This window comes from Lutjanus erythropterus, chromosome 18 (assembly GCF_056507025.1).
Source record: "Lutjanus erythropterus isolate fLutEry1 chromosome 18, fLutEry1.hap2, whole genome shotgun sequence".
In the NCBI taxonomy this organism is placed as follows: Eukaryota; Metazoa; Chordata; class Actinopteri; order Lutjaniformes; family Lutjanidae; genus Lutjanus; species Lutjanus erythropterus.
Window position 1 is genome coordinate 35,093,929 of NC_139334.1, and position 118,044 is coordinate 35,211,972.

The 118,044-nt window shown below is 39.4% G+C and overlaps 1 protein-coding gene and 1 non-coding gene across 2 annotated transcripts; one reads left to right on the plus strand and one right to left on the minus strand.

The window, feature by feature from the left end:
* Positions 1–3,740: 3,740 nt before the first annotated feature.
* Positions 3,741–84,275, plus strand: syne3 (spectrin repeat containing, nuclear envelope family member 3). Its single transcript, XM_084742190.1, has 18 exons — positions 3,741–3,958; positions 12,391–12,542; positions 18,304–18,476; positions 21,026–21,335; positions 27,364–27,519; positions 29,862–30,212; positions 40,861–40,997; positions 49,333–49,507; positions 51,936–52,118; positions 54,322–54,465; positions 55,756–55,890; positions 57,405–57,566; positions 64,604–64,776; positions 67,108–67,780; positions 68,866–69,009; positions 71,807–71,992; positions 74,046–74,096; positions 83,736–84,275. Exons 2-18 carry the CDS (start codon positions 12,399–12,401, stop codon positions 83,916–83,918), a joined length of 3,480 nt encoding a protein of 1,159 aa, XP_084598316.1. The 5' UTR covers positions 3,741–3,958; positions 12,391–12,398; the 3' UTR covers positions 83,919–84,275.
* Positions 23,024–23,096, minus strand: trnav-aac (transfer RNA valine (anticodon AAC)). The gene has a single exon. It is a non-coding gene; the product is annotated as a tRNA-Val (tRNA).
* Positions 84,276–118,044: the final 33,769 nt, after the last annotated feature.

Consider the following 118,044-nt stretch of genomic DNA (forward strand, 5'->3'; position numbering starts at 1 on the left):
CTGACTTCCTCCTTTGTCCTGTCCTAATCACTGCAGGATCGGCGGTTGACTTCCCACATCACACAGAGTGTTGTGTGCCTGATGTATGTTCCTGTCTGCTCGCTTTGGGTCACCTCATCACTTTCTGGACAAACTAACTAAACTGTAAACTAAAAAGTTGTTTATTAAACTAATATTTACCTTAACCCCAACATTAACCTACAAGAGATCTCAGGCATAACTATAAGCTCAAGCAGAGATGATTCTTTATATTTATGTTATCATCATCAATTTATGAAGATACATGTAGATTTTTACTCGTTGTTCTGCTGCAAAGCTGCAACCATGACTAAAATCGTCTTTGCAGATTTTCAAATGACTTTCACCTGTCTGTAGATAAATTATAAAATTGATAATCATCCAGTTATACTGGGAAATATAACTGAACCAGGAGTGTAGTGGTAAATACAGTGGTACAATACTTCTTTCCTCTTGGTGAGTAAACTCTCAGCTTGATTTCAAAGATGTGGATATAGACGGTTTTCCTGGATTAGCCCTCCACTACACCCCTGAACTAAATGGTGCTAAAATATACTGACAAGGTGGACTGAAATATGTCCAACAACAAAAATCCACTAAGATATGAGCTCTGTATTCTGATATCAGTGTAGTATCTCTCTCAATGAACTTACAAGACTTACAGACATCAAATAAACTGAACTCATATGTATGTATGTATGTAGTATTCTGTCTAGTTTGTCCAATTTTCTGAGCTTCAGAAATAGAATTAGCCTCTATTTTTCCACTTGGTCCAACTTTTTGTTGCGTCCTTGAGAACATAGGCTGAGACTGTGATGGAGCTCGCCCATGGGTATGAGCTCGCCAAAGTGTGCACTGGATGTCCTGCAAAACCACACCCACCTGGGCGATATGCCAAGTTTTTAGGGAATCTCCATAACAGACTCCTGCACAGACTTATACTCTCATTTTGTCAAGTGTTGTCAATGTCACAGTCATTGGGGATGAATTAGTACTAAATGAAAAGAAGAAGATGGCAGCATACTTCATTAATCCCCTAGGGGAAATTGCAGTTTCAGTCTGTTGTTTTGGGGTTTTTTTTTGTATACATACACAGGCCCGAGCAGTTAGGGGCTTGGTGCCTTGCTCAAGGGCACATTGGCAGGGCCCAGGAGGTGAACTAGCACTTCTCCAACTACCAGACCACAATCTGTACTGTGGTCCCTGCGGGACTTGAATCCATGACCCAAGCCAAGTCCTTCCAGACTGAGCTACTGCTGCCACACCCGAAAGATCTTTGACACAATCTTCACATTACAGAAAAGCACAATAACAACAATAAATATTGTAAAATAAATTAAAAGTTACTTTAAATATGACTAAAACCAATAAACCCAAACTAAACAACAGACATTTGTATTCAGTTCCATCTTGACCTCATATAAACTGTAGTTGGGCTGTGTGCCATGTGCAATTTGAATAAGTTGTCTGTTAGGGCGGTTTGTGATTTCCATAGATAGAAAAAGAATGTGACTGGAAAGAGAAGGAGGCCAGTCACATATTGGGGGCAGACAAATGTTGTTTAAATGCAGATTTCCCAAAACATTTCTGTCTTCTTCTTTGCTGTTTCTGAGAAACAAGTTAAATTAAATCCACTTGTCTTAAAGGTCACTTCACCCATATTACAAAAAGCATTGTTTCTTCCAGTGGTGTACGTTTATGCACATAGTTTTATCTGCCAATGTTTTGAGACACTCAAGATGATCCACTTTACTTTTTATTTAAATGATATTCTGCAAATGAAATAGTCTCCATGAAAGCTGTTGTAAGGGTGTTTTGGCAGTACTGTATTTTGTTATAGGCATGGGAATAAAGCCTCCCTGAATTGATTTGTGTTGTTTGGATTATCCAGAGTAACAGATAGAGATGTTGTTGTTTTGCAAATGTCATCTTTCAGCGTCGCACCATAAACTAAATTCCATTCACCTCCTTTCTGTTGGTGTGGGCGGATGCAGAGATCTTTGAGAGAAAACGCTTAAACCCAAACACTCTACATCACTAGATTCCACCAGAGGACTGAACTGGTAAACAAGTAAATAAAAGCTGGTTACACCCAGCACAGTGCAACTGAACCGGACTGTTACTGGTTGTTAATATTTGATTTGTAGCCAAAGATTCATGCGTTGGATTCCTACCTCAGTCTATTAATCATTAATTCAAATTTAACTTGCCAATAAAAGCCGGCCATTAATCTTCAGTTTACTATATTTATCTGCCAAGTACACCTAACTGATATGTAATCGATGTTACCTGATGTTGTAACTTGTTATAAATAGTGATTTAGTTCTTTAAAGTTCCTTTTCATGAAGTGTTTGCTGAGTACTTGTAACTGTCTGAAACACATGATAAGTTGTAATAGACTGAATGGAGACTGGGTGGGAACTGTGGCTTTTCTTTCTTCCAATAGGAACTCACTTCTGAGACGCGCCCTGCAGTTTGAATCAGGCTCTGGTCAGCAGCTGCTCTGGATTTGTTCCTTCTGCTGGTTCAATCTGGTCTGCTGGTGAGTTCAAGTGCTGCCGGAAATGAGTGGAACTGGTCAGAAATTGTGACATACAGCAAGAGTTGAACTTAGATTTGAATAAATGTTCAATAAAAGCATTTGTGGGCTCCCATGTGAAGAGTGCATGTTCTCCTTGTGTTTCTTTTGGGAGCTTTTTCCTCCCAACCTAGTGTTAATATGTGTTAAAAGGACATGGCATGAATAAATGTTCATAAATAACTGCAACATCTGTACTTTTACTTTTTAGGAGAGAGCTAAAATGTAAAATAACTAAAATGTTGTATTTCTGTTGAAGCTCATGGAATGATAGTTCCTCTAAGACCATGAAGGCATCACTTGTTTCACAGGAGAATAACTTGATTTAAGTGACTACAGATTTGGGAATCCTCAAATCTCTTTAATATTGGAAAATGCCAGAACTGTAGACCAGAATTGAATTTCTGAAGTGTCTCTTATTATTTTAATATATTTTATTATATTAAAATTGGATAAGAATAACGTTTTTTTTTTAAATCTTTTTTATCCTGTTCTTGCAGTGTTACAGTCATAGTGCACCTCCAGTGCCTGTCTTTGAGTCTTTACGGAAGCCCTGAAATGCATCACTCACTTGAAAGTTATTATTCTTCATTATTTTTCTTTATTTGCAACATAACCCTAACCCTAACCCAACTTTTTGGGTGTTAACAGTAAGTTGGCCATTGTCACCCAAAGGAAATCAATTAATCTGAAGTATTTTGTTTTGTAAACAAGTGTTTATTTCAGTTAGTTCCCAGTGTCTCCTCACCTGTGTTTTCCCCAGTTTTTTATTGTTGTTTTGTCATTTCATTTGTATTGTTTGCTTGTTTTTGTTTTGTTGGTTTGAATCTCAAAATAATGACAATTTTTCTGAAAATAATGACTTATTTGTAACAGAATAAAAGTTAATAGGTCCATCTCAAAATTATGGGTAGTTTTCCAAAAATAATTACTTGGTATTTCAAAATAATGCAGTTTGTATCCAAAAACAATGTGCTAGCATACAAACATAATGAGAAACTTCCTGACATAGTATATAAGTCATTACATTGAGAACGTTTCTCATTATATTGAGACACTAAGTCATTGTTTTGAAATGCTAAATCGTTATTTTGAGGAAGTGTCTTATTATAATAACTTACAGGATCCCTTTTTACTATAATATTAAAGGTGACGGGCTTTCATAGTTTTCAGTTGCACTGTCATGTGGTATTGTAGTTTACAGGAAGTCAGTGAAGGCAGCATGACAGAGTGTGCGTTGGGTCCAGCCCCCGGCGGCCTCGGCTCAACTTCCTGCCTGCCATAACTTCACTGTACACAACACACACAGCAGGCAGGACAGCGCGCACAGCAACGGCTCCAACACCTGATGAACACAAAGCCGTAAGTGTTTTTATTCTCATGAAGACGCATTTGACCTATAAAGCTGCACAGTTCCTCTGCTAGCTTAACGGTAACAGGCCTGCCTCTAACCTACAGACACGGTGACTCTTGCAGTCTCTCGTGCTTAACGAACACCACAGACACTGGATTACTGCACTATAATGAGCAGCGGATATATACGTCTTACCCATATGTGTTTGTTGTCCGTTATGGTCGCGGATATTACCGTCAACCAGAGCCTTCCTCACGTTAAATCTTCATCTCCAAATTAGCACAGCATAGGTCGTTAATACCAGACTGAAGTTATATGTAGACTATATGCTAATTTACAGTAGTCTTTGTGTAAATATTCATAAGCGTCCTTGAATTAAAAACGAACATAGTAACCACAGTTAGCATGGCAAGCTAACTAAAAGAGTGAATAATACCGCCGTCACCCGCACGTGCGAGTGAAATGGATTAAACTTAATGCGAGTTTAGAGCACGAGCTGTCAAAGTGAAGGAGGCGGGGCTTCACTGACTCTAAACAGACCGCAGGGTGCTACAATGTAACCATAAGTGACATTACTGCTGTCAGAATAAGATGACACATTTGGATACTTTCCCTCTGTTATATCAGCTAAATGATGTCATTAAAAGTAGCCTGTAGCAGATACTGTATGCTATAAGTTAAAACTAAAGAGCAGTTGAAAGTGGTATGGTGACAGAGAGAAAAGGAGGTTATAAATAGACGTTTTTCACAGCAGCCATTTTGACATTAAATAGGAGGATAAACAAAGGTGTCACTAATGATAATAATCAAGTTCATTAAAGTAAGAATCAGGGTGTTGCTATTGTGCATAGTGGCTCACTGGAAAGGCTTTGCTCAGGGTTGCCAGGTCTGTGTGACAAAATCAGCCAATTAGCCACTTAAAGTGAGCCCCAAACCAGCCCAATGACAAGTAAAACCAGTACAGACACCAGCCAAATACCCAAAACTCAAAAAATGCCCATACAAAACCATATGCACTTTTTAAAGTCCAACAGCATTGCTATAATTGCAAGATGCAATGTAATATTTACAATATAACACCATAAATGTTAAGTATGCCAGTAAAAGCACTGCCTTGCTCAAGGGCACATTGGCAGGGCCCAGGAGGTGAACTAGCACTTCTCCAAAACACTTCTTTCACCTGTGTAATTACATATAGTGTATTATCATAAATAGAGTATAACTATGAACACAAACTACTCTGTAGCTTTGTCTTTTCAGTTCCTCTTCTATTTCTTCCTCTTCTCTTCCTCCCTGCTTGCCTGGACAACATAAATGTACTGTTTTTACTTCATATGCATTTACTGTAGTTAATGTAATACCTTATCACACCTTATCTTGTTATTTCACTATATTTTAATCATATACTTATAGTAAATACCTGTCTGTATGCATGTGTGTATGTGCTGATCTGCCCTGAAGTCAGTTTGATAGTGTTTGGATATAAACATATAATTTCATACAAAATATGAATCTGTATTCATAGATATTATTCACCTAATTTGCATACAAAATAGTTCGGCAAAACCCGCAGACAAAACATTTTACCCGTGGCAACACTTCAAAAGTAGCCCTATAACTGCAGACCTGGGAACCCTGGCCATGCTGCACTGAATGAAACAGGACGGTAATTGGTATTATTGGTAATACCTGTGTTAACGCTGCTCACAGAGCTCACAGTGAGGTTCTGGAGGTAAAAAGCCATTCATAGTTTGAATGGACTATTATTAGCCATAATGTTGCAGCCATCCGGGTCAACTCAGCATGGCAACAAAACGATGTAAAACTATGGTATATGCTCCATAGAACCCTCAAGTCTGAATGATATTAATCTAGTTTTAAGAAATACATGCTTTATTTGCAATTTTACGTTGAAGTACTACACTACCCACAATCCTAATTTAAAACAGTAATGGCTTTGATTGGTGGAGCTTAATGTTTACATGGAAAAGTTTACTACACTGGGAACAGCTAATACGTCTTGCAGGATAGACCAGTTAGGTAGCTAAGATTATCTAACATGAGTAGAGTCGTTGTGCTACAGTGAATACAATATGTATATACACACATCACAATACAAGATATGACAACACTTATTAACAACAACAACACTAAAATAATGACAGAGGTTACATTCACAAGCACTGTCATTTGCAGTACTTAATGGGATAAGTATTTCCTTCACTCATTCGTGTACACAGTCTTGTATCTTTGCTGTTTTTTTTCCAATTCCAATTTTCCAATCTTGCTTTTTTTCAGATCAGATTGGTGACAATTTGTCTCATAGTTGGAATGCTTGATTCCAGGCTTAAAACTCTTTCTATCAATATGTATATATATATATATATATATATATATATTTGGTAGGGGGCTTTTATACCTTGAATTTGAAGAACAGCTGAATATATGACAGGAAAGAGGGTGGAGAGAGTGGGAGAATGACAAGCAGCAAAGGGCCACGGTTGCTGCAGAGGATTCACAGCCTTAGCACATGTGCCGAACACTTCAACACCAGCCAGACCAACTTAAAACTCTTTATATTAAAAATTCTCAAATGTCGATAGAGTTAAATGGAAAAATTCACTTCTGGAAAATATGGAAAATTTGCATACAATAATGTTAAGATCTTTTTCTCATATCACAAAGCTGATATCTAAAACCCACTGTCATGTAGGTGTCTGCATATATAGGGGATTGGTGATCTCCTATATCTCTCAGTTCAAGACCTTGGAATAGTCCGTTTGTCCACGCTCACCAGATTACCACTTTAAACTGGTATAATGGTGCTCACAGGAGTGTGTGAGTGTCCGATGGCATCTGTGTTATGTAAATTTTGTCATCACAGGGTGTAGGCTCTGTGCGTACATCCTTGTACCCCCCTCATTTGTTGTGTCCGGGCAGACCCGTCCACTGACCTTATCACGTGGCCAGTACAGACGCTGATCTACTGCACATGTATGGAGTTTGTCCTCCAATGGGACTCCAGAAAGTAGCATAACAGAACAAATAGCTGTCTGTGGTGTATGTGTCTCTTCATGCATGTGGAGCTCAACAGTGATGGATTTTCAGTGGCTCCAGCTCTGGAAGTGAATTTCCCAGTCATTATCTCTATTGACATTTCAAAAAATCCTTATATGTAAACTTTTGAGCCTGGAACCAGCCCAGCCAACTATGAGATGAATTTTGACCATAAAACATTTGATTCAGCATTGTAATATGCTAAAATATGTGTTTTGTGTGTGTATATAATAGAGCTGCACAATATATCGTTTGAGTATTGTCATCGCAATGTACATGTGCACAATAGTCACATCGCAGGTCCTGCAATGTAGGAGGCAAACGAAATCATCTAATTTCAAGGGTACCTGACACACACTGCGCGCAGCGATCCACCAGTCACAGTCGTTCTTAATCAGTTTGCCAAAGCAGACCACGCCCCTGCATATGCAGTAAGTCGCAAGATCAGTGCAGGTTAATTGTCCACAAGATGGCAGCAGTAACATAAAGTGCTATTCAAATCATCTGGTGAAAATTCCTCTATTTTTTCATATCGCAATATATATCGCAGGGTTAAAATAAATCGCAATGTCAGTTTTTTCCAATATCGTGTAGCCCTAGTATATAAACTATATTCACTGTGCCATAACAACACTACTACTACAATTAATGCATTGAACTAACCAGCCTGCTAGCAGAACTACCCGTTCGTGGGGGTGGTAAACATTTCCATGGTAACGCTAATTAACAGTGAAATCACAGATCTTGCTGTTAGACTTTTGGATTATGGGTAGTGCAGTACTTGTCCATGACATTGTCAACAAAACAAGGTTGATATCATATGAACTTGTGACGTCTATAGAGGCATATAGACTTTTTTCACAATAGCCATATTGATTTGAAATGATAGGTTAAATGCAGGTGTTACCAATGATACTAATTAAGGTTTAGTGAGCCTTTTCAGTGAGACAACTTGCACAATAGTCACACCCTGACTATAACACTGTTCTGTTCCACAGTGTGCATAAGTCACACTCCCTTCTCCCTGTTTACAGGATGTCAAGTAACTTCCCTTGACAAAACTCCTCCATTTGAAACACCCTGTAACATCACACACACATTTCTGAAAGAAAATATTGAACAAAACAAAACAATTATTTAACAATATTAAGTAATACTTACATTATGTCATCCTGAGTAATCAAGACTAGTAACATTAGTTACAATGACAGTACTTAAAGTTATAAAGTAAAGTAAATAAAGTTTATTTGTCATTGTTTACATATAGCATTCACAGCAACATTCTCACAGGCCAAGGTGCTAACACAGACATAAAAACATAGAAGTATGAAAATAGAAAATTTAGAAAAGCAAACACACAGCCAAAAAAAAGACAGACATCTGGCATACAGGAAAAATTATGGTTACAAACAGGAGTAGAGCTATGAGCTATGAGGTATTTGCCTGCTGGTACTGAAAGCGCAGTGTGCACACCTGTGTGCAATGGAGCAGAGAGAAGAGTTGCCAGAAGCGGGACCTGGAGGGGCTGCTGCGTCTCTGTGCACCTCCACCTTGGAGTAAAAATTTAAGATACATTAAATTAATTAATTATGCCTAAATTAGATATCTTATATATTATTAAATGTTAAATTAAATGAAATTTAATTAATAAATTTATCATTTTAAATTAAATATTTATAAATATAAAATCTAAAAATATCTGTGAGAAATAAAACACCTCCATGGGCTCCATTGTTAATTTTAGGCGCAATGACTGATGGATAATCTTGTCAACTTACAGCAAAGTGAAGATCCGCTTTTCATGTTCTCCCTACACAGTTCACAGTTTCCTTTGAACTGAGCATGTTTTGCTCCCTAGTGTTTTGAGTCATACTTCTAACATGGCTGAATATCCTGTGCAGTCCACTTGGCAAGAAACCACTAGGCGATCAGAACAATCCTATTGTGTGACCTGAAAGGAACAGGGTTAGTATCATTGGTAACACGACTATTTCATGCAAAAATGGCTGCTGTGAAAAAGGTCTATTAGTACTAATTGCTAGAGGTGCAAATTAGCTGCTGAGCGAACCCTAACACATTTAGATTGATGTTGTTAAAATGTCGTTGTTGATACATGAGCATTTTCATCTCTAAATCGATAGGAGAATAACATAAAACACACAACTTTGGACCAAAAATTTAAAAAGAGAACATAATAGCTGGGTTTACAGAAGATTTAGTTGTCAGATAATATGCTAATTTTAATAATAACAAAATTCTATCAGTAATGAAAATATTAGAAAAAGCAAAATGACAGCAGTGAAGCTCTTCTTAGTTTTATCAGGACAAGTTTTATTTTTGATAAGTATAAAGAATCTCTTTGTTAGCTTTCACAGGGGACAGAGAGTTCTAAATATTACCAAGCCTCAAGAGTCTGAGGCAAAACAAGCAGATATTGGGTAGAAGGAATGCTGTGGCGGGGAGAAATGAGTCATTCAGGAAAATGGCCCATGCCGCCTGCATTTTATTTTCCCTCGAAGAAATGGTGTGGTGCCTCTTTGTGCTCCTGCAGTGCCAGAACTCCTCCCTCTCATACATTTTAGTGCTTACTCTTGACTACCTCTGTCAGTTATGTTCTCTTCTCTCAAGGTTTTTCCTCCCAGCTGCATATCCTGAGGGCACTTGTGCAGTTTCTGCACAATGCCTTAATACTGTTGACAGAATTCCTGGAATCTTGTCATTACCGTGTTATTGAAAATGCACAGAACAAGACAGAGGACAATTTATTTACATGTCATCAAATTAGTGGTTGAGTGATATGGTTTTTTCAACAGCTGATGCTGATACTGAAAGAGCAGCGAAGCTGATGCACATTACAATCTAATGTGCAGTACATGGTTATTCTGGTCAGTATCATGTTATTTTAGATGGAATTGTTATTAATTAGCTAATGAAATAGAAAAATATATTGGGTTATGCTGTAGGTTTCAGAATGTGACTGGTATTCAAAGGAGAGAAGGGTGCAGTTTGTCAGAAGAGAGGTCATTTATGCATTATAGACCCTTTTTCTGAGGGTAAAAATTATGTTTTTTGTGGGCGGAGCTTACGTAGAGACAAAACAGTTCCCTAACACTACTACTACTCTGAGGTGCCTCCAGCTTTTCATTTGTTTTTCCTCCAGCTAACACTGTAATGTAATCATGATGCCAATACTTTTCTGTACATTACAGCATAATATAAATTTAATATTTGCCAATAATGGTTTTAGATAAGATTTGCTGTCCTTTAGGGTGACAGAAGAGACTTTTAGAAAAGATGATGGTGACTGAGGGTATTTAGGTGAACATTTACAGCAGGATGCATGAGTTATAGTACAGTGCTCCAAACTAAATTTTTCACCACCTTCCCAAAACTCACAAGGGGGAGCGCTAACATTATTATTTATCGATATTAGTGGTGGACAGAGTAATCAGTCTACCATGAATATAGATGTACAGGTTGAGCAACAAAAGCAGTCTTGCTTGTCTCATCACAGGGTGCATGTCCAGCACTTCTAGGAGCAGATACCTTAAAACCTCAAATAGTGTGAACACATGATGATCTTAAGTAGGGCTGGACCAAATCATATATCAGATTATTTTCACCAGATACCTTGGTATTGCAACAACATTGCAGGAATGACTCTTGGTGCCCTCACAAAATATTAACACAATGAGATTTTTGATAAATGATCATGAGTAATTTGGATATAATGAATAAGTGTGCATAGGCAAATAAATACAACAGCTAAAACTGGTAAGTTCAGTAAATTACATCATGGTAATGTAATGCAGCCTTTATAACCAGGAAAAGACACTTATGCCATATCATAATATAACAATATCCAATATCTAAGACCATATCTAGTCTCATGTCACAATATTGATATAATCTCAATATATTACATAGCCCCAGAACAGATCTTAGCAAAAATCACACCATAATTATTTTAATGTTTTTTCAATGAAAATGAGTATAATGATGTAAAATTTATCACTCCCTCTAATATCAAAATTGCAATATCAGTGAAAAATCCAAGTATAACTGGTTGGAGCCCCCATTGAATCAATGTTTAGTGAAATGATGTAGAAACTTGATTTTTAAAATAAGTACTTATAAATACTACAGTGACTTCTGGGGCTGTGTGAGAGAATTGTCTAAAAACGTCAAACCGGAAGTGACATAGATCAGGCAGACAGGCCAAATTAGATCATAATTCATGTTAATAAATATGGATCCCAGTGCTAGCTTTGACTCTGAAAAGGAAAAATGATAAATGAAAAATGCAGAACAGGGTTAAGAGAAATAACATTCACAGGAGAGAAACTGAGTTGTGGTGTGAGGAGAGTCAGAGGAGAACCAGGCAGGTGTGTTGGTGACACAGCGTTAGCTAACAGCTAATCCTGTGTTCAGCAGCTCATGTTCAAGTATCAGCTTTTATCAGTCCTGTCTCACATCGCCTTGCCTCCTATAAATCCACACACAGCACCACAGCGGTGAGAAAGAGAGGGTGAGGGAGAGAGTGACAAAGGGACAGAGACTGAGAGAGGGGGGGGGGGAGAGAGACAGAGACGGGGGCACCTAACAAACTTGTGTGGTCAGTGTGTGCTGACAGTCAGGCCACTGTTTTAGGTACGGAAGCAGCAGTGAAGTCCCATCTCTTCACCTGCACGAAACACACCCAGGAGTGAGAGCCAGCGCCTGCTCTTCTACTGTCAGGAAAACCGCGGACTCGATGTCCTGACAGGCAGGAGTTTGTCCACCTGTAGCATACACAAAGCAATGGTCACTGGAAGTGAAATGCACTGTAAAACTAGCTAAAAAAACACAAACTCACTGAAAGACAACCTTTTAGACTCAATATCACCTATTTCTGCACGTATGTCTGAGGCAGACTCAGGCATAGCCACTTCCTCTTCATACATAATATGATGCAACATTTGAAAAAAAGCCTTTTTAAGAGCCTTACTCAGACAGATCACAATTTCCTCTGATTTTTTTATGTCCTTATGTCCAAAAAATCCTAAATTAATTTTACACAAGGTTACATATACATTTCAATAAGAAGTTTAACCTGCAAGTTACACTTTAAGCTCTATGATGGATGCAGATCTACAGCACGTGTGGAATGCGTCCGCCAAGTGTGACCCAGAAAGTAAACAGAACTAATACTCATCTGTTGTCCACAGCTGTCTCTGTCTGTGTCTTGGGAGTATAATCCAGCCTTCAGGTTGAAAGCTCTGGAATCAGCATAGCTGAAGTCTGTGGCCCTGCAGCAATTTCATGACCAGTCACAGACCGCATGTCTTCTGGTTTTCATTGTACAAACCAGTTTTCTGACTCCTGTTGTTCTTTTCTGGCCCAGGACTGGTCATGACGCAGCAGGAGCAGCAGGAGTTCATGGAGAGCCTGGAGGCTGCCCTCTCGTGGATGCGCACCATCCAGGAGAGGCTGAGGGCCAACGACAACACGCAGGGGCCCCGAGATGCCCTGGAGGCCCGACTCAGGGAGACAGAGGTGAGATACTTGACTAACTGTTTGACCCTTCATCTCTGACCCCGGCTGCTACTTTAGTAACTCTATCATCAGACTCCAGAGAGGAGACAGCTGCAGTTTCTGATCTTTGGAGCAGGGTACAGGATCTGATGATCCTTTTCTTGTGACCAATTTTAATGACATTTTAGCAGATATCAAGAAATCATGGACACAGACAGTGTCAGGCAGGCAGGCAGTAATTTAATTAAAACTAATTGAGATAGGGCCTCAGTCATACTGTAAATAAAACACATTTCAGTCTAAATACACTATCTTCAGAAACCAAGTGTCAAAAAAGTCTGACGATTTTTTGGAATTGAAAATATTACAGTTTCTTGAATATAGAACATACAAGTCTTCAATTTTCCCAGTTCTATGTATTTTAAATCTTTTGAAATAAAAATCAGTGCATAAAAAGGATAAAAAAGAACAAAACAGACAAACAGCATTAGCAATATGAAACTATTTAATCTTAGGTAAAAAACTATATACAAACCAGTCTTACCAGTTACCAGAATCTACCAGTATTTATTTACTACTGAACAGTTTTCTATTATTATTCTTCACTCACTCACACTCTGTCTCTCTTACACACAAACAGTCTGTCCCCTGTGTTGTATTTCAGTAGGTCTATATGCATTGACCCCATGCACAATTTACATAAAAACAAATGAGTCATAAGTTGACAGTGACAGTAGTGTGAGTAATGCTAATTGTGAGTCTGTAGTGTTTCTCCTGTTGGGACACTTTTACAACCAATTCAACAACTTTCAATGAACAGAATCTGTGCAGTGACTGCAGTCTGCAGCAGACATGTAGCTTTTCCACTGAAAGCATCAGTTTTGACAAGCTATTAGTATGTTAGGCAGACGTTTCCCCTCATTCAGAAGTGGCGGTCACAAAGGTGACTCACAGCGACTTTTATTTTGCATGTTCTGCAGGCAGGGAAACCATCTTCCAACAAGTTTCCCTCAGCATGTTTATGAAAACCAAAATATGACCACACTTTGTTTACTTAAAAATCTCCAGAGCAACGCTGTCACAGTGTTTCGCTGTGTTTTCATTTCCCCAAATAACCCCATGTTGCATACTGCACATAAGTGCTTGTGTCTGGGGGACTGTGGCTGACTCTGATGCTGTTAGACAGTCTTTACTGTGAGGGTAGTAATCAAACATAGTGTTAATGATAGTTAATTTTTTAAATGATAACACTAACTGTCAGGAATTTCAGTGTAGTTAACCAGTAAACCGGTAATCGTTACATCCCTAATAGAGGAACACATAAACAGTGAATAGAGATTATGCAAAGTAAGACGGTGATAAGAAGAACACAACATGAGTTCAAACTGGTGGGTATGTAGTAAACAAGAAACATAAACTCATGTTATATTATGTCAGATTAAAATATTGTATTTCAAGCGCTCGGTGGGATTCACATGTATGTGTTGTGAGAACATAATTTACTGATATAAGATCACAAACATTCATTCATTCATTCATTCATTATCTTCCGCTTATCCGGGGCCGGGTCGCGGGGGCAGCAGTCTGAGCAGGGACACCCAGACTTCCCTCTCCCTGGACACTTCTTCCAGGTGTTCCGGAGGGACCCCAAGGCGTTCCCAGGCCAGCCGAGCGACGTAGTCACTCCAGCGTGTCCTGGGTCTTCCCCGGGGCCTCCTCCCAGTGGGGCATGCCCGGAACACCTCCCTAGGCAGGCGCCCAGGAGGCATCCGATATAGATGTCCAAGCCACCTCAGCTGACTCCTCTCGACGTGGAGGAGCAGCGGCTCTACTCCGAGCTCCTCCCGGGTGACAGAGCTCCTCACCCTATCTCTAAGGGAGCGCCCCGCCACCCTGCGGAGGAAACTCATTTCAGCCGCTTGTATCCGAGATCTTGTTCTTTCGGTCATGACCCAGAGTTCATGACCATAGGTGAGGGTAGGAACGTAGATTGACCGGAAAATCGAGAGCTTCACCTTTCGGCTCAGCTCCTTCTTCCCCACGACAGACCGGCGCAACGACCGCATTACTGCTGCCGCCGCACCAATCCGTCTGTCGATCTCGCGTTCCATCCTCCCCTCACTCGTAAACAAAACCCCAAGATACTTAAACTCCTCCACTTGGGGCAGGGACTCTTCTCCGACCCGGAGGGAACAAGCCATCTTTTTCCGGTCGAGAACCATGGCCTCAGACTTGGAGGTGCTGATTCTCATCCCAGCTGCTTCACACTCGGCTGCAAACCGCCCCAGTACAAGCTGAAGGTCCAGGTTCGAAGGAGCCAACAGGACAACATCATCTGCAAAAAGCAGAGATGAGATCCTGTGGTCCCCGAATCGGACTCCCTCTGGCCCCTGGCTGCGCCTAGAAATTCTGTCCATAAAAATAATGAACAGAACCGGTGACAAAGGACAGCCCTGCCTGAGTCCAACATGCACCGGGAACAGGTCTGACTTACTGCCGGCAATGCGAACCAAGCTCCTGCTCCGATCATACAGAGACCGTACGGCCCTTAGCAGAGGGCCCCGAACTCCATACTCCTGAAGCACCTCCCACAGAATGCCACGAGGGACACAGTCAAATGCCTTCTCCAAGTCCACAAAGCACATGTGGACTGGTTGGGCAAACTCCCATGAGCCCTCAAGCACCCTGCGGAGGGTGTAGAGCTGGTCCAGTGTTCCACGACCAGGACGAAAACCGCATTGTTCCTCTTGGATCCGAGGTTCGACTATCGGCCGAATTCTCCTCTCCAGTACCCTGGAATAGACTTTACCAGGGAGGCTGAGGAGTGTGATCCCCCTGTAGTTGGAGCACACCCTCCGGTCCCCCTTTTTAAATAGAGGGACCACCACCCCGGTCTGCCAGTCCAGAGGCACTGTCCCCAACTGCCACGCGATGTTGCAGAGGCGTGTCAGCCAAGACAGCCCTACAACATCCAAAGACTTGAGGTACTCAGGGCGGATCTCATCCACTCCCGGTGCCTTGCCACTGGGGAGCTTCCGAACTACCTCAGTGACTTCAGCTTGGGTGATGAATGAGTCAGCCTCTGGGTCCCCAGCCTCTGCTTCCTCTACGGAAGATGTGTCAGTGGGATTGAGGAGGTCCTCGAAGTATTCCTTCCACCGTCCAACAATATCCCCAGTCGAAGTCAACAGCTCCCCACCACCACTGTAAACAGTGTTGGCAGGGTACTGCTTCCCCCTCCTGAGGCGCCGGATGGTTTGCCAGAATCTCCTCGAGGCCGACCGGTAGTCCTCCTCCATGGCCTCCCCGAACCTTTCCCATGTCCGAGTTTTTGCTTCCACAACCACCCGGGCCGCAGCACGCTTGGCCTGCCGGTACCCGTCGGCTGCCTCAGGAGTCCCACGAGCCAGCCAAGCTCGATAAGACTCCTTCTTCAGCCTGACGGCATCCCTTACCTCCGGTGTCCACCACCGGGTTCGGGGATTGCCGCCGCGACAGGCACCGGAGACCTTACGGCCACAGCTCCGAATGGCTGCATCCACAATGGAGGCAGAGAACATGGTCCATTCGGACTCGATGTCTCCAGCCTCCCTCGGGATCTGGTCAAAGCTCTCCCGGAGGTGAGAGTTGAAGACCCCTCTGACAGATGGTTCCACCAGACGTTCCCAACAGACCCTCACAGTACGTTTGGGCCTGCCAAGTCTGTCCAGCTTCCTCCCCTGCCAGCGGATCCAACTCACCACCAGGTGGTGATCAGTTGACAGCTCAGCCCCTCTCTTCACCCTAGTGTCCAAGACACACGGCCGGAGGTCAGTTGACACGACCACAAAGTCGATCATTGACCTCCGACCTAGGGCGTCCCCATGCCACGTGTACTGATGGGCACCTTTATGCTTGAACATGGTGTTCGTTATGGACAGACTGTGACTAGCACAGAAGTCCAATAACAGAACACCACTCGCGTTCAGATCGGGGGGGCCGTTCCTCCCAATCACGCCCCTCCAGGTAACACTATCGCCACCCACGTGAGCATTGAAGTCCCCCAGCAGGATGATGGGGTCCCCAGTTGGAGCACTTTCCAGCACCCCTCCCAAGGTCTCCAAGAAGGCCGGGTACTCTGCGCTGCCGTTTGGCCCGTAGGCCGAAACAACAGTGAGGCACTTATCCCTGACCCGAAGGCGCAGGGCGGCGACCCTCTCGTTCACCGGGGAAAACTCCAACACATGGCGGCTGAGCTGGGGGGCTATTAGCAAGCCCACACCAGCCCGCCGCCTCTCATTGTGGGCAACTCCAGAGTAGAAAAGAGTCCAGCCTCTCTCAAGGAGTTGGGTTCCAGAGCCCCGACTGTGCGTGGAGGTGAGCCCGACTATCTCTAGCCGGTACCGCTCAACCTCCCGCACCAGCTCAGGCTCCTTCCCCCCCAGCGAGGTGACATTCCATGTCCCCACTGTGAGATTCCATGTCCTGGGGTTGGGTTGTCGGGGCCCCCGCCCACGACTGCCACCCAAATCACAGTGCATCAGCCCCTTCTGAACCCTCTCGCGGGTGATGGGCCTACGGGAGGGCGGGCCCACGTCGCTCCTTCGGGCTGGGCCCGGCCGGGTCCCGTGGGCAAAGACCCGGCCACCAGGCGCTCGCCTGCCAGCCCCAACCCCAGGCCTGGCTCCAGGGTGGGGCCCCGGTAACGCCAATCCGGGCGACGTAACTGACCCTGGTGTTGAACTTTCCATAGGGGGCTTTGGAACCGCTCTTAGTCTGACCCATCACCTAGGACCTGTTTGCCTTGGGAGACCCTACCAGGGGCAAAGCCCCCGACAACATAGCTCCTAAGATCATTTAGGTTCTCAAACCCCTCCACCACGATAAGGTGGCGGTTCAAGGAGGAGCACACTCACAAACATGTTATGCAAAAAATTCAGTCCAGAAAAAGTTTTTATTTAGATTTTGTGTTGTGATTTTTTTTTTTTGTTGTTGTTGTTGTTTGTTTTTGTCCTTTAATGATCTTTAATGCAAGATATCCAAAAAGTTTGAAGTGTAGGATTTTTTTGTTAATGAGATAATGGTACTTTAATGATGTTCTTTGGGGAATTGGATCATTGGTGCAGCTAACATGATACAAATAAAAATCAGAACTAAGGAGCACTGAGAACAAAAGAACTCTGCTGTCACAGATTTGAGGCAGAAAAGTCACAGAAAATGAAAGAGCTTAATGGGAATGTGGTCTTAATTTTGAGAACTATTAGCACTAATGATACCGGTGCTGCTATCAATCATTTCAGTCAAGTTCTAGGTAGTTTACAGTCATTTGACAGTATTACAGAGGAGGTAAAATTACACACATTCTTTATTCAAGTAGAAATACAGATACTTTTAAAAGACTCTTGTAAAAGTAGAAGTACTCATTCAACTTGAGGCTCTGAAATGTACACAAAGTATAAAAGTAAAAAGATGTCTTTCTTGTCTTATGTCTTTTTTGTTTTGTTGCATCTTTTTTGTCTTGTTACCTGTATTTATTATGTTCTTTTGTTATGCCCTAAAACAAAAGTAAAGGACACATTTTGAAAGGAATAGAAAGTACAGGTATTTGTGTTTAATTGTAGGGAGTAAAAGTAAAAAGTTGTCAGAAAAATAAATTCCCAAGTAAAGTACCTGAAAAATCTACTTAAGTACAGTAATGAAGTATTTGTACTCCTCTGCAGTATCCTTTAATGTTCAGTCTACAGATACTCTGTGTTTACATGTATGGACTGAAATTCTCCTCCCTGTGCTCTGCTGATCGTAGAAAATCCACCAGTCGGAGCATGAAGGTCGTGTGAAGGTGGACATGGCGCTGGTGGCAGCAGAGAGCCTTCTGGACTGTGGAGATGAAGAGCTGAGTAACGACACCCATGCTAAGCTCAAAGATCTCAAAATCCTGTGGGAGGAGACGTGCACCTACATCATCCACTGTCACAGGTGCTGCTCCACCCACTGCACACTCTGTTGTTTGATGTCATTTGAAGGTGTTTGGAGCTCCTCCTGGTTAGTTTGCCCTGAGGCCAGCTTTGAATCCATTCACTGTTGATCCGTTAACGCTCTGTTTTGAACATCATTGGATGTGTGTTTTCAGGTGATGTTCCACACCCACACCATCAAAGATGCGGTAAAGCCACATTTCCATTGAGCATTAACAGTCTGACTTATTATCATTGTTTGGGATTTCCATTGTACTGCCTCACCTTTACACTCCAAATGCAACATGGGTCAAAATACTGACTAAAGTGATTATAAAACAAGTAGAGACAGGGACAGGGACACATACACAGCCAAAAGATATACAAAGTAAGATGAAGATAGGAGAAAAAACAAAGAGAGGAATACAACATGAGTTCAGATTAGTGGGTGGGTATGAAGCAAACGAGGCAAAACTGTGTGTGCAGCCGGATGTGTGTGTGTCTACTGTGTTATCAGGATACTGGGTGTGGTGGGAGGTGTGTGTGTATGTAGACATATATTGTACTATAGGCACTAGGAATGAGTGAGTGCACAATTATCTGTATCTGTTCATTCAACTTAATTCTTTATTAATTATTAGTTCCTGCTTGGAATGGGTGTGGCTTAACTGGAAGTTCAGGCTTGAAAATCATTGATCAAAAGTTGCTATATTTATTATTCATTAGAAAATTATTTGCAGAACAGCTTCAGAGTTGAGCTTCAGATTAGCATTTTTGAACCCCAGAGTAAGAGACAATTCCAGAACAAGTTTTTTAATAAACTTGAATGAATGAACGTCAACAAATCTATGAAGAAACCACATGCAGTATCAGATAACCAATTAGGATTTTCCTCCATCACAAGAGGAGATATATAAACATTTTTAAAGTTCATAATGGCGGAAGGAAGCTCTGCATCGTTCAGATGGCTGGTCCAACAGGTGCTCTTTACAGAAGCAGGTAAAAGTACAAAAAGGCAACAAAATCCAGGAGGTCTTGCTTGAGTTAGGCAGAGAACCCCGCAAGAACACACTCCAGCACTCCGTCTCCTGGTGGAATGATACTATAAATTATTCTTTGTATCAACTGGTATCATCGATACGCATAGGTCTGTTTCTTTGCCTTTGCTTAAAGAATAAATTTATAGTCTCATTTCACCAGAAGACGGAGTGTCAGTGTTTTTCTTTTGTGATTGTCTGCATAACTCAAGCAAGACTTCCTGGATTTTATTGTCTTTATATACACATTTTACTCATACTTGTAAAAAGCACATTATCATTATTATTCTGCACTGATATGACAACTGCACAGCAGCTGTTACTGTACTCTGTACTGTGTAGGACATATTTCATATAGTCCAGAGGTATTTCAAGAATATTTAATGTACAAAACTGGAATAATAAATATAAAAAATATTAAACATTTTCTCAAATATATCAAGCATTATCACCACTTATAACCACTGTCATCTGACTTGATTTACAGATGATCATTTTCTGCTTGATGTTTGACTTAAACCTGAACATGTCCATATGATGGCAGTTGCACCTGTAGTGAATTGTTACAAATAAGCAAAAACCAAATCTGTCTGTGTGCAGTCTGTTTAGGCTAATCTGCCATATATCTTCAAATTTGGCAAAGCTCTGACGTAATTGGTTCTTTTATCTGTGCTTTTAACATTTTCTTGTAACTTATTATGATGTTGCTTTTTGGTCAAGCAAAGTCAGGGCTCTACTACGGTATCATGGCATCATGGTATAGTCAAAATCTAACTCTAAAATGAATTCTAATCAGTTACTTGCACACATTTCAAAACAGCTGCTTTGTTAAATGTACCACACTGTGGCACAGACATGAATAATTTCTCTTCTGTTATGACTGAGTTTATCATTTCATCAGTGTGTTTTGACAACATGAGTGTGTGAGCTCAGCTAAGTGGGCCTATTGTGTCATTAGGGAGTTATCACTGTGCTGTTGTTGAAACATCTGGATTGCACAATATCTGAGGTTACATGACAAATGGCTGGGTGCTTGTGGCTTTATTCTAATGTAAGCTGCTTTGCTCAGCAAATAGTTTGCTCTTTAATTAGATAGGTAAATATAAGTATTAGGGCTGCAACTAATTATTATTTTCATTGTTGATTAATCTATTGATTATTTTCTTGATAAATCGATTGTTTGGTCTATAAATTGTCAGCAATTGAAGAACAATGTTGATCAGTGTTTCCCTAAGCTGAAGATGACATCCTCAGATGACGATTATCAAAATAGTCTGTGATTAATTTAATAATCAGTTAATAATCAATTATGCGATTAATTGTTGTAGCTCTAATAAGTATGAAGGGAAAAGAAAAAACAAACATAAAATGATCTTAAACATGAGCCAGTTCACTGTTTCAAAGTTGCAATAAATCATTTATCTATCCCTATTCACCTGTAATAAGAACATGCTCATGTGAACACAGTTCAAACATTTTCATACAGTATGTAGTCTGTAGCCTAATTCTTCTTCATGTGTTTCACTGAACCCAGTCGGATAGAGTGGGTGTGGCTCCACTGGAGCGAGTACCTGAAGGCCTACGAGGAGTTCGAGCTGTGGCTGACGAAGCAGCAGCGCAGTCTGGACGTCAGGGTGGAGCTCCAGCTCGGGGTGAAGGAGAAGCTCTGGCAGGTGGACCAGCAGAGAGTGGTGGTGAGCGACATCCACAGCCAGGCCACCCTACTGGAGAGGCTGCTGGACGAGGCGGCCGCGCTACACAACAGAACCCAGGACCCCAGCGTGGAGCCCCAGGCCCAGGAGAGACTGCAGGAGGCCTACAACGATGTCAGGGACAGAGCTGAGGTGAGGACACTCTGCACTGCTGCACTGTTCAACTCCAGCATGTTACATACATACATATTTCTTATACTCTGAGCCATTCAAACAGGCGTGTGAGCGATGTGGCCTTTAGGAACTTCGGTATGCTGTATTTTTGTTTTTTTTTTTCAGTCCTAACTCATCTTATTCAAACTGAATTTCTACTCTGTAGACTTCATTTTCCATAATCAAGATGAGGTGGTTTTGTTTTCCTGGGTTAAGGTCATACTGTTTTAAACATCAGACATCAAAAACACAACTGCTGGCTCATGCATGAGTCAGGGTCTGAGAAAAGCTGAAACTAGTTGAAAGAATTTTTCACATATCACTGCATCAGGACAGAATATGTGGACTACACAGATCTTATTGCCAAGTTATAACAACTGACTTATTTGTCACAAACCAGTTGCTTACTAATATATGATAATGTGACATGAATGACTTTGAGGGCCAGAACAAGCCAAATACCACACTCAGCAATGTGGACTGTCTGCCAAACTCTTAGATAACATCAGAATATTTTGCTGTTTTTTTTCTCTTACACAGACAAGAGTCTCCTTTTCATGCCTCATCATCGGTAACTCTAACTGGTGGTTTACTTGTGACTGCAGCAGTTGTCGCTCAAAAGTTAAAGGAGACGTATTATGCTAGTTTTTGGGTTCTTGTTTTTATTTTGGGGTTCTAATAGGATAGGTTTACAGGCTTTAATGTTCATAAAAATCATTATTTTTCTTGTTCTGGCAATTTTTGTAGCTCCTTTTCTGCTCTGATTGATCAACTCCCTGCTCAGGAGAGCAGGCACTGTCCTCTGTGATTTATTAGGTGTTCAGTGGGTGGGACGTTCACCTATCTAGAGGCTGTAAGAAGCCCTTTGTGACATCTTAACAGAAGGCAAATCTGACTGGTGTTTTAGAACACACATTTTCTGAAAAGTTGAGCAAGCAAAAAAGAGAGAGAAGATGGGCCTATAGAGACACCAGGGATGCATATTTTTGTTGAAAACCCACACAGAGTGTATTTTGTGCAATAAATAACCATTCAGGTCCATGGCCCAGGCACCACACTGGTCACTGAAGGACTCGAAATGAAGCGACCTGCACTGGAAACCATCATCAAAACCAAACTAGACCAAACAACTCTTTACAGACCCTGAACAGGACGCGTGTGAACAGGAGACCCACCCCTATACTTATGCTAACTACAAGTGTTGACGCAAACTAGCTAACTCAGCCCTTATCTTCATGCAATTAGTGATGGGGGTATTTATCCAAACCAAACCAGCAGAGTGAAGAAAGCAAGCAGGAAGCTGGTGACAGAGATGCTCCTGAGCTAAGAGCTCTACCCACTTTCACTGCTGCTTAAATTAAACACCACAAGTCCCATCGAAGAAGCTGGAACCAGACGCAATCAAGATTGACATTTTTGCTTGATAAATAACTTATAATGATAGATTGATTATCAGAATTGGTGTTGAATAATTTTCAAATCCATTGATTAACTGACTAATCATTCCAGTACCATTTTCAGGTTTGCTGCTAAGTTTGTTAGCCCACTGTTGACACATCTCTGTGCATTATACACTCTAAACAGCCTTTATGGACAAACTACATTTGTAGGGCTTTGCTGCTCTGTGAAGGAAACCCACTACCTGACGTTGGTGGAGGAAAAACTGCTGTTCCCGCCCGGTTTCGAACCGAGGACCTTTCGCGTGTTAGGCGAACGTGATAACCACTACACTACGGGAACTGGCTGACAGCTGCTCTGCCCCCACCGCCCTGCAGAGTCTGCAAACATGATCTCAGAGCACACATTGAGAAATCTTTGCTGAGGGGAAGCTGCAGCTGACACAGTTTAAACGTGAGGGGAAAGTGAAGGGAAGCGCTTCGAAACTGTGATTAATGTTCACCAAGTCACCTTTGAGCTGCTCCAGTTTTCTAACCTCTGAACCAGATCAAAGTCAGGCAGTCACTGTGGCCTGTGCCCGGGTACTGCAGCGCTACAACAGCACACTCACAGCGTCTGCTCTGGGAAAGAAAGATGACACTTCACACATATGCCATCTGCAGACTCTTTGGGTTCCAACAAGGGCTCCAGATAGGCTCACACACTTCACCACAGTGCATTGTACTGTTTTGTATCCCCTCCAAGTGCCAATCAAGTACAGCATGCTACAGTATATATAGCAGCTTTGTTCAGATCCAGAGACCAACTAGATCTCCTGTGCTGAAATAGTACCTGGTCGACAGTTAGTTGGAGTTAATTTGGTTTTACATGACTTGATTGAGGAGTATGCACCATGTGAACACCAAAGAAAGTAAGTTCTTAGTTCTTAAAAGTAGATTGTGACCACTTCTGTTTTTCAAATACCAATTCAAATCTACACTTAATCAAATTTACATGCTGTGTGCCCAGAACATTAAGGGTCCTGGGGCAGTAGGTTATGTAGGAGATGCTTTTGTAGGGGCAATACAGTTATATTGTTGTGCATACATTAAGTATTTAGGATTTATTGTAGAAACACATATCACCTATGTTAGAAATATACTTGTAGGCATTGGAAAATGAAGATGTGGAGTCTGGATTAAAGAGCAGCAGACCCTGTGACTATCAACAACGATCAGCAGTTGGCATTTCAAACATGCAGTCAGATCAGCTGGATCCAACACCACAGGTGAGCAGCCCAGGAGGACTGCAGGAAAGCAGAGAGGAGCCATGCTAGAGCTGGGACTTAAGGCTGCTCCTGGATAATGTCTAGTCAGGAAAATGAAACAGACGAAAGGGGACTCAGACTGGACGAACAACGGGAGAGCAGAGACTGTTCACACAGACAGACCTGCTCCACAGCATTCTGGATCGAGCTGCTGAACCTGAGGGGCAGGCTGACAGGACACAACACACAACACACAAGACTGGCAGGATGAGGGAAGGAGGAGTCTCTACATTAGTGATAGATTGTGTGTCAACACAGTCAAAGTACGCAAATTCAACAACTGCACCACAGAATTATTTCCTGGGTCTACACGAAACTCTGTATATATCTCTCTATATATATTTGTTTTGTTTTATATTTTCATAATATTCGATTCTGAATTTTATTAATGAGTGTAATATTTTGTGTGTATTATAGAGGAACTGCAACTCTGTTTTGTTTTACACCCCTGTGTTGTATAATGATAACAAATGTCCTTGAATAAACTTCAAGTAGGGGTAGAAAAGACTGAATGATTGAGATGAAATAAAATAAAATGAAATAAATAAATAACTAGATATATAAACTAGATACACCTTTCACTTATCAAGAAATATGATACCAGATAATTGCACATATGTTTTAGTACACACAGTGTGTGGCATAATTATTGTACCATATACGTACAAATAAATATTGTGTGTGATAGTGTATACATAGTGTATATTACTATATGTACTATATATAGTAAGATATATGTATTTATAATGTGCATACATGTGTATCAGGCTTGGTGAGTAATGGATTACATGTAACTGAATTACATAATTAAGCTACAAAAAGGTAACTATTTCATTACAGTTACAAAAAAAAGTGTAATGTTTGAATGTTTTACCACCATGTGTGTACCACTCCACACTGATTTTGTATAATGTTTTGTATATAATGCAGCTTGAACAAGTATTTATGTCAGTGATCAGGGTCCTCTTGTACAAGTCTGGATAGAGCCTTGCAGCCAGTGTGTGACAGCTCGGTTTACGCGAGACAGAAGAGACGGTACATGCGTTTGTGGTTTGTGTGAACGTGCACATAGATCAGTTGCTAGAATGTGTGCTGAACAATACTTTAAAAGCCAGAAGAAGACGAGACAGTCAAATAAAAAAAAAAACTGAACAAACACTCAAAGAAAGAAAATGAAGTGAAAGCATGTTGATCCTCTTGAGTGGAACAAAAGAGAATTCATCTGCTGGAATCAGGAAGAGCTTCTTTGTAACAGGAAGCACACGGCTGGAGAAACACTTGCAGTTGCAACAGCAGTGGCTTGAAATTGAGTCATTTTATTATACTCTCTTTCTGCACACACACACGTATACACACCTCCACATAGAACCAGTATGTTTTGTGGATGAAGTGTAAGACCATGTTTTGTGAAGGATCAGTGGGGACAGGAATTGTCCGTGTGGTCAAAAAGCTGAAATGGAGATGATGGTGTGGGGGTGGCTGTATGTTTGAGACGAGTGTGTTGGTGGGATTTGCATTATATTTGATGTCGGGTAAAATTTTCAATCCAAGTAAGCAGCAGACAGTATGTGCCCACAAACCAGTGAGCCTTAATTTACATGAAGAGCGACGATTTCAAATTTAAATTTGTTTATTTGTGTAGTTTACTCATTGTTTGAGCGAATCCCTCAACCATACAACTGTACACAAGTTTGAGGTTAATGAAAAACGTGCTGATATTATTATTCTGTGCATCTTAAATCAGATGCAGACACTGCAAAGAGAGACAGTGATTTATTGTTTACTGAATTCCAGATGGTAATAATTAACATTCAGAGTAAAGATACTGTTGCAACATAAACAGATTAACACCGGCTGCTTTTCTCCTCTGTGAGTCTCACAATGATGCTGCTTTTTCTCTTCCTTTCTCAGACAATTCTTTCAAATGTCAGGCAGATTTAACTACACATCCGTGCGTCAGTCTTAAAGGGATAGTTTAGATTTTTTGAAGTGTGGTTGCATTATCCATGGATCGGTGTATTATCTACGGTAGATGGCACTTGACACACTCCCAGTTGGGGGAAGCATCAAGAACACCAGTGGATGAATGTTCTCACTCAGCCTCTCACTCAGAAGTAAAACACATCAGGTCTGCATGTGTCCCTCTCACCTACAACAATAATGGATTAAGAAATGCTTATTAAAGTAAGCTAACAACAGTGACTATCTGACCAATGAGAATTTGGTCAGACAAGAGCATAACGGCCAACCGCCCAGACGGTGTCAGCCCAACATCACAGACTGTATAGGTTGCAGCTGCTTTGGTAGTGGGCCAATCACACATCACAAAAAACTGAATGCTTTGGTGATTGGATGCAACAGCCACTTCCTCTAAATCTGATTTTAAAATAGGCTCAAATACAGGTATCGTTTGAGGATTCAATGCTTCTTAGTACTTACTTCAGCTGATACCTTAAAGTTATTGAGCTCTTACACCCAGCCCTAGTTGTTTGTCTACCACTGTATTGAACAGATAGTTTGTTAGTGTTATTGTGTGACTTGTTTTAAAGGGTTAGTTTGGATTAACCAGAGTCACACAACAGATCGAGGCAGTGGTAGCCCAGCGACTCTTTGTTCTGTGAGGTATAATTCATTTTTCTGTCTGAGGAGTCTCTTCGGTTTGGAGAGAGCCATGTTTGTCTTATATAACAGCTGTCTGTCTGACAGCAGGGTAAGGTGGTGAAAATATTCTAAATACAATAAAACATGTACATTTAAACTTAGGTGTGTTAAAATATGTTTTGCTGCAGACCCTGTTCATTGTACATTGCTTAGCTTCCTGCACTGGTACTCATGCTGCTTCTCCAAACTGGGAGCTGTCGTCTGCCGAAGGTAATACACTGACTGTGGAGACGTACCTCATACAACCATACTTAAAATAATCCAAACTATCTGTTTAATCTACATCATGTGTTCACTTGAACACACCATCTGCTGGCAAAGCTGTTTTTCTGATTCCAAATGTTAAAGTTGTGATTTATATAATGCAGTGTTTTATAGGATAATGTTTCCTGGATCACCTCCCACCTGTGAACTGGCTCTTTTTGTTAGTCCGTGTTCTTGTTTATAATTTCAACTTGCTCTCAAGAATCGTGTAGTTGAAGTCAGACACAAGAGAGTCTCACAGGAGAATACAAATTCACATTCAGGTTCCTCGCTCAGATACCCAAATGTGAAGTCTGTGATGTCTGCTGATAGATGTTCATTCATTTTGAACAGTGCCATGCTAAAAATTACAACAATGTGTGTCTCCTGCTGCGTTAGGAGCGTCTGTCTCTGCTTCAGAAGATCGCTGAGGAGCACCAGACGTACCAAGGCTGCGTTCAGAGGTTCCAGTCCTGGCTGCTGTCAAAAACCAAGGAGCTAACTGATCTGATGGAGAGGGAGGATACCGCTGAGAACAAGCTCAAAGCCTTACAAGTGAGACTCACTGAAAGTGAATTACGGAGCTGCTGTTTGATGTCGCCATGTTTAGACTCTCAAAACCTGTCACTGTTATTTTCAGCCATAGAGGGGAGGGGGGTATTCTATCTGGAGTTTGAATAAATATTCTCAGCTGTGTATCATGAAGGTACCAACAAAATGAAAAGTAAATATAATTCTCCTCTCTGTGAAAGGTAAACTGCAGATAATCATTATCAGAGCATAAATGGGTGGATACAATACAATGAGTGTGGTGTCTAGCATTAATGGTAACAGCACGACCTGTCAGGATACAAAGAAATGGAACATTGCCGTATATTCAAACTCAGTGTCTCAGAGGGTTTGTGTCTTTATTTGAGTGTGATATCACCAATCCTAATGGAGTCTGGAGTGTGTCACCAGAGGAGTCATACACTTTTTTAGAGTTTGATTAAAATACTTAAAGGGTAACTTTGATATTTTTCAACCTGGACCCTTTTCTCCCATGTTTTTGAAATATTGAGGAAGAGCGAAGCAGCCAACAGAATCGAAACTGAGCTGCAATGTAATCCCTCCAGACAACTGTAAGTGCACCCAGTAGATTGTTAAGTGTCTACCGATGTTGGGCAAGTCAGTAATAATACTTTACTTATTACTTGTTATCCAAAGTGATTAATTACATTTCTAGGTATATTAGTTTAGTACCTTGTTGGCAGCCTTGTTGCACTCTAAAGTTGAACTGCTAATCCAGTGAACTGTTAACACCCAGTACACTTTTGTTGTTCTCTGTCCAGATGTTGGCTGTGGTGGAAATAAAGGAGCCAAACAAACTCAAAATAATGACAATACTTCCACCTGTGAAAGTATGACTCTCTTCCTCTCCCTCATCCTCTAGCATTTTGGCTGCAGCTGATGTGAGCGGCCTTGACTTACCATACTTGCATGTCATCATAAGGGGGGTCAAAAAGTAACTTGGCAACCCAGAGATACTCGGATAAGTAACTATTATATCTTGTGGAAATTGTAATCCTTACACTACATGTTACTGGGTAAAATAATAATACTCTTTTGACAATGTTGTGGAAACAGAGAGACACCCTTTTTGTTAAAGAATGAGATTTATTTTGTTTGATCAAAAGAAACAGTCACTATATCACTCTGTTCAAAGCAACTAGACTCCATTGACAAAAACAATAATTTTACCTCTGGACTCCGCTGCCTCCATTGATTAGTTTACTTGTGTTATTGCGTAACTTGTGGTGTTTTAAAGGGTTGAAAACCAACTAACAGCAATAAACCAGAGAGGTAAAATGACCAATTTTGTCAGTGGAGTCTGGTTGCCTTGATACATCGGCTGGGTGCAGTTGTCTCATTCAGTACTGGACCAATTTCAAAACATGTCGTTCCCATTAGTCAGTTAGACAAAAAATACATGGGAAAAGGTTAAAAAATAATGAAGCTGCCCTTTAAAGCTAATATTTATAGATTTAGCAAAAAAAAAAAGTTAAATTTAAAAGCCAATTGCATTTTGGTAAATTACTGAGAGTGGAAGAAGTTGTGCTGCTGGAAAATCCCATTTTACAGTGACATTAAGTTTCTGGTTCCTAGCAGACTTTTTAATTTGAAACATTTGAAACTTAACCACACTTAAAAAATGACAAAGTATAAAAAGTAAAAAGCAGCTGGAAGTAATTTGTAAGAGAGAACAGTATTTTCTGTTCAAAAAGAAAGTGAGAGCAGCAGAGTGGTGAGTATGGCATGACTCTGTAGTTGTACTGAGGTGATTAGTGTATGTAGTGAATTTACCATGGGACCTTATATACTACAGGTAATTCCACTTATTGTTGTTTTTACTTGACCTTTATTAGTGACTGGCCTTTATTTCAGTTGTCACAAGTATTTCATGTTATGAAGAAATACTTATGATTTGAAACCAGGTTGTAAATTGTTTTTCCAACTGTAATTTTGTAATGCAAGCTAGCACTTTGTAATCAGTATTGTCAAAAATATCAACTTATTGATACATATCAATTATGAATAATTGAAATTATTCCAACACTAATTTTCTGCAGTATCAATATACTGGTATTATCTGTGCTTTCTCGCTTTCTCTGACAGCAAATTGACACTATTAATTTTATTTTTTTAAGATTAGTTATTAGATCATCTAGTTATTTTGAAAGGTCTGTTGTAAGGGAAAATGATTGTGGGATAAGGGTTTATCATTGTGTCTTGACTTTTAATAAAAATGTACGTTATTATTGTTTTTGCCCTTTTGTTGTCTCAGGCTTTCCAAATATCCAAATTGTAAATTCCAGTATCGTGACAGCACTGACTGTAATGTTTCTGCCCTGTGTCAGGCTCTGGACGACACTGTGGCTGGCGAGGAGAAGACCCTGCAGCATATTGAGAACATTGCGGAGGCGGTGAGGGGTAACACCTCTCCTGCGGGGGCAGAGGCGGTGGTGGAGGAGGCCGAGGAGTTGAGACTGGGCTGGCAGAGGCTGAGGCAGGGTCTGTGTGAGGCTGAGGAGGGCCTGCGCTCCAGCTTGGACTCCCACAGTCAGTACGTGACCAGGTGCCAGCGGCTCGGGGAGGGCATCAACCGCCTCAGGTTGTTGATGCAGGGCCTGGACCAGGAACTGGTGGATACCCGTGAGACTGGGGACCACACCGAAGAGCAGATGGTGGGCCAGTGGACGAAATATGTGGTAGGCTTTTTAAATATGTTAGTATTATTATTAAGTTCAGTGGAAATGTAGTCTAGATACAGGAAAGTCATCTGACACCGTGGTCCTGGATGGATATTCAAGTGAATCTTCTGAAATTTGAGAACAGAAAATCACTGAACAGATGGTGAAGTTCTCAGTTCTCAGTTCAGGATATACAGGATATATCAGGCGAGTGTAAATGTAAACAAGATGTGACTTCAAACGAGAGCGTGTGGGATTTCTGTTCATGTGGACATCCAGTCAGTGTTGATCATAAATGCATTCAGCTGGAGCATGAAATAGCTAAATTCCTCGGTGCTGCTATATTGACAAAGAAAGCTGACTTTTCCTGCGGCAAAATGTATTGTTCTTCTTGCATCTAGTCATTTCACAGTGAGGTCACAGTGATGTCACTGCAGGCTATTTCAACTCAGATTTCCACTTTTCTCCTCTGGGTAGCCAGGGGCTGTGCTGGACGAGTATTTTTGTTACTTAACACTATGTTTTAGCCATCAAAGTAATAGCTGTAGGCTATAGTGGTGATAATACAGCAACATGGGCAGCATCCTAGTACATGCTGCGTAGCTCCACAAGCAGGAAAAGTCTGTTTTTTTAGTCACACATTGAGGAATTTATTACTTAAATTGACTACATATATTATCAACACATCCACATAAAAAGTGCCAAATATTCCATTAAACTAAATATAGGAAATTCAAGATGGGGGATCATGTCCTTCCTCTGGAGTGCTGCTCAGCATCATTGCAGGCACTGGAGACGAGGGACGCACAGATCGACTGGCCAGAGACTGGAACTGGCTGGTTTTCTGCGTGACCGGCCATGAGCAGTGACTGACCAGTCAGTCTCACATATTCTGTACAGATCGTATTCACACAAATGCTCTCCACTGGTCACTTCATGCGCAGCAACACACACTCAGATACATGCTGGCATGAAGTCAGCATCAGCAATAGATTCCAGGAACAGGATAAAGAGAAGATAGACAGTGTACAAGGTGAGGTCTTTGAGCTAACGTTAGCTAGCAGCAGACCGCTGTCCACAGACTGACTCATCTCACCTCCTGTTCTGACTGAAGAAGAAACAACCTGTGTTGATGTGTCTCCTTAAACATTCTCTCATCCAGATTCATTTAACTTCTCTTGCTTCTACTGCAAAGTTTTACTGCAGTAAACTGTTGCACCGTGTCGGTCCCCAGTTTGTTTACATCAGCGTCCATGAGATCATGTGAAATCACATTTCCTACGAGATCCCATGAGATCATGCTCCTCTCTGGTACATAATCTTAATATAATAATATAATGAGGCCTTACTGTAACCTGGAGCACTTTTGAAGAAAATGTTAGTTATTTATAGTCAGTGTTTTATTATGAACATCCAATTTTACATTAAAGAAAAGTTACAGAAATGTTTGTGTAGTCTGTCAATTATAGTTCTTAGAAAGACTGAAAATTGGAATCCGCCAGATGTGGAAGTGGAAGGTCAGACCCTTAAATGAACTGGAAATTGGAATCGGTTGGTGCATCTCTCCTGGAGGGCAGAACGTACATCACAGCACTACTAATATTATATTAGGGTTGGAAAATACAATTATTTTCATAGTTGGTTAATTGGTTGGTTATTTTCTCAATTAATTAATTGATAGTTGTTTATAAGATTGGGTTGTTAAGTACAACTGGTAGGGTAAGGCAGTTTGACATATTTACTGCGAGATAATCAGCGGGTTTACATGCCCGGACCAGATAATCCAGGTTACACCTATAATCAGAGAATACATGAATATTCTCTTTAGTTGTCTGGTTATTGTAAATCCTTGTGTGCACACAGCAGACTGATTTCTCCTCTACCCTCAACCGTATTTTGGAGGCATGAATTTCTTTTTTTAACAGCCGGATGTTTTGGAACTATTTTAAACATGAGAATCTGTCAGTGGTGTATAATTATGTCTCCTTTCATCCAGCCATTCATTTGTCACTTTCCCTGCCTGCGGTCTCTTTGTCTCAGGCACGTGCTCACATGTAAAACAACTATTTGAATCCTGGTTACCTGTGTACATGACCAAGACATCTGCATGCTCCAGGAGAAATCTACCTACGGAAACCAAGTTTCCAAATTCTTCATACCACAGTATCTTTATCTTTAAAGGGACAGTTCACCCCAAAATTGAAAATAAATATTTTTCCTCCTGGCCTGTAATGCTATAAATCATCTATACTGCTGCAGTGTAGTGTGAGTTGCAGAGTTGTGGAGATATCAGCCAGCTAATGGTATTAGATGGCACTAGTCCTATAGTGTTCAAAGTGCCAGAAAATTAACTTGAAACTCCACAGCAAGTCACAAGTCATGAACCAGTTAGTGTAGGATCTCCTTTGTTTCTGCATAGAATCTACTAAAACTACTTTGTTTCTACTAGAAAGAATGTATTTTCTACATTGAACTGCTCACAACAAGGTCTATGGATTATCTGTTGTAACAGGGTCATGAGTTCTGAGAAGAGACACTGGTTTTGAATTTTAATGTGTGATAAAACGTAGTTTTTATTGCTTTGAGCACCACAAGCTAGAGCTAAAAAGCACTACAGGCTGTTTGAGACCTTGGTTTAAATTTTAATTGCAGTAATGTTTTATATTAAACTTTCATGACTAAAAAAACAACAATTAGATTCAAAGTTTGTGAAAACCAAAGATCCTAAATGACTGTTTATTTGAAGTTGACAGTCAGTAACTTCTTTCTTTCATCAGACCCTTGAGGGTGAGGTTTGATCAGATTTGACTGATAGTTTTTGAAACATGGGCAAACAACACATCAACTGTCATTAAAATCAGAGTCAAATATTTGTGAAACTCAGAATGATGCATGAAAATAGGCCCTGCCACTTGAAACCATAGAGAAGTCGGGCACTGATAAACACATTAAAATGATTATGTTATGACTTTTGTGGTGATCTGTACCAAACAAAGATATTTTTTTATCAGTGCTGTAAAATATATATAATGTGTAGACCAGGACATCTCTGCAACATGACAGTATTTTCTTTAAAATGATATTCTGACACACGTTTAACAAATGTTGTGCTTCCTCCAATTTGAAAATTGCAGCAGACCATTTTTGGTTTCTATAAGATAAAGATGAATTTTTCAGCCTGGTGAGAAGAGCTCAGACAAAACCAAAAACAGACAAACGTTCATGTTCGACCCCACTGCTCATAAGAAGCTGATGTAGGAAATTGGTTTTCAGGGCCTCTAAATGTTATTATACAATTATACAGTTATTACCTTTTATTGATACTTGACTTTCACAACTAATAATAAACCATAGTTTTTCGATTCTTTTCAGAATTTTTAGAAAAATGGTCTGTTTAAAAAGTGCAGTTTAATTTTACCAATCTGGCCAGACATTTTATTCTAAATTCAGTGTTTGACAGTTTTGATAGTCGGTGCTATGGACACATTTCAGTTGGTTTGGGAAAAAAAATAATTGAGGTTTGATACCCAGCCGTGAGTTTGAGTTCTTTTTGCTTCAACATTGCCAATTTCACTCCACTCCTTCCCAGCATACCAAAATATTTTGTAGTCCATCTGTCCTCCCCCATCTCTTCTATTTTTTCCTTCTATTCCATTCTTCTCTGTGGTTGCACACCCTCATTTTGCTTCTTTTTTTTTTTTGCTGTTGTTGTTGTGGGTGACATTGTGATGCCTTGTCTTGATACCTTTCTTCCAACACAAACATCATTCCTGCTCTCGCCCCTCTTAGAGGTGATAAAATCTACGTGCCCTGACATGATGACTCTTGGCTGGATTCTTTATCTCCATCAGAGTGTATTTTACAACCTATTTCACATGCCTGACACACTGGAAGAGAATCCTGCAGCTCTGTCACTGAGGCTGTTTTATCACTTTGAGTGCCTCAGAGAGGTGTGGTAGAGTCAGTCCGATTATCATTTCTATCTGGCTGCCTCTCACTGTGACATTCATCCACCTCTTTGTCTGTCAGATCCCTGCAGGCTGTAGATTAATAAGCACTCCTTTACCGGTGAACAGCAGATAACTGGCAATAAACGTGACAAGCTTTGCCTGGACAGAATTTATCTTTCATAAATTTGTATATACATGTTTGCAGCATGTGACAGATGAAGGGCAGAGCCAGCAGGAGCCTGTTCACAGAGAATCATCCACAGGAATAGTTCTGTACCTGTGGACCTGTGGAGCGGCTTCTCTAGGGCGTGACTGGAATGCTTAAAGATGTGGTGGACTCATCTGTCTGTCATCTGCTGCAATCGAGACAGGCTGTCACCTCCCTGTGACACACTCTGTTCTCACTTTTAGTTTTAAGACATGGAATGGATTGTAAACAACTTCACTTTATCTACATTGCAAATATGCCGTCGTAGTTGAAATATTTTACCACTTAGAATTTGCACTGACAGGTAATGGAAAGAAATGCCATACAATTATACAACGTACTCCACTAATGGCTCTAACCTTAAAGAAAATGCAGTTTTGTGCTCTTAATAAATAAATGAATTTTAATAATTCATGAGAGCACATTTCAGTTTCTGAAAAGAGGACATCTCAAGCTTTTTGACCTCAGTATATAGAAGAAATATTCACATCTCTGTGTCGAAAGCTGAATGTATACTTAAGTTATGCCATATTTAATAGTTTTAGAGGTCAGCTTACCAAATTTCAGCAGGTCCACCAAGATTGGAATAAGTGAGAGACCTGTGTGTAGGGCACTGATTAGGGCTGCTCACTTCATCACAACTGCAATAAAATGTCAATAATATCCATTGTAATATCCAAATAGTGATTTTTTTTTTAAAAGGAAAAATGTTGGAGAAACAAGATTATAATGAGATGACCTGACCTAAAAATCTTGTTCTTCAGAAGAAAGAAAACATGTTTGTTTGGTACAGACAGACACGTCAGCATGATTTTAAGTTTTTTTTTTTTTTCGGTGAACATGAAAATTTTGATGCAAAACTGATCATTTCCAGTAAACGTTTCGCATATGGTAATCGCAATTTGAGTCAACATAATCGCATTATAATTTTTTTTTTATCAAATCATGCAGCCTTTACACCGATACGGGTGCCTGGAATTTGGTATCTTTACTCTCTCTGTAACAGCAAAAATATAATTTTAGTTGTAAAATTTAAGTCTCAATTTCTCAATTTTAACATTATTTGTTTTAATTATTATTTGAGTTAAAATCCCTCCCTCTCTCCTCTCAAAACCGTCTCCGCAACCTGCAGCCTGTCAGTCTGTCACCGTGGCAACATTGTTGTTTGTGTGGTGGAGGAAACATGTTTTATCCTTCCTGTTATATTGTTGTCATCATTACAACTGCTCACTGTGCTTGCACACTAATATTTCCCTGTTGACAGTACAATTCACAAATATTGGTTTTATACTAAGATTTTGGACATACTAATAAATCTCACACTATTTTAGTGTGCTAAATCGCATGTTGGTAAGAAGATTAAGGATGTAAAAATGCCAAGCCAACCAAGACAGTTATCACAGTAAAAATCCCAGTTATCTCCAACAAAAATTTATCCAACAAGCTAATCGGCTGAAGGTGTTAATGAAGTTGTGGATGCCTCAGTTCCAGTTTTGTTATCTGTGGTGGGTTAAGATACTCTGTATACACACTGACTGCATGTTTGCTGCTCTGGGGAATTGCCTTTGCCAGTCAGTTCATCTCCCTGGGTCTGATCTAGCTGGTAGATATATGGTGGTTTGCTGTTTGCAGGTTGCTGTGGGGGAGCAGCGCCAGATACATGCAGCATGGTCAAAAGACACCAATTTGTCAAACTGACATAGTGGCCAAATAATGTCATGACTTTTTCCTTATAAGCTAGCTCAGTGAAAGAAGGCAGTTGTAAACTGATGAATACATAAGTGTCACAACGCCCACCAAATGACTTGTTTCATTATCATGACTGGGCATGAACACTGCAGCCACGGTGTCCCCCTTTGAAATTTCCATTCTGGACTGGAATAACTGTTTTGTATGTCTGTTTCACATTAACCAGAGTTCAAATTCATGCAGAATTTTTTGCTGAACAACTAAGTGTTTGTTTATGAGTCATAACAAATCATCAATAATCTTGTAGAAGATGTAGATGTTTATAACTGATAAATTGAGCAAAATGTTAATGGAGTTTGGTAGTAGTGAAACAGGCGGTCACTTAACTCATCATCCAGTATGTTATTTCAGAGCAGTTGGCTTTGGTTTTCAGGATATCAGGCTGAACTCTACATTAACAGACAACTGACAGTTATAAACAACTGATCAGCTGACAGCGGAGGACTTGTTGCAACTTCTTATTGTCAATTTACAAGGTTGCACCCTGCACTCCTGCAGCCCTTAATATACAATCTATTGCTCCAAGTCGCTATTTAGACTTCTGTACTCATATTACGCATGATGGATGATACATATTGCACCTTCAAGCTTTGCAGTTCTGGTGCTAATTTCTGGTGCCAAAAATGGCATTTTACATTCTCACTCTTAACCATGGCCACCAGTTCATTGCAGACACTTAATTGTGCTTCCTGTGGCTGAACATGTACAAATCCACACCAATTTAACAACCGAGGTCATGTGATGTGCATGTGTGGACCGAAAACATTACAGGCGGGGTTTTGTTTAAATTTATCTGCACGTCTGGATTAAACTCTTCTCATCTCTGGATCAGCTCTTATGAAGGAAGTCTGGGTGTGTCAGCAGGCAGTGAGTCATCGTGCTGTACAGTGAATTGGACTCTTACTGGGTCATTGATTTAATGAATAGTGACACTGATGAGTCACTGAGCCGAGACAGTTTCTCACTAGATTGAACTATTTTTAAATGAAAATGACATTACAGTGCATTTATTTCCATTGGTTATAATTTATTACACGGGGTTAGTTAATTCATGAAAAGTATAGTGTCCGGTTGTATCAGCAGTTAGATTTGTTATTGAAGTTTGTTTGGGGTGCAGCTCTGCTTTTCATTGGACTCTTTTCACAGATGTCAAAGCAGGCTAATTACTGCTGGAGCTGATAAAAGTCATTATGGGTATGTTTCATTTAGTCGTGTCAATTAGCAGCCACTCACAATAATACTAATAATAACGCTGTTGGTTAGTCATTGTTGATTATCTGCAGCTGTGTCATTCACTCCATGGTGACAGCAGTGATGGCTGCAGTCTGTTTACATGAGACACTCCCAGTACTGTGGAATTGCGCAGGCTGGCTGAGTGGCACATCTAAATGGGACAGAGCCATCACTGCTGTCATTAGTTGCACCTGTGCTGTTCTTGTTATGACAAGTCAAAAATGTCCACTGTGAGAAAGGTCTATTACCTTACAATGCAGAATACAACAAACGTCCACAGAAAGCTGAAAAAGCAGAGAGGAACTGAATAAAGGACGGCGGTGGCAGAGCTCAGGGCGGCTCACAAAACAGTCTGAAAGTACACTTTTTAAAAACTTTTTCTGAAGTTCTCAACTGTGAAGCTGTTCGCTAGTCACAGCGATTGAAACACACCCTGTGCATCTTTTTTTGTTGTTTGCAGTACATAGATGTATTTTATCATCCCACCAAGGAGGTTATGATTTCAGTGCTGTTTGTCTGTCTGTCAGCAGGATTACAGAAAAAATTTCTGTCCCTATTTTCATGAAACTTTGGATGCCTGTGGTGCTGTTTATCCATTTTTGAGATTTGATTGGCTGTAAAGATGTCTGCATTCTCTCCAATGTAATGGAACTAGATGGCACTCGACTTGAGGTGCTCACCAAAAAAAAAAAAAAAAAAAAAAATTAAAATTTCAAAATCAGTGTCTCTTTCCAAAAGTCACGACCTGTTTGCTCAAGATAATCCACAGAGCTTGTTGTGAGCAGTTTCATGTAGGAACTACTTTTTGTCTGAATTACCTTACCATCTACTGGGACTACTTTCTTTGAGCTTTGAGCACCACAAGCGAAGTATCATTTAGCCCCATTATGTTGGAGAGAAGGCAGACATCTCTACAGTTGATATCTCCAAAACTCTGTAACTCACACCAAAAACATTTAGATGGATAAACAGGAGAAAAATGTCTTCTTTTTTAAATAATGGGGTGAACTGAGATTAGGGAATTTTGCTGTGGAGGTCTATTTAAGAGTCTGTGCTTGATTAACATACATGGGGCGGCCAAAATCCTCTATCATGATATAAGTAACTTTAAATTACAATACTGGTATGTATCATGATTCAGTAATAATTATGTAAATTCACTTGAGAGCATCTAAAATAACTACTGTACTATATCACATTTGATTATTTTCTTTTTTTTCTATACAAACAAAAAGAACCGCCTCACATGGGATAACCCTTGAGTTAATAACAAAAGAGTCAAAGCAGTCAAATTAAAAATCTTTCAAAATGAAAGCTTCACGCTTTCAGATGAGAACAATAATTTCAGTCATCTTACAGCAACAATAAAAGTGTGATCTGTCACCCCACAGAAACAGATGTCATTAACCACCCAGCCAAATTTGAATGAAAAAAAATCTAAATCATGAAAAAATGAGTTTTCTCTGCTCTGAAAACCGCTGTCTCAGTGTCGCACGCCACTACGACCTGAAAACCACCTGACACGTGGACGCTCAATCTCGCAGCTCATGTTTGAGTCACTAGAGCCAGAGGACAGTGACAGGATGGCACCGAGCCGTGTTTCAGGTCCACCCAACAATTTTAAACAGAACAGCAACGGTGAACAGTTTAATGGACCAACTCCAGCATTCAGTACTATATTAGTATTTTCTAACATGTATAATGTGTTGAGAAAGAAACTCTGCATTCCGTTCACACAGACTTAAACAGTTACAAATAAATAACCCTGGGTTGGGATGCCTCCTGCTCTGTATTTATATTTTCACTTCTCCCTGTTTTCCTGTCACTCTCTTCTTTTGAGGAGGTTGGCAGACCAGCTTCGAGCTGCGTTACCGTCACTCTCATTCATCCTGCTGCCCAAATCACATTACCTTGCCAGGCAGCTGGATTCGTGAGATCATGCGAGAACAGCTCCTGTGGTGAAAACTGTGTCGCCAAATCTCTACCAACAGACACATTTTTACTGTCACACAACATCTGCATCATATTACCCATCCCGATGAGTACTGTATAGTATTACTGTGGCACTGAGACACAGCTAAGGTGTGGAAAGGGTCTAGTGGGAGTGTACTGATGTTGCTTCCAGTTAGGAAGCACAAGCTGGCAGCTTCTTATCATGCAAGCTGGGATTTTTTTTATGAAGCTGAACATCTAAACTGGCATCATATTTGGCATCATGCTGCACTCGAGCAGTGTTGGCTGAATGGGAAGAACAGACAGACCTGTTATTTTAACTTGAGAGTGTTCAGGCATGATTCCAAGATGGTTCCCCCCACTGCCAGCCTTTAGTTATACATACAACAGTGGAAGTTTTATTGTTGGCCATAATTCATCAGTCATATCAGTCTGTATCTCCTTGTTATGTAGTCAGATGTCTCTGTTAGTGTGAATATTAGATTTTGCCACCAGTTTGATGTCCTCCCAGCCAAGATGAAGATACTGTAGCTGTCAGAAGTAATCATCTCTCCAACTCCAAATTACAGTGAGGAGTAGAGCTGCAATAATTAATGGATTCATTTATTATTAAATGAATCAACTATTTTGATAATCAATTAATTGGTTTGGGTATCTTTTTAAGAAAAACAGTAAAAATTAAATGTGAATATTTTCTGGTTTCTTTACTCCTCTCTGACAGTAAATTGTCTTATATCTTTTGATTGTGGAAACACCAACATTTTTCACAATTTTCTGATATTTGTTTGAACCAACAACAAAACAAAAATAAATAAGAAAATAATCAATTAATTGATTATGAAAATACTCAGTAGTTGCAACTCAAGTGAGGAGGCTGACTAGTCAGTCCCTGCAGGATTTTGCAGCCTTTTTTTTGGTATGTTGCCAATTAAAATGTCTGATTTCTCTTTTTGGTTTTCTAAAAAGTTGTGATTTTTTTCCGTAGTTTTTTGCATTGAAATTGCGTTTATAATTCATTAAAATCAAAGTTAACTTGTTCCAGAGAGAATTAAACCACACTCTGCTCCAAATAATGTTACGAAAAAGGTTCATGATTACAAAAAATCTGTCAAAAGTCAAAAACAGCTCAAAATTATTACAAAAGTGCACAGAACATTGAAAAATCTCAATAACAATGACAAACCTTGTTCTTTTCAGCACCTGTGACAAAATGACAAAATAAAAATACACAAGAAAAGTAAATAATAAAACAAAGTCTGTTCATTGAAACATACGTTTGATGTTTGCACAGAGGACTGTGAGTCACAGAAAGCTACAATGATTGGTCAAATTTGTGGAAAAGTTGTGGTGATTGGAGAATTCACAGAGATTAGTTGAATTTGCGTTAATTGTTGGGATTGCAACATCACAACTTCAAGAAGGGACTGACCTGCACCGTATTTACAGGGTGAATGATATGAACTGAACGTGACATTAAACAGTATAGACATGTCTGTGGTAAAAAATCACAGCCAGTGGTTTGCAGCTGCTGCTGCAGCTTCAGCTCACTTAGTTGTGTATTTGTTTCTGGCAGGGTGTGAGGAACACTCTGGCAGGGGAGGAGTCCCAAGTGGAACATCTCAAGGCTCAACTCAAGGAGCTCTTCAGGTTCTCAGAGGACTCACGCCACCTTTCTGATGACGTCCTCGCTGTTGTCAAAGAACATCAGAGGTATGTGGCAGGACGCCAACCACTGTTTAAAAACTGTGAAAATCAAAACATGTAGGCCTCATAATACCTGCAAATAATTCTTGTTAAAACTCCCTAGTCATATCAAATGTTTGAACTAGCACAAAACTGTTCCCTTTCATTTCATTGAGCTGCCATACTGAGATTGGGATCATTGTCTAACTTCACAACATGAGATGTAAAAATGTTCTTTACCACTCTGACTCTGTTGTGAGCTGAATCAAATTAAAGGCAAAGCAATGCAAATTTGTTGGTGTAGCACTTTTCACCAATAAGACAGTTCAACCTGCTTTACATAAGACAGGCAGGCAGTAAGACAAGATAAAAGAGAAACATGAAGCAATACAAAAAAGACACATAAAGAGGATTAAAATAAAGTTTTTAATGCATTCAAAAGCAGAATAGAAGTAAAAGGAGCACTGAAGTCACTGAATCACACTGTTGAATCTAAACATCAAACACCTGATGTTATAGACTTTTTAGAATACGGACTGGTGTTGTGAGTTTGATACCCGATAAACACCTCACGTTGGACCCCCAATACTAATATTAGATGGGATCGGCCCCGTCTCTGGTTTCATTTATAAGCTGGAAGCCATTAAATTCATGAGCAGATGACAACAAGGACAAAGACGAGGACAAGGAGAAAAAGAGCCAGATTTTTTAATTACAGCTTTTTGTGGAACATGGACTGATGGAGGAGTGTGTGGATGCTGCGATTGGTGGGTCAGATGTGAATGGCTTCACAGAAACAGATTTCATTCACAATAATTTCAGGCTATCAAGGGGCTACTTTCAAATACATCTGTCAACGCCTCTCCACAAGAGCCTGTCGAGACACTTGAGTGTTGCGTGAGTGATTTAAAAGTCGCATTAGGACAGCAAAATTAAATGCAATATTATCACAAAATCACAATATGGCCAAGTGCAATGTCCAAATCACAGAACCCAAACCAAAAATCAAAAAAAAAAAAAAATCACATTATCACGATTTTAACTACAGTTGGAATGCAAAAGTGATCCTTCCCACTAATCATATCACATATTGTAATTTAAGTCAACATAATCGCACAATTTCCAGTTTGTTCATACTAAGATCACTTTAGAAAAAATCACACCTGTACCTGATTTAGGACCACATATGAAAGTAGCCCAAATCTGATTCCATGTGATTTGTGCTGCTCAAACTGTCATGACAAGAACAGATTGCCTGCAGGGTGAACATAGCTTTTGGCAGCAGGTGACATAAGCCTTTCTTTAACTCTTGGCTACAGAGAACACAGTTAAAATGCCAAGCTTAACTGTCTAAAGTGTGGCTGTATTTCACTCACTGGTGATGCACGGGATACACTTAAACGCAGAGGGATGAACTGGGCTCGACCCCGTGCCAAGCTCATCAGCTGGTAGTGTAGGCGTCCCTCACCCTGGAGATGGGGTGCATAGATATAAAACACACGTCTGATGACTTTGTGATGACTTTGTGATGATGATGACAGCACCACAGACATCCTCAGGTTAGCAAATATGATGATATTAGAATTAGGAAGTAGAATCCAAACATCTCTAACTGTATTTTGCTTTCATTAGTACTTTACCTGTTATCTAGTGTTAAATTAGCGTATTTGTAAGGTAAGGTTTTATTTATTATGCAAATTTGTTATAAAAAATTACGGTGTTCTCTATTTATTTATATAGGTAGGTAAAATTAGTTGAGGACTGACTTCTCATCTTTGACAGTTGTGTTTTTGTTTAACCGTAAAATTTCTGGAACATCCAGTCATTGATTTGTTCAGTGCACTTACTTTCTTGCTTGTATGGGATCATAGGCACCTGGTGATATTGTTAGATAAATCTGTGTGTTGTTTGTGTAATAATAGTAAGATGTATTGTTACTCTCTGAAATCTCAGCTAGTGGGAGATGAACCAAAGTGGCCCAAGAATGGAGCCAAATGGGGACTCCAAATCTCAGATTTTGCCGATGGACACAAATAATCCCTGTCAAATAAGATTCACTGTGTCAGAAAGTCCCACCCAGTTTTCCAGTCTGTCTTTTAACTTGTGCGGTGCTGAATGCAGCACTGAGAGCTCATTGTACGCCACACCTGTCTGGTATATGGATTATCTCGGCAAAGGTGAAGTGCTCTCAAAATTTGAGAAACAAACCTTCAACTCATGAAAAAATGGGGGCAAAACAAAAGTGTTTCTTTGTTGAGGGAGGCTGAAACTTTTTCATTACCTTTCCTTAAGTGGATGTCCTTCAAAAACCTAACAAAAGCAGTCTAAACGTTGGTGAGGTGGAAATCGTGACTGCAGAACATCAAGACCAGGAAGGGGTTAAGCTGTGTTGTAACAGTTATTAAAGTCTAGATTATAACTGCAGTTTTGGTGGCCTGTGGGGAAATAGCTTGACAGTAGAGAAATGTTGACTTTTTGCAGAAGATCTGATGCCATGCAGTTAAAAATATTTCTGATTAAAAACTGTAGGCAGAACATCAAGACAGCAGGAGGAGGATTTCAATAATTGCACAGTTTCCTCCAAGGTTATGTGGTTGATAAGATTCAAGTTTGTAGTACTTATTGAATTGGTTTTAAGTGGATGCAAGGACAATGCTGACTCTATACCTGACACACAGCATCTGAAGTTTTTTAGTAAAGAAGGAAAATTCTTTGCATGATTCACTGTATAAAAGTTAAATGGTGACTGACGCAGTAGTATTTGTCAGCCTGTCAACAGAAGCAGCTAAAGAACATGTTTTCAAATACTGAAAGGGCCCAGGAGATCAGTGTGTGTTTTGACAGCACTGATATACCTGCTTTTAGCTGAACTGCGTCATGACAGCACTGCATATCCTCCATCTCTTCACGTGTCCTCAGACATGAACAATATGCATCCATAGGATGCACTGAAGCCCGTGAACAGTGTGAAGAGTGTGTCAGGATGTGAAATAAGGTCGGCAGCACACTCTGAACAACACATGAAAAAATCAGCTCAAGTGTTTTCATGACTAATTATATTTACATTATGGAGAATTTGAAGGATTTCCAAAATCGCAGACACAGTGGAACCGTGGGTTTGGTCCTCATCTGCCACCTTGTGGACATTCTTTTAAATTACACACCAAGAACACAGCAAGTATGGGAACAGTGTCAGTTGTGTTGCAGCCACTGACACACAGGCTGGTAAAAGCATACAAGTATGCAGTTTGTTGTTGTTGTTGTTGACTGACAAATAAAGGTTGGTATTACCTGGAAATCAGTCCAGGCACTCTATAAAATAAGTGGTACCAATGAATGAATGAAAAAAAATTAATTATCCAATATCTTTCAAAATGCCAACATGTTTTGACCAATGTAAGTCTTTGTCAAGGCTTTGAACTTGTTTTAAAAGCATATACCCGGTTTGTTAAAATGTACATTTTCCATTGGATTAATGTACTCATGATACTGGAATTTCTCATTTCAGTAAAATAATGAAATACCACTGAAAAAACTAATTTAACATTGAGGGCATAAAATTTTAGATTTTTTTTATTATAGAGTTAATGTTTAATTAAAAAAATAAAATAAAAATAATCCAAATTCTCTGCTTTCAGCTTCTCAAATGTAAATCTTTTCTATTTTCTTTACTCCTCTTCTGACAGTAAACTGAATATCTGGACTTAAGAACATTTTATGACATTTTACAGACCAAACCATTAATTGTTAATAATTGATTAATCAAGAAAATAATCAAGAGATTAATCAATGATGGAAATAATTGTTAGCTGCAGCCCTACAACATGGAGATGTGGTGCGATGACCTACAGAAACGGTTTCTTTGTATTGTCTCTCCTACACGTTACAAACTGAACTTAGGCAACAACTATATGGCAACTCTTAAGGGACAAATTACCTCAAATACAGAAGGCTGTTAAATCATGACATGCTGATGATAGAGGGCTCAGTGGTCCATGACTGTCAGCCATCATGATGAACGGAGACATCGTCCATCGGCCCAACCCTGACTTCTACAATCAAAGGCCGTTGTTTGTTGAAGAAATTGACACTGAACATGAAGAACTACAGTCAACACTTCACATTAAATAGATCTTAAATAGTCTAAAATATACACTGTCATTAAACTTGCAGACACCCTGTGATTTGAAACAAAGAATAAGCAAAAGATTAAAAGTTCCTTGTGGAGTTTTTGACAGCAGCAGAGTAACATTGTGATGAATAAGTCCTTGTCATGTTTGTGTATTACATGATGTACCAGCGCATGTACAAGAATGCACATGTACACCAGAGACATGGGGTTGGTGGGACGCACACACAGTGTATTCCGGGTGGTAATCACGGCCTGATTATCCTGCTAGTGGGCCCCGGGGCAACAAAGAGCTGCTGAGCCCCCGTTCATCCTCTGTGTGCACTGTGTGCACTTTATCTTTGCTGGAGTGCTACCTGCCTGGCGCCAGGTTTGCTGCAGCCTAATGTGATTAAATACAAATGACTGTAAGTCAAATCGCTGCAAACTAACTGCTGCAACGGAACCTGGGGCTTTGGGGCCCCTGGGGGTATGGGGCCACTTTGTCCTGGTGGTAATCCAGCCTGCCACTAACTGTTAATGCATATCAACAGTTAGTGGAAGTAATGCAACTAGAAATGTCTTAATACAGTAATTCAAGAGGAGAAGAGGAGCACAAACCAGTGCAAACAAAGTAGTTTTCAAAATAAAAAATCTTTCATGTGCAGGCTTTTTATGAGGTAGAAAATATATTCAAATTAAAACTGCATTTTCCCAAAATTCTACCTGACGATAACAATAATAACTGCTCGGGTAAAATCCAGCCAAAATGTGTCAACAGAATCAGGTCATGATTAAATATAAACTACTCCAAATAATGTGTAAATATTCCACATGTCTGAATTCTGTTTTCCTGCAGCAGGTCGTCCTACTTAGCTTTTAGTGCTACTTTCAGAGATTTGTGGGGCTTAATGGAGTGCTCCACTTTTGGATATTTAAAACTCAGACATGAGCTAGCTATTCTGAGCTGTGAGTGTTCCCTCGGCTGCGAGGTAATGATGATTTAAGTAACATTTTGGTGATGCAACGGCTTCACTATTTGCTCTGTGACGTGCAGCAAACCATTAAGCATCACATTTGTGAATTTTGTGGCTTTATCGCCCTAATTATGTTAGAAAAATGCTAACACATTTTTAAATGGGTCCATTATTTCCTAATAGCTTCCAAATAGTTTGATGAATTTCCTGGAAAGAATTATGTGATTCAGTGGTATTTGTAAGGAAATTGAATACAAAATTCACAGCTCAGGGACAATATTCTATTGAATTTAGTTAGTTTTGCTGAGTTTAAGTAGTTGTTGACTTTTAGATGAACCTTTTTGAGGAATAAAATTTCTTTTTCAAATTAAAAAGTATTCAAATCAAATGGGCATGTTGATTTGAAATGTATTGAGCACCGGAAGAATGGATCCTTTTGATTTTCTTTCAGCAATTCAGGAGCAGGTTTCTACAGCAAGGATGCCAGATTTGAAAACCTATATTGTAATTATCTACATTCTGTTGTTGTCCATCCTCACTCCTTTGTGCTTCTGTCTAAACCATTCGCTCTTGAGCTTTTGGGTTCCCTCCAACTTTGTAGCATCAGTGGAGGCTTTTTATTTTTTGTAGACTTTTCAGATAAACACCACAGGATACAATGAACAAGCTTCCACAACACATCACAAGGGGAAAGGAGGGCAAAAGCACAGATAATTGCATCATGTTCACATGCACAGCAGCACTCCCGACGCAATAACACCAAAAACACGCAGAGAGCCAGATTAACAAACATAACCAGCCTAACAAACCCACTGCAATCTGTCTGCTGGATTATGTGTTTCCTTCTGGAAACACTGTGCCCCAGATATGAACATCAAAAAACTTTTAACATGGAGATGAACTGTTAGCCAAAATCCTGGCTGTTTGTACAGTCATACTTTGATTTGCTGAAAAACTGCAGTTGGATCCTTTGCCTTTGCCTGTGCAGTTGGATCCTTTTTTTCTGCGCACAAATTGATATTTTAAGAAAGTTGCTCATTACTTACATTTTTTCTAATTACATCTACCCTTTCCCCCTTATTAAACATCCACAGTCTATGAATATGCAAATACTGTTTGTTGGAACTGCAGGGCAAAAGATTCTTGCTTGATTCTTAGTTTTCAGTATGTGCACTGCGAGTTTCCTCAACACACTTTTGCAAATTGGACCATGATTGTCTTCTTTACTTGTAAAAAGTCCATCTGGTATATCCAAGTGTTAAACAGATTTAAGGTGAACAAAGAGAAACTTCTGCAGATGAATGTGAAAACAAACTGTGCACATACATCATCCTGCAAAGTGAAGAGCAACAGCCAAAACACAGGAGGGGAGTTTAATATTTGCATCCCTACAACAAACTGTGCAGTCCTTAATGTCGACAATGACAAGTCCCAAAATCCAAAACACATATTTTTCCTTTGGCCTGTAGTGCTGTTTATCCATCTAGATAGTTTTGGTGTGAGTTGCAGAGTTTTGGAGATATCAGCTGTAGAGATGTCTGCCTTCTCTCCAGTATAATGGAACTAAATGGCACTTGGCTTGTGGTGCTCAAAGCACCAAAAAATACATTTGAAAAGTGGTGTCTCATCAATCACAGCCCTTGTTATGCAGTTTCATGTAGGAATTACTTTCTTTCTGCAGTAGAATTTACCAGAACTTATGATTGTTATTAAGTCATGGTTTTTGGAAAGGTTTTGAATTTTTCCAATGTATTTTTTGGCTCTAGATTCTTAGGTAGTTGAGGTAGATCCTACAGCAGAAAGAAAGTAGTTCCTTAAAAAGAACTGTGGTACTAGAGTAGAATCTACCAGAACAACTTTCTTTCTATTAGATATGAGCAGTTTTGTGTCGGAACTGTTTTCTTTCTAGTAAAAACGAAAGTGGTTCCAATAGATTCAAAGCAGTTCAGTATATTTTATAGCAGAAAAAAGTAGTTCCTACATAAAATTGCTCACAGCAAGGTCTGTGGATTATCTTGAGTAGTGTGGTCATGAGTTTTGGAAAGAGAAACGTGGTTTGAATTTTTCATCTTTAGTCCCATGTGTATGATGTATAAACAGCACTACAGGCCAGGGGAAAAATATGTATTTTAGTAATTGGGGTGAACTGTCTCTTTAAAGTGAGCAAAGAGAAACTTTCCCCATTCAGCAGATGAATGTGAAAACAAATGAAATGGCATTATTAATAACAATGTTGCCTTACTTTTCTTAACTTTACTGTATGAAGTTAAACAAAGTTCACATTATTCACTGTTTCTTCCTTAACCACACTAATATATAATAAATATTAATATGATGAGAGCAAAATGTCTAATTGGAACATTCTTGGTCAGTGTGGTTTATTATTTTCATTATCAACCAACCTGCAGATTATTTTCACAATTAATCCTTTAGTCAATAAAATATCAACTTCAGGTTGCTACTTTTGTCCACCCAACAGCCCAAAGACTCTTCATTTACTGTCATAAATGACAAAGAAATGTCACATTTCTCCTCACATTTAAGAAGCTGGAACTAAATAGCTTGCAACTGATTTTCTTTCAATCAACTTATTGATAAATCGACTAATTGTTGCAGATCTAAGCATCTGCCTGAGCAGCTTGCATCTCTGAAACATGAATTTCACATGAGACTGTGTATCATAATTTTCATTTGTGTCTGACTTTCTGACACATCCAATAAAAGATTTTTGGGGGGCTTGATGTTTGCAAGGGGGATAGAGAGAGAGAGAAGCACTCATAAATACTGTGTTCATCAAGTTGTTACTGAGCTGCTGAGCTGCAGGTGATCATGATCATCATGATCATTTGAAGATTACATTTTGAAGATAAATCAACAAAACTACATTTTACAGACAGTAGTTGTAATGTGACGTCACCTATAATGGCATTTAAAATGAAAGACTTAACTTAAAAGCAATAAAAGGTCGTATTCAAGTATAGCCCCAACACTTTTACCATCTAAAGGAGCTACAAACATGTATTCATGCTTGACAGATTATCTAGTTTATTTCTTGCTGTGAGTGAGCCAGAGCAGAGCCAGGATGTGATGCAGCCACATGCTGCACACTTTCAGCATTGTAACAGAGACTGAATGCACCTGTTTCTGTTTCACATGGTTTTGATGCTCAGCTAAGTCTATATGTACCAACTGTTAATTACGGCTTTGTGTGTCTGTTTTGAAATTCTCTTGTAAATCTCCTTCAAAGAAACTTCTGTCTCATGTGCTCATGTTGCAGCGTGAAGTGCAGAGCGACCAGGCTGTGTTCAGAGTCCGAGTCAGGGCTGAGGAACATCCTCCAGGACCCTCTGCTGGTCTACGCCCAGTGGAGCCACATGGTCTCTCAGGTTTTGGAGGCTTCTGCTGAGGTCACCGACTTCTCCCACATCGCCATGTTGGTCCAGAACATCGAGGTAAAACACACTTCCTTCATTTTGTGTGTAATGTATCGAATGACAGTGTGTAGTGTGAGAGTACTGGTTCACCTACACTGTTCTCATAGTGCTGTTTTTGGCTGCAGCAGGCAGCGAAAAAGCTGTAAAAACACACTGTACACTACCTGCTCAGCAGCAAACAGCAGACAGACACAGTTGGAGATGAGCTGTGAACACAGTGGAGCATTTAGCAGCTGACACATATTTTTCTCAGAATTTGGCAGGGATGAAAAATCAGAGCTAAAAGAGAGATAATATTGGACTAATATTCCTCAGGTGGACTGAAACACAGCCCCAAATGAATGATAATGTAACCCCTTGTCTTCTAGATGTGTAAATAAACAACTGTTTGGCTTATTTGTTTGGCTGATTTGTCAGTGTTGTGTTCAGAGCTGATTTCTTCTGCTCCATAGTGGCCAAAAAATACATTATCGCAGCTTGAAGAAAGAGTTTTCCTCTTTCAGGTAGCTCACCTGTAGTTTGTTAGAAGACAAAAAACGATCCATTGTCACCTTTTAGATCATGTCTGTTATGTGTTCATTCTGAATTATTACAAAGATCTAAGAGGAGTAAATGTGAAGTCAGATAGACAGCTGACTCATTCATCTGACTGTTTTGAGGTTTCATCCTGTTTCATCAGCATACATGGACATATGGAGAAAGACTAATTCTAGAGCTATTTACTGATCCTGATGTGTTTATTGATCCCTTCTCTGGTGTCACCAAGGCTTTGTTCAAACTGCAGGCAAATCACATTTGTTCAGATCTGTAAAACAGACTGAGTGCACTGTTGTTTGCATGTGATCAGATCAGATTTCTTTGTCTCAACATCACCAGCCTATCTGCAAGGGTTGCTGTGGTAACGCTGTAGGTATTGGTGACTAGTATGTATACTGGTGTTGAAGCTTGATAAATGAAGATGCACACATCACTCTCCAAACAATTGTGCTGTCAAGTTGCTGTGCTGTGTTTACCAGCCTCCTCTATTGCTAAGTTTGTCTAGTGTGACGGAGGAAGCTGGTATTGGAAGAAGTTTATCAAAGTAGTTGTGGGAGATGAATGGATCAAAAACAGGACTTTCTGTCCCCTGTAAAGCTAAATGTCACTTCTAACTTTTACTTATTATTTTCAATTTCTTTTAGGCACTTAGAACAAAGGAACACTTTGCACACCTATTAGATGAGACAGGTGTGGGGGGGGGGGGGCGAGCAGACCAAAAAGTTGCAAAAGGACTCCCACACAGTCTTGCAAAACTTGCAAAATAACATCTATTTGTGATGTGTCTGTACTTAATTTTATTCAGAACTGCTCAGTGGGTAAATCTTGACTGTGGACATGGTTAAAACACATGACAGAACATGTTTTTATGATGCGATGCTACATTAGGAAGCAGTTCTTGGTCTCTGAGACACATGCTGCACTTTACACACTTCCCATCATCTTCACACTGAGGACAAAAATTAATTGCCGGGTCTTCAGGAGGATAAACAGCTGATCAGCTTACAGTAGAGGAATCTTCCTCGCTTGTTTTTGTCAGTTTACAGAGTTACACACATCTTGCACTCCTGCAGCCTCCCCAAACTTCCCCAAGTCTGGAGAGCAGAGGGCCAGAAGAAACATCACTTCAACCACAGATCATACATAAGATATGGATTTCAGCCTATTCAACATACAGTCTATGGCTCCAACTCGCTGTTTGGACTGCATTACTTATTTCTGCATGTGCAATTGCTACATATTGCTCCTTTAACTTTCTGTTAGATGCATATTTAATGAAACAGTGGGAGTTAACTTCTAGACAGAGAGAGCTCATGGATCTGATAAATAGTCTGGTAATGTCTCTAGTGTCAGAGAGTTTTACACACGTCAACATCATAAATATACTAGAAGATATTTTCCCCCTCACAGAGTAGTTTTAGTTTTAATTGGTCTCCAGCCTGATGTTAGTGGAAACCTCGACATGCTCTGACTTCTGTTACGACAGATACACAGTGGAAAATCTGACAGTACCATTAGAGACCTGTTCGGTCAGCCATCAGCCTGCTGTCTCTTCTGTTACACTGTGACAGAAAACAATGAGGATAAACAAAGCCACTTATTATATTGTCAAGATGTGGATGAGTGTATCCAGGAAAAAAAGCTCACACATTTACGTCCTGCTAATAGAAAGATCAGAAAAATTGCGTAAGAGTTGCATCACTGTGGCAGCACTGTATATTCATAAAAATTCTGTATGAAGTTGTGTTTAAAAATCTCTTTGAGAATATTTTCTGTACTTAAACTTTATGAAAATGTGTGGGTTTGAACATAAACTTGCACATGTTTATATTTGCTCTAGTATTTGCGAATGCCCACATACAGCAGCGTGGAGCATTCATGTGTCCTCCATTTCTGTCCTCTCTGTTAGCACCTGCTGAAGGAGAGTGTCCAGCTGCAGGAGCGTTTCAGCCTGCTGCAGGTGAAGGGGGACCTGCTGGACTCTGTGTTCGGTCCTGAGAGGTCTGACGGCCTGCAGGACGAGCTGAACGCCGCCATCAGGAACAGAGAGCTGCTGCACACTCAGCTGCTGCAGAGGAAGAGCAGGCTACAGGTATCAAAATGTTACTTTAACTGCATCTTAAATCTGAAAGTGAACTATCCAAACTATGCAGAAAACTTTTCAAAATAAAAGTCCCCTCTTGTGTTGTTGTTTGAAAGATTTCATTATGAAGCTGCCCGTTGTGCCCTGGTCTAAGGATGTCAGGACGCAAAATAAGGACAAGGCGTAGAGAGCAGGGCTGAAAGGAAAAGTGAGCAATTTATTGCCACACACAAAATTATTTACGTGGTTCAGTGGTGATTAGTATTTACACAAATGAAGCAAAAGACTTCATGGTCCAAAATAACAAACAGTTACCACAGAGATAACTGGCTTGTGGCGGCCAAGCGTCTCACTAAAGAGATAGTTCACCCAAAACTGAAAATTCACTCATTATCTACTCACCCTCATGCCAACTGAATGTCAGGTTTAGTTTTTGGTCCACGAAACACTGCTGGAGTTTCACAGGAAAACAGTTTGCAGAATCTGCCAAAGAAAGGAAGTAAATGGTGACCAGTTTTCAAACAGAAAAAAAAAACAGTGGTCAAACTGCCAATTTGAAAGATGTCATCTACTCCGTGTTTTTAGTCTGAATCTTCACTGTAGATCTTTAGCTTGGAGCTACGTTCGCATGGTTCACTGTCTGAAGTGGGTGTGTTTGGTGTGACGGTGTACACACACAAGTGAACCGCATGTCCAGGCTTTAGGAGACTATACCAGATGAGCAGTATAGAGGCTTTTTAGGTTTTTTGTGTTGTTTCTGTCCTAATCTTCAACATATTTTCTATCATAAATTGAGTTAGCATGTAGATACTACGATATCTTGATATCAAAATGCCAGCTGCTCTGACCTTTTCATTGACACCTCACTTGAGCCAATAGAAACTTCCATGTCCTGTCCACAGCCTACAATAACCAATGAGAGTTGAGGTTGAAAGGAAGTACCTGCCTTTCTTCTCTTATGTAAAGACAGAGCCAATTAGAACTAGAGCTGGGTATTAATTCAGATTTTCAAATTGATTTGACTCATAAGATCCAGATTTAATTCGATTCATGATTCAATTCAGTTCAGTTGGGGATATATAAGTTACATATTAATTTTGCTTGGATATGAAACAGATTCTCAGAGAACTAATCCTGCAAATAGTCCAAGGAACCATCTAACCTGGTGCATTATTAAAAATATTAATGTTTACGTTAAGACTTGACCCCAAAGTAGTTACATTAATCATGTACTTTTTATCAAACATGGTTGATCACGTGCCAAAGGCTGATTATAGATTAACAGGTTTAAAACTGCAGGCTGTACCACACATCCATGGGAGAAAACACAAATATTAAAAGATCATTTTGGGGATTTTATGAGTCAATACAGGACCAGGCAAATGAAAATTGATTTGAATTGATTAACTGATTTTTTTAACGCACCTCTAATTAAAACAGGTTGCGTTAATGACTGACTCTGAAAATGACATTATGCAGTTTTAGTGGGTAATATAAAGCCACAACAAAGGAAGTGTGTAAATATGAGCCATTTGCTTTGAGTTGCTTTTCATATGGACTGCTTTTCCATCATAACACTTTTTTTTTACATTTTTACACTTTTACATATACAAAGTTTATTTTCAAGGAGGAAAAAAATCACTAAAATGTCTTTATGCTTCAGCTAGTCTGATGCAGGGTTCCTGTGAGGTCTCCAGATGACCTCGTCTGTATCTCTGTCATGTATCTCGGACAAATCACAGCAAGATTATATAACTCTGATTGCCTAATTGCCTGTTTTTTTGTCAAAGAAATCAAACTTCAGAGTGTGATGAGTGATTGTTTCAGAGCCTGTTTTTTAGCTGCCACCTCCTGCCACACAGCGTGAGGTCAATATTCCTCCTGAGGTATCAACGAACGATTCGTGCACATGTAAATGAGTTTAAGGCCATCAGACTCTGCAGGCAGGATCTAAAAATACCTCCACAACCTCTCAAGCTTTTCATATATTCCATTTTTCATGTCCGTTGGTGGGAGGTGAATCATATGCTCACAAGCTCATAATTTCATCCCGCACATTATTACAGTTTGAAAGTTGTGTTAAAACAGAATTGTTTAGAAGGCCTGAGCTGCTTGTGTTGGCTTTATTTCATTATGAAGGATATTAAAACAAGTGATCCAGACAAGACAGGCTGTATAATAACACACCTAATGATATTTTACCCACTCTCAGGGCTTGATCTCAAGAACCAAGGACTTTGGTGATGCCTACGAGTTGATTCGCTCTAAGCTTGCCAGTCTCCGGGATCGACTGGCTGCAGCTGACGGCCCTCAGCCTGACATCCTGGCTAAAAAAAGCCAATCGGACCAGTTCAGGGTGAGTTTAATCCCAGGTCAGACCAGGCCCAAGTCAGAGTCAGCCAAAGTGTCTGCATCTTCTCCAAAGCTGCAGTAGGTAACCACAGTGCAACATTAGCTTTATCATATTCAGGAAAGTTTTCCTTTAAAATGAAATGTAAAATATGTATATGTATCAACAGAACGACATGTTTTAGTTAAATAGTTAATTAATTCATGGTTATTACACAGAAACTACCACACATGTTTCCAGGTAACAAGTTACAACATTAAACATATGATGTGTACAGTATTACACTGATAGGAGCCTGTAATATTGTGAGGACATCAACCCATATTACCTCATTATAATCAGGTTATTATCCCATTAATGTCACCATTTTTAATCTAAATATTGCATTATATAAGCATTTTGTTGTTAACAGGTCACTATATCGTTAACAAAATATTACTATACCAATATTAAATACTTTTTCCTTATGACTATATTTAAAAATGTTGTTGCCCTTTGTTTTGGGCCTCTTATTACCCTGTTACATAAATTTCAGTCTAGGATTACCCAGTTCACAATAGGCCTTCTTAATAAATCATGGGAGAGTTCATTTGTGCATTAATCAGTGTTCCTGGCCATTTTTGCTGCCATTTCCAAATAACCATATATGATCTTGACACATGCATATACACATTAAATACTTTAGAGATAAACAAAAATGAATTTATGCTGAGTTGACAGGTCATCTCAATCTTTTTATTTCCTCTCATCAAGAAAACAAAACAAAACAAAAAAAAAAGTTGAGATAAAATTTCAAGGCAGCTTACTTCAACTCTATTCAGTTTTTGAAATGCTATATTTTTATATAGTATAGTGTAGAACATTTTACCCTACTTCATAAATGAGAGAAAATAAGTGCATTAAGGCAGAATTAACAGGCTCTTGTTTTTTTCTTTCCTCAGTAAAACAATATACACCTTTCAAATGCTTTATGAAAGCCATACTGCAGATATTAATTTCAAATTTTGCAGAATTTCTTCCATAACCTTTTATTCTTTTAAGGGACCCAAATAAAATCTCCTGTGACCCACCTGTGGGTCATGACCCAGTATTTGCTTTAATTGATACCTCTTCATTATCAAACTATTACCCCACCTGATTGTGCTGCAACATCGTACTGAATATTGTAGTACCCAGGACCTAAACGTGACATACTTGTAAGTGATGTTACAAATGAACAAATGTTTCCTGAAAATTTACACTAAAACAGCTGTTATGTTACTTCCATGTCACACTGTGTGTCTTGTGTGTCCTCAGGTGATCCAGAAGGACCTGGAGGACTGTGAAGCTCACATCATAGCTCTGGAGACTCTGGTGTCATCCAGTCAGAGCAACAGGACTCAGTATGACAGGCTGTACGCTGAGTGGAAACATCTGCACAACACAGTGAGGGTAAGACACATGAACCTTTGAAACATCTCTCTCTCAAGGTTTGAACTGGAATTGCTTGCAGCACTTGAATTTTAATGCGTTTTGAGTGTAATATGATTAATATCTGTGTAATTTCCCACAGGTTTAAGGTGCTGAAAATGCTAAAAATGCACCTTGAAAATGGTTGAAAAGTGAAAAGAGTTTGACTTTGAAAAAGGTGTAGGAACCCTGCTGTCTGAATAGAACTCATCCTTCATATCTGATGAAGCACTCATCTATAGTTAAAGCTGCTCCAGTCACTTCCTCTATATTAACAATGGATCAAATGACTGTGTGCACAGTAACAGGGGTAATGGGCTGCTCATTGTGACGAAAGACACATTAATTATCACCAACCCTGCAGTTCCTCTCTGCTTTTCTGAGCTTTGTACTGTCTTTTAGCTCATCACTTTGAATTTACAGCCTTCAACTTTACTTCTGTGGCTCAGTTCAATTCAACTGAATGAATACAGCTTTGAAAGAAAACCCAGACGATTTAGCATTTCACTCCTGTAACTTTTTCAGCCTCATGATGGACAGGTTTTTGGTACTAATGTAGCAGAAGCAGAGATATTGTCTTTTTTATTCCACCTGTCAAAATCTGGCACCTACACAACCCACAATTCACTTGAGGACATTTATCAGACTTCACACTCTGTCTCTCTGTGGAGACACTAAAGACTTAATACAACTTTTTTCACTTACACAGTAGAATCCAACGTCTAGAAACACACTCTGATGTGTAAAATCAATGGAGTTCCTGTGAAGACTTGCAGGAGTCGTTTTTCTAACAGCTTTTTAATCAATGTAGATAAACTGCAGTATTCATTTCAGGCATCAGTGGACACTTACACCTAAAATAAGATTTTGATGTACTCTAGAGCTGTAATGATGTAATTGATTATAAAGAAATTATTAAATTAATTTTCAACTATTGTGATAGTCAATTCATCATTTTATTTTTACTATTTTAAGAAGAAAAATCAAAGAATTATCTGTTTTTCGCTTCTTAAATGTGAATATTTTCTTGTTTCTTTGCTTCTTTATGACAGTAAACTGAATATTCTTGAGCTGTGGACAAAACAAGATATCTGTAATTTCGGATTTTGGACAGACCACTTGACCATTTTCTGACATTTTTAGACAAAACAATGAATCAAGTAATTGACAAAATAATCAACAGATTAATCGGCTATAACAGTAATCATTAGTTGCTGCCCTGTGGTTTGCTCTAAAACACAGTTATTTTATTTCTTCTGTTTGATTATGCAACACCTGGCTGACCAGATCACTTCCACAGAGCACAAACATCTGGACTACTAACAGATCAAACCTCAGTCATGAACTTCTCACACTAAAACTGCTGCAGCGTCTGCTACAGAATTGGAATATAAAGTGACTTTTTTGCATAATAACAGCTGTTGTAGATGTTTCCAATGCACTGCATGAATTTCCAAATGTGTTTTGTCAGGCTGATGTTTTTCTTTTGTCTGCAGATGAAGGTGCAGGAGAGTGAGGAGAGCATCGATGACCACGAGAGCTTCCACGACAGCCTGCTCAACATCGAGAAGTGGCTGATGATTATGAAGCAGAAGCTGGAGTCCTTCCGCAGTCCCTCAGGAGAGTGGAGTGTCGAGGGTCGCCAGCACGAAGCTGAGGTGTGTGTATGTTCCTGCACGTCTGTGCTCACGATCAGCAGTCTTTGGAGAAAATTATGGTCAATTCTTATCTATTTAAGGGTTTAGTTGTATACATTAATGGAGATGTGTCCAGTTTGGAAAATAGAACAGAAATGTTGCCAGTTTTTAAAAAATGTTCTTTGAGTAGTGTGCATTAGCTGTTTAACATTATACCTCCTTCAACCAGCCTGCATGAGATGGTGTTACAGTCTTTTTCATCTCAGGTGGATGAATTTTTCAGTGAGAGTTTGCTTCATCCACGAGCTCCTGGACCCAAACCTTGAACTTTTGGATACTGGCTGTCCAGATACGGATATAATCTGGCAGAGCCGATGGTTCACATTAAAAACTTGACAGCTGAGCAGCACTGACTGTCAACTTTGAGTCTGCCTCCTCTCCTCTTCCCAGAGTTTTGTGTTCTGTCGGCGTGGAATATGCTCCACCCGTCCAGTGCAATAGCTTGATCAGTAAAGATGAAGGCTCTGATTTCCTGTTGCTGAGTTTTCCAGAGTCTTATTTTATCCTTTTTAATGTCCTGAGACTGGACATTAGCCAGGAGTAGGCTGTGTAGTGGAACAGCCTTAGGTCCAAGCTGTGTTACTTAGCTCTTATCTTGACTTCCCCTCTTCTTGGGGCGATCACATTGCATGCGACGGTCCATATGGTCAGACTGGAGGGTTGGGGGATGATGTGGGCAGTGAACCTCCCAGGATTCACTTAATCCAATCACTGTGCCTGCCTTCCAGTGCTGATGAGTGTATTTCTCTCATAAGAGACTATAATTCTGAAAATCTGTACTTAAGTACAAGTACTGTTACATCACTAAAATGTTATTCAATTACAAGTAAAAGTACACTTGAGTAAATATACATATACATGTAAGTATTCAACAGCAGGATTCAGTCAAAGTAGTTTCTGTTTCTGCACATCATCAGTCTGAATTACTCCCAGCTGCTGCTCCATTCTGCTCATTTCTTTTAGTTTTTATTAGTCATTAATAATTTATAAGATACAAAACATATTTACCATTTTTTTCTCATTTAAAGGTTAATTTCTTTACTTAACAGATGGCTCTGGCAGACAGAACAATGTCAAATGAGGTGCAATTACTGCCATTTCTAGACTATTGATTAAATATCCATGAATACTTTTTTAATTGTTTAAATTCTCAGTGACCATAAATCATTTAATAATAAATTATCAACATCCTCACTCCAATCCTGTGCTGCTGCAGATTTTAGTTTTTCATCAATACATACTTGTTTTTATCGCGCCTTTTGCAATCAGATCATCTTATTGGCTACAAAGAAAAATGCAGATAAAAGTCTTGGAGAACTCAGATTGTACTCAGTACTCAACTATGATTTTAAAAGTAACCAAGTAGATTACCTAATGTAATGCTTATTTAGATACAAGTAAATGTACTGAAAATATACCCATAAAAGTACCCAAAAAACTACTTACAGTAACTTGAGTTTTTGTAATTAGTTACTTCCACCCCTGGCTTTCACCCTGGTATATGTCATGCATGTATAGAAAATCTGTATGTGTGTATAATACAGGGCTGCACAATGTAGAAAAATAAATCATGCTGGCATTATTTTCACAAATATTGCCATTGTAAGATGATTCACAGTTTGTGGGAATGGTCATTTTTGCATCACAGTTTTCAGTTTCACTCATTTATTATGATGATATGATATTTGTTGCGATCTGAACCAAAAAAATATTTTCTTACATCTGGAGTGGATTTTTTTTTAATTTTTTTTAATTTTTATTTTTTTTTAACCTTACCTACGACGTTGTTCTGTCACTCATTTCTCCTTTATCAAAAAATTGCAGCTGCTGTGATTTGGATATTACACTTGGCCATCTTGCGAAGGAATAATATTTCAATTAATTGTGCAGCCCTAGTATAATATATGATTCTTTGCCTGTTTCCTTTTTGTATTAAAATAAGAAGTACTGTATCATTCATCTGACTAAGTTTGAGGAACAATGTCAGCTGTATGAGAACTGACAGGATGACAACAACATTTCAGCCTGGATCACAGCTTCAGTTAGTGGCTGTTATTTCCCAAACCATGCAGCCATATTATAACTTTTGTAATATTTTGTAGAATTGTTTAAATTCACTCTGCCATTTTAACACAATTAAAAGTCTAAAATTAACAAATGTAATGAAAACCAGAGTAGATGTGTGTTTGGTTATGATGTATCAGCTCTGATGAGTGATGTCAAGGCTCTGAGTTGATTTTCATAGTTAACTAAATTGAACTGAAGCTGACAGGTTGTTAGTTAAGGGCACACTCTCCTAGAAATAAACATCCTAACTAGAACCGTTCTTCAGCTGTCTGAATAGGAGAACCCTTTTTGTGTCGAACCGTATTTTAAGATTCTACTTGAAACTCTTTCAGAGAGTTCTACCTAGAACCCAACATAAAGGGCGATATCTAGAACCATCTATGAAGGATTTCACCCAGAATCCCCTGTGAGAAGGTCTACAGAGAACCCTTTATGGTGTAATGTAACAGTTCCAAGGGTTTTATCTAAAAGACACTCATGGGGTTCTACTAAGAACTTTTTTATTTTCCAAGGTTTTATCTAAAACCCATCCATGGGGTTCTAATGAGAGCCATGTTATATTCCAGTGGTTTTATCTCAAACCCTCGGACATTCTACTGAGAACGTTTTTACATTATGGTACAAAGAACCTTTGACAAACCCTTGAAGAAAGAGTCATTCAATGATTTCAACAGCCCTTGAAGAACTTTTCTTCCAAAAGGGTTTCTTTAGATGATGTGGTGATGATATGGTGTAATGGTTCCACCGAGAACTGTCTGTGGGGGTTTTATCCACAATCTTCCCATCTTCTAAGGTGCTAACAAGAACCCACCTAGGGGGTTCTGTCAAGAACGTATTTGTAAGGTTTTATCTAGAACCCACCCAAGGGGTTCTACCAAGAACTTTTTTTGTATTCAAAGGGCTTTATCTTAGAACCCATCCAATACAAAGAACCTTTGATGAATTCTCAAAGAAAGAGCTCTTAAAGGATTTCAACAGTCCTTGAAGAATTCTTTCTTCCAAAAAGTGATCTTTAGATTAAAAGGGTTTTAATGGAACCCTTAGTCTTAGAAGAATCCTAGGTAGGTGGTTCTAGGTAGAACTTGAGGAAGTACCTTTTTGGAACGCTTATTTCTAATAGTGTAAGATGGACTGGACTGTAAAACCACAGGTATGATCATTTCAGTAATCTTCCTTCAAGTCATTCAGACATGATTCATCATGTGGCCTCATCAGACCTGCAGGTGTCTTAGTTCATGATGGAGAAAGTCATCAGTTCATTAAAATCCTGATTTCATATGATTTACATGTGTTGTTCTATCAGCTGGCTCTGTGAGCGACCTGATGGCAGCTCACAGTGACCTCAGTGATGACCCCAGTCATGAATTTTAATGGGAATACCAAGAAGACTATTTATAATTACAGTGTTCATTATTGCACTGACCTACCTGCCAGTCTCATCACCACAGTGGGTTGAGATTCTTCACCTCTGTATTTCATTATCTCAGTGTGCCTACAATACAGTTCAGCAGCTCTGCTCTTTCAATATATAGAATGGATATCAAATATATGTAGCAGTGTGCAAATAAGTTTCATAGTTCTAGAGAGTTTTTATGAATTACAGCCATCTTATCAGCTTAAAACAGGCAGCAGGAGAGCACCAGAGAGGAGAAATCCATTCCAAAAAATGCTGCCACTGGTTCAGTGTGTTTGCACACATTAAACAGACGGTACGGAGGAGTGTGTACACTTCACCACACACAGGAGATGTGCTGAAGTTTGAAAGAAAAAGTCAAAGTCTTTCTTAGCCAGCAGTAAGTGCTGCATTCAACAGCCTGTGACCTTGTGCTGCTCTGGCTTCTTTGGCCTCAGCTCAGCTGCTGTTAAAGTCTATGTAAAGGAAAAAGGAGTTTTTCTTCAAAACTCAGTATACATGGTAGAAAATGTTTGCTGAAAACATGTGAAAACTAAGAACCATGTAGTACTGACTTGTGGAGTTGGCAGTTAAACTGTTGTGCTCAATTTCTGTGTTCGGGATTTTTTGGGCGGATGTGAAACATGGCTTGGTGACGTGCTGGAGTCGTGGTCCCGCAACATTATATAAGCCCCACCAACCGACACACGCCTCCCCCCTCCCCTCACCCTCCCTAATGGTCAGTTACAAACGTACCTTCAGTGACTCTCTCAGTCCAAATCAGTCCAGCAGTTCAGTTCAGCTCACTTCAGTTCCAACAACCAGACACAGAAGAAAAAAAACACCATCCTGTCACCGTCGTTGTTCTTATTGTTTTCAGGTTGTAGTGGTGTTTTTTCATGATTTTAAGACCTAATTTTATATAGTTAGTGATTTTTAATTATTAACATTTTGCTGGGTGGTTAATAACATGTTTCTGTGGTGTGACAAACTCAGAGCACACATGTATTGTTACTTTACACAATCTTTAAACATGAATGTGTAGTTTACTGACAGCATGTTACCTAAAGTATGTGTATGTACTGTCTAAAATGACCTCTAGAATAATCATAGCCTCATGAAGCGTCTGTGTGCTCTACTGTGTGTCTCCTTAACAACCATTTTCATTATCGATCAATCTGTTGATCAGTTTCTCCATCAATTAATTAGTTGTTTGGGCCATGAAATGTTTAAAAATGTTGATCAGTGTTTCCCAAAGTCCAAGATGACGTCCTTAAATGTCTTGCTTTGTCCACAACTCAAAGATATTCAGTTTACTGTCAGAGAGGAGTAAAGAAACCAGAAAATATTCACATTTAAGAAACTGAAATCAGAGAATTTGGACTTTTTTTCTTAAAACACAACTCAAATCGATTGATCAGTTCTGAAAATAGTTGCCTTTCATTTTAAAAATTGATTTACTGATAAATTGTTGCAGCTTTTATCCTAAATCACAACATGTATTTTTCTGTCATGTTCCTCAAAGTTTTGGTGTCTTAACATGGTATTTTGGATGGTTTTTTAACCATTTTTATCAATTCTCCAGTTCTCAAAAATGGTTCAGTGGTGCAACAACTCTCTTATACTCTCTTAACTTTCAAAATGTGAATAGAGCCCTAAAGTAAACATGTTTATTGCAGATTTATGACCTTAAAAACTTGTCACACACTGCTGAGCTGCACCTCAAATGAATCTTCAGCTGTCTACCCTGTAAAAAAAAAAAGTTTCTGGTATGGAGGGTGGAGTGGAAGAGGTTAACCCCATGAATTCAGCTGATGTAATTGTAAGCTGCTCTTTTCCTCATAGCCGTAGATCAGTTAAGGCAGAACACACAGACATCAAACACCAACGATCAGAGCAACTTACTCACTTACTTGATAACAGTATCTTCAGTGGCCATCGGCAGCAAACCCACAACTTCTCTTAAAAATCATTGAAATACAGTGGTTATTGCACACAACTTCAAATGCTGCCTCAAAATGATTACGTTTCTCTTGTATCAAAAGTAATCCAGAAAATCCTCACAGTGTCTCATCAACATGGCGCTCATATCCCTGGAACACTGACACTCTCAGTCTGTGTCACACTTATCACTTCAATTTTCCACTACAGTGTCAGGCAGACACAGCTCTTTAAAAACCTCATCACATTTACTTACACAAACGTGTGTGACTGACATTCTCAACAAATTGGTGAGTGTTACTAGAAAGATAAGTCTCGTAGTTTCAGACCAAAGCCCCACTTCCTTAAAGGGACAGTTCACCCAAAAATAAAAAAGTGCTATTGGCAAGGAGAAAAATATCTTTTATTATCTTATTTTCTTGGAAAAAAAAAAAGAGTTTCAGAGATCTGGAGATATTGGCCGTAGAGATGTCTGTCTTCTCTCCAATATAATGGGACTAAATGCCACCAAAAGCACAAAAAAATACAGCTGAAAAACTCAGACCTTGTCGTGAGGAGTTCCATTCTTTTGCTAGGAAAAAATGTCTTTCTGGTAGATTCTAAAGTAGTTCCTACTTGAAATTGTTCATAACAAGGTCTGTGGCTATTCTAGAGTAACTGTGTCATGATTTTTGGAAAGAAACATTGGTTTTGAATTTTTTTTTATTCATTTATGATTACTTTGAGCACCACAAGCCGAGTGTCATTTAGTCCCATTTTACTGGAGTGAAGGCAGACATCTTTACAGCTGATATCTCCAAAACTCTGAAACCCGCACCAAAAACATCTAGATGATAAATAGCACTACAGACCATGGGGAAAATATGTATTTTTCATTTTGGATTGAACTGTCCCTTTAAGGCTGAAATGATCTCCGTCATTTTAAGTCCCTGGATCATTTTAGCCTCAAGATGTTTTTGTTAAATGAAACCCAGTGTAGTAGGGATGTTGTAAATAAGTTTGTGTCACACACAATGGGCATGTATTTAGTAAACTTTTTTTTTTTTTCGAAGCAATCTGAAGCAGTATTTCTCTTCAGCATCTCAACATTTGGTTTCTCATAAGAAAGTCAACAGTTTGCAGTCAACTACAACAGCTTGCACTTATCATTGTGATTTACATACTGACTCAAAGAAAGTAAAGAATGGTTATTCTTTTCTCTGTCTTGGAAGACATTTTGAGAAAATGTTTCAGTAAATGTTAAATAGTAACCAAAGCTCAAGCTCACCATCTACTGGTGAAAATCACATACTGAGCTTAGCTTAGATCAGTTAATGGTCAAATGAGTGTACAGTGCTTCACAAAAGCAGAGCTGTTTTTCTCCACAGACAGACAGAGACAGACAGTACAGTTGTTATGTGGCTGATTACTGAAAGTAATTAAACATGTTTAAGTTGTGAAAAACTAATTGTACAATGATGCAAAGTGTCACACTGGTGACTCTTAGCTGTTAAATCTTGATTGCTGCCTGATTAAAAGTGTTCAGCCTGAACCATGAGTTTTGATCTCCTCTCTCTGACCCCCGTGTGTATTAAAATGTCCTTGTCCCTGTCCACAGAGAGCACTGGGAGAGTTTCCAGAGAAGGAGCTCCAGCTGCAGCAGATGGAGATCCAGGGTCAGGGTGTTCTGGAGAAGACCTCAGTGGAGGGACAGGTCCACATTGTGCGAGACATGAAGCGCCTTCGAGAGTCCTGGTTGGCCCTCTACAACATGAGTCTCAATCTGCACAGGTACCTTACAACTGGGTGTTTACAACTGGTCACTCTGACTCTGTCACCCTCCAAACATTATCAAGCCAGATAAGACCACAAAGAAGACAATCTTTACAACAATTATGAAGAGATCTGTTATTTTGGTAGAAGCTAACACATCACAGTCCTCCCACACTCACACCAAACTGATATTAATCCACCTAACTAACTTCCAGGAAGACAAACAGAGTTTGTACCGGTGCTGGAAATCCTTGAAAACTTTAATTTTAATGTTGTGTTTTCAAGGTTTGAAAAGTGATTGAATTTTGGATAAATGTGCTTGAATTTATAATTAGATAATCTTCATGATAACTCACTCTGACTGAATAGTTTGCTTGTTAGATAAATAAATAAGAAGTTGAAGGGAGGTTGCCATTGGAATAAGCACTGGCTTGACAACGGAAAATGCAAAAAACATTTATTGAAACAATTATTGTTGGTTCAGCCAGGTTATAGCTGATAGGATGCCAAGTCTATTTACAGACACCTAGTCACCTTTCTCTAGAATCCTATTATGAAACATGATGTATTTCTATTTTATAGTGAAATAACAACTGACAACTATTGATTAATGTGATCAAGAAGTGAAATAATTATTTGAGTGTATGTAAAATCATATGTCATTTACTATAGCAGAAAAGCTTGGAAATTCCTGCTTGAATATGACTTTGGAAAAGGTGCAGGAACTCTGCAACCAAGTCAGCCCCAAATATCAACCCTGCTCATTACTAAACAACTGAAAAGTAATGACATCAATGTAACAGGCAAATGATGCACTCCTGCCCAACCTCGGTGTCTAAATGAAATGAGAGAAACAATTTTGTGTGCTCAAAGGCCAATACTTGATCTATGTAATGACCAGATTTGTGACACTGATGACTGAAAACCAGCTGACATGCATCTGCTTTTGATAAGAGATTACAGGTGTAGTCATTCCACATTTTCTACATGACTTTTTGTATCATGGTGTCTTTGATATCACCTGCTGTTGTAGTTCTGACTATCAGAAAGGTCCAGAATCTAGAATAAGTGAAATAAGATATGTTAAGTAATGTATAAATTGACAAACCAAGCTAGTTGCTTCTTACATTACACAGACACTTACTGTATGTTTCACTTAAGTTTTATATTGATAATTTGAACATTTACACACATATTAAATACAAACAAAAAACCCAAAAACAAAATAATGCAAAAAAGAAAAACATTTGTTTGGGACATGCATGCATGTAGCCCATTCTTTCTCTCAGTGTCATCATCTGAATCAGTTGGTCCTGTTCGTAGTCTTCATTGCTGCTCTGGGTTCTGAATGATGCCCATTTCTCCCACTTTTCTTCCTGCTGTGTTTCTTGTAGTCTCAGGCGATGTGTAAGTTTTTTTTGTGTGTTTGTGGATTTCTTCTCCTCTCCTATCCACCGTTCCTAACAAGGACATACTTTACCCCCATTCCCTTGTAAAAGTTTTCTTACTCGCTATCAAAACTAATTTTATCAAATGCCTATCCCTTATTCTTTTATTCTCTTTAGTAAGATTAAAATTACAAATATAAAGTACCACGTAGCTCAGTATCTTTTCTGTAGTTTCATGCACAATTTTCCAAAATATATGAGGGTCTGCATCTATCGATCCACACTCTCTTCAGTGTGGTAAATTTATATTTGACCTTGGATTTGATTTTTTTTTTTTTTTTTAAAAGAAGAGAGTTTCCTCCATATCTGTGAATTGGTATACAGACACTTTTTAGAATTGCAAACATGATACATATTCACTGAATCAATACTTAAACATTCAAGGTTGTTTGGTCCACAGTGACACTGGCTCCTTCCTGAATGTTGCTGTTATATTACCACCAAGAAACCAAGTGTGGTTTAAAAACCAGTTTAACAAAAAAAAATCTCATACGATCCAGTGTTTACAACTTTCTGATACATTTTAAATTGAGACTCTCGTCAAATGTCTTGTCAAAACTGAATGAACATTCAAGCTCAGTCACTGGAGCGTTGAGATAACTGGCTGTGGTGCAGAATATAAATACATCCACATAAACAAACAATGTCAGCTACGTGTTTTGTAAGGAAAAAACTGAATGGAGTGAAGAGAAATGAGAGTTTTTTCTTGTCTTTGTGACCCATTAGACTTAAAGATAAAGTATGCAACATTTTACTAAAAAACAATGTATAGACTCATACAAAAATAATGGCTTTCAATCATCACTTATATAATCATCGTTATGACTGACTAGAAGTGTGTGGTGGTGTCTGTATCTGCAGAGACCCTTCCTCTTTAACCTGTCTCTTTGTTTCTCTCCAGGCTGCTGAACGGCTCCACAGAACAAGAGTCTGACTCATGGAGAGCTGGGGGTCTGTCGATAGACAACACGTCCCTGACAACAGAGCTCAGTCTGGGGGAGGGAGACAGTCAGGTTAGGGCAGGAAGCTCCAGGAGCCAGAGAGGACAGCATCAAGACCATCCAGCAGAGGTGTATGCGGCCGCGGCTACCTCTGGGTTCAGAAGAGGAGGAAGCCTGGAGGGACAGGCAGGAGAGGGGGTGATGACAGGGCAGAGCGGGTGGTTCCAGGGCCATGGTGAGGGTCAGGTCCTTCTGGCTGGACAGGACAGTGAACATGTGAGCCCATCAAGGACAAGCACAGACAGCCGGCGCTCTCGTAAAGGGGACGAAGTAGATGCCTCTGGCTCCAGCATTCGCAGCAGAGCACGCCAGAAAGTTTCCAAAGAGTCGAACGCTGATGGAAGTCCTGACAGTGATAAACCAACAGAGGGAGACAGCAGCATGTTGGCTAGAAGAGACAGAGGGACAGCAGCGCTCACCACGAAGGTCAGCTATGGTGAGGAAGGAAGACTGAGCTCTGGAGAAAGCAGCGTGGAGGCAGCAGAAGGCCGCAGCCCAGGAAGAGGAGCATTCACGCTGTTCACAAGAGACACAGCCAAGCAAGCATCACCAGCACCAACGCAACACACAATGGTAACGTTGTCAGTGTTATCTCCAAACAAGTGTTCAGATTTCCTGCCCCTTGGTTAACTGTGGAGAGAAGCAAACTAGGCGAAGCCAGCCACAAGCTGTCACAGCAACGCTCCCAGGACTTGTAATTGTACTGTCTGTACTAGAGGGTGAAACAGGAGTAAATTTTCCCATCCATCTCCCACACAAATAATCCTATTTTGTCCCAATCCCATGACAGAGTAAAAAAAAAGTTCCTGTCCCAGTCCTGGAAGAATGATTCCCGTCTGTTCACACATGTCATTGTCCATGTTTTTATATGTAAAAAACGGACCCATTGTTATTATGATTCTCATTCCCGTTGAGTATTTTCTTGTCCCTCCCAGTCCCGTGATGATTAGTGAAATTGACTCCCATCCCACAAGAATCCCATGGGATTTCCTTTTCCTGTGGGTTTGCCAGCCTCTAGTCTGTACTGATAATTCAACAGGGAGGATTTTCTTTACTCGCCCTGGCTCTGTTTTGGCAACGTTTTGCACAACTGCTTCACCTCCAGCATATTTTCTTTGGCCAAAGCTGACCCTTATGTCTTTGGCGTTTTGGTTTCCCTTCATCAGAGCAGTCAAACAGGGACAAGGAGAGCCTAAAAGACGAGGATGAGAGGCGGTACCTTTGATATTATTCGCAGCAGCCTTTTTATAGGAGTATTTGAGGTTTGGAAGGAAAACAGAGAGATACACAATAAATTGAAATGCAAAGAAAGCAAAAAGCTGGGCATCATCTAAATTTTTATAATTCTAGTGTCAACATTATGAATGAAGCTTTGAAGCTTCAGACTCTTCAGTACAGCCCCAGAATAAAGTTAGTTAAGAACTTAACCATTCATTCAGTGATGAATGTAGCTGTCTAAGCACAAACCTTCAGGTGTTCATTTGTCCTCTTTCCAATTTTACTTTCAGGGCATTGGCTGTAAGAGCAAGGAATGACTGTAATCACCTTTGCACCCACTTTTTCATGTCAGGCAGAAGAATTGAGCACAGACTGACTGCTGCTCCTTCAAAGAGTATAAGTGTGTGGAAGGGTTTTACAAGTTGTTTGGTGTTTTACAGAGAGCTGCAGGGCAATTCTCATCCAGGAGGTGGGAGTTCGAGGCCTGGCTGTCCAAACAGAACGAACTCCTCTCAGGGATCCTCGGCGCCAAGGGAGCAACACTCAGTGCCAAAGAACTCAAGATCAGACAGGACACACTCAAGGTGAGCTTCTGTCAACATTAACACATTACAGCTCAGTCTGTAGTTGCAGTGTGACACCACCTCACATGTTCACACTGCACTGTTTTCAGTTATAAACAGCTGATCAACTTACAGTGGAGGACTCATCCTCGCTTATAATTGTCAATTTACAAAGTTGTGTGCATTCTGTGCTCCTGCAGAGCTCCTGCAGGCTGCCTGTCTCTGCTGTGTCTGGGGAGGAGGGGTCAGGAGAAACAACTTACCTTAAACATAGATTGTATATTAAACAGGATTGAAACCTATTTAACATACAGTCTATGGCTCCAACTCACTATTTGGACTGCTGTACTCATTTTTGCTTCATATTGCTCCTTTAAACTAACAGTCTTTGTCAGTGCTCTTGCTGACTTTCAGCATTTGTTTAGTATATGCTACCAAAATGGTGCTCCTTCAACATTAAATTCACTAAAGAGGGATATAATGACAGAGTCGTGTCAAGATGACAGAGGGAGAGTTTCTCCTTAGTTCTACATGAGTGGAGGTGCACTTGAAGTAATTAATGATGTCAGGTATGAGACCCTGAGTCCCATTTTATAGAGAACTTAATTGATGATATTTAAAAAAAAATAATATGCTGAGGGAAATACACTGTGATGTAAAGTTGGTCATCAGTGGTTTTGAAAAAAAAAAGCAGTATGCAAAGGGATAGACAGTGTATTACCTGAAGTAGATGGCGGTCGACATACTCCTCAAAGCAACCACACTCCTTTGAGTCCAAACAATGCCTAGTAGCTTACAGTGTTGTCAAGTGTGTCAACATGTTACAGTCACATTCATGTGTCTGTATAAATGTCCTCACGTCAGGCAGTGATAAGAAGCCTTAAGGCCAAAATGCACTGCGTCTTTTGAAGCTTCTATAGCGCACTGCAGGCGTCAGATTTAACATTCCATCACCATAAAACCAGCAGTATTGTAGGAAAAAGTCGTTATTTATATGCATCTGTTTATTTATTTAGTATAACTATTAATAATCGTTTATGTCTTTAATAAAATATTGTCCTCTGAGGGAAAAAAATCCTCATCTTTTTTCAGGTCCGTCTATATAATGACTAAACGGTGCGCGATATTAATGTTTTTATATTAAGAAAGCAGGATAATTTACATCAGTTTCGCCCAGTTTACACCTGTGAGGATGTTTTAGACCACAACAGACAGCAAACTGCACACCGACACACACCGAGGAGATGAAGAGGGAGACACAGAGTCTGGACAGTTCATAATGATTTAAAATAATGTTGCGAAGTGACAAAGCTTTCATGGAGGAGACGAGCGTCTGTCTGTTTGTTACTGAGACTGATATTTTAGACAGGGAATTGTACAGTAACATCAGGATTCATCATCAAAAAAGTTTTATATCAGTCAGCACTTCACACACGCTCCCTCTCCCTCCTCTCTGCTGTCCCTCTCTCTCCTCCTGCACAGTTATGATCAATCGGCGGTGAGTAATTAAGTAAAGTATTAAGTAAACAAATCGGACTTAGAGCAAAAAACTCACATGTCACAAAAGTGTTCAATATTATGTTTCATGATCATAAAAAGTTTTTTTATCAAGTCGGCGCATCTGTCCCTATTCACACGCTCTCTCCCTCCCTCCCCGTCTCCTGCGGGTCATTTTTTTTTTTTTTCCTTTTTTTCTTTTACCTGGTTTCAGGTGGAGCTAAAGCTCCATCAGCACTCACTCCTCACGTCCATGCCTTTTTTTTATTCCATGTAACTCTCCCCAAACTCGAACTGCAGCTGCAGACAAAAAAGCCCTGGTCCTCATTTGACGCTCCAAAAATCGGAGTGCGAGCGTCAAGTCACTTTGACGTGCGTCAAGATGCTTTCAGTGCGTGTTCTGCCATTTAGAACAATGGGTGCGTTTCAAATCGCGAGCGTCAGACGCCTTTAGTGCATTTTGGCCTTTATGTATAAATGTATGAGTAGATTTAACAGAGTAGAAAATCCCTGCAGTGATAAATGCTCTTAAATGCTGCACATGATACTTTAGAAAAGTGGTACCAGGGTCTGATTGTGCTTCCTGAGAAAGTGATGTTAGAAATATGTGGTCTGAAATGAACTAAACTGACATTTGATTGTTACAGAAGCTTTTAGTGGTATTTTTAAATGCAATAAAAAAAATACCATGACCGCCTGTTTTTCCTGACAGTTTTATGCACACTTGCTTCAACTCCACTGTTGGCTGCTGCCAGTGTGAAACTAGAATATACAACAGAATGTTTTTGTTTCTTTATGGTTTGATAATCTATCGGTTTGAGTAATTTTATAGAAAAAAAAGTCAAAATCCTTTGATTTCAGCGTCTTACATGTAAATATTTTCCGGCTTCTTTACTCCTTTATGACAGTAAACTGAATATCTTTGGGTTGTTTGCAAAGCATTTGACATTTGAGGACGTTCTCTTGGGCTTTGGGAAACACTAACACTAACCACTTTCTGACATTTTATAGACCAAACAACAGATTAATCTATAATGAAATAATTATTAGTTGCAGCCCTAATCCTGGCTTGCTCTGTCAATATTATGAATGTCAACTTTTTCAGTGTATTGATGTAATGTTTAATCTGATTATGCTGACTTCATCAAGCTGAAAAGCCCTGTTACACTGACCTCCTGTGGTTAAAATACTCGTCGTTACTCCTTATGTTTCTTGTCACTTCTGAAATGGTTAAAGTTAAAAACAGAACAAAAGAACAGACAGCGGGAACTTTGTGTAGTAGTCCAGTGTAGGTGAAACTGTGTTCTGTGTCCTGGTGCAGGCTCTGAGGGCTGAAGTGGGCTGGGGTCAGGAGCAGTTCCAGCTGTTGCTGCAGGAGAGTCAGGGCAGCGAGGCTGGTTCTGGACCAGCAGAAGATTTGGGTCTGGAGGATCTTCGCTACCGCTGGATGCTCTACAAGTCCAAACTGAGGGATATGGGAGATGTCAGGGCCAGGACCAGTGCCAAGGTGAGAGGGGCTACCCTGAACCTGTATCAATGTTGTGATTTCTTTTTGGTCACTATTCACTGTTAACATGCAGGTACTCACATATGTTTATCTTGATGTTCTGCTCCGTGCCGGTTTGTGGTGGCTTGTTCCATCATGTAAAGATAAAATACTCAAGTGCAAAATAAAATAGGGCTTTGCAACAAAAAAGAAGCAAAAAAAAATCTTGTCTCTAAGGAGAGCTCTGTCTTAACATTTTCTTTTTACTTTTTACATTTACTTTTCCTTTTGTACTCTACTTCTTTCTTTGTTCCAGTTGAGAACTACTGTTCTCCATTATCTCCCTGCTGCTGCCTGCTCCTCATTCTTTTACTTGGCTGGGACAGTGCAAGCCACGTGCTTCTATATTCCTTTTCCCAATCATTTTCTTCCACAAAAATACAACCAACAAGAAGATAGTATGTCATTATCATCAGGGATACATCATTCCAACTATTTCTCTCACAGTACACAGTCCAATACAGAGTACAGCTTACAAAGAAAAGGATATGGCTCCAGGAGAAGTCTCACCTTTGGTTCAGGCTTAAGTTACAGGTGGACAGTACCATTTCCTAAATTAAGCCAAGTCTGCACCATGCTTGCATGTTGAATATGTGCAGTTTTTGTTAGTTCAATAATGTAAAACAAGGTTTGAGACATGTAAGATGATTCTCAGAATTTTCTACAAATTGTAATTCTTGTTTTTTGCCTTATAGACCTTATAGACGGCCCACGGGCCGTATGTTTGACAACACTAGTTTTCACATATGCACTCTGTTCTATTCTATTCTGTTGGAATATTGTCTGAATGAGTCCTTTCACACATGTAGCACACAAGATATCGTCTGCAGCAGATGTGTTCTCACATGTTAGACATACTCGGTATGATTCAGGCGATGGTTGGCATTTTGAGGGCATGCAGGAGGAGATGGAGGACTCATTTGTAATGATTACTGTTTATGTGTTCATTATTCCAAGCTGAGTCTCAAAATAAACACACTGTGATGGATGCTTTGTGGTGCACAGGGCTTTTATAACTGAACTGCGAACAGGATGTGTACCTTTGTAACTCTGATCTGATGTTTTTCACATCACATTACTGATAAAGAACAGCCAACAATGAGACTCAAGATGGGCTGATGCTAATTAGAAGATAGTCTGTATGAGAATAAAACAATTACTTTAAGAATGGGAAGAAATATACAGGCAAGCAGAAAAAGCAGCTACACACACCATGCAACATCATCTTCACACCCACTTTGAGCTGCTCTGCTCACACATGTGGCTCACCTGTACTTAGGACAAGAGAGCTGGCAGGGTTCAGACCAGGAATGAAAATAGGAGTATGTACACACATCCAACCCAAACTTAGAACAGGTGCTGAACTGAAGGTGACTAAAGAGACAAGTAAATAAATATCATCTTGCACACTGCAGGGCTCCGATTTCCACTTCTTTAATGCACCGAAGTAGTGAGGTTTGGAGCAGTGCCTTCTTAAATACACATGAGAACAGTCACTTGATCAATCACTTCAACAGAGTGTGCAAAAATGCATATACATAGATAGGTGCATGTATATGTATATAAATAGATAAATATAACACATCACTGGTAAAAGAATTGTAAATTTGGAGCACAAATATAACTGTGCTTGATTTTGGAAACTGTTGATAATTACGGTTGTACACCAGGGCCCTGCATTGACTTTTGTCTTGTGATGGTAACTGCAGTTTCTCACCACAGGGTGGCAGTGTAACACAATTTAGATTCCCTGTCACACTTCTGCACAGTGCATCCAGTACTACAGTAGACTGGAGGGTAATTGCACAGTGTTCTCCAGATGTTATGGAACCAAATGTGTTCACAAACTCATGATTTTTAAGAACAAAACACTTCAACAGTGTGGTCCTGCAGTGTGGTGCAGCCTCACTGTGGTCTCAATTTAGTGTGATTATCAGAGCACAAGGTAACTCTTGCTGAGGTTTTGAACACAGTCAACATTGTGAACTGACTGAAATATTTTCTATCTCTGCAGAGACTTCAAGCCAAACAAGAGGAGGTGCCCGTGGCGGCAACAGTGCAAAAGGTAACTCCAAACTAACTTTCATGTCTTCCTCAGGGTTCCATGAAAACAGTACATTTATAGAGTTTGTCACACATTAGCTGTTGTGAATAAAAACAGTTTATCTAGCTATTTTAAGCACCAGTGTGTAGGATTTAGTATTATCTAGTGGTGAGCTTGCAGATTGACTCAACCTTCCCTTCCAAGTGTGTAGGAGAACCTAAGGCACATATCTAGAGCTAAGGTTTGGTTTGCTGTAGAAACATGGTGGCCTCCATAGCAGATGAGCTGCTACCTCTGCAGATATTAAGGGGCTCACTCTAAGATAACAAAAGCACAACAATTATTATTTGCAAGCAATTAAACACTAATGAAAATAGACTTAAGAAAATTGGATTCTGCCATATTCTGACAGTAAATTCCCCAAAATGTGACACACTGGATTTAACTTTAATTAAGTTAATAAACTGTAGATGTCAAGTCAGGCTTGTTTGATTTGGTAAAAAGTCATGATCATGATTTTTATCAGTTGTTGGTTTTTTATCAGTTGTTGGTTTGATCATATTTGTTCATATACAGTTGTAAAATAAAGGCATGTCTACTGCCTCCTGTCTGACAAGTGTTGAAAATAGTTTGACATTACCAAAGAACTTATAGGTCGTCACAGTCCTCCATCACAGCCTGTTTCTGACACCGTACAGTGTGTGTAAGGCCTGTATGACTCTGTTGCTGCTGAAAGCTGAAAGTCCAGACATCCCCCCCAAAAAATCCTGTGTCTTAAGAAAAGTTTTAAAGGAAAGGGGCATGCATTTTCTAAAATCTGCTGCATCAGTTTTCTTTTAGGGGCAGGAGCAAAAATGATAAATGAAAGAAACTGATGAGTCTTAGTTTACACCCGAGGGACAAATTATTCTCTATTCCTGAGAATTAAAAGTAAAAATTAATGCTGTTGCAGTGTACTTAGTTATTTTTTTCATTCTTTAAAGGTCATCAGTATGGAGAAAACACTCTGAAACTAAAAATCCTCCCTATTTTTGAGGTCTCAAGGTCAGCAAGTATGTCAACAAACTGTCCAAAACAGAAAGAAAGTCCATTTACAATGAATGATATTAAAGAGAAGAGCAACTAATGGCCACATTTGAGAGACTGGAACCAGATTGTTTGACATTTATATCAAAATCAGAAGAGAACAAAATGTAGAAAAATCTTCAGTCTTCAGTGCTAACAAACTCATCACAAAGATCTTTCCTGAGGATCCTCAGAAGCTGTTGCTAAGTGCTTCTTGCTCTTTTGTGTGTGTGTTTTGGTTTGGTTTTCTTGCACTGCATCTCCAGGAGATACAACACAGATGAGGAGTTTAAGAGGTTAAAGTCCTGCAGATGGCGCTCTTTCTGTAGTCTTGTGAGCTGTGCTGCCTCCCACTGTTTTATCTTTCACAGCCAGTTCCTCTGTTTGTTCCAGAGGAACTACATATATACAATGTTTTCTTCCTGTGTAGTGGAAGATAAGTGAGGAAAAATTACCTGCTCCCATTCAAAATGTTTGGGTCTGTCTTAAATCTGTCAACCCAGTGCTCTCCTGCATTCATTTAACATGAAGATATAGAAATTTCCCAGAGGTCTTTGGGCTGCAGAGAGCCAACCACCTGACCTGACCACCCAGGACTGGCATCAAATCAAGCATATCGAACCAACCCCCCAACCCAGCATTCATTGAGTAAGCAGTGGGTGGTGAGCAGATTAAAGAATGCCACCCCCCTCCTCGACCACCCTGTTGACCTCTGAGACAGCCCAGCTCAAACAGCCTCCAAACATTCCTCTTCAGGCTCTTTTCACACGGTCTTTACAGGCCGAGGGCTCTGCTCCTGCTCGCTTCTATCAGCCTTTATCTTCTGAGGGGGGGAGGGGGGGGGGCTGATTGCTTTATTGACTGGATGGTTTGTCAAGGCACATAATTTGTTTTTCTTTTCTCATGCCATGAAGCATGAACACCCACAATTTAGCAGCTATTTATGATACACCAGAATAACTGATGCGCTGGAAAATGTCTTAGAATTTAAGCTCTTTATGATGATTTGAGTCTTTTATATGAAGACATAGTGTTGATTCATTTGGAATGACAGGTGTCTTTGTCCACACGTCAGCTCTGCATTTACAGTGTTTACATGTCTGCAAGCACACATGTGCCAGCAGTGTTATACATCACAATACTAACCTGTAGGATATTGAATTTGTGCTGATATCTGAAATGCCGATATTTTCCAACTCATTTATGCAAATTGTCAGTTCCAACCACATTTGTCCACCAACTGCAATGGACATGAAGTCTCTCCTATAAAGGACTTAACATATTATATATATCACACATTCTTGAGGTTTGGGACATATCATACCCTACCTACCTAAAAAAGAACTTTTAAAATTATTCCATTTTTTTAAGTGAAAATTTAATCTTTAAGGATTTATATAGATGAAATATGTGCCAGCCTTGTCCTAGACAACAAATCACTACTTAAAAGTTTAAAAATTACTTTAAAATTGTCTTAAAAGCCTTCAAAATCAAAAACTAACAATACCTACTGATAACATAAGTATAAGAATGTGCTTTTATAGTCATACTTGTTTTAAAATATCTATATTTTAATGAAAATATTGGCCCTTTAAAGTTGTGTCCCAGATTTCCGTCAATTCCATCAGATTTTCACAAGAACTTGATTTAATCAGGCATAAAAAGGGTCAGCTATACACTAAGGACCCCTGTCTCACTTCCTGTTTAAAAAAAAGGCAGAAATACTGCTCAAACACTGGTAAACTTTATATTTTTAGATAAATTCATTCAATAATGTTTCTATCAGATGTGTCTCAGCCATAACATGTCAACTCTGTAGTTCTTCTAAATCAAAACTAAATAAGAATTATGGTTTAAAAATGTGTATTTTGATTAACATTAAAAGAACTCTGAGACACTTTAAAAAATAAAATGGCTGCTCACTATGACTATGCTGTGAAATGAAAACATTTAACATTTTGTCAACTCTGTACGACATGACACATTACAAGATTTAATCGCCAAGAGTTTGATCTTTTAAAATATATTTTCCAGCATCATTGAAGAGTGAAAATCAAAACCCCCTCAAAATACAGTTTTCTCAAGAATGACTGATAATCTAATCATGATGGACCACTGACACATGCACACATAAAAGATAATACTTTTCACACATTCACTGGGCAAAATTAAGAAGAAAAAAAACAAACTACTTTTGACAGGAGTTTTTCACTGGTACCTGATGGAACAGGAATGTACAAACTAAATTTCATAGTAATCCATCCATACATGCTGTGGTAGACATGCTGCTATAATGTTTAAAAAACTATAGGCTTATGAAGGTATCTCACCAAAAATGAAATAAACAAGGAGAACTGAAATTAAATCCTTTTTTATCCCCTTTAAATGAGTAAAAACTGCACCAGTTTGTAATACAGACTAAGTGATGAGTCTGGACACTTTGTTAATGCTATGTATTAGACTTAATGCCTGAGTTACACATTATGCTTACAATTAGTAATTGACAGAAGTGGGACCAAACATCGTTTTGCAAGTCTCAAGTCAAGACAGGCAAGTCCAGAGTCCTTTGAGTTTGAAGTCCTAAACAAGTCATAATTTAACAGTGAATTTTCAGCCTCAGTGATTTACAAAGTTACTTTGTTAAGCTAGTCACCTTAGTTAAGCATTAGCTCACTAGACTCAACTTAACATTATTTGTGCAACTTCAAATGTCAAATGAAGTTGGAAGTTCATCTGTCATTTTTGACATTTTACATGGAGCATTTTGTTTTTTGTTGACCAACTCATAGTTTTTGTATGAAAAAAGTTCTTCTGTACCATTTTTTTCCAACTGGAGCTCAGTAATGTAACGTTAGTTCTTCATGGTTCTCTCCTGAAACTTGATTGAATTTATTTCAATTTGGGAGTCATTGGTGTTACTGCAAATCTTTCTTTGAGTTGAGTCTAAAGTCATCAGATTTTGTCATGTCACATGACTGGAGTCCACACCTCTGGTAACTGGACCTTCACAAGCAGTTCTTCTTCAGTCATTCAGCAACCATTGGTATCAGTAGTTCCATAATTCTGAGCACATTTATTGATCAGAACTCACAGGTCCAGTGCAGATTAGAAAATAATTAGGTAACAAAATCTACAATGTAGAAAGTTCTAAATAATTGTTTCACATAAAAAGTCTTCCAGCAGCTCAAAGGTTGCAGTCCCCCCTTTTCCTGTTAGACTTTCACTGTGAAACATCTGCAGGAATTGTAGTTTTATTGATGATAACAGCAATAAAACACAAACTGTGGTGGAAATGTAAATGTGAAATATTACAGTGTTATACAGTATATTACAGCAAAGGCAGTTCTGACCCCGCTCGATGTTGAATACATACTTTTTAAGGTAGATAAAAGATGACATCACAAACACTACAGTATTAATGAGCATTATATTAAATTCTAGTTGTATTTTTCTCTATCATGTGTGTTCATTCCTTCACAGTGAGTGGAGGCAGTGTGTGTTGATTCTAAGAAACACACACATACCTTTGCCCAGTGAGTGTTTGTCATATGTAGGTATGATTAGCTAGTTTCACTTCCTCTTCCATCAATCATTAACTTTTACACACACAGTTCAACACACTCTCCATGTCTTTGTCCCCCTCTCTGTCCCTCCCTCTGTCCACAACAGAGCAGACACATTCTGTTCCGTCTGAAGTGTTTGACCACATTGTTAGCTCTGGATCTGTGTTCATGTTTCTTTCCTCTAGCTACCACGTTCCTCTGTGCTGTGACACACGGTCACAATGAAAATGTCTACAGATAGAAAGTGTTTAGTGTTAATGAATGACGCACATCAAGATCTGCAGCTCAATCAAATGATTAATGTAATTGCTGAGGACTGTTTGATAGAGTGTCGGCAAGATCCATCGAGCTACATTTAAGACCTTTTACAGTTTTATTGAGGAAGCAACATGCAAATACCTGTACTAAATCAGCACACGAAGAAAAAAACAAGCTTCTCTAAACTTTAAAGCTGAATTAGTTGATAAGATTGAACTAAACATAAAACCTTTTGAAGCTGTTTTATCATAAATGAAACACCTGGAAATGCTTATGAATATAAAAGCAGATAATAATTCAGACCTGTGTGATCATCACTGGCTTTAGGATCCTGTGTTATTCTATTGCAGTCCTCGCTCTGTAACACAGTCACTGCCATGTAAATGCCTAAAATGGCAAACTGACCCTCTACTCTTACTGTAGGGGGTTTAGTCATGTCAAATTCAATTCAATTCAATTCAATTCAATTAATTATGGTAAAGTTGATGGAAGAAGTGCACACATGCATTAGTCTAGAGGAAGGAGTTCTACTTTAAAAGAGTAAAAGTCCTGTTTCCTTTTTTTTTTAGGGCTGCACAATTAATCGTCATATTATTTGAAATTGCAATACAGCCAAACACATATCCAAATAGAAAAATGTGTGAGAAAACAGCATTATAATGAAGTGCTGTAGAGCTGCAGAGATGCCCTGCTGTAAAAATCTTGTTCTCCAGATGAAAGAAAGCATGTTCGTTTGGCGAAGACCCCAACAAATGTCACATTATCATGATTTTTTGTTTTGTTTTTGTTTGTTTTTTTGTCAGTAAAAATGAAGATCATACTGTAAAAGTTATCATTCCCACTAATTAATTGCTGGCTACAGAAAGATTTTTGTTGTTGTTGTTGTTGTTGTTGTTGTTGTTGTTGTTGTTGTTGTTGTTGTTGTTGTTGACCAAAAACCCCTTTGATTGTAAAGGGTGCAGTCCCCTGGGCAAAAAGTTGCCAGTGGGGGGTTAAAGGTTGTTAAAGAGTAGCCATATGTCACTGTAGAATGTAAACATTAGTTGCATGTTCCAGTGGACATCATGTAGCACAGAGCTAAGGATAGCCCCAGGCTAACAGTAAACAGTGTGAAAAGCCCCATTGTTAACCTGGGCTTAACCTAAGCCCAGAGCTATACGACTCCTACTGAAATTTTACTACCCTTAGGTCTGTTGGAACATGTGACAAAAGGTTAACAACCATGATAGGGAATTACAGTATGACGCATCAGAGTGGCTTACTGGGCAATATTTTCATCACTTTAGAAAAGGTCAAGTTGGTAAATCAGCAAATTTCATCAAATTTATCCCTGTTGTTGTTATTACTAATGGACAAACTTAAAAGACCAGTGTGGAGGATTTAGTGGCATCTAAAGGTGAAGTTGCAGATTGCAACCAACCAGTACACTGGTGCAGTGCACTGGTAACAAAACTTGCAAAAACCACAAAAGGCCGTATCTAGAGCCAGATAAACGTCTCATTCTAAGGTAATGAAAACACAGTAATTCTTATTTTCTTTTATTCTTCTTTTTATTCTTCTTTCTTTTATTCTTTTATTTATTTTCAGATTGCAAAAACATACTTCTGAAGATTATATTCAGTTTCTGCCACTAGATCCCCCTAAATCTCACACACTGTTTCTGTAATTCTCTACCATGAAATAGTGTCACATTTTAGCAAATGTTCACACAACAATCCTGCACAAAAACACCTTCAAGACGTGTCCATCTGTTGCCTGGTGTATCAGTGTTTGTTGCTGGGCCTCAGTGAATTTGACTTTTTCAGGCGACTGTTTGGTTTGCCATGAAATTATTTCCAGTGAGGCCTGATGGGTAAGGCAGTGTTCAACGAGCGAGAGATGGACGTGGGCAGTAAACATGATTCACAGAACAACTGTCTGAGAGAGAGAGTGTGGAGGGCTGAGCTGAATCAGTTTCCTGTGGTGCATGATGTTTCTGACTGTGTGGGCGAGCTGCTCCTGCTTTCATCCCCTCACAGCTCACATTTAGTTAGTTTTACATTTCTACAGAATAATCACAAAATTATCACATCTTTTTTCCATTCATCCTCTAACCTGCAGATATTGGCAAACAAAAACATTCCAAGAAATTTGCATCATAACCTAAAAAAGCAGCAGAGACACACATGGATGTACAGTATTTAAGGCAAATATCAAAAACAGAGCACCATCGTTAAGGGAGGCAAGAAACTGTAGTTTCTAAACACTTTGTAGTCTGTGTAGTTTCATGGATAAGATGCAGAGAAAGAGAAGCCAGTTCATTAAAAGCCTGTGGAGATAAGATGTAAGATAAGATGTACACAGCAAAAGTAATGATCTAGATCTAAATCAAATGCTTCGAGTCAACTTTATCTCTGTATGCCATAAAACACAAGAATCCCCGAGGTGTTACCTGCCTACAGTACAGCACATTTCCATGGTTCATATATTATTTGCTTGGGATAATTACATTCATCAGTTTGAACCCTTTCTAACTTGACATACCAGATGGTTTGACACCCACAACCATCTGTGAAGTCCTCCTTGGAAAAGGGAAAAGGGCGAGCACTTTCAAAAGATACTTGGCAGGTATTTGGATGAACCTTCTATCTGTCTTGGGTAAACCAATCAAAGCAAAGAACCAAAAGACAGTCAAAGTCTTGTCGAAGCCAGTCAGAAGAGTGAAAACTCTTGATGCTATAGCTGCATCTACGCTAACCTCTTTAGGAGCCTCCATTGTTTTTTTCACTGTTGTGACACCTAAGCCACACCTGTAGCTGACAGTAGTTGTTTATAGGACTTGTTTGACCACAAGGGCATTAACCTGAAGCCTGGTGAGACAGAAACTCGTAATCTCGTAGTCTTTCAAATCCAGCAGACTAAGCACATATTGTTGAATTTTAAAGCATGAGCAGGTCAGAAAACAGGGAGGCTTCTTATTTGAATACAATAAATAATATACTTCAAAACAAGGAAAACTAGAAGGGAAACTTGAAGAGCCGTTTCCAAGGCCCAGTCCACTCTTGCAGTGTTAATGAAAGTGAAAAACAATTTGTGTATCTGACCTATGGTTCCGATCCACTCAAAAATTAGGTTCTTCTTCTTTCCAACCTGTGCTATACCCTTTAAACTACATTTCATGAACATAGGGCTAGTGGTTTTTCTGTAATCCTGCTGACAAAAAAATAAAAAAAACTAATGGAAAGATAACCATCCTTGGAGGGGGTATTTAGAAAAAAAATGCCTGTCTTATCAGGGCCCAACAAGAAGGACTGCCTGTTTTCCCAGGGCAAGTGAAATGCCACTTTGGGCTAGTAAATCTAGCAACTCACTTGCCCAATTGCGCAAATGGCAAAAAAAGACATTGTAGTAGGATTTTCATACCATCTTTGATATGCAAGAATGTTTGTTGCTTGGTATCTATGACACACTGTGTTGTTATTTGATAACAGCTAATAAATAAAACACTTTGTATAGGAGCAAGTAAAACTTGACTTCAGGCAAGCAGATTTCTGACCTACTTACCTGACCGGGCAAGTAGAAAAACAAAAACATTATGCTGAACCCTGCTAATACAGATTTGTTTCAAATAAAGGCCTGGGTCTCATAAAGTAAATAAAGACCCCACAGCTATTTGAGTCTTCATGGTAAACCTTCATCCCTGCAGTTTATCACCTATTACACATGATAAACTAATATGGTCTATTTGCTAAAAACAACTCCTTAATAGTCTTTTTATATTTCCCTCACTTAGAATGAAGATCACTCTGTATAATGAAGAAGAAATGTAGGGATCAGGAGTAAAATATGTTGAAAGTTGAATTAGATTTTACATTAAATGGCAACATGTGGTAGACGGTCCCTGACTAATGAACTAAATAAAGTTTGAATGAGTTCATGAATAATGAAGTGGACCAGAAAGCACTTGATGCTGCTGACTGTTGAGCTTGTGATGTTCACTGAGCACTTATGTGTTCATTTTGAACCAAATACACTTAACTGACTCCATCAGTAAAAATGTGCTCACAAACAGTTTAGTTCTCTTAAATTTTGTTCGCACATTTCCTGAAATCTGTGTTAGTGAGCACTTTACCTGTATAAGACATTTATTAATACAGATACCACTCCCCCAAGTACTTAAATAACTATAAATATTAAGAATATAGTTCTAAAACTGTGCTATAATCCACATCACAACTCTAAAGCTGCTGTCCATGTGCCTGTTTCACTTTTATTAGAACGATTTTAGGAATATATTTTCTATATTTCCAGTTCTTGGTGTGGACAGCCTGATACCAATCACTCAAACAAGTACTAGCCAATGAGAGGCAGAATGGGGGGGGGGGGACTTTGCCCTTCTGTGAACAAAAAAATGTGGTTGCTCTATTTAAAATAGCCATAGTTCAGAGGCTAATAAATGTGTTTTATTCAGCTCAAATGTCACATTTTCAAGTGTCCTTTTATTGTGACCAGTCCATGACACACCTGCACAATAATCCTGTTGTTTAATAAGCATCTCCATATCCCCCGTCTGTCAGCTGGATGGTGGTGCTCACTGATATGGAAATTTGAGATAAATAACATTTTGTGAGCAAAGAACAAGTCTTGAGATTGTGTCGCATCAAGTGGCATCCATCTCTTTTATTAGTCAGCTGTATGGGTCTCTCAGGAGGCGCTGTATATGCTACATGTGTGTGTGTGTGTGTGTCTGTGTGTGTGTTAATGAGTTTTTTCTGTGTCCCTGCTGTCGTTGCAGAAGCCCAGCTTGTGTCACCGGGTGTGTCGGGTGGCTCTCCCTCTGTGGCTCCTCCTCCTGGCCCTGCTGCTGCTGGCCTTCCTGTTGCCCTTCATGGACGAAGGCAACAGCTGCTCCCTGTCCAACAACTTCGCCCGCTCCTTCAACATCATGCTCCGCTACGACGGACCTCCACCTACATAGGAAAACCTTCCTCTGGACGCCACGATACAGAGGAGGATCTCACTCTCTCTGTCGCTGTAATGGACCATGGATTCCGTAAGAATGTTGACTTGAATACTTCAGATCCCACAACGCTCTGCCCTTTGATCATCATGCATGACTGCAACAGATCACAAACAGGACCACGAGGCTGTGTGGCTCCAAACTGTGTCCCTTTGCAATGATCTTGCTATATATTCATTTTAAAAAGTCACAAATATCTTTACTAACAACTAGATACATTTTTCCTCCTCAATATCATGTCTACAAGGATTCAACACAATCTATGAAGGAAACCACATGCACACCTAGAAACTACAAATCCCACATTATCCACATCCTTCTGCTTCTACTCATGACCTACTACTGACCTCACATCACACCATCTTTAGCTGTAAATCATCAAGTCATCTAGTTAAACTGCCTATTTAGGAGGAAGTATCAACAAGACTCCAGAAAGAACTACAAAAGAATGTCAAAGTATTATAATTATACCATAGAAGCTGTAACATCTGTAAACCAAAGTCATTTTTTGTCATATTTTAGTGACATGCCTTCCTAACACTTTAAATATGGTTGCCAGCATTTATCTTATGAAGACTGTTTATCTTAGAGCTGCAACAAACCATTATTTTGATTGTCAATTAATCAATAAATTGTTTGGTCTATAAAATGTCAGAAAACGGTGAAAAATATTGATCAGTGTTTCCCAAGATGACGTCCTCAAATGTCTTGTTCATACTCAAAGATATTTAGTTTACTGTCATGAAGAAGTAAAGAAACCAGGAAATACTCACGTTTAAGAAGGTGGGATCAGAGAATTCTGACTTTTTTCCTTTTAAAGAATTATCCCCAATTAATCAGTTATTAAAATAGCCTCAATTTTGTTGCAGCTCTAGTTTGTCTAAACTTTACATACCTTTAATAATCACCCATAAACCAAAATCCTATCATCAGTGTTTGGTAGAAGTACTTTTACAGAAGTCACTTTACAGCAGCCTGTTACTGCCACCATGACAAAGAACGCTGCCTAACTTGTCATGTTTACTTACGTATTTTTCTTTCACATACAGTTTTTCTTAGAATTTGTTCTGTTTAACCAGGAAACTCTTTTGGTCATAGCACATCTCATGATCTCATATAAAACTTTCTCGTTACGCAAAATCAACAAAGTCAAAGTCAGCTGGTCCATGAATACAGACGTACTGGAACATGTACCAGAAGATCCACAGTAAAGAACAGCAACAGAACAGGACAACAGCTGACAGTATGGATTCCAGCCTCTATATATTCCTCTGGTCCTGGTCTGAACTTAGACTCCAGTTTAATTTTCTCAGCCTAAGTTAAAGCGACGCTTCAGCTAATGCTGTGCTAATGATATGTAGCATTTTAAAACAGCTAGTTTGCAAAGAACCACAAAGTGCAGCTTTATATTTTAAATTATGTTGAAAGTTTTTAAAGATTTTAAGGCCAAAAAATGAAATAGTGTGTGAATGTTGTAGTATTACAGTGTAAAATCAAGCAGGACTGTCACTGTGTGTTCATACTGAGAGCAACGTGGCTAATGCTAACTCTACCTTTCTGTTGGGACTCTTAGAGTCTGTGGTTATGAAAGACCCAAACAGAGAAACTGTAGATTTTCCTCATCATCATGTTGACAACGCTCACAACCAGCCTGCTGTTCCACCACCAACACCTCATTCAGAGTTTCTTTCATCGATATCACTGAAACAGTGAAACATGTTGCTGGACTTTAATGTACATATTATACATTATGGAAAAAATATGTAGCTGAAGCTGCCTTCTGATGATCAGAGCTCTTGGCTCACCATGAGATGGAGTGCAGAGCTATGTGTCATGCCTGCCTGCTGTACAGTATATAAACAGCTAAGCTAACTTTAGCATTGCCTTTAGCTGAGTTTGTAAAGTATATACTCATTCACAAATCTGGTAGTACTGATAATCTGACTGCTGGTGAGATCGTGGTGTGTCTTTAATGTCGTGTTATAGAGTTTGAGGAACTCTGAATCACAGAATTATGAAATGCACACAGCATGACAAACAGCGTGACAAACATAAATAATTGTTAGTTCATTTAGTTGTACATGAATGATACTCATGTGAGGGACTGCCATGATTGGTTGAACTCACTGGAAGCTACACTGATGGAAATTTTTGGAAAAGTTGCGTGATTGGACAAAATTGCAAGGTCATAAAGAATTCATAAGGATTGGTTGAATTTGGGTAAATTGTTGCAAATGCAACATCGCACCTTCCTGGAGGGACTAAGTCATACGCGTCACAAAATGTCTCAGAGCCATCATTGACATCACAGTGGCTGAACAGAGGGTTATCATGTTGCTCACAGTGTTGGACACACATTCAGAAACAGATTTGCTGGAGCAGTACACATGTAAGAATCACAAGCAATGACAGTGAATGTGTGTGTGTGTGTGTGTGTGTGTGTGTGTGTGTGTGTGTGTGTGTGTGTGCGTCCCTCCTCCTAGTTTGACACGTTACCTCTTGGAAACAACATCCACCGCTCTGAATCTTAAAGACAGAAGGACGCTTTTAATATTTTGTTTAATATTTGCAGAACGTACTCTGAAGAACCAAAACTCCTCTGTTCAGGTTGTTCCTGTTTTTGTGGTTTTGCCTATAAGCTTGTAGGATTTTTAAACTGTTATTTTGATCCTGTTAGCACTGATTTCATGACAGCTAATCTGCAGGAATAAGAGGGTGTCTGACTTCATCCTTCAGGTGTCAGCAGGTTGAAGCAGTTTTTCTTTGTTCTCTGTGTTCCTGTTTTGAACCGTACAAACATCTCATGAGAGCTGTTGAGCTTTCTTATCTAGAGGTGCTATTTTGGCTTAAACACCGCGATTTGTCTTTTTCACAGCCTGACCCAGCAGTGAAAACAGTTAGAAAGCTGTCTGCCGTGGCCTCTGACATTTTCTTGGACCGCAGCGTGTTCTTGCTGCCAGTGCCTGAGCTGTAAACTTTGGCGCTCACCTTTTTTGTCCAAACCCAAAATAACCTGCAATCACTTTTTTTTTAACCCTGCATTCCCTCTCTTTACACAGCACGCACACTCCTAAAAATACCCAAACACCTCCACACACCCTCACACACACACACACTTATTTTCCCTTTTTGGGCTGACTAAGTGTGTGTTATTGACTTGTCAAGTTGCCGTGGCAACACTGACCAAATGAGGTCAATCTGTTACGTCTTCTGATACAGCAGCAGTTTTTGTTTGCTGCAACTTCAAAAGTTCTCGAGCGTGTTCTAATTCAGTGTTAAATTCAGTTTTTGTTTGGGAATGAAAGAGGAGAAGATTTCAGCATCACTAGTTTAAACATACAAGTTTATTATACAACATCATATATGATAAAAAAAAAAGCACAAACAACTTGTCTTGTAAGCTGTGTTCACATTATGGCAGAAAAATAGCTTTTGCTTTTGCAGGGCAGTAAGTCAGCCTTTAAATTCAGCTGTAAGATATGTAACAAAAATGTATTTTGACTCTCTATACTGGAGCTGTTACTGTTTCAAAAATCTGCTTTGATCAAACGAGAACTGTCATTTAAATAAGTTCAGATGCAGCTCATAGAGGCTAGTAATAAGAGACATTCAATTTGGATTGCAAATTAGAAGCACTTTCCTTCATAGATCATTGGTAACATAAATAAATTGGTTGATTAACCGTTATTTAAAAAAAAAAAACGTAAAACTTCTGCTGATGCCAAACAATGCCAAATGCATTTTTCCCTCCTCACTAAAAACTTCATTTCTATAGCAACATATTGCATATACAGCCTAAGATGTGAAGACAAACACACGTACCTGAATACTGGATAACATGGAGCACGCTCATAAAAATAATCTCAGTTATATTTCAGATCTTTATTTGATAGTAGGTCAACTAAATTTTACTTGATGAACTAAATTCTTAATTGTTTTCATCCCTCGTTTCAGTCCATTTTTCCCTCCTGATTCTGATTCTGATAACGAGAATCAGATCAATACCAATGAAGTCAGTCTTTTTTTATATGACGCCAAATCATAATGGAAGTTATCTCAGGGGAGTTTTCATCCAGAGCAGGTCTAAACTGAACTCCTTATTTTATTTACCAAGACCCAACAGTTCCCACCATGAGCAAGCACTTGGCAACAGTGGCGAGGAAAAACTCCCTGAGCAGAACCAAGCTCAGGGAGGGCGGCCTTCTGCCACCACCAGTGCATTAAAATATATATATATTACTATTTCTGAACAGCTGTGAACTTTGTGGTTTTATGACCTGGTTCGGGGTAGAAACAAATTATAGTGCTGGGACGTAGCAGGGTTCCATTTCAGGGCTTATAAATGACATGATATCTGATCAGTGCATAGACTCACAGACACCTGATGGAGCATTTAAGGCTGGATCAGAAGCAGTTCCACCACTGGTACTGAAACAGCTCTAGGTTGTTTTGTTCATTCACCATGCCTCTGCTGCCTCACCAAGTGACAAGCTGCTAACTGTGATGTCATAACCAAAATGTTTTCTTACGTTAGTGCTGAGACTCCTGAATTATGATTGACCAATCAACAAAATCATTCATTTTATGTCAGTGAAGAGGACAGTAGCCTAAATTAGCAAGCACCTGATTTTGAGATGTTCGAAGCAAAAATCAATTGGCTCAGAATCTGAGAAGTTGGTTCCCAGCTGGACCCAAAAATATTAGGTTTTCCTTGAGCTGAATCAATAACTTTGACAATATTTTACATACCATACATCTTGGATGTTCTAGTCTTTTCATTGAGTTGATCTCACATGATATCTAGACAGTTATCCAGCTAGATAACTTTAAAGTATTACAAATTGCAAATATTATTTACAGATTGCTTCTTGCTGATTAATTATCTCTCAAAGACACCATCAGTCGCTCCTCCAGGCCTTTGCCTGTTTTTCCACTATAATGTGAACACAACTTTATTCAGGCAAAACCCAATCTGTGTATAAACTGACTCTCCTGTCTGCTACTGGCTGGTCTTTAGTACCAACTCATGTCACTCTATTCATATCATGGACAGGGAAAACACTTCCTGAACAACCTGATTGGCCATCAGTCTGTGTGTCTTTCAAATCAGGTATCTCAAACATAGTTCTGTCAACACTGTGGTTTCTGAGGTTTCTCCAAACAAAAAAAAGGCAGTGGAGGTGAAGAAAGGCAAGGTTGAGATTGTCACCAGATGTCAGACATCTCCCAGGTTTTGTTCTTGTGATTCTAATAACATAAGAGCTCAAAACTGTCACATTTACAGGAACCATGAAGTTAATATAAAGCTTTCACTACCAACCCCTCTGGTGTTTCTGTCAAAACCTTATTTATTCTTCCGATGACTTCTGATATGTAAATCTGCTCCATGTAGCATCGCATCCAGATATCATGGCCTTAAAGTATGTAAACCATCCAGTTATCCAGCTGTACTCAGTGCCATAACCACATGTATTTAATCAGTATGTAACTTGTAAAGCACTTGCAGCCTGTATAACAGTTATATAACCAGTTAAATATAAGGTTCAGTCCTGTCATGTGTTGATGCTGCATCGTATACTGAATCAATAATTAGGCTCTGTGGTACTGCTGCTTTTTGCACTGCCCTTCTATTATGCATGTGTCCCTTGAGACAAGCTATGCAATGCCTGGCTTTGACCCTACATTACTGTATTACATGTTACGTGTCCATTGACCTTATGCAACATATGAAATGACTTGAATCTCCTGAGCACAACTGGTCCTTTAGATACAGTGTGTGTGAGAAACATGCAGAAGAAACCCTGTCAGTAGTTAAAGCACTCATGTTATGCAAAAATGTCCTAAATGCCAGTGTGTGCTCTCAGATGGAGGTATTCATCATGAACACGCACAGGTAATGAGCTTTTTTTTTTTTTTTTTTTGTAAAAGGATACAGTTCTATTTTATTAACGTTTAAAAAACAGAGTAGAAAGCTTCATATTATTCAAGAGAGCTTGTATTTAACCAATGTTTTTTTTTTTATTCTGATGAAATAAAAATGCAATTTAAATATTGCGTGCTGGAATCTGGTGTTTGTCTGCGTTTTGTTTCAAGGTTGAAAGGGTGGGAATCACCAGATGCTCTATCATATGATATTATCATGATACTTAAGTCACAGTACAATATTGTACAACATTGTGCAGAGTGAGTATTGCAATAACATATTGTGATTTATTACTTTTTTTCCCTTTGTCAGCATCTGTTCTATCTAATAAGATCACATTCATGTTCATGTTCATCTTCAGTCAATGCATTTTATTGCAGCAAAATGGGATTTAGTCCACTGGAAAGTCCTGCACAGCCCATATGAAACCCAGCTGTGGTGTTTCCTATGAACTTTTATGACTGAAATATCATCTGTAGGCCGAGCAGATGAAATCCAACTCAAATTGTTTAATCCTAAAATGAATAAAGGCTAAGCTTTTTGTAAATTAACATTTTTCATGATAATTTAAATGAATGAATATGAAAACTCTTCACAGTCTCCCTGGCAGAGTGCCACGTACACCTCAAGGTCCGTGGACCAGTATTTGAGAACCACTGGCCTTGCAGGCGATGACAGTGGGAGAGGGGAGGTAGAGGGAGAAATGTACATCCTTGTACATCATAAAGTCTTTTTTTTTTACTTTTTCATCACAAACATGGATCATCTTTCTCATTAACAAGAAGCAAAATTATATCTCTGTCCAGTTCTTGGTAATTAATTAACTCATTATGTTAATTACTCCAAATGCAACCACACTGAAATTCATCCACTTGGTCCACAGATGACATTCTAATCACAAAAAATGTCATAAAAATGTCTAAATGTCATAAAAACCTCCCAGTCTCACTGACTGTGACCTCTGCTCACCTCACCAGAACAGAAGTTCAATTTGTATTTACAATGTAAGTCATTTATTTAATAAAAGACTGATATTTTGTAGAACTCAACCTGGCATAACAAGCGAGGACGAGTCCTCCACTGTAAGCTGATCAGCTGTTTATAACTCCATCGACTGTCTGTCGATGTAAAGTTCAGCCTGTTATCGAAAACAAAAGCCCACTGCTCTGAAATAACACACTCTGGAGGACGAGTCAAGTGTCCTCCTGTCTCACTGCTGCCGGACTCCATTAACATTTTTGCTCAATTTAACAGTTACAAACATCTAGACCTTCTATAATATTATTAATAATTTTTTTAAGGACTCATAAACAGACATTAAGTCATTCAGTGAAAATTCTGTCTTAATTTGAACTCTTATTAATTTGAAACTGTCATACAAAACAGTTATTCCAGCCTTGAATGGAAATTTCAGAGGAGTATTTAAACTTAATATGCTTTCTCAATATTTCATGAATCACTTTGTTCATTTTATGATTTATTATAGTAAATCTATTACAAATTTCTCCTTTAACTTCAAAATATAGAGTATACTATAAAGGTGCGTCTGTTCAGTGATGCCCTGCATGGACCAGTTAAATCAAACTGTTCTATCAGTGGTGATGTAATGCAGCTCCCTGGTGTTTCTATTCTGGAGGAGAAGGAACAGCATGTGGAACACCACTGAGTCTAACCTGGGACTAAAACTCCTCTGAAGACCAGTTTAAAGACAATCTTTTAGAACAGTTAGCACCTGCTTGAATCAGATGGCCAATATTTATTGCCTCAATATAAATCAGGAAGCTGTTACATCAGTCGGACCCCGTTTTTCTGTCTACATCTCTGATTTCCCTTGTGAGTTCTTTGATGTATCCTGTTACTACCTCCTGCTACTACAGTCCACTTTCTCCAGAGACTTCGGTATGTTTTCAGCATCTAATCTCCATGCCTGTGTGTGTTCTCACTCTGAGTGTTTGTGCTTCCATCCTGTGTGTGCGCAGCCTCCTACGCTGCTCTCACCTCGCTCTCCCAGCCAGGCCCACCGAGCTGTGCTGCAATCTGGAGCTCCCACTCTGCCAGATACACAGAGCAAAAATACCAGAACAGCCTTCATCAATCTGCAGCTTTTTAACAGAAAAATCTTTTTTTTTTCTCCTAACTTATAACCTAATGCTAATCATTGTAATCAAACCACAGGGTTATTCAATAATGAGCAGTTAAAAAAGATCAAATTTTGTGTTCTACTAACAGCCTGATCAGTTCTGCAATGAAAATGTTGATTTAAAGTTATAAAGAAAAGAAAAAAAAAAAAAAAACAGGACCCATATCTCTTTTTTTTCTTTTTAGATGAAGCTACAAAATTAAAGTCAAGATAAATATGGCTGCATGATAATGTTAGATGTACATTTTTTGTAATTCAAGTGTTGCAACAGATGATTATTTAGCATGAGCAGTGTGGGTGCAGGTTTGCTTTCAAAGGTGGGGGGCTGTGTTCAGCATCAGATTCATCAGATTCAGCATTATGGGTAAATTGGTTACTGTGCTTGCTGTATAGTCTAACAAACAAATTATCAGTGCAAATTCAGATTATAAATGCAGTATTCCAATAATAAATGTGTGTTCTGAGTTCTTCACACCTCAGAAATGTGTTATTATTATTAACCACCCAGCCAAATTTGAATGATAAAAAAAAATCACTAAGTATATAAAATTAGGTCTCAAAATCATGAAGAAAATGATCAGTTTTCTCTGCTCTGAAACACTGGGGGTGTGTCCACTCCACTGTCTCAGTGTCAAACACCACTGTGACCTAAAAACCACCTGAAGCATGGACGCTCCATCTCACGACTTTATTGGACATGTCCAGACATTTTTGAGCCACCAGAGCCAGAGGACGTGACAGGTTGGTATTTTTTTTTCTTCTGTGTCGGGCTGTTGGAACTGAAGTGAGCTGAAGTGAACTGTGGGGCTGAGAGGGCTCAGAGAGTCGCTGAAGGGGAGGTCGTCCATGAGTCGATTCGTGGGGCTTATATAGTGTTGGGGGACCATGGCTCTGACATGTCAGCGAGCCATGTTTCAGGTCTGCCCAAAAAATCCTGAACACAGAAATCGTGAATAGTTTAACAATCTAACTCCACATAGTTCTGTGTGTTTTCACATTTTCAGCAACTATTTTCTATCCATTCAATTCCCATTCTTAAGACTTTAATTACTTTTACTTTCATCAGTAGATACTTAAAGGGGTAGTTCAACATTTGGCTTTTTTGCATTCTTTCCGTGAGGAGACTTACATGTTGGAACTATTTTGCAGTGACTGTGTGCAGCCTTCACAGTGAGGTTGTCAGGTTTGGTACCATAGTGCCAGTACAGAAACCAAAACCTGTGCTCACTAAACTCATCTGGAAACCAGCGAGGTGCTGAGTGACTGGATACACTGTTACTCATGAAAAACTTTCCCCAACTGTCAGTTTCCCCCTTTCTGTCTGTGTATGGATTAATCAAGAGATGTAACATGTTTCTTCATGTCTCATCCTTTCTTTTTTTTCTCCACCAAACACATCACACACTTCCTGTGGACATGCTCACACAAAGCACAACTGTGTGCCTCTGTTTCATGACATTTCTTTTACTTCATCTGTGTCAGGGACTGTGTACAAAATACATTAGTTTCAAAAAGAGAAAATATGCTTTGAACCAGATTTATGGATAATTTACATTTGCAATAAAACAATAAAACAGAACAAAACCACATAATCATCTACACACACACACACACACACACACATACAATAACACATTTCATAAGAAAAAGCCAGTCAGGAATACAAGCATCCAAAGTTAGTTCATATGTCAACTTAATGTTGACAAGTCTGTGCAAGTTTTCACACTGGCTGAGAGATTATTTCATTCTTCAGGGATGCTACAGTCTCTGTTTGAAGCAGACATTGAAGCTCTACTCGTGTGCAGCAAAGCTCCTCGATGGTGGAGGAGCACCATTCTGATAATCATATTATAATAATAATAATAATAATAATATTGAATGATAATAATATTTAATTTGAAGTGTTGAAGTATATCACAGTGACGGTACTGTTTTGATTTCCTGTCAAGAACTTTCAGGGCTTGTTTATGGAAAGACCTGATGGGTTTAAAGACAGTTCCCATCAAGCACCACACATTATTTCAACGTTGTCTTTTGGGCTAAATCTGGTCGGTCCGTCATGGCTTTTATTTAGGCCAAAAATAGAGGTTGGAATTCATACTGTGCTTAGTCTGTCCAGTTTGGTCCAAATACAACCCAAACATGAACATTGGAAATGTTGGAAACAAAACAGAAATACTCATCTTTGGTGCAAAGCTTCACAGACAGAAAGTTGCAGCCCATCTCAGCTCTCTATCACTGGAAATAAAAGGTCAGGCTAGAAGTCTGGGTGTAGTCATAGATAGTGATTTGAATTTTAGAAGTCATATAAATAATCTGTCAAGATCAGCTTTTTATCACCTTAAAAACATTTCTAAACTAAGGAACTTTCTTTCTAAATCAAAAATTGATTCATGCCTTCATAACTAGTAGATTAGACTACTGTGATGGTCTTTTCACTGGCCTCCCAAAATCATCTGTGTGGGAACTACAGCTGAACCAGCTGCTCACCAGAACGAAAAAGTATGAACACATTACACCTGTTCTTAAAACTCTCCACTGGCTCCCAGTCAAAACCAGAATTGACTTCAAAATTCTTTTTGACTTTTTGTTTCTATGCCCCAAGTAGATGGAACACCCTCCCTCAGAGAGGCTCCTACACTGAGCACTTTTCAAACCAGATTAAAAACCTTACTTTTCAAAACAGCTTATTGCGAAGTTCTTCATGCATGTGTGTGAATGTGTGTTTTACTTATCTTTAACATGTGCATGTATATTTTTGTACATTTTGCACTTTCAGTTTGGTTGTTATTGTATCGTTGTTTAATGTAAAGCACATTGTGTTGCCTTGTGTAAGAAATGTGCTATATAAATAAAGTTTGAGTGAATAATGACAGTAAAACAATCACAGCAATCAAATATGTTTTAGAAGCTTTGACTGTTAATGATTTCCTAATACGTCTAAAGTTTGTTGAACTATGTTTTAATATATGACACATCTTTTTAATATGGCTTTTGAATGTAAGAGCAGGATCTAAAGTAACATCTAAGTATTTTTAATAATTTGTCCATCTACATAAACATTAAGGTAAACCATTTTTTTTTGTTAAAAATACATGATCACTTTTTTTTCTCAGTATTTAGAGTGAGACATGAGAGATGGAGCCAGTTTGTACCTTTTCCCATGGTTAATGACAGCAACTTTCTGAAATTCTGAATTCTGTGAATTAATGTCTCCGGGTTGTCAGAGGACTACATTTGCTCATGATATCTTGTCTCTCAGTATTATTGTCCACTTTAATGTTTCAGGGCCAAAATGGCCAAGTTTACATGATGGTGACACAGGATCACATGCAGCAGGGAACAAATTATTTCCATAAAACCTCATTATACACAAGATGACTGTTTTGGTCGCTCAGGACAGAAGAGAATATACTGTAGATCTTCTATCATTTTGAATGGACAGTTTCTCTGTATTTATTATCAGTGTGTTTTATACTGAATATAGAGTAGCTAGGTAGATTAGCCTCTGGGATCGTGCTATCATCGTTTAACCAATTACATAAACAAGATTAACCCCATCCTCATTTGACTGCAGAGTAAACAGACAAATCCTTTGAGATGTTCAAAGTGAGAGCCAACAGCCAACAGTCCTGATTGTATTCAAGTGTATTATGGTGCTTTGTCCTCTGCTCTAACAAGGAAGCTTCACTCCACGTACAGAAACTGGCCTTGGTTTTTAGTGTTTGATATATTGAGACCTCTGTGACAGCCTGCACAGAGGCTGTCATGGGCTTCACAGAGCCATTATTTACAGAAAATTTACAGAAACCACTTTCATTCAAGGCCAGTCCACAAAGACACATGAAGCCATGGAATTCTGTAACCACTTCAGGGACCTTGTGAATTTTCTCAAGGGCCTCTCGAAGCTTCTTAAAGAATCCTGCAATTTATCCAGAGTTCAATTGTGAACAATCACTGCTACTTATTCAACAACCTTGAATCCTTGTGATCACTGCCATTTATTCAAGGCTCTTAGGTCTTCCTGAATGATCCCAGTAACTTATTCATGAACCATAGACCATCCTGACTAATTCTCCAACCTCTTCAAGGTGGTTTGTGCTTCACCCAACGTCTTTGAGGAGCCTTGGAAGCCAAAAGATCCCTCAGGTTTCTTCAAGAAACTTCCCTAAAGATTCCCATAACATTTTCAAGAAGCAATGGAATCTCCTGAAAACATCTTAAGGACTGTTGGATCATTCTAAATGGCTTGCTACTCCCTCACAAGTCAAGGACCTTGCCAACCCTTGAAAAGATCCTGGAAACATTTAAGACCTATGTGATGTCCTTGAAACTTTGGTAAAGTACCTTAGCTCCTCCTGAAAGATAATTGCAACTCATTCAAGGGGTCTTATATTATCTTTAAAGATCAAATGAACTTCTTTATTTCTTTTCTTTATCCCCTAAAAGATTCACAGAACTTTAAGACTCCTGGACCTGACCTCCTTAAAGATCTTTTCACTGGAAACTTGGAAATCTTCCCTGACAAGATCTTTTCCTGTTAAATTCCCATGACATTCTAGTACCATTAAACTTCCTTAAACTCTGAATACCAAGGTTCTTCTTCAGAACCCATGGGACTTCTTAAGAGGTCTTGCTAATTTCAGAGATCACTTAAACTCTTTCAAATCACCCTTGAAGCTTGTAGGTTGATTCATCTGCAGATGCAAATATCATGTCATGTGCCAAATTGTATCTCAAAATGTTAATATTATGCAATGTGTTTTGATAGTCTAAAATGCTGGAACTGAGCACCCGAACACACCATAGCAATAAAACGTTACCAACAGGGATAATCACTTTGAATATTCCTGTAATTTGCTTTTTACGTTGTTCACTCACAAAACAGGTTTCTTAGTGAAGGCACTACAAGAAGGCAACCATCACTGCGAAGGCTACATTTTGTGTCCGAAAGAGGTGTTCAAGGACAGCAGTGACTATCTGAGCAGAGGAGAGTGAAAAGCTTAGGTTGCAGATTGATTTGTACTGGACAGAAGCCTGGTGGAGTGACATTGATTAGTCAGAGAGCTTTCAAAGGCCTCAGTGCTGCAGACAGTGGAACATTGTTCGATAAATCTCGGTCAGAACCATTATGAAGGATTACAACAACACTACTGTCAACACGTGGTTAAAGAATCTCTATTGCTGTGTCATTAAAAGTAAATTTCCTCTTGATAGGGGTAGGTAATGCGTCATGTTTCTTACTGATTTTCACCCCAAAATGCCCACATTTTTCAAACCACAGACATTCAAAGGGGCTGTGTTAGCATGAGTGTGTTGTTTCAGGTACTGATGAGATGAAAGGGTTAGTCAGAAGTCTAAAAATTTGACTAAAAGAGCTAAAAAAGTGAAGACTTAGACTCCTCAGCTGCCCGGAAACACAACGTCAAATGACTGATAATGTTGCCAGATGATGACACATAACTTGTACTGAATTGTTTGTACTCGAACCCTTTGCATCAGGAACCATGCAGCGAATGAAGATGCTGCATTTTTCCCACATGGTGCCAACGCTTGTCTGCGCACATCACAAATGAGCCTTGATCCTGGAGTTTAACTTAACATGACATGTCAATCACTGAGGAGTAAAGTGAGGGTGAACCTGAACTGCCTTGAGTTCCTCATGGTTGCAACAAGTCCTCCAAATTAAACGGCAAAATTCATTGTCTGTCCATACTCTCTAGAATGACACATAGAGGTTTTTCTGATCTGATGTTGCTATCAGCAGGATCACATAATTTGTTTTGGGCTTGGGTAAAAATAAGCAAGTTGTTTAGGTTAGGGGAGCTTCATAGCCTAGATAAGCATCTCAGCAGCTGAAAAGGAAAGAGAGGGGCAAAGGTGGCCAATGTTTTTCAGATGAAAAAAGGCATTTTAGTAATGGGAGTAATCCAGTGTTCAAAGGAGAGGGTCTCATCAACAATGACTCCAAGCTTGCAGATGTATATGGAAGCAGGAACAGTGGAGCCATTGATGCAGAGGGAGAAATGTGGCGGGATTGGATACGGGATTTTAGGCTGAACGAGGTTTTCAGATTTGTCAGTGTTGAGTTTGCTTGCATACAGGCTTTAAGATCAGAAGGGCAGGTTGTGAGGGTAGAGTGAGTGGCAACAGTAATGGACTTGGTGGACATGTAGAGCTGGGTGTCCTCAGCATAACAGTGGAAACAGAGGCCATGGTGGTAAATGATGTGATCAAGGGGAAGCATGTGGAGGATGAAGAGGACGGGGCCGAGCTCTGAACCTTGGGGGACACCTTGAGAGACTGGGGCAGTACTGGAGATGAATTTATTGACGCTAATGAACTGGTGGCAGTCGAGAGTTATGATTTGAAACGGGAGAGGGCGATGCCAGTGATACAGAGGGAGGAGTCAAGGTGAGAGAGGAGGATGGTTTGATGGTGTTGAAGGCAGTCAGACGAGAATACTGAGACAGTGGGCACAGGAGCAGATCTAGAGAAATATTCATGGGGTGGCAAGAGGGTGGCATGGAGACTTTGAGGGATGGCAAAACAATGCAGATGTAATTGCAGACAATCACAAATATCAATATTCGTTTTAAAAATCCCCCAGATGAAGATATTTTAACTCAAAAACATGACCTTATTGTGGCACGTGAGTAAGGCATATCAGTGGCTGGGCACGAAGCCACTGAAACAAACTTGAATGAATATGATATATGTAGGGGAAATAAACAAAAGTTTGCTGATTCTATCCTACTTTATTTCACTAAAATAAATTGTTGTAAATGACTGATTAAGAACTTTTATTTTACTTTTACTTTTCCAAAAGGGGAGCAATGCAGAAAAAGTTTGGAAGTGTCATCTCTTGCTGCATTCACTTGCACTTGGGGTTCAAAGTTTCAGTCTTGTAAATTTCCATCCATCCACAATTTTTCATGTATATATTTTGAACCAGAACTGGGGTGGCAGCTGGGGTGGCAAGGCATCTTGGCAAGGCACCCCTCTAGATCGCCCGCTGAGTGGGCATCAGAAGTGAGGGGGAGGTTGTTTGTGACTTTGATTAGGGCGTTTTCTGTGTTGTGTTGAGATCTGAAACTGGACAGGAATGGTTCATAGAGTTGGCTGAAGACTAAGTACAATTTCGGCCAGGAGGCGATGGAGCATTCCAGATAGAGAGGGGAGACTGGAGCCAGTAGACAGAAAGCTTCATAGCCTGGCATCACCAGGCTAATTCTGGAATCAGTCAGTTCATTTTTGATTTCCAAGGGGCGTTATCAACAGGTACAGAACAAAAGTGCCTCCAGATGCAAAAAATATTTACCGTTTAGTTCATTTGATACTGATGTGATAGTGGATTCAACAGAAACAGTTACAAAGTTACAGCCATCTTGGTTGTTCGCTAAAATCCATCAACGGCCAATAAGGTCACCCTCTTCTATACAGTCATCATGTCAGTCCCGCCCCAGATTGGACAGATGGTTGTGATTGGCCCGACCAGAGTCAGGATTGGTGGAAATCTGTCTAAACAGGAACGGGGGTGTATGAATCTGTTACAGCAGCGGTCTGCAACCTGCGGCTCCAGGGCCTCATGCGGCTCTTTTGCCCCTCTCTTTTGGCTCCCTGTGACTTTGACAAAAAAGTATATGGAAATAAATGTTTGTTTTTTTACTTTTTCATTTTTGCCTATCATTTTTATAGGCCTAAAATAATCTTACATTCTCCAACTGAAAAAAAGTCCAGCATATATGCCAAATAATTAAAAGAATTTTAATATTTCTGCAGCTAATGTGCGTGTCACAACCTTTGTCTATGGCTTGGCATTTTTTCCTCTAAATTTTGCCATTGGCTAGGCACAAGTCTCCATTAACTAGCTCTGGATGTCAAACCTGTAAAAAGATCATTCTCAAAGTAAAACAGAGACAATACAACAATGATCACATGGTTAAGTTTAGTGAATGATCATGGTCATGCCTGACAGAAATGTAGAAACGAACAGCTGTCTCCTGTGTTAAACTGCAGTGTTTTGTTGATCCATCCATCAACTCTAACATCACCTGACTTCCTCGTTTTGCTTCCACCAGAATTCCTACGACCACTAGAGGTCTTTGTCACTGGACTGTAAACATCCGTATTTTGTTCCAGACTATTGATTACTCCATTTAATACTCTCATACAGTGTACTGATGATGTAAGACTCTGTCGAAGCTAATAGAGGCCACACAGTCTGAGCTGATGCTGATTTGAAAGTGAAATGAGTAACCTGAGAAATAAGGTCATCCACAGTGTACACAATTAAACAGAGGTTATATGAAAAGGGAGGGAAAGAATGAATTTAAATTACATAAAAATATCTGATCATCATAGCTCTACTAGCTGTCGGCAAATAAAATCCCACCATAAAAGAAAAAAAGATATTTCTATATGACTATTAATGTTGAATTCCAAGCTACTCTGACCCATGCTGCCACATACACACAACATAAAGTTTCATCCTGATCCAAATTCAGATGTGGTCACTGACTGAGCGTACAGTTTGAGTGTGGTTAGCTGCACGATAAGACAAACTGAATCAGCTTTGTGTTTGTGCAGCCAAGTGTTGATGTTCTCTTCCTCTAACTGCGTGCAGTCTCAGTGCATGGGGTAGGGTGAAACTGATGACGACCGTGCATGTGTGTGTGTGTGTGTGTGTGTGTGTGTGTGTGTGTGTGTGCGCGTGTGCGTTCTCTGGCCGCCTTCATCATTCTGTATTCAGGCAGTCACACAACAGATGGACGGCGAGCTGGACATCATGGTTGTGACAGAGAGGGGTGGAATTTGTGTTGACAGTGCGTTGATATGTGTACGTGTTTGTGTGTGTTTATGTTGTGGAGATGAGGATGAGGACGTGTCTGTGGCTGGATATACCTGTTTCTGTGCTTCAGCTGTTTGTTGCATGTGCTGTAAAGAATTGATTTTATTTGTTACAAGACTTGACACAATTCAATGACACCTGTGCTCTATGTCATCTACACAATGAGTGTCAGCAAGGTCTGTCTCAGACTAATGCCTTATATATTTCAAGTTTATTTGAAACTAGGATAACGGTTACCAGTGTGTGCAGGTTTGTGGACAAGGGATTGACCATAGTAATGATAGTTTTTTTCTCAGAATGCTCACAAATTAGTTAATGAACAGACTGATGTGTACAACTCAATATGGGTGAATATTCCATTCGGCCTTTATTTAAACTTGGACATACATTGAGGTGAAGATCTCATTTATACTACAGCCGAGTAAAACAATAAAGTAAAATTTCCTAGACACAAAGAACACCAATGAGAAACTGTGACAAGAAGTAAAAAGAAAACAACAATAAAACTTCAAGAATAAACAGAAACCTTGATAATAAATAGTTAAAATTTAAGGCATATAAATCAGCTAAAAATGTGTTGGAGTTTAATATTTAAATTGCCCTAAGGATATAAATATGGAAACTTTGAATTGTTCTGCATGTTGTTCCATGTTGCAGGTGTTCAATATGAAAAATCTGCTGGCACCTGCAGCGTAATCCAATTACATGTGAAAGACCAACTGTGCAAATAAATAAAACCCAGGGTCCTTCACGCGAGAGGGCCACCAAACCTTAGCATATAGATCACAATGGTGGGTATTATAATTATTTCCAGTAATAAATCTTAAAGCAAAGCGATAGACAGAGTCCGAGGGCTTCAGAGTTGCAGCTGAGGTGTGCATGTATACAGGAAATCCAGGTACGTGTTATGGAGAGCTAATAGCAGTGCCAAGATACAATACAGCAGGAGCTTTCCCTGTGGACAAGGAAAATTTGGAGAAACTTAACTTTTCCACCACAAGGACAAGGGTCAAAATAGTGGACTAACTTGCCTAAACTTTGCAGGCCTTTGCTGTGGAAATAAAGACAGATTTGAGTTGGACATGGTCAGTCTGCTAAGAGGAGCATGTCAGATCCCTAAACATGTCATTTCCTGTTGCCAGTAGGTGGCGCCATGACTATGACTGAATATTGTCATGAAGATGTGGCAGATTGGTGTAGATTGTATCATTTCTACTAAAGTTTTAGCAATTTCGTACGTCATGGCAAGATCAAAATTTAACGCCATGCCACGCCCTTCAACAATAGCAACATTTTTTAAATAACTGTTGATCACAAACTAGTCTAGATGGTGCACACTGATTTTCAAGTCATTATGATGAATTCTGACCACTATATTCAAAATTGCTGACCTCCTGCTGGGTTTAGGCTGTGCATGTAGGAGGAACGTACCACAGGGGTTGCTGTTTAGAGGGCGTGGCCAGAAAATTGACCACACCCACAGCCAGAAGTTATATCACACAAATTTTTTCACGGCAACTAATGTGTGTGCACCATAAAGCACGTTAAGACCGTCAAAAATGTGACTGAAGAGGATGAAAAGAAGAGGAAGAATCCGAGCAAATGCAGTAGGGTCATCACACCTTTTTCCATCTTTTTAGAAGTGTTCTGTAAATAAATGATAAAAATATAACCACTGAAGTGAACATTTGGAAGGTTAAAATTATACCGTTTTTCATCAGTTGGCAATGATACTTATCATTCTAAGAACACTGATGCAATCAGTTTTGCTGTTTAAGAACACCTTCTTGATTCTGAGTTAGACTTTTCTTAGAGCTGTATTTGGAGCAAATTTAAGAAAAAACTTTGGTGAATGAGGCCCATTGTCCCTGTCCCCAGCAAGACTAAAAATCCTGCCTGAACCACTACCATCATGAAGTCCCTTTCAGGCCTGCATGCTCAGTCCTCTTCCTTCCCCTCAACCACAGCTCCAACGCCATCATCAGGTTTACTGTCACTAGCCTGATCACCTACATTGATAAGACGACCTACAGAAGGAAGGTCAGGGCTCTGAAATCTCGGTGCCAGAACAACAACCTTTATCTCAACATCAGAAAAACGAAGGACCTGATCGTGGACTACAGGAAATCACCGGGAGCAGGAAGCAAGCCCATGTCCATGAGTGGGACTATGATGGAGAGGGTCAAGAAAATGGTGCTTCTTCCTCTGCGTGCTGAGGAGGCTCAATGTGGAATCCAGGACACATTGCAGTCTCTACAGGTGCACCATGTAGGCTACATAGTAGGCCACACATCTGTGACCAGTGAAGCTCTATGATACCGAATCATTAGTATTCTCTTGGTAAGGATTAGTGCATATAAGCCCACACTATTGGGTTGTTCAAAGAAAAAAATGTAGAAAAGAAACAAACATAAGGTTCAAAGAATGGAAACAATTATATGCAACAATTTATGTTCCAGGCTTTAGTGTTTTTATGGGAACATTTAGGTTGCTGCTTTCAAACTGTGGATATTACCTGGAATTCAACATGTCCAGTAGCTATGCCTGGACTCAGACCCAGATACAGTTAAATATAGCCTACCCTGCCATGTGTCATCTTGGTCTTGATTGGCCGAGGTCCCTGCAGGCAGTGAGTCTGGCCTGTTTCTCTGATGGAGAGATCTGCTGAAGATGCTGTGATGACTAACACCTGTAGAAAAACTGCATTAACGCCTACATACTGTCACATCACCCACAGACAGCTGAGGAGGAAACAGCAACTCTACGAGATCTATAATCTCTATAGATAGATAGATAGATGGATGGACGGATAGGTGGCTCCCTCCCTGTTTATGTCGTCACTGCCATCACTGTCTCAGCCAAATGTTCTGACATGATGTTCCTGACAAAACTGCAGAAATGTTAAACCATTCACTCCAGTCTGGAAGAATGTGACAGGTTGATAAGTATGCAGAATTGTGACTCATCACTATAAATAATGCATGTGCTCACTAATCAGAGCACTGAAAAGTTTCTTGTGGTCTTAAAACTATTCCGATAAGTCTCATGTTCTAGCTGTCACCCCATATGTAACATGTGGGTTCAAACGCTTCATATGCTTAGGATTATTAATGTTAATAATCAGTCGAACCCATGGCTGCTGCTGAGGACTCCTAGCCTCGGTATGTGGGACATGTGCTCTACCAACAGAGTTACCAGGACACCCCAGATGCTTTACATACTTGATAAAATAGCATCAAAGGCAGTGACGCAATTGCAAATTAGGTCGACAATCTTTGTTTTTATCCACACTAGCAGTGGAGCAGGGATAATGTCAGTCAGTCTTTCTTTGTGTGTCAGCTGTTTGCCCATCCTGTGATTCTCACTGGTCCCCTCTTTTGTCTGTGTCTCGGGGTACATCCCAAGTCTCTTAAATTGCATCCATGCATCCGCTTGGGTCTTTTCCTTGTGTCTTAGTCCTTCCCACCAAGGATTCACGGAGATGCACGAAGAAACCATGTCTCTGTCTTAAGAGACATGAGATTTCCTCTGAAGCGTCCGTTTATGATGATGATGGCGGCCGATCACAGCTGGATCGGCTGTCAGTCGGCTTTTACAGCTGTATAGACTGCACAGAGTTTGTCTGCACACATGCGCTGTGTTGATATTAATAAAGACTCCCAGTTCTGTGTGTTTTGTCTTTGTATAAACTTGTTACCAAAAACCTGCACATGAAAAATAATCTGAAGTCTACATATCCTGTGACTGTGTCCTGACCAGAGGAAGAATGATTTTATAGGATAAGATAAGATATCCCTTTATTAGTCCCACAACCAGGGAATTTCAGTGTTACAGCAGCAAACTGGAAAGCAAAAATATAAAGAAGCATCAATGAAAATATATAAATAAAATACAAAGATATAGCAAGAGGAAATTTAAAGAGAGGAAATACAAAAATAGGAACAGTGTATATAATATAATCAGACCCAGCAGTTGAGTGAATTTACATCACAGAGGTGATATTGATACTGCAAATATATTATTTATTTATTATGTGTGTCTGTGATTTTATTATTGTGAATTCATCATTGAATAACTCAGAATATGATCACAGTGTATTTTGAACATTAGAAATGATTTATTGAGTTAAATGTTTCAGGGAAAATTAAAATAATAAAAAGTGTAAAAAGTGTTTCTCACTGACAGACAGACTCTCCTCTCTCTGACTTTGATTACAATCATAATAAAATAATAACAGGGGAAATGACAAGTCATGAAATTGTTTCTAATAAAAGAAGATGGTTGTTTGTGGTGATATTTTTGTGAGTTCATCAGAATCCTCATGGGCACATAAATCATCCACCCGCCACCAGCTGTGTAAGTGATTTAGTCAGGTTTAAGGACAGAGGCTCCAGGTGATTTCTCTATTGTGATTTATTGAGTGTTTTAATGATTTACTTTAATGACCAGAGAGGCTGCCAGAGACGTTTCCCTGTGTGCCAAGTGCACAATTGCACACTGCTTCTCTCCTGCGATCCATCCACTATTAATTATAAAGTTAATTTTTATTAACTGACCCAACAGATCTGCAGTTCAAATGAAACATGAGCATCACAGACCTGCATTTAATCAGGACACAAATATGAAACATGGGAGTTTTACTTTAGTTTCGTCTGTTATTTGTCTTCACTCCGGTATAAAACTCCAGTTATGTTGTGATACATCAGATCAGTCTGATCAGATGCAGCGTCCAATCAGTAAATGAAATGCTCCCCCAGCATCTCATCAAACTCCAGCAGTAAAACTACCCCGCCTATACACTTCACTGTTTGCCGGATCATTCAGTTCAGTTCATCAACCTGGCACTAACATGACAGCCAGGTTTGAGACCCTGGTTCAATATTTTCATGTGTTTTCCTGAATCCTGTCTTAACTCTGTGTTTACTTGCGCCTCAGGTTCATTACCCTCCTGTGATCTGCTTTACCTAGCATGTCACAAGTCTCTCTGTGCCTGCTCAGCTCCACCATACACTCTGCCAAACTCTCCAAACGTCATCTCATCCAGCCTCTTCATAAAAATGCATCTAATTGTTGCCAGCCATTGTTTGAGTTCTGTTTTTGAGTCAACATAACTTAACAATCTTAACATCTGTTGAATGGACTGCCTCAACATTTGGTTTACCTGACTTTTCATCCATCACCAACATCATGTCAAAAGTTTTGACAAATTGAAAATTATTAATTCATTTTGATTATTATCATGCTGACATTGGAATTTAGCATACTACTGTGGATCAATTTTACTCCCAGCATCATCAAAATGAGAAGTTTGACTGAAACCTAACATGTAATTGGAGTCAGCTTTTTACATCATTATATGGTTTGAAGTTGAAAATTAACTTATAGTCATGAAGCATCTTCACAAAGCTTCCTTTCTTTTCCCATCAAGATCTGATCTGTTTTGTAGAGGGGAAAAAAAAACATGTTTTTGGCAAAACTAAAAATGGCAGATGATATCTGGCAAAAATGAACTACACTTTATTCTTTGGACTCATCTTGACTCGTGGAGCCAGAGATCCAGTTCCAAAGTTATTTAAAAAGTGAGCTCAACCTTGTTTTGTTTTTTTTGTTTGTTTGTTTGTTTGTTTTTTTCAGGGCACACTGGGGAATTGTGAGCAGTTTTTTTTTTTATTATTTTAGGACCGAGCATTGAGGCAGCCTTTTTTTTTTTCTACTGAATTAATTTGCATGTCACAGCCAAACAGCATGGAGCATTCAAATTCTGTTGCTGAGCTGAAAAGCCTTCCCACAGAAGCTTCCTTTCAGGGTTGGATCAATTTTAAATATGAAGTAGCAAACCAATTCTGACACAACAAAATGGTGACGAGGGAAAAGGTTAACTGAATGCAAAAGGCATTATGTCACTGCAAATGATCTTTACGCATTGTCAGAATATTCCTCCATGTCCAAATGTGTTTATGTGTGATATGTTTGACAGTGCAAATTAATATTGTTATACCAGCAGTAGACACAGCTCATTTTTAGTCATAGTGACATCTTCAATCTATCCTTTGGGCTCTGTGCAGGCACTTCATCTTCCTTATATCTCTGATGGTTGGAAGATGGGTACCAGTAATGTTCTCGGCAGTTCCAATCACCCGCTGCATAGTCCTTCTGTTCGGGGCCGTGCACATCCCACGCCAGATTGTGATGTTTCGAGTCAGGGTGCTTTCTATTGCTCCTCTGCAGACATTAACAGGAACATGGCACAGGGATTTTGCCTTCTAAACCTTTCTTAAGAAATACAACCCTTTCTGAGCCTTCTTTACCAGACTGAAGATGTGTGATGTCCATGACAGGTTCTCTGTGATGTCCAAGAGATCTAAACCTGCTCACCTGCTCCAGATCAGCTCCACTGATGTAGCATGTGGCTGTGTGGTTTTGCTCTTTGCACTGATGAACTCTCATCATTATTCACAGTTCAGCTGAAGGTGGTGGTGTCATCCATGAACTTCACAATAGAGCAGAGGTTGCGCTAGACTTTTTCATTGTCTGTCATTTTGACTGACAGGGTAATAAAAATCCCGTCATAATCTATTTTTACCCGTCACTTTAATTTTTAAAATGATAATAATTACATATTCAATAGCATTTACTTTTCATTCATTTTAATTAATATTCAGTCCGAACAAGCTGAACAGAGAATCCACACCGTACCTCTTTTATCAACACCATCATCGTTACTGGGCTTTTTGAAGAAACTTCAGCTGCTGACACACAGCTGCCGTGACACTAGGTGTGTTCGAGATGATCCAGGCCTGCGCAGAATTGATCAGCGGTGATCGCCGCATAGTGCATGCTGGTTAGATTTGTGTCCCGACTTGATCCCGACTTGCTCTGACGTCATGCATATGTGGACAACGTTAACCTCACAAGATCGAGGCGGCCGCAGTTTGTAGAGCCAGATGCTGCAGCTGCCCTCCACCAACTGCAAACGCCTGGCTGTCACCTGATTGACAAGCTGACAGGCTCTGATTGGCTCATAATTTTGACAACAAACACCACGTGTTGTATAAAATACTAATTTTCTGTGTAATTGTAATATTTAACGCTGGACATATCAGTCTTCTGTTGTGCAATGAAGTTTTAATCTGTCAGCAAGCAGATATTTTGTGTCTGATAATAATAAAGGTTATGACTTATCAAAAGAACAGTTTAGTGCTTTACAAGGCAGATAAAAGAACAGATGAGTCAAAAGGAGGATCTCTTCTATTTTTGGTTCAATCAACGATCAAGAACGCACTTTATTTCTTCAGCTATGATCATGATCTGCAGACTACAGGTAACCTACAGGTGATCTAACAGGATGTTCATGTCTCTTCCTCTACTCTCTCCTAAGTCTACTGAAAACTGTCCGACTTGACTGCAGCTTTTTGTCTCCACCTCCTGCTGTGGCCGCCTGATTTCGTCTACTCTCCAGGCGAGGCGCAGTTCATCTCGAACGAACCTAATAGCTAATTAATATGCTCACTCGCCACCAAGTGGTCAGGAGTGTGAATTGCAACCTGTCAAAATGACAGATGACCTTCAGATTTTTCCGTCACCGTTTTAAAAAACCGGTCAACGTGGAAAATATTCGGGTAACGCGACCCCTGCAATAGAACCCTCTACTTGTCAGGGGCTGAAGTCAAGGGTGTGCAGCGTGAACAGAAGTGGGTGAGTTGAGTACTAAAGTGGAGGAGGTGTGACCGCCAGTCTGAACTGTGGTCTACTTGTGAGGAATTCCGATATCCAGTTGCAGAGTGTGGTACTCAGATCCATAGTGCTATGATCTGGATCGCTTGCCACCAATCTTTGGTGTTGTTGGTGTTGAGGTCACTCTCCAGTCTCTCCTGATGTCTCTGCTTTGTCTCCTTGATTCTTGCTTTCAGTCTTAGAGCCTTTCAGATTTATTGGCTCTGAATTGGGGATGATAATGATTAATTGATGATCTATCAATTGGCCAATCAGTTGACCTTGTTCATGATCAAATTACTGTACTAAAAACACTGTCTTATGCTGATTATATCCATACAAATTTTGTAAAATATCTCCATTCATCCAAATACCAACAAAACTACTGACAATCAGGTCTACTTCAACTGTACTTAACATTTACTGCTAATTAGCAAACATGCTAACATGCTAAACTAAGATGGTGAACATGGTAAGCATTACATCTACTAAATATCAACATGTAGTGTCATAGTTAGCATGTTAGCATGCTGATTTTAGCATTTACCAAGTTGGTTTCACAGTGTTTCCAGTAAAGATGGAGATTGTTAGTCTTGTGAAAGTACAGAGCTTTGCACACTAAAATTATGTTTATTTTCATTGTGAGAAACATGAGAATCTAAATTAAAACTTCCTGGTTTAGACGTTATTGGCTCCTGTTAACTGCTTAGCAGCGTGCAGCTATCATTCTCCCTTGTTATGGTCCTTTCATAACAGCTCCCTTCGCGTTTTGACACACAAAATGAGCCTGAAGTCTCCATACATGGCTTCCTCTCATCTGTGGCATTCTCTGCATTCCCCACAAGCAATTACAAGGCCGATGCACTTACAGATAGAAGCCACACACACCAGCAGGGTCAATGAGACCAACCCAAGTATGTGATTACATATGAGATTGAGCCACATAAAAATCCACATCAGAGAGACGGCGACAGCAGTGGAATAACACGCAGAGCCATTTTTAGCACCGAGACTGGATGAGTTATGCTGCATGCTGATTGTATGACAGTAATTATAACGAATATATTGTCGTGGTGGAAGTATTGCTGTGTGATTTGATTATTTGTTGAGGACAGCTGGGTGCAGAGACATGTGCCAGATGGCTTTTAACCAGATTACTGCAGATGATATCGGCTGGCGGATTGCTGATTTTAGCTCACCAAAGATTAAGATCAACTTTAAGGTGGATTCACTTCAGTGTCTTTGCCTCAAAAACATCATGTTTTAGTCAGTGGGAGGATGATCACTTTGCACTCTGAAATGTTTATGTAACATCTGCCTCTGCTTCGTATTGTGTGGGCCGGAGTGCACTGACTCTGCTGTTTACAAGATCACACCAGAGAAGGAGAAAATAACCGAACTGTTTCACTGCAGTGATGTGGGTCAGCATGCAAATGTGCTCTTTCTCTCTCATCTGTATTTATTTATAGAAATCCCAGTTTGTGTTGCCAGTCTACATGTGGGTTAAACAAAGTGGGCTGGTCCCTGAAAACTTTTGAAATAAATTATCTTGTCATATAACATATCCAAATACAGCAGTAGAGGTGTAATGGTATCTGTCCTGATCTGTTTAGTATACAGGACCTTCGGTTCAGTATGTGACTTCCTTGACTGAGTACACCCTTCACCTGGAAAGCTGTAGCATGCTAGTCAGCTTAGCACGGTTAGCTCATAGTGTCACTGAATGGCAGACACAAATGACAGACCAGATCTGGAGGATCCTCCCATTGGTGATGGGAGGTACAAGTATTTTTACAAATTCAAGTTTGTGTGAGTCACTCACTAAATCAAGTCAGGTCACTCGAGTCACCATGCCAGTGCCCCTTGAGCATGCACATAGACTTCTCAAACTTCATTTATACAGCACATTCTGATAGCGAAATGAATCAGTTTTTGTGACGCTCAGTTGTGGACGGTTACTAACAGTGGAATGGGAGAGCGAGTACTGACTTGAAATGAGCGCCAAAGGTAGTGGCTTTTCTTACAGTGCTAGATCAATACAGCTATTAACTTGATGCATTTCCACAAATACTGTGTTGCACAATAGTGTGAGTGACATCTCGCCCTGCTTCTGCAGTTGGCACTATGCTGTAGCAGGTACAAGGGGTGAGTCAGTGAACAAGTTAAGAGATGAGGACTTGTCATTTCTCAAGTCAGTCAAAAGAGCTGTTCTTTTTGAAAGATTGATTCAGGACTCTTGCATCACCACCTCCCATCACATTTCAGCCCAGTTTCACAGCAGTTGGTGAAATAGTCACTAAATGTAAACAGTCAGCATGACTTGCAGGTAATAAGGACAAATGTAGTATAAAGAGCAAGAAAAGTATTAAAGTGTAACTGGACATTGTACATTTATTATTGCTAACTTGACTGTGGAATGAGAACCATTGTGGATAATACAGTGTCTTCGTTTGAAAGTTGTTTGAATGTCACGTAAAAAAAAAGGAAAAATCCTGTCCATGTACACAAATAAAATACACTACATTCTGTGACTTCTTCACAAACTGCCATGACACTGTTGGGCTGTTAGATATTTCCATTGTGTACAAGTATTATGGTTTCCTAGTTGCGAAAATGGACAATAATTAGTGTCACACCATATGCTGACATTGCTCAGCTGAAGATGAGGTTGTCTGTGGAAACATTTCAAACTTCAAAATTATTATGGCACCTGAATGTATCAGTTAGTGAACACATTAGCAAAGCCACCACTGTTTACATCCAAGCTTTGCAGTCGTCGTCTTCCTGCGTTTCTTGTTGCATTGCAACATTATCTTGACACGCCACTGCCACCTGTTGATCAGTGTAGTAGTATGACACCACTGGACTGCATTGCGTCACCTGCGTGACATGTCTAAAGAAAACACAGCTCATTGTTAAACAGCTCCATAGTGCTGTGAAAGGCCAAAAACTCCACAGGAAACGTTTAACACAGACTGAAGTGTCACGGTTTCCGGCTGTGACTCTCTATTCATTCCTCATGTTTCGGCCGTTTACTCATCCCATTTCTTGCTGGTCTCCTGCTTGTCCTCTCTCTGTCTGTCTGTGTGAGTTTTTCTGGGCATCACTCTTGTTGCCAATTTACCTGCAAACCTGCGACCCATCCTGTCACCAGCTCCTGGAGTATAAATACCCTAGCTCTACACTCCAGTCTTTGTCAGACTGTTCAGTACGCCTACGTGGTACTAACACTCGAGGCAAGTCTGAGACTCTAGTTCAGTATTTTCTCGTTTACCTGTGCCACAGGTTCATTACCCTCCTGTGATCTCTGTCTGCCTGTCTCACCCACCGTCTCACCAGCTGCCTTCCAGCTGACAGCCAGCTCTGTCTGTCTGCCCAGCTCTCCAGACCTCATCTCATCCAGCTTCTTAATAAAACTGCCCTGAACTGTTGCCAGCCGTTGTCTGAGTTCTGCTTTTGGCTCCAAAGTAACACGACTTAAGAAGAAGACTGATATGAATCCTTTTGTTGAGGATGACAGAAACTTGCTGTTGCTCTTATCCTGCTCCATGTGGCAATCTTACCTTTCAAACTTCCTGATACCAGTGTTAGAGAACTGAGGTGGAGACAGAGGCACTGGAAGCGGATATAAAAGAATTAACATAAAGAAAATAACAAATAAGCACTTAAAGCCTACTATGCAATGTGTTGGAAAGAATGAACAACAGACTGACTGTTTGGAGGCATGATGAGGCTCATGGGGTCATTCAGATCAAAAGGGTTCATCCTCTGGGGAGCCCTGGTAGTTTGGCAGTGATTGTCCACATATCATGCTCTGGACCAAAGTGACCTATTAACATTAGGCCTTACTTTCTAAAATATGAAAAACTGTATTCCTGACAAGTGGATTTCTGACAGACTTTCACTCAAGAATAACCGCTTAGTCCTAACCTACACTGTTTGTATGGGGGAAGCCTTTAACCTAAACTTCATGCTTCATTTCCTCCTGCTTATCGTGGGTCAGGTCGCCATGGCAGCAGACTGAAAGTTGATTTATACCTCTGCGTTGAACCAACACCACACTGGTGCTGTACCTGTAGTCAAGAAGACGAGCCACCATTGAAATTTGGAGGAAAAGGCACCGAGCTGTAGATGTAGGCTACGACACACATTGTAGTTGATGCAAAATTATTATTATTTTTTTAATTTAATTTTAATTTTTGAAATGAACTTAAAAAAGTTTTGCTGACCTGTAATCTTTAGTTGAGATAATTGAGATAATAATGAATTTTTGAATTTTATAAATGAAAAATGGGTCACAGTGAGCTGTGAACATAGTTTTAATTGAAATATAAACATTTTAAACAATGCATTTACTTCATATTCTTTTTTTTCTTCATTTTTTGGAGTGTCTACAACTCAAAGATTGAGCTTATCTAAAGAGTGTGGATAAGTGGATAATTAGTTTTAAAAAAAACAAAACAAAACACCAGACTTTGAGTTTGGCTCAAAACTCAAAAATTTTTCATTTTTACAGCGTAGACCTACAACAATAATAAATGAACATTAAAATGTAAAAGAAAAACACACAAAACTATTACTCATTTACATATAAATTCTTGCCAAAGCCTCAAGGAGCCACTGGAGAAGGGCTGAAGAGCCACATGTCTCTCTGAATCCACAGGTTGCAGACCCCCGCCAGACTCCATAGCCTGAAGCTCACCTCCTCAGAAATGTAACTACACATCGCAGCGACACAGACCACAACAGCTGTCATTGGTTTGCTTGGTCGCTATGCATCTCCTACACAGCAAATTTGCCCTCCGTCTGCCTTGATTGGTTCAGTGGTCGTATTCGCCATCTCCTCTGCTCTCCTCCTCTTCTCTCTTTTCTGTGTTGCAGTGCTTTCGGTAAAACTGTTGTTCAACATGCAACTCCAACAAGATATGCTGTGTTTCAGTCACCATTGTTACAAGTAATGGAAGAAGGAAGTGGCAGATCCCACTGCTAACTAGCATTGCATAGCATAGCGTAATTGCAGGGCAACACAGACACACACAGTATAAATGCTCACAACGAAATAGGCCTCTTGTGTATGATGCACCATATAGTCTGACTCACCAGGTGCACACTGTGGGTATAAGTCCTGTCTTTGGTCACATACTCCAAGCTGCATTGCAATGTTTGCATCTACATTTTCAAAGTCTCCATAAAACAACAACAACAAAAAAAATCTCCAGGCTGCAATCTACACACTGAAAACAGAAAGTTAGCACCTGGGATGCTAATAGTACAAATGTAAACAAGCTAACAGCTGTTACCAGTGATGTAGTCATTTTAATGCCAGAGCTCGCCTCCGGACGAGCAAATGTTCTTTTGTGACAAAAAGACTCAGAAAAATAGGCCAGTGGGGTCTGGGCTTAGAGCCACAACACCTTAACAACCTTAGTAAAAATCTGGAAGTCTGGAAGAATCACTGGAGGATCAACAAGTTCTGCTATACAAAGTTTATTGATCTCTCTATGTAGAAAAATCAACAAGCATGAGTCAAACCTGGGTTAGGCTGAAGAAAGAGGTTCAAAGCACCCTATTTTAAACCAGTTTCCCATTTTTAACATTTTGGCTTACGTTCAAACATATTTTTATATCAAATATTGTCTTATCAGGCCTTACTGTCATTCATATTCTTTTAAAAAAAAAATTAATTAAAAGACAAAAAGATTTATTATTTCAACAGATAAGAAAGCTGCCCTGGACGCGAGCCTGAATGGTGGCCAGATAGCTCGCCCGAATGCTGAGAATCAAGTGCTGGGAAAGCACCTAGGTGACCTAGGTGATAAATATTGCTGTCAAACCCTTCATTACAACCACTCTGGAAAGCACCAAACAAAACACTGCAGCAATATTGAATGACATATGCTGGATGGATGTCATGACAAAAATATACCACTACAGTCCCCCCTTTGGGACTGAGAAGTCCCACACTAAGATTCCCCAACACAGACAGCTGTCAGACCACATCAACAGTAAATAATACAAATATATGGAGTATAAGTACAAATCAATAAAATCAGTAGTGAAAACTTCAAAAGATAATAATAAGTAAAGTTACATTAGATATAACTCAGGCTTAAGGCCGTACCATATTGCAGAATGTGCTGTTTTCATGTGACAAACTAGTTGTCTTTACCTGGTTAAAATGGAGATATAACATCAGCAAGCATATCACACTTAATCAGTCATTTACAATGATTACCCAACTGATCTTCCCTGGAATAAAATTGAGATTGATCAGTAAATAAGTACCTTTGGAATCAAATGTTAGATAATCAAGTTAAATCAAAACAACCATCAAAATAGCTAGCAACCCTTGATTAACAATGTTATAGTCTGTGAAAAATTTCATTGAGGTGAACACATAATTAAAATAGATAAGTAAATTTGATCACAAACTTCTTAAATCAAACATCTCTCACATGTTGGTGCTGCTTGTGGGGGTCTCCCCCTTAAAGATTTTTTTATAGAAGATTTTCTGAACTGTTTTCTACCTTAACCTCCCCAATAAGGGTTAGTCTTGGTGTAAAGTAATTGGTGAATTTCTTACGAAATCCAGCATTTTATGATGCCTAGCCAGATTAAACGCTGACCACGTTGCTAATGGCAATTTACCTGCCTCAATCATCATTCATTACTGTAAAAACAGTTACTCTTCTTCATATTCATATCCAGTGCTGAGCGCTGTGGAGAGACGTCTGGCTTTTTGAGACTACATGCCGTAAGGCTCTGCGTAGAGTCTACGTACAACTATAAATCAGCCCTAGGCAGGGTACTCCAGATGTTCCTCTTCCCATCAACACTTTCCTGCTCTTTCTGGAGTGTACCCAGCCCACATGTGTTATGTAATCCCTCCGACCAGTTCTGCATCCACCCACTTGGATATGCCCAAAAACCAACAAAGGGAGGCGTCCCAGAGGCTTTCTAATCAGATGCCCGAACTGCCTCAGCTGGCTCCTTTTGATACGAATGAGCAGCAGTTCTACTCCAAGCTCCCTCCGGATATCTGAGCTTTTCATCCTATCTCTGTCTGAGATAGAAGTCTGAGCCCAGACACTCTACTGAGGGAACTCATTGTGACTTATTGTATCCGTGATCTCATTCTTTCAGTCACTACCCAAAGCTGATGACCAAAGGTGAGGGTTGGAACGTAGATCAACTGGTAAATCAAAAGCTTTGCCTTCAGGCCCAGCTCCCTTTTCTCCATGACAGTCCGGTACAATGCCTACAGTAACACCAGCAAACCTCGCATTACTGCTAACGCCGCACCAATCCACCTGTCGTTCTTGACCCCGAGACACTTGGGGCAGCAACTCACTCCACACCCAGAGGGAGAAATCCACTGTCTTCCAGCAGAGAACCATGGCCTCAGACTTGGAGGCTCTCTTCAGTTTAACCTAAACTAGCTTCCTGTAATCCTTCAAACATCCAAACCACTCAAACTAAAAACCTTTTTTTCAATTCAGCGGTTGTCTGTCTTCACCCACACCTCTGCAGCCTTGTATCTCCACTGTAAACTGAAACATCGCTGTGTGTCTGAAGTGCATAAACACGCTTCACTAATATGATCCTTATTTCCCGTGTGGTGACACTGTACAGAGACCAGACACAGCTTCAGTCTGGACTTAATGACTACAGCACAGGAAGAGACGCATCGCAATTATTGAGCTGCACATTCACTTTGAAGCCTTGTTCAGCTGTACAAATTAAATGAGAAGCAATCCTCTGCAGAAAAGAATCACTTGTTTTCACATAATCCAACATGTGCTTAATGCATGAATTTGTTTTATACCAGCAAAACACAGAACACAATTATTCTTTATCTCATATAAAATAGTAGGAGGTGCTGTTTAATAGTGTTTTCCTATAGTTTTTGGATGACAATGCTATTTTTTCTTGTTTTAATATTATTTTCTGACCTGTTTGTACTCTCGCTACCTTCAAATAGGGTTGTTTTTACTGTGTTCACAAGAGGAGCTCATATGAACGCTCCTCTCTTGTGGTATCCATGAGTTCATTACTGGAAATTGTCTGAAAGCGCAGAGCTCATGAGTTGTGTTCATGACTTCCCAGGAGTTCCATCTGAAGGCAGCAACTGTTAAACCGGTCAATTTTGGTTTTGTATGAATGACAACAACAGTCATCAGCTGTTAACTGACTGGTTGAAGAGGGACATTTAATTGTTTATTACTCATTCTTGAGAATTGGGACAAAATCACATTCTTTTCAATTATGCTGTAAAATATATTTTAAAAGATTGAACTCTTGGCTATTAAACCTTGTAACAGGCCAACCTAGTGATTACACTTTTTATTAAATGTCAGCTCCCTCAGATGGAAAATCTGACAGAGTTGATGTCTTGCAAAATTGACAAAATGTGACATTTTTTCATTTCACAGCAGTCATAGTGAGCAGCCATTTTATTTTATCAAAATACACATTTTAAAACCATAATTCTCATTTAGCTTTGATTTAGAAGGACTACAGAGTTGACATGTTATGGTTGAGACACATCTGATAGAAATATTATTGAATGAATTTGTCTAAAAATAGCAGTATTCCTGCCTTTTTTAAAACCAGGAAGTGAGACAATGGTCCTTAGGGTATAGCTAATCCTTTATATGCCTGATTAAATCATGTTTTTATAAAAATGTGGGACACAACTTTAAAGGGCCAACAGTTTAATTTAAAAAGAATTAAAACAAAGATGATTATGATGATTAGCACATTTTTGTACTTATGTTATCGGTAGGTTTTGTTTTGTTTTTTGTTTTTTAAATGCATTTTGAATGTTTGAAGTTGTGAATTCTTGCCAGACAAGAGTTTTCTGGCACAGAGCAAGTTTTGAAACTAAAAAAGTATAAGCAAATCAAGACATTTCATAAATTACATATATATCTAATGAATGAATCCTTAAAAAAGACATTTTCATCAAAAAAATTGGAGTGTTGATATTAGTCATTTTTAAGCTTTTCTTTTGGTAAGACATGAGTTGTCCCAGTTCTGTTTCCTGTTATAATAAGGTAAATGGTAAGTGGTTAAAACAGTTTCTTGGTATAACATGAAAAACATCTTTATTATAGCAATAAACTTTCCATGTTATAACATGATACTGCTTGTTTTTCTTTTTTTTCTTGGTGTGACAGAAATACACTGCCACATGAAACTAATATCATTTTGGTGCTAATATTGCAAATTTAATACGATACGAGGAAATGATGAAAGGTTTAGAAAGATGCCCACCAAGACCTCAACATCATTTCAACGTTGTGTTTTGGGTTAAATCTGGTTGGCCCACTGTGGCCTTTATTTAGCCCAGAAATAAACGTTGAAAATTGAGCCATGCTTAGCCCATTTGATTTGGTCCAAATGTAGTCCAAAAGTAGACATTGGAAATTTTGGCTGTGATTAGTCCATCCTGTTT

What these genes read in the sequence shown, in the direction of transcription:
- syne3 (XM_084742190.1), top strand. Translation starts at nt 12,399, where the DNA reads ATGACGCAGCAGGAGCAGCAGGAGTTCATGGAGAGCCTGGAGGCTGCC. An exon ending in TACATCATCCACTGTCACAG is followed by an intron (nt 18,477 to 21,025) that starts GTGCTGCTCCAC and finishes CACTGAACCCAG; the next exon opens with TCGGATAGAGTGGGTGTGGC. An exon ending in AGAGGAAGAGCAGGCTACAG is followed by an intron (nt 52,119 to 54,321) that starts GTATCAAAATGT and finishes ACCCACTCTCAG; the next exon opens with GGCTTGATCTCAAGAACCAA.